The sequence below is a fragment of the Heteronotia binoei genome, chromosome 13 (genome assembly GCF_032191835.1).
Source record: "Heteronotia binoei isolate CCM8104 ecotype False Entrance Well chromosome 13, APGP_CSIRO_Hbin_v1, whole genome shotgun sequence".
In the NCBI taxonomy this organism is placed as follows: Eukaryota; Metazoa; Chordata; class Lepidosauria; order Squamata; family Gekkonidae; genus Heteronotia; species Heteronotia binoei.
In genome coordinates this window covers 32,452,299-32,595,164 of record NC_083235.1, presented here as the reverse complement: position 1 = coordinate 32,595,164, position 142,866 = coordinate 32,452,299, and the positions used below count along the sequence as shown (strand labels likewise).

Here is a 142,866-nt window from a genome sequence, read left to right as displayed (position 1 = left end):
CTCAATTCAGCTTGAGCTGGTGTACTCCTCATCTGTAAGCAACTTGGGCCCGCCAAACAATACATTCTTACAGTGCAATGCCAACCACGGTTACACTTATACAAATCAATAAGTTTGGAGGAGTATAATTTTGCTTAGGATGCCCCTGTTGACCTCTTGTAGAGATGTGAAGGTCCGGAAAAATTCAGAAAAAAAAGTTTTTTTCCTGAAGCCTTTTTTGTTTTTTTCTGAAAAATTGAAGAAAAGAAAAGGAATTGATTATGGAACATTTTATTTTAACATGATGAATAAAATATTTTAAGACAAGGTGTTCAAATATTTTCCAAATCATTTCTAAAAAATATGTATGGTATTAGATTATTCTAATTTCTGTGCACCAAGGACAAGCAAGTCCTAGGTCATGCCCATTCATTGAAACTTAGTCCTCCACGCCCTTCTAGACACCTCCCCCCTCATCAATTCTTTTTATGAGAATGAGTTTTTTATTTTTATTTAATACTGTGCAGAAGAAATATGAATAATTGTTACCTGGATTTTTAAAAATTGTTTTGCGGAGGGTTTTTTTGTCTGTTCCATATAAACTAGTAAAACAGTTCAGGAGATTGTTGCTCCATTTGTTACAATTACAAATAAATATTATTTAAAAAAGTAAGTTCTGTTTGTAATAATTGTTTGGATACACTATATTTTTAATATTCTAGTTGTGATAATTTCATGCCAATTAAAATTGTCCATAGTCATATTTTATGTTTCTAAAGTGACAGAATGACTTTCAATCTGGAAAAGAAAAAAGAAGTGCTAATGTAGCATTTTTTTTTCAATTTTTCCAAAAAATTTCAGTTTTTTCCCTAAAAAAACCTGGGATTTTTTCTTGCGCTTCAAAATTTCCAGAAATTTTACATCTCTAACCTCTTGGTATACAGCCTTAGCATTCAGACTGGACACTGAAGGGACAGCACGGGTGATTTCTCTCCAGAGGCCCTCCTTGGTTTTTAAAACCCCAAGTTTTGTTTGTGCTATACTGTACTGACAACAGCCTGGGCCCAAGCTACCTACATTCATGCCACTCCCCATATTTCTTTATTACACAAATGTGCATCTTGCTGTTCAGCATGAGCTAATGTGTGTGCCAGCTCAGACTTTGGGATCTTCTGGAAGGTGCTTCTGTGGGTCCCTCAGCTACCCACGGCAAACCAGGTTATAGTAAGAAGCAGGGCCTACTTTGTGAAGGCACCATTCCCTGTGTGAAATTCCCTTCTGAGGGAGGCTTGTCTTACTAGACCTACTGGGAAATATTCAAGTGGACAATGCCAACTTTTAGAACAAAGATTGAGTCCAGTCAGTGGTGCCTTTAAGACCAACAAAGTTTTAAAGCTTTTGTGTGCAAGCATACTTCCTCAGCACACAAAAGCTTTAAAACGTTATAGATGCCACTGGACTCAAACTTTGTTCTGCTGCTTCAGATCAACACAGCTACCCACCTGACTCAGTGCCAACTTTTGTTTTTCCAGGATGGCTTATAACTTGGCAAATGATTGCTATTTTTTTAAATATAATTTGAGGGCTGCTTGGATTGGTATGAGCAGCCCCGTAGCGCAGAGTAGTAAAGCAGCAGTACTGCAGTACTGTGGTCTGAACTCTCTGCTCACGACCTGAGTTCAATTCCGGCAGAAGCTGGATTCAGGTAGCCGGCCCAAGGTTGACTCAGCCTTCCATCCTTCCGAGGTCGGTAAAATGAGTGCCCAGCTTGCTGGGGGGAAAGTGTAAAAGACTGCGGAAGGCAATGGCAAACCACCCCGTAAACGACTGGTGCTTGCACAGGGGACCTTTCCTGGGGACCTTTCCTTTCCTTTTCCTGGATTGGTTTGACTCATCACTGCGTGGCAGGGCTCATACCTCAGTGGTAGAGCATATACTTAGCATGCTTCATCTCTCCGTGGCATCTCCATTGAAAGGATCTCACGTAGCAGGGGAGATGTTTCTCAGTGTGAGATTCCGAAGACCCAGTGTTCGTCAGGATAGATAGTGCTTGGGCTAAGTGAGCTCCTGAATCTTGATTTTGTATAAGGCATTTTCATAAATCTATCTACAAATGAAATACTTGTACTATCGCTGTCCAATCCAGCAGAAATAATTTGGTATCCCATCCTCATGTAATGATACAGCTGCCATCTTGCAGGTTGAAACTCCTCTGTTGCTTTATTTTAAAATGGTGGGCAGTCTTTGGCAAGGGAGAGCTTAGTTTGTAAGCTAGTTACAAACTGAGGATTGGAAAACGGTGGGGATGTGGGTTTGTTGTATGCGGTCAGTTCTGGTATACAGGATTAGCCTCTATTTTATTCTCTTGGAAGTTACAAGCCAGAAAATCTAAAAATGAACTGATGCTTTTCTCTTAAAAAAAAAAAAATCAAATCAGCCCCTCCTCCCCTGCAATCTTGGCATGAACTGATGTGTAGGAGATGAATCTGGTTCACATATGCCTATTCTCATAACTTGATCTACAACATCAAATGCTGTTTTGCTTGTGTGAATGGGCCATCACAGAGAAACCAGTCATCTCATGTCATAAACACAGTGACTTTCAGTGGGAGTCCCATTTCTTCCTCTAGTGCGCATGGATCCAGTGCACAATCACGAAGTGAAAACAAGGAAGATGTACGTACTCACATGTATGGACCAGTCCATGTAGCCTTAAGAACTTGGAGTGTTTAAAAGAAATGAATATTCATTGAATTGTGGTTTAAGATGACATCAAGTCAGAAAATCTGGACTGACATACGATTTCAGAACAAAAGACAATTTGCCCGAGTGCTTGCTCCATAACTTTTCCAGTCTCTGATCCTATCAGCTGTCTCTAGATAAATAGAGACAATCTTACCTATTCGTTGCAAAATTCTTTACAAAAGAGTTTTGTGCTGTAACTAACCACAATGGGAGTGTCCACGTATATAAGAGCATCTGGCCTGCTGAACTAGGCTGAATCCACTTCCTGCTGTGCTGACAGACACTTCAACTAGGTGGTTGTTGTTTTTTGCATTCCCCACATCTGATTGATGACATCCCAGCGGTTTAGATTATGTATATTCAAATAACAACCATTGTTGTCAAAGGGTTTCCATTACAATGCACTTTGATTGGCACTTCACATTTCCAACTGAATGCAGCCATTTGTCTTTCAATACCAGGCAAACAGGGCTAGTCCATAGAGAGGCTGGCATAGAGAGTCTTGTTTGCATTTGGCACTCAGATGGCAAAGGGGAACAGGAAGTGAGCACAGTGTACCATTCTAGCCTTTTCTTAGCTCTTTGATTCCCCCCCCCCCCACTCCCTCTTAAAGATACTGCATCCATCTGGGTACTGTATTTTCCAGTGTGTGCCCTATAGGATGTGCCAAAAAAAGAACTCATATGCTAGATTTCCCACCAGCCCCATCTCCACTGGCATTTTTAAGGCTGCATGCTTCTGTTCAGAGGTATAATATGGGAAATGCATATTCATCAGGCTGTATAAATTTAATAGCCATGTTTTAAAGAGAACATTTTAATTAAATGTTTTCCTTCATGTTGTCTGCCACATTTGTAGCCCGTCTTTGGGTGGGTGGGGGGAGTAGTGTATGCAAAATGAGAAATGTCCTTGCCCCGCTACCAGCTGTCCTTTTGCTTCCTGTCCTCACAGGTGTGCAAAAATGTACCATTTTAAGAGAAGCAGAAGCAATATCACTTCTCTGTCAGCACATGAACTTCTTCAGCTCTAATGGGAACTCACTATAAACAAAAAGAGAAACAAAGCTTGTTGTGTAAGTCTGCGCAGCAATATGGGAGATTCTTTCCATGGATTGCAGTTACTGATGTGCAGCGTTCTTGTCCAGATTTTCGGGGTGTTTCTCTTAAGGGATTTTGCAGTTTGGGGGCCATAATGGGAACTTCATTTATACACCATTTTTCTTCCCAGTGGGGACTCAGAGTCATTTGCCACATTGTCTACTTTCCCACTTCATCCTCACAGCAACCCTGTGAGGTAGGCTGTGCTGAGAAGATGCGACTAGCCCAAGGTCACCCAGTGAGGTGACATGGCAGAGCAGTAGGGCTGCCAACCTCCAGTTAGTAGCAGGAAAAATAAAGCCAAAGGCTTCCGTAATTAAAGGTATATGTAGTTCCCCTGTGCAAGCACCAGTTGTTTTCGACTCTGGGGTGATGTTGCTTTCACAACGTTTTCATGGCAGACTTTTTACGAGGTGGTTTGCCATTGCCTTCCCCAGTCATCTACACTTTCCCCCCAGCAAGCTGGGTACTCCTTTTACTGACCTCGGAAGGATGGAAGGCTGAGTCAACCTAAAGCCATCTACCTGAACCAGCTTCCACTGGGATCGAACTCAGGTTGTGAGCAGAGGGCTCCGATTGCAGTGCTGCAGCTTTACCACTCTGCACCACAGGGCTCTTTCCGTGATTACCAGCTTCAAATAATAACAAACAGTACAAAAACTTAACAAAAGCTTGTATAATATGAGGTGATGATTAAAGTAGAATCAATGCAATCTCTTATATACATGGAACATCTCAAACACCACCAGAAATCAAGTCCATATTTTAAGCAATCCAATGCTGTCTCTTGCCAGGAAATCTGATGAAGTGAAGGATGATGTCACTATAATCCAAGTCTTATAACCCAGCCAGCAGTCCCAATTGTAGCGACAAGGTTATACTAATGCCCTTGTTTCACATTTGTTTCTTCAAGCTTCACAAAGTCAATTTCAGATACAGGGTATGAACGCCAAGCACTTCAAATCACTTGTAACTAGTCAGTGCCAAGTGATTAGCAGTGTTTGGTGTTCATACCCTGTAACCCCAAATGGCTTTCTCCCTACAGAAGCCCAAGGGATACATTCCTCTGAGGGCAGGTGATTCATACTCTTTTCAGACACGAGGGAGTGGCCTTCCAGTATTAACCTGGAAGAAAGGTACACTTTGGCTATCAAAGTATTGGGAATTCTTGAGGGAGCCCATCATTTGTTATGCCTAAGTAAGGTGCTCTGTGTGTTTGAGAAGCTTCTCTTAAGATGTCCACCAGGCCTCATCACCAACTGTGAATAGAGTAGTATTAGCCGGCCTTCCTCTCATTTCAGTACTCCATTTAGAATTGCCTTTCCTTGTTTAGGGAGCTCTGGAATCTGTTTCCTGTCTGGCATCAGGAGCCACATTGTATTTGTCCTTTACCCTTATTAAAAATAGGTTGCAAAGGAAACAGTCAGCTGGGATTGCCAAAAGGGAAATCTATGAGATATTTGCAGCTGGGGTGCGTGTGTTGCGTTTTTGAGGGGCTGGGTCAACTTGTCTAATGATGGCATCCAGAAACAATCTTTTCAGAAAGTAGAATTCCTCCAGTTGGTTCAAGTAAGCCACCCCCCAACATAACAAAATGCTACAGTTGGTGCACTTAAAAAAAATCCATACATATACAAATGAGCTACCATTTCAAGGAAACTACTCTTAACAATCCTGTATTTTGTTACCTTTTAAGGCTGTAAATTTAGTCTTATGCATGGGCATGAGCTTGGTGAAATTTCAGAAACTGCATGTGAGTTGTGTAGATTTGTCTGGTAAAGGTAGTCCCCTGTGCAAGCACCTGTCGTTTTCAACTCTGGGGTAAAGTCACATCACAATGTTTTCACTGCAGACTTTTTACGGGGTGGTTTGCTGTTGCCTTCCTTGGTCATCTGCATTTTCCCCCCAGCAAGCTGCGTACTCATTTTACTGACCTCAGAAGGATGGAAGACTGAGTCAACCTCGAGCCGACTACTTGAACCCAGCTTCTGCCGGGATCGAACTCAGGTCATGAGCAAAGCTTGGACTGAAGTACTGCAGTTTTAACACTCTGCACCACGAGGCTCCTATTTGTCTGGTAAAAAGGTAAAGGTAGTCCCTTGTGCAAGCACCAGTTGTTTTCGACTCTGGGGTGACGTTGCTTTCACAGCGTTTTCACAGCAGACATTTTACGGGGTGGTTTGCCATTGCCTTCCCCAGTCATCTACACTTCCCCCCAGCAAGCTGGGTACTCATTTTATTGACCTCAGAAGAATGGAAGGCTGAGTCAACCTGGAGCCGGCTACATGAATCAGCTTCTGCTGGAATCGAACTTAGGTCGTGAGCGGAGGACTCCGACTGCAGTACTGCAGCTTTACCACTCTACACCACGGGGTAGGTGCTTGCAAATCATCCTGTTCTTGCAGTCCCAGAAGGAAGGCAACACTCCACTCCCCAGAGATATAGCAAATGTAGGGGCTCATGACTTATCTGCCAGTTGGGGTTTCACAAAATCATGTGTGGCTGATGCTATGTACCATTGACATTACTGCAGCTGGTGGCTCAGTTAATACTTGCTTCATGACTTTGATATCTGGTGTGATAGCTGCCATGTACATGTGCCCACTTGAATGTTGCGATAAAAGCCTATAGTAATTTGGCTTTCTGCAGAATATGTGGATCGTCAATAGCTTTGCCTGACACCCTTCAGAAAATCCAGTAATGTCATTTCTGTAAGAGGGCTCTCATTAAAATGTTGGAAGCACTAATTGGGGGAAGAAGCAGGAATTTGCAGATGCTTGCTTCTCTTGCAAAACCAAATGGCAGCCTTCCAATCATCCCAGTTCGAAAGCAAACAAGGTTGTTGAGATTGGTTCAAGTGGTTTATGTGGCATTCTCATTTTGCTTCTTTCTGTACTTTCAAAGACTGGGGAACTGTCAAATGTTGGAGGCTAATAACACAAATGTACTCTGAAGAAGGCTTGCATTGTCTTCCACCGGTCTCAGTGTGCAGAAAAGTTATTTGCTTTCTTTCTTTCCAATCCATTAGTGCTGCAGGGATCTAGAAATTAGTAAATTTCAGAGTCAGATCCAGAGTTCTGCACTGGAATTTGCCAAAGCTTTCAGTGACCCTGTGGATTACTAGAACATCTAGTTGTAGTAAAAGGTAAAGGTAGTCCCCTATGCGAGTAACAAGTTGTTACCAACCCATAGGGTGATTCCACATCATCACATTTTCTTGGCAGGCTTTTTATGGTTTGCCATTACCTTCCCCAGTCAGCTACATTTTACCCTCAGCGAGGGTGGAAGACTGAGTCAACCTTGAGCCAGCTACCTGAACCCAGCTTCTGTTGGGATCAAACTCGGGTAATGAGCAGAGCTTGGACTGCAGTACTGCAGCTTACCACTCTGCTCCACAGGGCTCCTCTGGTCGCAAAATGCTTGATTTAAATACAACAGTGGCCAGGGGCAAAACACTTACCACTTGAATGCTCATATGGGTGCTATTGAATGGACATGCTTCTTTCCACAGCCCATACATATTCTGGGTTATCAGTCACAAGGGATCTTGGGCCAGCCCAAATGATATAAAATAGAGTGCAAGCTTTTGAGTTCTATAGAACCCTTCCTCAGGCTGATGTCAACCAAAATCTTAAAAACGGTGGTGCAAAGGTACAGATCTTAAGACCCTGGCATGCCAGGCTCTGATGTTGGATCCTGGCAGGCTCGCAGGCTGATTGCTTTAGATTGCAGCACTTGACCTTTCAGTCTTTGAACAAGAAAGGCTGTGGATTCAATAGAGTCAACTGATCCGGATTGTAATATGGAATGTCTAGTGTTCTCCGCCATGTTCAGCCTCCTCCATGATTTTCAGTGCTTCTTAGTTGAGAGTAGGCCTGCCAAGTCAATGGTGGGGATTTGGGGGTGAAGCCTGGGGAATGGTGGAACTTGGGGAGGACAGGGTATAATGCCATACTATCCATCCTCCAAAGCAGCTATTTTCTCCAAGGGAGCTGATCTTTGTAATATGGAGATCAGCTGTAATTCTGGGAGAGCTTCAGGCCCCACCTGGAGATTGACAACTTTAGTTGAGAAGATCACATTCAGGGGGTATCTGCAAGATGTGATTCCTGCTTGCACCATGCAACTAGAATGTCTCATCCACAATTTATACCTATGTGAGGAGGCTAGAAGCATGTTTCTAGTCCTCATGGTTGATGAGAAAAATGTGAGTGACATAAGCAGTATGCTGAAATGCTCAGACACCAGAATCTGTCATGTGAACACCTGGGTGTATGGTGGCACCTGAAACTTCTACATGACTAGGCTTATAGCTGTGATTACCTGGCTGCGTAAAGAAGCTGCCATGCACATGAATGTGCATTTAGTGCATGACCCCTCTGCTTACCTACTTGCAACATTTCAGGTACTCTCCTGTTCTTGCTGCTTCCTGCACATGAATATCCCTATGGGGAGAGAAAATCAATGGGCATGGCAGCTCCAAATGGCCTAATAACCACCAGATGCTCCGTGACCATGTGAGCAGCTTTCCTCCTTGAGCTGCACAGTTGCTCTCTGGATGAGCTTGCAGTTTAAACAGAACAAACTGTGCCATATATGTGCTTCCCAAACTTTACAGCTGCTCAAAGACTGATCACTTTGAGATTTCAAGGCTGCGTCTTATATACAGCTGAACCAGCTGCAGTGTAAAAAAGAGGGTACAAAGAGATGGATCTTTGGAATCCACCATAACTGCTGCTAAAACTTTTCAGAGACAAAGAACTGTGAGTGTCAGATGGTGCCATCAAGCCTGGTTGAGAGCAAAGGAGAAGAAACGGTGGAAGCTGCTGAAGGGCAAAGGAGTGTTTAGTGTTGGGTTGGGAAGAGAAAATGGGTGTTGCTGTCCAAAGGACAAAGTTGTTGTTTATGGACACGTCTGTGTATCAGACTTTGAAATTAGGATCTTCAACTACCTGGCTAATGTAGTGGTTCCTCAGAACCTTACAAAATTGGGGCAAGACTTGGACTCTGTGTGCATGAGCATACACACAAGTTCCACTTCATTACAGCATTCCACTTTTTATGTCTCTCTTACCTACAGTCCTTACATGGATCCCTCCTTGTTATCTTGCTGAATTGTGATAGCAGTTTGAGCTCAAGCGACAACCTTTGATAGAAAGAAACCACAGACATAAACAAAGTTTGGCCTTCTGTAACTAATGAGGGCCAGTCTGTGGGGGCATGCACAATTATTTGAAGCAGGGAATTTCCTATCCACCCATCTGAGTTTGCCCTCCCTGCACCCCATAGAAGGATCCAAAACATCTAAATGTTTTTTAAATATGAGGCTAAGGACAATGCTGGGAATAAAGTGTAGATGACATGTTTGTAACAAAAAGTCTGCCAAGAAAACGTGATGTGATCGGTAAAGAACTTGGGGTCGGTAAAAACTCAGGGCTTGCAGAAGTCAACTCAATAGCACCTCTAAAGACTGTCAAAGACACCTTTTAATATTTTTATAAAGTTGAAAGAGCTGGTGTTAAGAGAGAAATGTGCTAGGCATCACCAAAGCGTGGTGTAGGTAGGCAGAGGGTAAAGGCACAGTATAATGGGGAGAGGGAGAACCCCTTTTAAAGATCATTGTAAAAGCTAACTCAGACATTTATGGAGGATTTTAAAAAGTACGGGGGGGGGGAATATAATGCTTTTAAACACATTTCTGTACTACCTAGTGCCAGATATATCTCCAGACAGGTTTCAAAACTTTTTTGTATTCCAATCTTGGCCTAAAACCTGGGGGATTTCCTACTTGAGGAAGAAGCAAAAACCTTGCTGCCTGTCTTCCTAAAGATCTCCAAGCCTATTCAATGTAACAAGAAGAACAGCACTCTAAAAGCCAATTCTGCTCACTTGAACTCTTAAGGGAGCCAAATTATATGTTCATTTATGTGTTTCTTGTATTTTCTTGGCTGGTAACAGTGCCTTTGTACTCAGTGACAGAAAATAGTAAGATAGTTGGTCACAAGGCATAACCCTAAACCAAGTACCTGTTAATGGGAGCCTCATCCCTTTGATGGTGTAAGGTGTTGGCCCATCAAGGGACAACAAAGACTGACAGGTCAACAATTAGCAAAACTCTTCACTAGGAGGAAGTGTTAAGCCTGCTACAGAGACTGTCAGACCATGAAGGAAAGGAAAGGTCTCCTATGCAAGCACCAGTCGTTTCCGACTCTGGGGTGACGTTGCTTTCACAACGTTTTCACGACAGACTTTTTATGGGGTGGTTAGCCATTGCCTTCCCCAGTCATCTGCGCTTTCACCCCAACAAACTGGGTATTCATTTTACCGACCTCGGAAAGATGGAAGGCTGAGTCAACCTCGAGCCGGCTACTTGAAAACCCAGCTTCCACCGGGGATTGAACTTGGGTTGTGAGCAGAGTTTAGGACTGCAGTACTGCAGCTTTAACACTCTGCACCACAGGGCTCTTGCACAGACTATGAAAGGGAGCTCTAATTTCTTATACCGAGTTTCTGACAAATGAGAGCATGACTGAAAGAGCTTCAGTTTTCAGAACACTTTTTGAGCCTTGAATCAGCCACTGTGTGGGACTGCATTGAACTAGAATGGTGCCGTCTTGCAAGTGGGTCAGATTACTAGCTGATCATTTGCCTTCTCTGTGGTGGCCCCCCACCTTGTGGAATGACTGGCATGAGGAGGTTAGGAAGGCTCCCAGTCATTCCTCAGAATGCACAAAATGGAAGTGTACAGGTGGGCTTTTTGAAAAAGGGATTAGAGCTGTAGTGACCTGGAACAGTTCAGTAGGGCACCTTCCTTATGGAATAGGTTTGTAGTCTTGTACTTATAGGTATCATCTTGCTTTTTTATTTTAGTTATCAGATTTATATCCCGCCCTTCCCCAACAGGCTCAGGGCAGCTAACAACAGTTTAAAACCATTTGCAATTTACAAACATATTACAATTAAATATATAAAAACGTTCCCGTACATATTAAAAATCCAAGATGGCAAGCTTCTGATTTCCATTATATTAGTTCAGTGAGATAGTCAGTGCTGAAGGTAATAGCCACCTCCCCTTCCCCATTAAAGGCAAGTTTGAATAGTTCAGTCTTACAGGCCTTGCGGAACTGTGGCAAGTCCCGCAGGGCTCTGATGTTTTCGGGGAGGGCATTCCTCAAGGTGGGGGCTATTACCGAGTGGCTCTAGTGCTGGTCAATCGAGCTTCTTTTGGTCCAGGGTTCTTAAGGAGATTTTGAGACCCTGAACGTAGTGCTCTCCGGGGTCCGTATGGGAAAAGGCGGTCCTGAAGGTAGACAGGTCTCAGACCATATAGGGCTTTAAAGGTTATAACCAGCACCTTGAAGCGAATCCGGAACGCCACAGGCAACCAGTGCAACGCTTTCAGCACAGGATGAATATGCTCCCGTACAGGTAGCTCCAATAACAACTTGGCTGGTGTGTTTTGCACCAGTTGCAGCCTCCGAAGTTGAGTCAAGGGCAGCCCTATGTAGAGGGCGTTACAGTAGTCTATTCTCGAGGTGACCACTGCATGGGTCACTGTTGTCAAGTTGTCGCGCTCCAGGTATGGAACCAACTGCCTTATCTGCCTAAGATGGTAGAATGTGGATTTGGCAGTGGCTGCTACCTGGGCCTCCATTGTCAAGTGAAGGCTCCAGGAGCACCGCCAAGCACTTGACCCTTGATGCTGGCGCTAATAGCGTCCCATCAAAGACCGACAAGGGGATTTCCCTACCCAAGCCGCTGTGACTCAGGCACAGGACCTCTGTCTTTGCTGGATTCAATTTCAATCGACTCTGCCTGAGCCATTTCACTACGGCTTGCAGTGCCAGGTCCAGATCTCCAGGGCGCAGCTGGACTGGCCTCCCAACAATAAATAGAGGGTAGCATGATACTGGTGATATTTGGATTTCTAGATATAATGACACTTTTCTCTCTACTAGTGGCATAGAACCTTCCTCCTAGATAAGGATTCCTACCCTTTTTTGAGCCTTTGGGCACCTCTGGAAGAGGGTTCCATCTAAGCTGAGTTAGTGTGAACTAGCTCACCATTTTTTAGCCTTCATCTCACATATTTTGTCTTAGCTCAGGAAAAATGGCCCCAGAGCAAACTAATTTATGCAGTAGCTCACACCTTTAATGCCAGTAGCTCACAAAGTAGATTTTTTTCTCACAAGGCTCCACAGCTTAGAAGGAATATTGCAATTCTGACAGAGGGTAGTGGCGTGGCCACAAAATGGCCGTCCCAAGTGGTGGGGCCAACTACAAAGTATCAGGAAGTGAGGTTGTGAATAACACTTCAGTATCGTTCTGCTACTGTGGGTGCCAGCTGCTGCCAAAGCAATTTTCTAAAAAGCTGCAGAGCTAATCTGATCTCCAGCAGCCAATCAGAAGCTCCTGCTGGCCTTGCCCACTTTCTAAAAACACTTGGTACACACAGGTAGCACATTAATGAAAACTCGTGAGATTCTTGACTGGTCATTCAGTTCTAGCAGAAGTTAACACTGTATAGGGCTACATATTCTGGAACTGCTACCAAGGAAGCGCAGCATTTGATACTCGGGGGTGGGGAAACACAGCATTCTGAAAAATAGCTTTAATTTTAAACAGAATACAAGTTTCTGTTCCTCAGGGCTGAAAAGATACAGGTTTGAAGGGGTGTGGCTAATGGTCTGGGATACAATCAGAAACTGGGCCATGACTAATCTGGGTTTCTACTGCTCAGGGATAGAAAGAGTCTTGCAGTAGCTTTAGCAGAAGCAGAAGAAATTTCTGGACTATCTGAAACAGGATCAATTATGCAAAACAAGTAAATAGGTGCTAATTTGTATAATATGTGTGAGTCATAGATAAGATTGCTAATGTTGAGTTGGGAAATTCCTGGGCATTTGGTGGTGGGGCATGGGAGGGGCATGTGATGTGATGCCATAGAGTCTGCCCTCCAAAGCAACCATTTTCTCCAGGGAACTGATCTCTGTAATTGAAAGATCCATTGAAATTCCAGGAAAATTCTGGGCCTCACCTGGAAGTTGGCAGCCTTAGTCACAGAAATAAGTGTTTTGTGGAACAGAGTGTGAATTATCATGGTGCAGAATTTTGGGTTTCTTTTCCTCTAGCCCAGAGTATACATAGGCCTAACTATTAGTGAGAGGTTGGGGGAGATGTTTCTACACACAAGGGTTTGAGCAGGAGATAGATGTATGGTGGCCATCAAGTGCACAGGCTAAATCCCTGAGCCCAGTGCAGCCAGAAGCTCAAAGGGGGCAGCGATATTTGGCAGAGCACCAGGGACAGTAAAAATGTAATCTAACATTGTAGATGTACTTAGACAAACCTTGACCTTTCCCTGCAGCAAGTTGATAATTTGCCATTTTTTCTGCTGATCCAGCTCCAACGTTTGTCTTTCCTGCTGCTACTTCTATGGGAGTAGCCATATTAGTCACCCGGTCTTAGCAAAATTAAGCAGGAGTGCAGTGGCACCTTAACAATGGATGGAGCGTATTCCAACATAAGCTTTCAGGAGTCTGCTTCTGTTCTGCTGCAGTCTGTACGGTGCCATTAAGCTGGGGTGGCAGCAACAGGGCCAACAGCTGGTCTTGACTTTGGGCAAGGGTTTAGACTAATGTAACAGACTGCTGCTCATGTTTTAGTATGTGAGCACATTAACCATGCAATCCCAAACGGAGCTGCTGATGCTGGAAAGTACCATCAAATAGCTGGTGACTTTTGGTGACTCCATAGATTTTCAAGGCAAGACATATTCAGAGGTGGTTTTTCATTGCCTGCCTCTGCATAGAGCCTCTAGACTTTCTTGAGCTACACCAGGGATGGCCAAACTGCAGTTCAGGAGCCACACGTGGCACATTTGCACATATTGTGTGGCTATTGAAGTCCCACCCCCACCCCCCACACACACCAAGTTGGCTGGCTACGAGAAGGCATTTCACTTCTTCGAGCCAAGCCAGACAGGAGCTTGGAGAAGGCATTTAAAGTTAAAGTTGTTTTCTTTCCACATCTTCCCTCCTTTCATCTATTTGCCTTCCTTCTTGCCTGCCTGCCTGCCGCTGTTTGTCTGCTCAAACACCATGCTTTTCAGTGGAGTTGGTTTATACTTTTGGCTGCCAGAAAACTGAGCAATATGCTTATATGAGAAAAGCAATCTTCTGTAAAGCAGGATTCTAGTTCTCAGGGTTCTCCAGTTCCATTTGATATTATGCAAGCCTACAAACCTATTCTTCTGATTAGGGTGACTGAGCTTCTTTATCCTGCATGTTCTGCTCTCCTTCAGTCGTGTCCACCTTGCTTGTTTCCCATATGCCCCTACCTGTGTAGTACCTTCCTTCCTGCTAGGGTTGCCAGCTTCAAGTTGGGAAATTCCTGGAGGTTTTGGGGGTGGCATCAGGGGAAGGCGGGATGAGGACAGTGGGGAGGCTTAGGAGGACATAATACCATGGAGTCCACCTTCTAAAGTAGCCATTTTCTTTAGGGGAACTATCTCTGTAGCCTGGAGAACAGTTATAATTCCAGGAGATCTTTAGCTACCACTTGGAGGTTGACAAGCTCACTTCCTGCCGTGACTCCACCGAAGAAATTTCATTTCTATAAGTATTAAACTCTGGGTTTTGAATAAAATATCAAAATTGAACAAGCTGATATAAAAAGAAGCAAATTGTGGTTGCATTAATTTTCCCGTGTGCTGTTTTGAGCATCAAACCTGAATTGGTTTAGGGCAAAAGACCTTGTGCCCTTCCACAGTTAGTTCCTTGGTACCCCTTTCTCAGTTTGAAAACAGCTGCTATGACGGAAATGTGGACATTTTTCTGAGCTTTCCCATCTATTCCCTTCTCTCTGTGTTCTGGTAGCTATGGAGCTTCTTAAATAAGCCACAACACTTTGTTTTAATGTGCTTTGAGCAGCTCTCAAATACTTCAGATTGTTTATTCCCTCTGTAGTGAAAAGGCCTTTCTAGGATAAGGAACCATTTTGTAATTAATTCCCAGGCTGCCTCTGGGTCTGCTGAGTGTGTGAGATGCAGGATGGCGGTTGTGTGAGGGGAGAAATCCAGACTCTGTACCCTGAGGGGAGAAAAAGCAAACAGAAATAAAACTTCCCTTATTTTTCCTCACAGTTTCTGTTGCAAGCATGTGATGGAATCCTGGGCTGGGTTTTGTTGGTACTGAAAATAACCCTCGCTTTAAAATAGAGCTGACACTGAGATATCTCGTATTTTAAAATATGCAGATGTATATTCTTGTAGACAATCTTGTTGAGTGAATGAAGGCCTGTGGCATTTGATATCCAAGCTGTGCAGTTAAGTCATTGGAGAAACTGGTATGAGGTAGGAGATTTGAGACAGAGGCATCCACTCCATATACGTAACTGGACATCAGGATGTAGGTTTGGGATGATGGAAAACACTAAGGACAATCAGCCAGGGTACAGCCAAATACCCCACGAAGGATTCTTGAAGAATCATGGTATAGTAAGCCCAGCTACATCCTATTTCCTTTTACTGGGGGCTTTCGGGAGGCTGCAGCTGAAGGGTCTTACAGACATATGCTATGATGATCCTGCTTTAGGGTTGCCAAGTGCCCCGTGGCCTCTGGCAGGGGACTTTTTTTGTGTGCACAACTATATCACCCGGAAGTTACATTATCACGCCAGTGACACTGTGCGCTGGCTGCTCTAGGCGTTTCTGGGAAAACTATGGGTTTCCCGGCTGCTCTAGCAATTTGAGAGGGAAAACTCTATGGTACCTATTGTACCATAGAGTTTTCCTTCCCAAATTGCTAGATCATCTGGGAAAACCATAGAGTTTCCCCAGAAACACCTAGAGCGGCCGGTGCACAGCATCACTGGCACAATGACGTCACTTCCAGGAGATGTCATTGTGGCAGCAACATTTGGGGAGGTTCCCTTGCCCAGTCCAGGGGCTTGGCAACCCTATCCTGCTTGAAGCTTTGATCAGGTCAGTCTTCAGGTGGGAGACCATTTGAGAACCCTTGGTGTGCTTCCTTGAGTTCTGTGGAAGAAAGACCGGATTTCAATCTGATAAAGAAAGAGCTTGCATTCCAAAGCTGGGCAGGGTTTTTTCTTTACACTGGCTTATTGTTTGTATGTTTTAATGTCTTGCAACAGAATATGTCAGATGATTCCATTGAAAAGAATAGTGTTTATGGGGTCAATTGAGAGTTCTGTCTTCAATGGTCCATTCACACATGCAAGCCATCTTGATATTCCACTCATCAAATGATGAAATGCACATGGGAACCAGTGTTTGGGATAGTAATTCCACCTGTGGGACCCAGTGTGAGGCCAGGATTCTGTCCTGGTAATGTGTGTGCTTGTTTTAGCTCATTGCAGGTGGCAGCTACTTCAGACATCTCAAAGCTTCCTTACCAGAATAACACGAAGATCCTTAAGCACTCTTGCCATTTCACAGAGAACCAGTGTCATTATATGTAAAATAATAAGGTGTAGAGATGTGGTGTTATGTTAATGTCTTTCAGTGGACATAGATCAAGATGGGTAGCTGCGTTAGTCTGTCTGTAGCAGCAGAAAAGAGCCAAAGTCCAGTAGCACCTTAAAGACTAACAAAATCTGTGGTGTGGTATGAGCTTTCGTGAGTTACTGAAGTGAGCAACGATTTATGAAAGCTCATACCCTGCCTCAAATATTTTTAGTCTCTAAATTGCTACTGGACTCTTGCTTTTTCCAGTGGGCAGATCACATGACTAATATTGGTCATGTTTTTTGCCTTCTGGGGGTTCATTGCCAAGATCATCTTATCCATGAGATGGAAGTGTCTTGGAGGAGAGGGGAGAAATCTGTCTAAAATGCTTATGGATCAGTGTCCAGAATCATAATCCCAGAATTTAGTTTTTGTTAAACAAATAGGCTTCTAGTTCTCATGGCTCCAAGAATGTTCACTAGTATGATGTTAAAAATTCTAAACTTTTGGGAGGTGGTTAACTTGGTTCGTTGGAAGTATATGTAAATTATACATAATTTAATTAATGGAGCTGGTACTTCAGCCTGTTAGTATGTTTCCAAAGTGGCCACTGGCAGTGAACTAATTGCACACCTCTAAATCAAAATTGAAAGAACATAATTTATAATCCATCTGTGTGTTGATTCATGGCTGACTTTCCTTTAGTGAATGACTAGCAAAGCTCCAATTGAGCTATTCTCTCCCCTCCCAGTGGCTTACTCATGAGTTTGCCCTGCTCAGCTTCTCAGATGCATATTAAAAAGTGCAGAGAATGTAGCAGATTGTAGGTGTCTTTCAGCATTTTCCTGGGCTCAGTTGTGTGAAGAACTCTGGAAAAATAGAAACTGGATACATTGCTAATGCACACTTCTTTTTTCAAAAAATGTAAATTTTGTCTGCTTGTTTCTGATAATTTATGGTACTTTGAGACACCTGACTTCAGCTCCTCTCTTGTTTTGATTGCACTTTTCTTTTTTTATGATTTATTATTATATTGTAAGCTGGTCTAAAAAGCTCTATGGAGTCATGCCACAAGGCAAAAATTCCAAACAAATAAAGTAGTACTACTAAATTTTATTTATATCCTGCCTTTTGGATCCAAAGATGCTTCAAAGCAGCTTGCAGCTCCCTAAAGCAATTTCAGACCAAGAGCCAAAATTCAGAAATGATAATGTCCTTGTATATTTTTTAAAAAAATCTTCTAAAGACCACCAAGAAGAGGAGCCTTGGTGGTTTCACTGGAGAGAGTTTCACAGTGAAGGTGCAACCACTGAAAAGGCCCTTCTTTTTGTAGTACTTTTCCTAAAAGGCATTTGCATCAGGGCCTCACTTGAACATACCTGCATGGTTCAAATGGGAGAATGTGGTCCTGTAAGCACCCTTGAACTCAGACATGGCTCTCAGTACAATACAGCTGCAGAAATGTTTTTTGGGAAAAGCAGGTTTCTTCTCCTTTCCTAGCTGTGCCCCTTCCTGGGTTCTTGGACCCCATAATGCACTCTGTTCACAGTTTTCTGATTTGTAGGGCAAACAAGACTAGCTCAGGCTGAGAGTTTTGGTGCCGATGACTAAGGGTCCCTGATGTGCATTGTTGGCACTGTTGAGATGTTCAGGCACATGTGCAGTAAGGCAGACTTGCAAGTATTTTGATATCAGCCAGCCACCTGCCCTTTCTTCCCCATCCTGTTCACCCAACAGCCCTTCCTTTTCCCTGGTTGCTCTGCTAATCAGCTCTCAACTGCAGCTCTCTTTGACCTGGCTTAAAAGAAGCAGAAATCACTGGTTTGGCCAAGGCGAGGGGTTCCAGGGCAGTTTGATGGGCACTTCCTGTTGGCAATTGGCCATGTAATGTCATGGAATAGGACTTGCCCAGTAGAGCTTCTTATACTAGCGGTGCAGTGGTTCTGCCACCCAAATTGTGGCTTTCAAATGGAACCCAAAGTGTGGGATGTGTGTCACTCTGTAGCCTTTCTGTAGCTTTATGAAATGAGGCATCCAGGACAGCTTTATACTGTTCTTTCCTTAAAGGGCCAGTGTGGATGTTGTCTGCACCATAGGTTCCATAACAATTATATGGCATTGTGTGTAGAATAGCCAGGAAACCCTAAGATTGTCTGGCAGTGAGTTCTAGGTCTTTTAGCATTATGTACCATTAGGTGGCAAGCTAGACTTGGTTTTTGGGGTTTTTTTAAACTTAAATGTTATTATTTCTTCCACATAAAAGAAGGATAATACAGGTAATGCAGGCACTCAGTATAAAGCCAACATTAAAGAAAAGTGAGTGTAGAGGCAAGAGACGTTTCAGAGGTGGTTTGCCATTGCTTGCCTTTGTATCACGCACGTCATATTCCTTGGATGTCACCCTTCCTGATACCAACCAGGGCCACCTCTGCTTAGGTTCTGAGATCTGATGAGATCAGGCTAGCCTGGGCTATCCAGGTCAGAGCTGGTGTTTTCCCCCCAAAAGGAAATAATCGGTGTGTGCTGCAAAACGGCATGCAGGAGAGAACACATGCAGCTGCGGTATATGCCATCAGTCTATCAATATCAATTCTGTCTACTCAGACTGGCAGCAGCCTTCCATGGTCTCAGATGAAGGCCTTTCACTTCACTTACTGCCTGATCTTTTTAACTGGAGATGCTAGAGATTAAACCTTGTACTTTCTGCATGTGAAGCAGTTTCATGCCCCTTCTCTGAGGCAGCAGGGTAGGTGCACTCCTCCCAGCTTGCCCAGATGCTTCAGTGAATGGCAAATTGATCTTCTGTTTGAATTTTCTGAGTTCCTCTTAGTACAGGTAGAGGCGGTCCATTGACAACAAGCCAGGTCCAAGCTGAAGATTGTGAACCAACACAGTAAATAATGAGGCATATTTATTCATCTTCCCTTGGTTTGTAGAGCTATATGTTTGGGAGGGAGGGAGTCTTTTTCTCGCTGCTTCCTTTTAAGATATGCTGAAATTGTTGTGCAGATTTTTGTTTGGGATAACAGCCTTCCCTGCCCACCTTGAGCAAAATTCCCAAGAGTCTTTCCAGATGATCAGTTTTTATTATGCAGTCAATGCCCATTCTGTTTGTGCTCGTTGAGTGGGGAGAATACAAACATCTTTTCTCAGCTGCTGCATCGGAGTATGCGTTTGGAGGCAGAGGAGCACTGCAGTTTCCTTGAAACAAGCGATGGAATTTTGTTGCTGGTGCGGGGAGGATGTGATTCTCCTTTCTTTCCCCAGCTAGTGTACTTTTTGCTATACAGCAAGTGGTGGGCTAGAAAGTGGTTGTATGACTATCCGTAAGACTTAGTGGATAGCAGTTACGGCATCGCTAGCGTTGACAGACAGTCCTTGTGGCTGTGGAAGGGTATAAAAATGGATACTTGCTGTGAAACATCAGAAACCAAGCGGGGTTGCCAGTGGAGAGGCTTCAGTTCCAAATGAGCACATCTATGCAAATGTTCAGAGCTTGGCTTTTCTTTGGACAGAGCTCTGATTGCCTTGATGCTGAATCTTCATCCTCCACCCCAGGTTTTTTTTTTGGTAGGAGGAATTCCTTTGCATATTAGGCTACACCCCTCTTATGTAACCAATCCTCCATGAGCTTGCAGGGCTCTTATTACAGGACCTATTGTAAGCCCTTGGGGGATTGGCTACATCAGGGGTGTGTGGCCTAATATGCAAAGGAATTCCTCCTACCAAAAAAAGCCCTTCCCTTCCCCAAGTGCACATTTATGGTTGTGTTGGTGCTATCTCCTGGGAAATGGGAAACCTCTTCTGTTTCTCACCTCCCCCCACCCAAGAGACAAGTGCCCTGATGTGGATGGCTCAGGCTAGCCTGATCTCATCAGATCTCAGACGCTAAGCAGGGTTGGCCCTGGTTAGTATTTGGATGGGTGACCACCAAGGAAGTTTAGGGCTGTTGCACAGATGCAGGCAGTGGAAACCCACCTCATGGGTAATGTTCCCTCTAAGCTGTAGAGTCTTGTGAGCAAAAATTCTACTTTGTGAGCTACTGGCATTAAAGTTGTATAAATTAGTGTGCTCTAGGGTCATTCTTCCTGAGCTAAGTCAAAAATGTGTGAGTTGGAGGCTAAAAATCTGTCGGCTAGCTCACGCTAACTCAGCTTAAAGGAAACACTTCTCATGGGTCACCATAGGTCAGCTGTGACTTGATGGCACTTCCAACACCATGAAAGAGGCTCAGCTGCAATAAAATATCCCCCCCCCCCCGAAGACTATTATGGAGTCCCATATTTAGTGGTTTGGAAATCATCTTGGGAAAAGGAGTAGGGAGATTTTTTTTGGGGGGGGAGGGGGGCTAGAACATGGTACAGTTTGGGTGGGAAGCAAAAAAGAAAGCTGCCTGTCCAATCAGGACTGCCCTGGTGAACAGAGTCCCAGTACTCGGATTAAGGTCAAGGGAGAGAAGCACACAGCAGGATGGGAGATGGCACTGCTGGCTTCCTGTGTCAGCTGAGGCAGGAAACTAAGAGCAGCCAAAAGTGATTGTGTCTCCCTTGGCAACTATCTGCTCCTTCCTAGACAGCTTTTGTCCCTCTCCCTTTTGAGAATCGGTGTTGCCAGAAGCATTGGGAAGGAATTCCTGTGCTTTGGATAATCCTGGAGCAACCACTCCTCTCCTCTCCCCTCCCCCATCAAAGTACTTAAGTGCAAGAGTGGTTTGGCTCCTTGACATATAGGATGTGGTGTGTTGCACAGGGATTCCAGCTTCCCGGATCTGCCTGATTTCAAGTTTCTAGCCCTTATGAAGACTGTCAGAAGCCACAGGCGTAGCTGGGCTGAATAACACTGCCAGAACTGTCTGTGCTTGCATTAACTCATTGCCCCTCCCAGTGATTAACAGAAGCACAAAAAAAAGTATGCAAAATAGCAAATCTATTCTCCATTTATGCAAAGGTATAGCCTTGATTGCCTTGCCAAAGAGGGTGGGGCTCTTGATTTGGGGAAGGCTCCCAAGCAGATCTTTGCTGATGACAAAGCATCGTTTTGCTGTAAACCCTGCTGTGGGATTTTATTTTTTTATGATTATTTCCTGTCTTGCCTTAATGATACGATGAGACCAATGGCTTCTGGGTTTCCCCCCCTTTGCCCTGCTCTGAGTTGCAGCAGGGCACATCTTGAACTGAACTGTTAAGGCTCTGAACGGGGCCAGGGAGTCTGGCTCGATAGCCTCCGGTTTGAATTTGGCTCCGAGGCCCCTGCTTGCCGCTAGCTGTTATATCTGCAGCAGATGTACCTCAGCTGTGCCTGACAGCTGACAGGGAGACGCAAGGGCATGGGGGGTGGGGGGGGGGAAGGAGAAGGGAAGCTTTGGCATTCCTTTCCTACTTCCTTCCAGCTCTATTTCAGCTCCAGCTGTTGCGAAAGAGACTGACGTAGCCTTTCTGTTTAGACTCGGGTTCAGGAGGGGAATGCCTGGAGGCAAAATATTAAACTGCAAGGCCGTGTGTGTGGGAAACAGGATTTAACATATCCGGATATAGTTCTGCAAGGGACTTTCCCCGCTTCCAGATCAGCCCCCCAAAGAGTTCTCACTTTCTTGAATGCCTGGAGCACCCTACCAGAATCTGCATTGCACCACTGCTGTCCCTTCAAAGACCTCCTCTAAACAGTAACTCTTTCTGTCTCCTCTTCAAACACAATGAAGCTTTGATATATGTTGAAAGCCATTGTTGTGTAGTGGTTAGAGCAGAGGGTTGCTGCAGTTATTCTGAGCTTGAAGACACTTTTGAAATTCTGAGAACAGGTAGTGTTCACTCACCACAAAATGGCTGCCATGGGGAAAGTGCAGCTAACTACAAAATGGCTGCCATGGGAACTAGGACCAGCCACAAAATGGTGGAAGGCTCCAATGTGGAAACAGCTGTTTCCGAGTAAATGCTCTCTCCAAACACAGAGGTGAGGCCTTCTGGGCTCTTCTGAAGTACCTTCTGTGAGATGGAGGAAAGCCAGGATGGGTGTTTTGCTTTGGGAAGGAGGATATAAGTACCAGGAAACACATTGGTGGATGCCATGTTGGAATCTCTGAGTTAGTGTGTCAGAGTAGGATCTGGAAACCCAGGTTCTAGTTTGCACTGTGCCATAGAAGCTTGCTGGCTGACCTTGGGCTATAGTTGCCAACCTCCAGGTGAGGTCTTCAGTTCTTCTGGAGTTGCTCCTGATCAGTTCCACTGGAGAAAATGGCGGCATATTTTATGGTATAATATACCTTCTGAGCTCCCTTCCTTCCCCAAATTTCACCCTTCCCTGGTTTTGCCACCAAATCTCCAGGAATTTCCCAACCTTGAGTTGGGAACTCTACTGCAGAGTCTGCATATAATATTACTGAGCAGTCCCTAATGAGGGACAAGTAGGTTTTTTGTTGTTGTAATGAACTTACCAGGTCCCTTTTCTATTGAGTCTAATGATATATCTGGTTATGAATTCCCAACTTTGCATCTTCTTGGAGTGCCTTGGAAACGTTTCTCCTGAAGTTCTTGAAAGGACTGAGCAATAAAGGAACAAGGTGCTTTACCAAATCTCTACTTTGGGAGGGAGAGAGGAATGCCGTCTGCTCTGTTGTGTGGTCTACTCCCCCCGCCCAAGAATCCCTGTGGTTTACCAACATGTGTTACATTTACAAAGCCAGGGTACATAGACAGAATACCTTGCCAGTTACAACTTACTTGTTGTAAGCCGCCCTGAGCCTGGTTGCGGAATAGGGCACGATATAAATCCAAAAATTTAATTAAATTAAATTACTCAGTCTATTCAATGCTCTTGGATGTAAGATTGTGCTTAGGTGGCTCAACTTGATGTAATCTAGCAAAGCACTTCTGAGTGTTCTGCACATGAATCCTAGCGGGAAGTAGGTGACCCAGCAGAAATTGACAATATACCATGGTTGGGCTATAGGATATTCAGCTCACCCCTTCAGTATAGCATACTCTGGGCACTTGCCTTCTGCCATTGACTGTAGTTAATTGTATCTCCCCTGCCCTCCCCTCCTCCCCAAAAGGCAATGTACTTTGGATTCCTGGCAAAGCAAACTAAAAGTTTGTCATTAACAAGAACTTGTTCTGTGGAGGGGTAATAGTATTTCTCCTACAGTTGCCAATGTTAGGTCCAGTTGCTATAGAGCTGTGGTCTTCAAGCTTTTCAAAACTTGGATTCCAATTCTAAGTCCCCCGGGGGGGGGGGGGGCAGCATGAAACTTTCTGAACAGAAGAGGATCCAGGAGTCCCAGGTTTGAATCCACACTCTGGATGACCTTGTATTTTTCATGACCATAGGACGATTGCACATTCTCCACCTCACCAACCTCACAGGACAGATTTTTTTTAGTTCAATGGCACTCTTGAGACCAACAAAGTTTATTTCTGGGTATAAGCTTTCGTGTGCACGCACACTGCTTCAGCACAACCTCACAGGGCTGTTGTGAGGATAAAATGCAGACACAAAGAATATTGTAAGCCACTTTGGAGTTCCCATTGGGAAGAAAAAGTGGAATGCAAATAAAGTCTCAATAAATAAGGAAGAAAGGGAGCCAGAGTTATGACTTTGCCCATGCTTGAGTGCACAGCAGATCAAGAAAGTGGGAGGCAGGAAACACAAGCCTGGACACCAGGAGGTATACCAAAGTAAAGAGCAATCCTAGAGGGTCACCGTCATGGAAGGGAAACGGTCATGGAAGGGAAACGGTCATGGAAGATGACCCTCCATTGCTGAGTGACCTTCTCTTGCCATCCTACTGCTCCTGTTGACAAGTGTGCAAAAAGAGCAAGAAGCTTGGGGCCCTTGCTCTTGACATGTTCCCACAACTGGTAGGTACCTTCCAAAAAACAACAATACAAAATGGCTGCCCCCAAGGAGGCTTGCAGTGCCCTGGGAACAAGAGGGTTCTGAGTAAGGTTGCAGACTCCAACTTGGGAGAGACTCCTAGAGATCTGAGGGCAGTTCCTGCGGGAGTTTGAAGAGGCAATATGTAATGCCAAAGAGCCTACCCCCCCCCCCCCAAAAAAAAACCCCCTGCCATTTCCTCCAGGGAGACTGATCTCGGTTGTAATTCTTGGAGAACTCCAGTCCCCTCCAGCCCCTAGTCCTGATCTGTGGGGTAATGACCACTGCTGAACCGCATGTGCCTGTAGGTACATTAGGCAATGACCTTGAGAAGCTGGGGAGTGAACCTGTGGACAAGGGTTCACAGTGATGGTGCACAGTAGTAGAGACAGAACAGTGCAATGATACTTGGGAAGGAGATGGATGAGGAGTTTTTAAAAATAGGCACATATAAGCACAGAAGCCCATCTTTTGTCATTTGAAGTTAAGGAATTTGAAATGTAGTGCAAACTTGTTGCTGGATATCGGTTGCCAATCAGGACTTGTAGTTATTTGGCTTTGTTGGATTATTGGCTTGAGGGAGCTTCCTAGAAGTTTAGGGGTACAGCTAAAGAATATTCTCTTGTTCTGGGGGGACTGTTCAACCACAGAAATTGACTAATCTCTCTCTCCCCCCACCTCAGTCTGTCAGTCTGTCTCTTTCCCTCTCTCCCAGTGAGAGCTAGCTGACATAAGGATCTAGTTACCTGTTTGCAAAAGATCATTCTACTTTTTTTTTTTTGCAAATAACTGTCATCAATGCCAGAGTTTTGTTGTGCCAACCATCGAGCAAATACAAGTTTCTAGCCATCACAGTACTAGAGAAGCAGCAGAGAACAGCAACTTGTAGGGATGCCAGCTCTGGGTTGGGAAATACATGGAGATTTTGGGAGGGGAGTCTGGGGAGTGCGGGGTTTGGGGAAAGGAGAGACTGCAACCGTGCAATTCCATAGAGTCCATCCTTCAAAGCAGCTGTTTCCTCCAGGGGAACTGATCCTGGATGTCTGGAGACCACTTATCATGGGGGGAAGATCTCCAGGTACTACCTGGAGGCTGGCTATGTAGCAAGTTTTTTGCAAAGGTGAGCTCTAAGCTGATGCACTGCAACTGCCTGCCAGAGGTTTAAGGCCACCTCCAAACACAGCATGTTGCTTCCCTGGGGAGTTGGGAAACCTTTGATGAAGGCAGAGGGAAATGTTTCCTTGGAACAGCTCATCCTCAAGACTTGCTCGAAAAGACAATTCACCCCCTTCCCACCCCTCTACTGTGAGCTGCAGCTGCATTCCCGGATAGATCCGGTTTTACAGAATTTTCTTCCATCACCTTTGCACAGATGATCTGTTCTGACACAAAGCGTCTACAGGTGCACATCTAAGGGAACAAATCCGAGGCTTATCACGTGCAGGCAAAGATGATACACAGGGACTGGAAATCCAGAATGATTGCAGACTGTACCCTGCGACTGGGGCCACAGGGGCATCTCTGCATCGCTGCCTCTTGTTTCTGGACCCCCAAATCCCACTTCTTGAAGCGATGGGTGGTAATGGAATGAGTTCTGTAGATCTACACCGTGGGTAGGGGAAATGTAGCCAGAATCCTGTATTTTTTAATGCAGAATTGCTGCATTTGTTAATTGCAGAATCCATTATTTCTGGTGCAGAATGTTAGACATCTTTCATAGAAATCGTGCCCCTCACAGCACCCACGAAAAGGAGGGCTGCCCTTAACGTTATAACAGAGGAGTCAGTGCCTCTGAAGGTGTGCAGAGTGTATTTGCCCTTACAACAGAGTACTGTTGGACAACCCTTGCTTGAGAGTAGAGGGAAAGAGGCATATGAGGCAACTGCCTTCCTCATATAGGTTTGGGCCCAGCATCTCTTCCAAAAAACAAATTCAGAGCAGGGGGAAAGGAGGCAGCAAGATAAACCCGCCTCTCTCACACACAAGTCACTGTCCTAGCAGGGGAGGAGATTGATGTGAGCAGTAGAAAGTGGGAACATTTGTTCCATGACCCTCTTTATATGACTCTCACAAAAAGAATCTATGGCAGAGCAGGGAATTGATCTCTCCTCTATTCAGATGACAAGTATCCTGGTGAGCAGCTAGCTGCTTATTGCTCCTAATAGTTCTTTAGAACGGTGCTTTCAAGCACCAGATCCCCCTGTGTTCCCTTGTTCTTGCATGTCAAATCCGTACCTCTCTTTCCTGGGCTCTGTCCCCTTGCCTCCACCCCATCTGATTTGATTTCGCCTGCGTTCACCTAGGCAAGAAATCCAGTTTTTGGCATACATTTGGTATACATTTTTGAGCCTGCGTTGCCCCCTGCTGGTCACTCCACATAATCATGGCTTGTAGTGACAAATTTACCTCACTGTGGGGGCTACTAAAATATTTCTGCAGGTTGGTTACTTTCTCCACAAGGGAGGGAGGTGGGCCTGCAGAATGTGTTGTCATGGTAAAGCAAAATGGCTGTAAAAAGATAGGACAATCCATTAGTGGGTGGGTGTTGCTGCTTCATTGTTAGGATGCTATAATCCCAGGGGTATTCCAGGCATTCTTGTGCAAAGTGGGGCTGTGAGGCTGCCTTTCTAGAAATTACACATGGCCACAGGGTGTACGTTTAATCTGCCTGAAGTTTCAGAAAGCAAAAGAAGCCTTGAGCAGGCCTCCCAGTAGGTAGGGCACAGTGAGGTGGCTATCTCTGCCCCATTCTTGATTCCTTCCCATGATTCCTAGTGATCCCCACTCTTCATGTGAGGGTCAGGCCTTATGGTCTAGAAGCAGAGATGAGCAGCTCAGTTTTGAACCTGAGCAGCCTCACGTCTGTGGGTCACGTGGGGTCCTACAGACCACATGTGCCAACTCATGTTTTCCAAGTTGATACTGACATCTGGCCAACTGTACTGGTGCTGCTGAAGTGGACCACAGAGCTTAGGATCACTGGCTCTGGGTTGGGAAATACCAGGAGATTTGGGGGGGGGGCAGAGCCTGGGAGGACAGGGTTTGGGGAGGGCGGGAGGGACCTCAGTGTGGCCTGGTGCCATAGAGTTCACCCTCCAAAGCAGTCTTTTTCTCCATTGGTTATCTGGAGATCAATTGGAGTAGAGAGACATATCCAGGTGCCACCTGGAGGCTGGCAACCCTAACAGCTGACCAGTAGCCTCTGACAGGAGGCCACAGTGACTTGACAGTGGGGAGCTAGACAGGACGTCCTAAGCACAGTGGACCCCCTTTGGAGTCATTGCGTCCAAGTCCATTGGAGCCTATGTACTTGAAAGGGTGTAACTCTCTAGCTCTGCACTGTGATGGCTGTTCCAACTTATTCTGATATGAAGCCTCTAGTGCCAGGGCTGGTGATGGCATACCTTGAGATGAGGCAGCTTCCAGGGAGCATGGCTTCTGGCCATACCCGCTGCCCCTACCCTCCCATGCACACCTTCCCCCCTACCAAATTGCTCACAAGCCTTCCTGCCCCCAATGCTATTGACCATGCACACTGAACAGTGCCTCCAGGGGGAAGGGGGCATATGTGGGGATAGCAGCATTGGTGACAGCAGGGCCCGCAAGTAAGGTGTCAGGGAAGGAGACACAGGCAGAGTTTGGGGTGCAAGCAGGCAGGAGAGGTGGACCCAGGTATTGTCTGCTCAGGGCCCCCAGAGATCTCAGCCCAGGGAATACCAAAACCTGGAACTGGCCCCGCCTTTTGCCTTACCAAAAACAAGCAACCCAAAATGGGTCATCGTACACGTTTGGCAGCTTTCTAGAACCAGTTTGATCTTGGTTGCTGTGCTTGTGTTTTTCAGTCTTGGTGTCCAAATCTTCCCCAAAGAAGCCCCGTGGCCGGAATATCTTCAAGGCGCTTTTCTGTTGCCTTCGCGCACAGAATGTTGGGCAGACAGCCTTTGGCGGAGAGCATGGTCCACACAAGGAGGAGACCAGCACCATTGCCAAGGTAAGCTAAGGCTGAGCTGATCCCCTGGCTGTACTTAGGCAAAGCTAGCAGAATCGGAACTCTTTTTCAGCTGACCTTCTTATTTTCTGGCATCTCACATCTTAGAAGCTGCCCCTTAGGAGACAATCTTTGTCCTAGGCCTCCAACCCCAGAATACTGAAAATCTCTGTCTGTACACAAGGGTCTTTCTGTAGAAATTATTTTTTCTTGTCTATGTCCGCTGTCCTCAGGACCTGACATCCAAATCTGTCATTAGTCCTTTTCCTAATCAGGGTTCTCAGTAATCTTAGTTAGCCTCTGTTTACATCTAACTGTTTTCCTTCGTAACGATCAATTAAGAAATGCCATCTTGAGGCAAATGCAGCTTTGAACACAGCTTCTTCCAAGGCTCTTTAGTATACTGTAGGCCACCCCAGAATGCACTGCTTTGTAAGACGTAGCACAGAACCTGGACATTGAACCAATCTGACTGTATTTATTTCCCTGCATGCACTTATGCTGAGAAGCCATTGCCAATCTAGGCTTCTCGATGCAGCTACAGGCAATAAAATCCAAGGATATAAGTGAGGCAGAAATACATAAGGTTCTTGTAAGTAACTATTCATCTTATAGTCCCATCCTTCTAAGCATAGGCTTAACACCATGGACTTGTTTCTGTGGTTGTGCTTTCCTCCCTTGCATTTTCAAAAAAGAAGCAAAGTTACATAATAAAAATGCCTCTGGTCATGCACAGAGTGTCTTTTCAATGAACCCTGCAGCCACACACTACACTCTTAGAATGAAGGGTTTCTTTCCAAAATGTATGACCAAGTCAAGTCCCGTTTCCCTTGACAATACCTATATTTGAAGCTGTCAGTGTTTGTTATTCCTCCTGCATCACCATTTCAGTCTTGTGCTCGCTCGCTTGCTTTTACCACCGCTGCTACATGCAAGAGCTTTCTAAGGAGGAAATGTGCGACTTCTCTTTAGAGCTTTTAGTGGGTTAGTCAAGAGGCTCTCTGAGCTCTCTGTTGGTAGCATTACCGTCTCTCCTTTTTCATGATACCTACATCTCCGCTCTCCTCTTTTTTCCCCCTTTTAGTCTGATCTGTTGCAGTGTCTTCAATACCAGTTTTACCAGGTATGTTTCTGTTCACAAGCTGGGAGGGGAAATAAAAAATAAATCTGAGTCTTTCCCTATGTTTACTCTGTTCACAATTACACATACCAGCTTTCCACCAAGTTAGGGCCAATTTCAGGTTTTTTTATCAGCTCAAATGTAAAAATCTGGCCCCATTATGCCTTCTGTTGCTGTTTATTTCCTTCATTTATGTCCTGCTCGTCTCCCCAACAGGGACCTAAGGGGACCTACATTGTTTTCCTTTCCTCCATTTTATCCTCAAAATCAGCCTGTGAAGTGGGTTAGGCTGTGTGTGTGTGTGACTGGCCCAAAATCGCCCTTTCATGACAGAGTGGCTTGAGTCCAGCACTCTTAATCACTACAGCACTCTGGAATTTGCTGGCCATGTGAAGGCGACAAGGAGCTTAAACAGAGCATCAGAGCTTTTTTGCCTCTTGATCCGTAAAAGTTCTGACCTTTTCACAATACCCCCATCCTTCGGTTTTGGCTTTTAAAAGTGATGGAATAATTTACTCACAACTAGTCCCATTGTTTTGAATGGGACGCAGTTGTAACTAGTGTATGTTTGGAGCTAATCTAGATAGTAATGTCTTGGAAATGTGGTTTCATTGGAAAAAGAAAACTGAGATTCTTGCAGTCTCAAAATCTACATGCCCATCTACATGGGACTCCTCAGGTGGAGGAGTGGGGAATCAAGCCCTGTTCTCATTGGATAAGAGTCTCTGCACTTAACCACTACACCAAACTGGTTATACTGTACTGTAAGTGGTTCCCTGGAGTGGCTGTCTCCTAGGCTTGCCAGTCCCCAGGTCCCAGCAGGGGTTCTTCCACTTTCCCAGGCTCCTTCCCGTCCCCAGTCAGCTGGCCGGTGGGGGGAAGCCCCACCCCCAGAGGACCATGTGCCTTTCCACCTCCGGAGGTTTCAGCCTCCAATTGAAAGGCTTCCTCTTGGGATGGTGTGTCTGTGTTACTTTGAAGAAGTTGGCAGCAACTCATGAGTAGAGAGGTCAATCCCTTGCTTCAGAGTTGCCAGAAACCGGGGGGGGGGGAGGGAAACGTCTGCTGAGCACTTCATTATTCCCTATGTGGAGATTGATTCTCATAGGGTATAATGGGGAAATGATCTGGAGGTTTCGGGGGCTCTGGGGGAGCTGTGTTTTGAAGTAGAGGCACCAAATTTTCAATATAGTATCTAGTGTCTCTCCCCAAAGTAGCCTCCAAGTTTCAAAACGATTGGACCAGGGGGTCCAATTCTATGAGCTCCAAAAGAAGGTGCCCCTATTCTTCATTATTTCCGATGGAAGGAAGACATTTTAAAAGGTGTGCTGTCCCTTTAAATGTGATGGCCAGAACTCCCTTTGAGTTCAATTATGCTTGTCAAACCCTTGTTCCTGGCTCTGCCCCCAATGTCTCCTGGCTCCACCCCCAAAGTCCCCAGATATTTCTTGAATTGGACTTGGCAACCCTACTGTCTCCACATCGAAAGCCATCTATGCAGTAACTGGCCATGCACTTAGGACAATTTTCTCATGCTACCAGTCACCCCAAGGGGGAAACTGTGGAGAATATTGCTCTGTCTTCTTGTCCCTGAATGGAATTCCTTGCCGCACAGAGGCAGTCTCTTCACAGAGCATGTTAAAGTAGACTCAGCATTGGGAGGGGGTGTGTGGTCAGAGTAGAAATGGTGGGATTTTGTCCGAGGCAAGTCAGAGTAGACATGGTGGGGTTTTGTCCTTCTTCCAAAAATCTTCATAAGATCAGCTTTTCTATTTGCATTCTTGAGGTGATGTACATGTATGGCCTTTTAGCATTGCACCACATCAGAAAATAGCAACCCTACCATTTTCCTATGGGAGGGATTCCAGACAGACACACCCTTGTGGGAAGTGGAATGGAAAAGACTTCACCCTTTCAGTGAGAGGCCTTCATTTAGCCTTTGAGTGAAGAGTAAGTGCAAAGCAATTCACATTGGGAAAACCTCACCACCACCTTCCTATGTAATTTGATAGGATGAGAGTTGGGTTGTGACTGTTCTGAAAAGAGAGCTTAAAGTCATAGTAGAAAGTGCACTGGAAATATCAATGTGCTTGAAGGAGTTGCCAAGGCAAATTCAGTTATCTGGAATGGGGTTGGTAATAAAATGGGATAATATTGTTGTGTATGAGGCTGGGCTACAGTCATATTTAGTATATTGTGTGTCATTCTGGTCACCTTACATGAAGAAAAACTACAGATTGTGCTGGGAAAAGTATAGAAAATGGCAATTAAAATGGCAGGTCTTTATTATGAAGAAAGATTTAAGTAGTTGAGACTTTTAACTTTTACAAAAAGGTTAGCTTAATCTGGGGTTGGATGGCGTTTAGAAAATTATGCAAATGGGGAGAATGAAATGAATTTTCTTTTGTCAGAACAATGGATTTCAGGGTTACTCCATAAAGCCAATAGACTGCTGATTTAAAATAAAACCCTTGGAATGGGTTTCCACAAGTGATAGCCACTACTGTAAATGACTGTCGTCTCCTCTTGGGCTGTAGCAGATTCTGCCTCTTGGGCAAAATCTGTATGTTTACTCATTGTGTATGTGAGGGAATCTTCTGGAATCCCATCTTCCACACAACAGATGAAACCAGAGGAGCCCAGCCCTTTCCTTCTGTCTTGTTACCATCCAAAGAGTGTACAAAAAATAGATGCTTCCCTCTCCCTCAACCTGTGCCACTTAATATTTTCCTGCACAATTGATGGTTTGGTCTTGTTTCAAAGCATTATTTTTTCTTTTAAATTTGACCCAAAGCTTAGATTCTGAAATGAAATGAAAAATAATATTTTAAAAGGAAAAACATGATGATTATCTGGGGGGATGGGAGTCCTAAAAGCAGCTCAGTTGCATGCCATCCTATTTAAAATGATTTTATGATAATAGCATGTTATCAAGGGCAGAAAGATTTCCAACTGTGGAGCATGACTTTCTTGCCTCCCCCTCTGTACCCCAAATCCCCCTGAAGAGAACAGCAGAATATGCTGGGGGTGGGGGGGAGGAGCTGCAGTTGGAGTGGACAGGAGAGAAAGTCGTGCTCTGCTTATGGAAATCCTTCCATCCGAAGAAACACTCCACTGTGTTAGATCCAACCCAAGGAGCTCACCTGTCAGTCTGCATTTACATTGTTCACACCTCCAGGATTATTGAGCTGGGAGGGAGTAATGCAAACAGAAAGGTGTCTGTAGTCTGTCGCTTTTGACAGTAGATTCATTACAAACCTCAGGCACCATTGCTGTATAGCTGTCATCCTGTATTATAAAGAAAACTGTTTAGAAGTTGATATTTTACATTAAGAGGGAGTGATTTATCAAATAAATCTTTTTTTTTAAATCATGACTTAAAAGTTGGATCAGTCAAAGGGTAGTTTTGCGCATGGCACCAGTACAACTTGTGTGCCTTCTGTAAAAGTGCATGAACCCTCTGAAACAACCCTGGCTTGGAGGGAAAAAGACATGAGGATTGGAACCTTAGACCAGGAGTAGGCAATTGCTGGCATGTGGGCCAAACAGCAGCCATTTTGCTCAGTCTGCGCAGCCAATTCTCTGGCCAGGCAGTCAAAGGAGGAGCCCCTAGTGCTTCTGGGATCACTTCTGGGGTCAGCAATATGACAAAGGTTATGGGCATGATTTATGCCTTGTCATAGTTTTCTGGACTTATGCCCACTAGCCAAGTCTCAGGTGAATCTCTGAGGAGCTGGCAGTGCCAGTGAGGTTTGCTTCCAGTGCATCTGGTAAGGCCAGATCCTATTTCTTCTTCCCCTTCTTCAGGCACAAAATCTTCACAGGTAGATGTTGTGTGTTTTTCTGGCACTCAAGCCAAAAAGGTTGTCTAGTCCTGCCTTAGATCATAAGAAACCACATATATCACTCACATAGTTATAGAAATTTCATATGAGCCATACAAAAGGCTTATACTTTAGCCCATTTATTAGGGCCACATACTTTATTGTCCACTGGGCTTGAGGCACATTAATTTTACTACAGTGACATTCCTACAATGACATGGCTTAAGGTCTTCCTGGTGGTAAAATGTGTGTCTCTTCTTCTAGATTCCTGGAACGTGTCTTCTCCCTGAGGTGACTCAGCAGGACAAGGGCAGAATCTGTGTAGTGATCGACTTGGATGAGACCCTTGTTCACAGTTCCTTCAAGGTGAACCCCATGAGATGTTTTCTCCTTTCTGCAGTGGCGGGTAGAAGACCAAAAAGAAAGTGGCAAGGCACCAGTTACAAAAAAAAGCTCAGGACAGGCTTTTGATAATTATCAAATTGTGTAAAGGGGTAATGATTCACTGAGGAAGAACTCTGCAAAGAGGCGAAGTTGGGTTCTTAGAATGAAAGAGGACAACCTCAACCACCTTGAGTCCCTCACAAAGCTTTCTTTACAGAGGAACCAGGTGATTATAATTTTTTTTAAGTTAGATAATGTCTGTGGAAGCTAGAATGATGGGGTTTAAATATTTTCTCATTTGAATAAATTATCTCGGAAACAGCCTTCTGTTACTATAAAATAAAAAGATGAGATGTACACCATTCTTCCTGGGACTGGAGAAGAAGCTCAGGATGGCTTCCATTTTGGTTCTTAAATATGACTTCCATACTTTAAAAATGCCCTCAGACCATCAGACTCCCAGCCCTGCCTTGTTCATGTTGTGAACACTTTATGTACCTTCTGAATCTGGGGAACCACTATGAACACAGTTGAGTTGTAGAATAAGTAAGAGTCTAGTAGCACCTTTAAGACCAACAAAGATTTATTCATGGTATAAGCTTTTGTGTGTTACATACAGCACCTGTAAGAACAATATATTGGTAACAACATGTAATGATTGTCACCTTCATGCTTGAGGGGAGGCGAACAGGTATCTTAAAGTTAACTTTCCCACAATTAGAAAAGATTCTCTTACACACTTATCTCCTATTTTGACATTTTTATTGCGTCGAATATTGTTTCCCCTTAATTGGATCCATACAGCTGCTGACCCTGTGCACTTGGCCTGTTGTCCCTGCTTTGTCTCAGGATGTCTACATCATGTTATATGCTAATTCCTTTTTTTTTCAATCCTGTCTATTGATTTGAATGTTTTTCTCCCATTTCATTGTATCTGAAGAGAAGTGTGCATGTAACACACAAAAGCTTACACCATGAATAAAACTTTGTTGGTCTTAAAGGTGCTACTGGACTATTACTATATCCTGTTGCTTCAGACCAACACAGCTGCCCACCTGGATCTATTTTCATGGAATGCAGTTGAGTTTTGTCATTGATTCCGATCAACAGACCTGAAGAAGATATAAGAAGATGTCAGCTCTGGGACTGAATAGGAAGCAGGACAGTGGTAGTTTAAAAACAGGACAGCAGAAGCTTAAAATATGGGGTCAAACTGACCTGGAGAAGTTGAGGGAAATGGATAAAACCTTGTTTTCAATTTTCCACAATTCAATACACCTCACAGTTCTCAGTCTTCCAAAATCAATAGCACTGTGGTGTGTTTGCCCCTTACTTGTAATTTCTTTTGTAAATTGCAGTGAGTGTTGGGGTCATAAGTTAAAACTGACAAATTTTATCTCCGTGGTGTCTTTGCTACTGTTCTGTACCTTCTGCGCCAAAGCAAAATAGAGGGTTGGCTTTTTTCTTAGCTGTTGCCATATTCAATGCAACCCTAAAAGGTTTTGTTGTTAGTGTTTCTCTGACTTTGGGGTCTATTTGACTCCCACATCAGACGAGTAAAGAACATTTTTGGTTTGGACAGGGAGCAGGAATAACCCAACTAATCAGTGAATCAGATGTAGAATGCACTGCTTAAATAGATGTAAGTGTCATTTAAAATGTGGATCACAAGAGCAGAAACCATTAAATAGCAAGAATATTGTGGAAAGACATTGGTGAGGTGCAGAAATCAGAGTTTCCAAAAGTAACACAAGTTTTCAAAAAATTTCCACAGCCAATCAACAATGCCGACTTCATAGTGCCTGTTGAAATAGAGGGGACAACCCATCAGGTAAGCCTGTTCTTACTTGTGTGGGGGGGTTGTGCCTGTAGGGCTTTCAGCTTGATTCGTTCTAGAATCAGATGGCCAGTTCCATGTTGTGAACCATGAAGAAGGAGCACTCCATTCAAGTGCTGAATAAAGAAGAGGCAGAAAATCCATTTGGAAGGTGCCTGCATGCAGAGCTAACAGGAGGTCCAAGAATGTCAGCTATTCACCGGAAAATCCATTCCATGCAGGCTCCAGCCTGGTTCAAGTAATCCAGGATAGGCTGTTACCAGGCAGCACGGCCTATTCTTGATTACTTGTTTCAGGAGGTGGCCCATAGACCCCTGGAGATGAAGTCAGCTATGAAGCAGCTGGGAAGAGAGAAATGCAGCCAGATGAAGAATGGTGGGGAATGAATCTGGAAGTGTCTCTGGAATGCCAGCTTCCATTAGAGGATATGGAAATTGCATCCTTTCTTCACTACAGTGTTGGTGGCAGCCATTAACGCACAACCCTGCAGTCACATTTATTGAAAATGCACTAATTGAACCAAACCGTAATGGGCACCGTGCAGTTATTTCCTTATTTGTCAGCCAGGAGAGGTCTTATTTCGCTTAAAAGATCTGGCAGCTGTGCTGGAGCACTCTATAATTACAAAGGCAGAGAAATATGGAGGCCGCGGTTTTGCTCTGGGTAAATCCATAGCTAGAGTGTTACCTGGTAGGCTATTCGCTACGTCTTTGGAGCTGGCAAGCTGCTATGAACATTGTCCATATAGCTGATCCTCAAAGCAGACAGTTAAAAACAAGGAAGAATGGGAAACAAAGCTATAGTTTGCAGTTCAGTAGATGCCAGAATCAGGAATCCCAGTGTCTCATCTCTCATGGTGCCTACCACACTCTAGTGAGGTGACCTGTGGATCTTCCATTCCTTCCCTTTACCCAATTGCTGAAGAGAAAGCTGGGTAGAGTGGCTTTGCGCTTGCCTCTGTCAAAGGCCAGATTCTGCAAGTGTAAAGTTATTGGCTTCCTCTTAACTCTTCTTTGTTGCACCAGTAGAAATGAGATTGTACTGATCCCTTCTCTCATTGGTGCACCAGATATGCCAGCCATTGACTGTATCGATGCACAGGGCATAGTTGGAAGGAAGGAAATTGACACAGGTTAGCATGTGGCACTCCTCACCTGACAGGAATGCCATTTCTGTTGTTTTTCCATAACTGCTCTCACTCGGCAATGAGCTCCTTGAAAATCAGGTCCGAGATAACAGTTCCCACAATTCATAAAGGCTAACTCCAGCCATCTGTGGGGGATTACGGGGTTGGATAGAATTGGGGAGTAGATTCAAGGAAATAATATTATTACTAAGGAGCAAGCAGAAGGGCCATGAGGAGTTAGTATCAATTGGTATCAATACCTTCAAGTTTGGAACTTGGTCCACTCTCTTCAGAGGAAAGAAACTATTAGATATGAACTTATGCCATTTGAGGTCCTTCTTAAAGAAGAGGGCAAAGGTGAGAAAGGTTTGCTTTCTAAAATATATCATTTAATTGACTCCCTTCACTCGAATCCACCCTCTTATATTAAACGTTGGGATTTAATGCTATCTCAAAGGCTAGATGAAAGCGATTGGGAAATGATCTGGAACTCCCCTTCCATCAAGGTTAAATGCATTGGTATTCAACTCCAATTTTTTAAAAAATGTATTCACTTTGGTATTTAAACCCTGTCATGATAAGTAAAATCTCTAGGGTCTCAAGTCCAGATTGTTGGAGGAATAGTAAAATTAAAGGCTGCCCGTATCATATGTGGTGAGAATGTACAACAGGGGAGGGACGGTGGCTCAGTGGTAGAGCATCTGCTTGGTAAGCAGAAGGTTCCAGGTTCAATCCCTGGCATCTCCAAAAAAAAAAAAAAAGGGTCCAGGCAAATAGGTGTGAAAAACCTCAGCTTGAGATCCTGTAGAGCCACTGCCAGTCTGAGTAGACAATACTGACTTTGATGGACCAAGGGTCTGATTCAGTATAAGGCAGCTTCATATGTCCATAGTGTCAAATTTTTGGAACAAAGTGATAGAGCAAATAAAATTGATATTCGACCTATTCATTCTGGTAGACTTTAGACTTTTTTATTTGATATCTGGCCAGGTAAGTTGGTGAGTAAAGATCAGAAATCTTTAATCTTGACAATGTTGGCGATAGCTTGTATGACAATCGCTAAAAATTGGAAACCTCCACCCCCACCCACTATTGAAATGTGGTATAAGTTATGGGACCAGTATGTAATGAGAAAGACAATGAATAATGCTTTTTTTTATAATGATACTGATTTGGCTATAGATTTTGATCTACTTTGGACCTCAGTTCTTGAATTCTTTGGGAAAATTTCTTTTTTGCTTAATAGAATGGATTATAGGCTATTTTTGAATTCTTAATACCTAGCATACTATGTACTGTTTTTGTAAATTGTTTGTTATTGGCATCCAGTGGTTTAAATTACAGTAGGTTTTTGTATGTTTGATTTATATTTATTTATTTTCCCTATGCTCCCTTTTGTATTGGATTAGAACTTGTATCCATCTCATTTTTTCATTGTGTCCTTGAACCCCTCTCATTTCTTTGTTTTTTTTCTGTAAAATCCTTTATGAATTGAATAAACTATTTTCCTATTTTTTAAAAAGGGGGCTGAGATAAAGGTCTGAGTTTGACCCTGTGAAATGGGGCCTCCAGTCCTCTGTTAGTCTTTGCATGGACTTCAGTGAGCTTTTTATCTGCCCGCATTATGGGGAAGGCGGCCAACTGGATTACTGCAGGATGGTTGTGAGGAAGAACAGAAGAATAAAATGCAACTGGCCTTGAGCCTTTGGTTACTTCTGCATGGCGATCACTCCCGCTCCCAGGCTCACATTGAGCAGAAAACACGGGCTCTCAGACTATGCACATTTGCCCAATAATGCAAGCATGAGTAATGGTGGAAGGGGAATATTTTGCAGCTAGAAGAAAGAGGTGTGTTTATCTGTATCTTTGCCTGCTGCTTGCCCCTTGCAACCACCCTCCCAAGCAGCCATTCCTGGTCCCCCCCCCCTTCAAAACAAAAATCCTGGGAAATGTCTGGAAAACTGCCTGCAGGGAGAATTGGTGGGGAGAAATGAGTGAGGGGAAAGTTAAGCATCCTTCCTGTCTGCAACACTCTTTCTTTCCCATCCCTGTTATTCAGCAAATGTGAGGCTGGGACTTCCTGTTTTGTTGGCATAGCATGTAGTAAGTTCACCCGTAAGGTGGGTTATGACTTGTGTGAGTATGAAAAAGTGCTTTTTCTGTGTTGTCTGCTGACCTCTGCTGCTGCTTTCCCAGGTGTATGTTCTGAAGAGGCCATTTGTAGACGAGTTCTTGAGGCGGATGGGGGAGCTGTTTGAGTGTGTGCTCTTCACGGCCAGTCTAGCTAAGGTGAGCAGAATGAGGAGGGCCTTCTTTGGGTTTGGGGGACTGAGTTAGTGCTTCAAGGCAAGAAATTTAAGATAATAATAAATATATATATTTTTAAAAAGCAAATTCTGCACCAAGGAATGCTAAATACTTTAAACCTGAATAAATGATTCAATTTTGACATGTTTGCATATGTTTATTTTTATTTTATTTTCATTGTCTTATTTGGTGCTCCTATCCCTAGTGAGGAGCAGGAACCTGTGCAGACTTCTGAAATAAATCCTCAACAACTGACCACTACAAAGTCCTGCTGAGCCCTTCTCTGGCTTTTGGAATGGTGTTGGACATCATTAATGTGCTTAAACTTTATCTCCAAAGCCTTGAAGGCTAGATATCTTTTTTAAAAATGCTGGATTCTGCACTTGTATGATCTGCACTTAAAAGTGGGTTCCATTCACAGGGGATTCACCTGCCCTTTATTTGGGATTTTTTGCTTGTGTGCTGAACCCTAGTGTGATCTGCTCTGTTCTCACTCTCTCTGACCAGTATGCTGACCCAGTAACTGACCTGCTGGACAAATGTGGAGTCTTCCGAGCCCGCCTCTTCCGGGAGTCATGCGTGTTCCACCAGGGCTGTTACGTTAAGGATCTCAGCCGGCTGGGTCGTGATTTACGCAAGACCTTAATCCTGGACAATTCTCCTGCCTCCTATATCTTCCACCCGGAGAATGCTGTGAGTCTCCCAGCATTAGAGGTCTTTAACCTATGGGTCAGGTGCATTATGATTCCCTGGTTTTGCTGCTTTTTGGAAGGCCCTGCCACTGGGGTGCATGTTTTGAGAGCACGGGCCCCATGCCTCCTTCCTCCCTTTGCAGGTATTAAAACAAATTCCCCCTTCCCTCTCCAGAGTCATATCACCTCAGAGGCATGTCTCAACCAATGAAGGGAAGGCAAATTGTCTTCCCTTCACTCCTGGAAGCGTGCCGCCACTGTGGCACAACTAGGGGAGAGAAGGGGAAGCATTTAAAAATGCTCCCCTTCATATACCCGAACCAGTTTGGGAAATGGAGAAGTTCATGTAGGTTTGCAAACCATGGTTCATGAAACCCCACGAACCTGGAACCTCCATTTTCCTTGTTTGTGTCTAGCCCTACATTCAGGTCCTCTTGGACTCGAATCTAGTTCTTCTACCACAGACCAGCTCAGTTACCCACAACTATTTTCTTTTCTGTCAAGAAAAAGGGGGCTGTCTTATAACTTTGACTCAAATACGAGTATGTACTGTGATTTTCTTTTTAAAAAATTAACCCTTATATATAGTATTTAAGGGGCAATCATTGTACATTTGCATACAGTGTACAAATATGTCCAATAATAAACTTGTGTGTAAGATTTCATCTTCCTTTCAGAACAATAACAGTGTCTTCTTGTTGTCACCTGACAGGGCCTCAGGCACTGCTGGCTGACTTGTCCTCTTCCTCCAACTCCCTTGCAGGTGCCAGTGCAGTCTTGGTTCGACGACATGGCGGACACGGAGCTGCTGAACCTGATCCCGATTTTTGAGGAGCTGAGTGCAGCAGAAGATGTGTATACCAGCCTTGGCCAGCTGAGGGCGCCCTAAGGCCCTCCGAGTCCTATACCTACAGGGGAACTTTTCTTTCACTCAGTGCCTTCAGTAGTGGCCTGGATGGGTTGGGGAAAACCAAGCTGGTGTTTTTCCCCTTGACCCTATCAAAAGGCAGATGCAAGGACTTTGGAGACAATAACCTGCCTGGCCACCCAATGGGGCAGGGCTAGTGCTTTTTGCAACCAGGGTATTGCTTAGACCGGTGAACCTCTGGCCTCTTCCATTCAACAGTAGGGGGGCCATACAGGACAGATTTCCCATCCCCCAATAGCTCTCATTATCTATGCACTGTGAGGAGACAGGGAGCCATGGAGAGGATGCGCCATTTCCCTGTGGGCTATGATTCTTTCCATCACCCTTTCACATGCTGCAGGATTTTTAGTTCAGGTGTGGCTCAGCCTTCCCTCCAAGCAAGGCCAAACAATTTGGCTGAAGATTTTAAAAGCTCTCTGCCTCCTGCTTCCCTTGAGAGGACGGCCTAACCCAGGCCTTGAGCTGCAGCCATGTGAGGCCTAGCGTTTCTACCTTTTCCTCGCCTCACGGTCAGGGCAAAGCGCCTATCTAAACTCTCCAGTACTTCTGTCCCAGCCAGGTGACCTCATGCGGTATCCTCAAGCAGGCAGTCTCTCGAAGGAATAGGAGGGAGGCGCTTACCTTGTCTTTGATGCCTGCCTACAGATTAAAAAAACTTTCTCAAGCTCCAGCCATTTTTATGAGGTCTACTGTTTCACCGTTCCCCCTTCAGAATAGCTAAGCTCACCCTTTAGGGGCCATGGCCTTTAGTTATGCCACGGACCTTGGGGAAACCCAGTAAGTTTCAGTACACTCCCCTGTGCTTCAGCTGTGCCTCCAGGTGAAGAAGAGCAATGTCCTTGTCCATCCCCCTGAAACCCTTCCTACATCAAAACAGTGTTGCCGCGTAAAGTCACAGACTTAGTCTAAGCTGCTGACTTGCCAGCTAGCACCCCACTCCTCCAACGACACTCCATCTTAGGTTCAGAGCTGCATTACAGATATTCCCAGGTTCCTGCTCTGGCGTTGCTTCTGGGGGAGACTAAGCAATATCTCTGCCTTAAACTGCACCCGATTTGCAAGCCACCACACGAATGGACTGTCACAGTGCTGTCAGTTCTTCCACTCTTGTTTGGTGTGGGCTCTAGCCTACAACATAGAGTGGGAATTTTGCCCACAGCCAGATGAGACTTTTTGCCCACAGTCGGCTTCCCTGCCACTCACTTACCTCCTCCGATGGGGCCCGAGCACACTGGACGTGGCAATCTGCTTTCCTCTCAGGACTCATTCCAGGCTCCATCACTGTCACTTGAAAGCCCAGCCCTCCGGGTGGCCTCAGGGAATAATTGACTTGTGGCTTAGAAGCTGGGGGAGGGGTGCGTCATTTCCAATGTACACATACTATAGTCTGCTCCACACTGATCGCCTTGAGTCTCTGGGGGAGCAAGGGAAGATGCTGCGTCTCACTTGGTGTTTCTGTGCCCTAAAGCTGCTGACAGCAAGTGAACATGCCTCATGATCTTTTGGGGAGTGGAGTCATGCCTCAGTTGAGGCCTGGGCCTCAGAGATCTGACTAGGCCAGCCTGCATGCATCATTCATCTTCTGCTGCATTTTCTTGAGAAACCAAATGCAGACCGGGGAGTGGGGGTAGTTGCGTTTGTTGTTAATGTTTATATGCCAGAGGGACTTTCCTCATCCACTTTTTCTCCTCCCTTCCAGTTGTGCTGGAGAATGGTACAGTCTGCCTTCCCTGGTCTCACCTGCTGTGTTGTGAATGAATGCTTTCAAAGTGCCATGGTGGTGGGGGGAAACGAGACAATGAAATATGACACTAAACCAGCTTGCTTTTCTTTTCCCCTTTCCCTCCCATAAGCAATACATTGCAAGTGAACTCCGCGTTTAGCAATTGGGGCTGGGGGAGTCAGATACCACGTTAAAGTGCTGTTCCCTCCCCACCTTCTCTATGGTGCTGCTGACTCACTGGCACTCCAGTGAGGAGGGAAGCTGTAAGTCAGTTCATCACCTGGATTCAGGATACTCTCAAGGACCAAACATTTAAGGCTTGCTATTGGTCAAGTAAACAGGATAGCTCTTAGCCTGGCCAAAGTGCTGCTTGAAGTTTCATCATAGTTTTAAAGTGTGCTGATTGGCTACTGGTCGACTTCTGACTCTTGGGTGTGCCTGTGCACATGTGTGTATGTATGGGGCTAGGCCTCAACCAATGTTTGAGAGGAATCTGCTACCAACACCAACTCCTTCTTCCAGTACCCCACATCTGCCCCTCTCTTTTGCCTCAGCTGCTGTTGGGGGAACTGGAGAGGAGGTGTCTCCAGCTTTTCAAAGCAGAGTTTCTTTTTCTGGTTCAATAAGCTGCTGTTTCTCTCCAAGGCAGAAACACACCTTTGAACCTGTTGCAAAGTTAATGAGTGTAAGGAAGAACAAAAGCCTTTTGTCTCCTTCCTGGTTGAGTCCATGGTCACAGTTATGGCCTGTCAGATGAGGAGAAATTGCCTCTTTTCTGCCCCTCCCATCTGCTGGCAGCTGTCTGCATCTCTTGACCAAAGTGGTGCTGGCTGACAGGCCCCTCAGAGTGCTAAGCGACAAGGCTTCCATCTGAGGGGAAACGTTACACGAGCAAATGACACTCCAACAGTGTTGTTCACTCCTAGACAGCCAGAAAACCCCGTACCCTTGCCAGACCCACCCCAGCACCAAATATTGGGTTAATGTTTGACTGAGGTAACCAGGGTATCCCCCTCCCCCTTCTCCCAATAACATAGTGAATCCATGCCACTGATGTGTGGTGGGACCTTCATGAAACTGTTTAAAAAAAAAAAACCCTGAAGGAGTCCAACGCAAGATGAACTTGGATACCACCACTGTTTTGTGTAAACTTGCTTTGTCAGAAAGATGTTGAGGGAATAGTTTGTCAGGTGATGGATCTCTTCAGATGATCCCACTGTGGGAGGGGGGAGACTTGGGTGAACTCACTCTTAAGAGGCCACCTGTCTCCTTAAGCCTAACACACACCAAACCTCCCCCCGCCTGCCCTGGAAACATACACACACGAACATACTTTAATAGCCATAAATGATGAACCTGGGTCCGATTGCCAATGTTGGGATTGTGCCTTGATCAAACCCAGCTGGTGGGTTTAGGGTGAAATGACCAGCCAAGAGGCGGCTCTAGCACTTAACAAGGGAGGTGCCTTTTGCAGGGGGGGTAAGCATCCCCCCCACCAAAGCTGCTCCATTTGCTGACTTGTTCCTCTTGCTTCCTGGGGAGATTCAGTGCCCTGTTTTATACTGAGAGTTGTGGCTGGTGGTGTTTTAAAAAACCAAGTCCCGGGCTTCCTCTTCTCTCCCCCTTTGTGTAAAGACATCAGTTGCCTTTGTTACATGTTCTCACTTGCTGGGTTTTTTGTTGTTGTTTTTTTTTAAAAAAACTATTTTAATTGAAAAAAAAAATCTCAAAACTTGAAGCTGGTGCTGCCACCATTTCGGTCTCTTTCTATTTTTGGAATCTTTGTATTAACTGCAATTTAAAAAAAATAAAAAAGAGTAAATGTATGTCCAGTTTTTTTCTCTTAAGCCTTGGAGAAGGCCGGGATCTGTTCTGTGTTGTTGGGAGGCACCACAGAACAGCTTTAGTTATTGAGCAAGTAACCTGTGAAGCACTTTAGTTTTGCCTCGCTGCCATGGGTCAATAAACCCTCCCCTCAAACCTTGTGTGTCACACAGGACCACTGTGACTTCAGGTGAAGGATTCTGTGTGAAATGAATCAGCCACTGCAAATCTAACACCACAAAAGGAACGATGCCCAGTGTTGCCTCCCACAAACATGTCACAGGACTCAGTTCGTACATTCAGCTGCCTGTTACCAAGCAGTGAAAAATCAAGGTATATTTGCCCATGAGAATCAGCTACGAGTAGGCTGGCTAGCAGTGGCCTGCTATCATCCTGGAGGCGTGGGGCCATTGGTTGGGGAGGGGAGGGAACTTCAGGGAGCATGTGATACTACACAGCTGGTGTCCAAAGAAGCCATTTTCTCCAGGGCAAGCTGATATCTGAAGTCTGGAGATGCTGTTCTGGGAAATCTCCAGGCTTTGTGTGGGTACTGTTAATCCTATCTCTAACAATAGCATCCGGAGAAAATTATTTGTACCTTCATTTCATTAATTTCATCGAACCTGAGCCCATGATAAAAGTGGCTGGGTTCTGCCCCAGAATTAGGGCACATTACTTTCTCTGGATGCAAGGGCATATGCTGCTGCTGTGGTGGGTGGGAACAATATTACCTCAGACTTGGGAAAGAAGGATGCCAAGATCAGTGGCATTTGATCTTTGACAATTTACACATGAAAACGGAGTGGTAATACTGTGGCTTTGTTCCTGAAATCACATTCTGATTTTTATAAGGGGTATTGGTAACACTGTTTCTAATGTGTCCATAGTATTACCATTTCTGATGAATGAATAATAGGTGAAGTGACAACTGCCAGTTGGTTGCCTCTTAGGCTCCTGTGCTAGGACATCTCCAGGCTGGTTGTCTTCTGCACTGAGGCCTCCGTCAGCCCTGAAGCTCCTACTTTCAGATATATTCAACACAGCTGGAAGGTGGACATCACAACCACAGCGTTGTGAAACTCCATGACTTTTGGCCCATGTTATTGTCCACTTGTCCACTTCCACTTGTGCAAGAGAACCACTGTCTACTTTCCTCACTCACATTTTATTAAGAATACCTAGGTCAAACAGCGTGATAGTGAAACAGTATTACAGGAAGTTTTACTGTACAGCATTCATTAAATGAGAAACAGGTATGCTCCTGAAAATATAGCAGCTACATGTGGCAGCTGTGTGTGATGCATTTAAAAAAACAGCAGATCAGCAGAAGTTCATGAGGCAAATGCTGGCACCAGGATTCCAGGGGGGCCCTCAGTCAAGGCTAGGGATGCCAACTTTGGGTTGGGAAATTCCTGGAGCTTTGGATTTGGAACCTGGGGAGGGTGGGGTTTGGGGGGGAGGTAGAATTCCACAGCAAGGTAGAATTCCACAGAGTCCATCCTCCAAAGCAGCCAATTTTCTCCAGGAGAACTGATCTTGATCGTGTGGAGATGAACTGCAGTAGCAGGAGATCTCCAGGTGCCACCTGGAGGTTAGTAGCCCTAGCCAAGGCACCCTTCAGGGAGTCTCCTGCACCAGAACAAGAGGCATGTCTGGGGCTTTTTTGGTAGAATAAGCCCAGCAGGAATATTTGCATATTAGGCTACACTCCCTGATGGCACTATTGTTTCACACAGGGGTTTTTGGGCAGAAAAACCCCAGCATGAACTCATTTGCATATTAGGCCACACCGCCTGATGGCACCATTGTTTCACATGGCTTTTTTGTAGAAAAAGCCCAGCATGAAATTTGCATACTAGGCCACACCCCCTGACACCAAGCCAGCCAGAATTGCGTTCCTGCTTTAAAAAAAAAACCCTGGGCATGCCTACTGAACTCATACAATTTGAAGGGAGAATTGTGGTGAGCCTTACATCCATCTTGGGGCTGCAGTAAATGCTGGTCTTTAGGGGCACCCTGTGGACCAGGCCCAACACGCATCTGACAGCCACAAGGCCAGGCTTGATGGATAAGGAAACTATGGAATCCTATGACATGTTGCCAAAAGTATGAACAGGCTTCCTCAGGAGGTGGTGGCCTCTCCTTCCTTGGAGGTTTTTAAACAGGCTAGCTGGCCATCTGACAGCAATACGGATCCTGTGAATTTAGGGGGAGGTGTTTGTGAGTTTTCTGCATTGTGCAGGGGGTTGGACTGGATGACCCTGGAGGTCCCTTCCAACTCTATGATTCTATGAAATATACCAAAATAAGACAGAAGTCCAGTGGCACCTGTAACAACATTTATTTCATTTGTATCCTGCCTTTCCCCCTATCAAGTACCCAAAGTGACTCACATTGCTCTCTTCACCTCCATTTTTATCCTCACAATCCAGTGACGCAGGTTAGACTGTGAATGTGTGACTGGCCCAAAGTCACCAAGCAAGTTTCCATAGCAGAGTGTAGAATCGAACATGGGTCTCCCAGCTCCTAGTCTGAGGCTGAGGCTGAGGCTGCAAGTTTCCATAGCAGAGTGTAGAATCGAACATGGGTCTCCCAGCTCCTAGTCTGAGGCTGCGATTAGACACATTAAATAATGCACTTTCAATGCACTTTCCAACTGGATTTTCCTGTGTGAACTGGCAAAATCCAGTAGGAAATTGCATTTAAAATGCATTATTTTGCGTATGTGATCGCAGCCAGAACACAAACCCTACACATTATGCTAGGTATCTATACAGCATTTACTCCGTAAGGTGCCTCTGGACTTCCATTTTGCTACAGCAGATGTAACCCAGCTTCCCCTCTGATAGAAACCAAGCCTGTCTCTGACTTCTGACCTTATTCTTGAAAGGACAGGAGTGGAGGCGCCTTGGAATAGAGCCATTGCCTCGATCTAACGTTTTTGCCTCTTGGTTCCGAGCAAACCACTCTAATGTGGTTACATTCCCATCTCTTCCTGCGCCCCCTCGCCCCATGGCACTGAATTATTGATGGACTGCTGCACTTTAGAAAAATTGATGGGAAATGGGTGTGGTGGTGGTGGACAGTGAGAGAAGACGGCCTTGGCAATCTCTCTGTGGCTCTTCACATTGCAGGGCTCTTTCCCCCACCCCTTAACAGAAACAAATAGATGCTTTCCCTAAACTAATCTAAGCTATCAGGCCAGGCCAGCCCTGATTGGCCCAGGCAGCAGATATGTAGACAAGATGCAAACGCAGGCAAATAATAAAACGGAGGGGGTTTGGAAGAAGGCCTGGGCTGTGTGCCTCAGAACTGGGGGGGATCAGTTTGCTTTTTACAGGACTGATTGCATTCCTCAACCCGGAGCTGGTGGGCAGGAAGCAGCAGCAAATCCAGGTAAGCACGTCCCTCATGGGATGGGGAATTAAAGAAAGGGTACGTGGGGGACCTATCCAGACAACTCTGTTGATTGAACGGATGGATGAGAAATGAGCATTGTTTTCTTCTGTGTTCTAGAGTAACCCTGATTTCTTCAACAGAAAGGGAAACAGAAGGGAAGGTCTCTTTAAAATTCAGCTACTGCTTTTCCAAAATGAGTTTGCCAGGACTCAGATTGGCTCGGAATGGGAATAGTAAAGTACCTGCTTTGTACTCCACCTTTCATCCTTGGCACTCAAGGAGGCATACATGTGGCACTGTCTCATTGTATTTTAACAACAATCTCTCGGGGGTGGAGGGTAGGCTTAGATAGAGTGGCGTAACAAAAGCAACCCACAACTTGCTTACCTTGCTGAACTGTAATTTTATGTTTCAAGACAGGTTTCCCGGAGATGTGGGGGTGGGGGCTACCCAGTGGCAAGTCAAAAATTCTGTGTGTGTGTGTGCTCACTCCTTCCTTCACCTGATTCAGGGCTGAACATTGACTATCAAGGCAAATTTGTGGTCTGAACCATGACTCAGTTTGAGCCCTGTTTGTGTCAATGGTGGGTACCCGGCAGGGTCGTCCAGCTTGAACATTTTGATGGGAGTTTCAGCAACGGCATCTGAGTTAAGTTTGCCAGAAGCTTTCTGAGAGGCATGTAGTGATGGCCACCAAGTCCAGATCTGAATCTGAGGTTTTAAAAAGGGGTGGGGCTAGGGTTGCCAACCCCCAGGGGGTCCCTGGAAATCTCCTGTGCTTGCAGTTGATAACCAGATGATCAACATCAGCTCCCTTGGAGAAAATGGCTGTTTTGGAGGGTGGCTCCTCTGGCATTGTACCTTATTGAGGTCCCTCCCCCCCCCCCCCCAAAAAAAAACACCTCTGGGTATTCCCCAACCCAGAGCTGGCAATCCTAGGTGGGACTGGTGTGCTCTGGAGTCTGGCCCAAACAAATCAAATGTGGTGGTTTATTTCAAAAGGTCTCAAATTCTCTGTTCACTTATTCCAATTGCAGTATTACTATTTTTGCAGGCTTTTAAATATGTTTGACCAAGAATTTAGCTGACAGAAAGGAAGGAAGGAGAGGCACAGAGCAGAGAAAGGTTAGGAGCCCTGTTTTTTTACAACCCCTGATGGCACTTCTGGGAATTTCGAATGGTGGATTAGGAGCAAGGAAACTTGGGTTCAAGTCCTCCCTTGCCATGAAGTTTACTGGGCTGCTTTGGGCCAGTCCTTTTCTCTCAGTCTAAACCTACCTCACAGGGAGCCAGAGAAGATTTTTTGGATTTATATCCCACCCTATACTCTGAATCTCAGAGTCTCAGAGCGGTCACAATCTCCTCTACCTTCCCCCCACCACAACAAATAACCTGTGAGGTAGGTGGGGCTGAGAGTGCTTTTACAGCAGCTGCCCTTTCAAGGACAGCTTCTATGAAAGCTATGGCTGACCCAAGGTCATCTCAGCAGGTGCAAGTGGAGGAGTGGGGAATCAAACCCAGTTCTCCCGGATAAGAGTCGGCACTTATCCACTACACCATGCCACCCAAGAGCTCCTTAGAAGAAGGTGGGATAACAGCACTGAATAAGCAGGGCTGCCAACCTCCAGGTGGTGTCTGGCAATTTCCTGCTATTACAACTGATCTCCAGGTGACAGAGGTCAGTTGTCCTGGGGAAAATGCCACTTTGGAAGGTGGCCTCTGTGGAATGATATCCCCTCACCAAACCATGCCCTCCTCAGACTCCACCCTCCCAAATCTACAGTTATTTCTCAACTCAAAGCTGGCAACCCTATGAATAGCCCTATAAATAAGACTTGTTTTGAAAGAGGAAGCGGATGGCGTCATTCTAAGCAGATTTATACAATTCTCAAGCTTACTGGTTTCAGTGGACTGAGAAGAGGGTAACTCTGTTTAGTTAGGCTGCTACTCTTCCAAAAAGTCTTAAATTAGTACCGTGCTGAGATGGAGAACAGCACCAAGGAGGTTTGTGGGTTTTGCCCCTCATTGTTTCAGCCCTGAAAGACTCAACATTATAGGCCTTCCCCACACCCACTTTTACTGCAGTTCCCAATGCTCTTTCCAGGACTTTACATTTGAATGGGAGGGGGGGGGGGACTGCCAGCTCCAGGTGCCACCTGGAGATATCCCACTTTTACAATTGATCTCCAGGTGACCAAGTAGGGTTACCAAGTCCAATTAAAGAAATATCTGGGGACTTTGGGGATGGAGCCAAGAGACTTTGGGGGGTGGAGACAGGAGCGAGGTTGTGACAAGCACAACTGAACTCCAAAGGGAGTTCTGGCCATCACATTTAAGGGACCACACACCTTTTAAATGCCTTCCCTCCATTAGAAATAATGAAGGATAGGGGCACCTTCTTTGGGGGCTCATAGAATTGGACCCCTTGGTCCGAACCTTTTGAAACTTGGAGGGTGTTTTGAGGAGGGGCATTGGATGCTATGCTACAAATGTGGTGCCTCTACCTCAAAAAACAGCCTCCCCAGAGCTCCAGATACCTGGGGATCAATTCTCCATTATTCCCTATGGGAATCGGTCTTCATAGGGAATAATGAAGTGTCCAGCGGACATGTCCCTCCCCTTCCCACTTTCTGTCGACCCTGAAGTGCAGAGAGGGCCTCCAAACCAGGATCCCCTGCCCCCACCTGCTTGAGAACCTATCGTGCAAAGTAGAGGAATGAATTTTTGTGAGTTAGCTGTTGCCTTAGCATGGGTTCCGGATAAAAATTCAGGCGGCCAGTGGAAGTGGCAAATGAAACCCAAATCAAACCGCCGCACCTGTTGGACAGAGGACTGTTACCTCTACGCCATTCAAGCATTATGGTATTCCTGCGTCCATCAGAAAACGGGATTCAAGGACAGTAGGAAACATATCTAGTCGTTACAGGACTGTATATGGACTATATTGGAACCAACAAAATGCTTATAGACATGGAACTCGGTTAGAGCCATATGAATTGTGTTTAGTAGTATACTTTGAGTTCTAATGAAATGTGTATTTGAAAAGAGATCCAGCCAGCCCAAGCAGGCCTCCCTCACCTGGGGCTCTCCTTGGCCGCCGTGCCCCCCACCCCCAGTCAGAAGGCCAGCAAGCCACCCACTGCCCAAAATCACATAAGAAGTGGGAAAAGGGTAGTGCTGGCTTCTCCAGCGGTGAGGGCTGCTGGGGGTGTGGCAAAGCCCCTGGTGGCTGCCTGCCTGCTCTCCTAATCCAGGGATTGTTACGCAGCTGCACCTATTATTCTACGGACAAGGTAGGTGGGGAGGAGGAGGGGGAACCCTGTGTGCTCCTGCTGAATTCAAGGCCTGATCATTAATAACAGCAGCAACCACTTTAGTAAATGAAAAAAGAAATCAAGTAACAATCATGTTTCCAGCAGCCTCATCAATCATGTTTTTAGCAGTCTCAGAAATATTATTTAAAAATTTCAGAGATCAATACCCACAAAAATTGATTATATATGGACAACTTTCCTATGTTTGAATCTGGTCTATCCACGTATTCTACAAACTGGAACCAACCCCCCCAAAATGTCTCAGGTTTTCACATGTCTGAGCTCATGGATTTTTGATGGATTTGTTTTTCCATAGACTATATATTGCAAACTTTAGTTAACCACAGGATCTCAGGGACTAACTAAACTTTCCCCAGGTATGGCTGAGAAGCATGGTCTGGAATTTCTGTGCTTTCTATATGTATGAGCCCTGTTTAGACTGGGATCATGGTGAGGTGGGACGTCTAACCTTTCACCCCGGCACTGTTTTCCTGATCTCAAATGATCACTGTAGAGCTACTATTTGCCACATCATGGCTGCAGTCACACACACTAAATAATGCATTTCCAGCCCACTTTCAGTGCACTTTCCAACTGAATTTTGCCAGTTCACACAGTAAATTCCAGTTGGACAGTGCATTAAAGAAGATGATATTGGATTTATATCCCACCCTCCACTCCGAGACTCAGTCTCAGAGCGGCTCACAATCTCCTTTACCTTCCTTCCCCACAACAGACACCCTGTGAGGTGGGTGGGGCTGAGAGGACTTCACAGCAGCTGCCCTTTTAAGGACAACTCTGCCAGAGCTATGGCTGACCCAAGGCCATTCCAGCAGCTGCAAGTGGAGAAGTGGGGAATCAAACCCGGCTCTCCCAGATAAGAGTCTGCAGGCTTAACTACTACACCAAATTGGCTTTCAAGTGCATTGAAAGTGCATTATTTAGTCTGTGTGATCGCAGCCCATGTGTTGACAGGTAAGGTGATGGGAGAAAATCCTTCAGGGAGAGCATACCCCCTCCCTCCTCTCTATGATCCAAATCAGAATTGAGCCTGCATGCACATGGGAGGCACAGAACACCTACTGACCTGGGGAGGCAGCTGGGGAAAATGCAAGGTGTAATTAGGCCCAGAAGGGATGTGATGAACCCCTCAGTTAAGCCAGGACTGCCTTTGCTGCAGTTAATTAATAAATAGCAAGATCTTTCATGCTTGCAAGCAAGCACAAATAAAACACTTTCAAAGATGAGATCCAGCAGCTCAGCACTGTAATGCAATGACCTTGGTCATGACACTGGAGGTATACGTTGAGATACTGGGTCATTCTGGCCCTGAAGCATGAATTGATGACAGTATCCCAACAGGAGGAAGGTATCATACAAACTGGTCATTTTGTAAAAAAAGAGGTTCTGGAGTTCATTAGCATAACTGATTTGCATAACTTATTTGCATATGCCACACACCCCTGACATCACCAGAAGGTGTACTAAATTATATCGCAGAGTGGTAAAGCTGCAGTACTGCAGTCGGAGCCCTCTGCTCATGGCCTGAGTTAGATTTCAACGGAAGCTGAGTTCAGGTAGCCGGCTCCATGTTGACTCAGCCTTCCAACCTTCCGAGGTCGGTAAAATGAGTACCCAGCTTGCTGGGTGGGGGGGAAGTGTAGATGACTGGGGAAGGCAATGGCAAACCACCCCATAAAAAGTCTGCTGCGAAAACATTGTGAAAGCAACGTCACCCCAGAGTCGAAAACAACTGGTGCTTTCACAGGGGACTATCTTTACCTTTAAATGCTTCTTGAATTATGGTGATAATAAAACATTACTCCCATTATACTTTTAAAATTATTTTCTCCTAAGTAGCCACAGTGGCTTAATGAAGATTTCCCTCTGTCTACTTTATATGTTATTTTCCCATTTTTTGTGGGGGGAAATATTAGAAGTTTGTCAAATCTTAGAGTTCTGCAAAATTCTCACAGGGGGTTTGAACAATGGAGCCCAGAAGCAAGTTTTTGGGGATGGGGGTAAGAAAGATAGAGCACAATAAAATGTAGAGGTTCCAGAGCTCAACTCCTGTGAGCTCCTGCTCAAATGAGGCCTGCATACAAAGCTACTGTGGGGTTCAAAAGTGGAGAAAGGTAGGCTGCAAATGGAACTGAAGGATGACCTAGTTTTAGGCAAGAGCTGTGATACAGGGGTACAGCTTCTCATGCTAAAAGTCCTAAAGCTGTGGTTCAGAGGTAGAGCTTTCATCCCCCAAAGCCCAGGGGTCCAATTCTTGGTAACTCCGGTTAAAGGCTCTTGGATACTTAGGTGTTGAGAAAATTACCTGTGGCCATGGAGAGATAGTGACCGACAGAATAGGTGAAGCTGAGACTAGATGGAGTCTTGGTAATAGGCAGCTTCATAATGGTCCCCACCAATGCTCCCTCTAAGCTGCGGAGTATGGTGAGCAAAAATTCTACTTTGTGAGCTACTGGCATTAAAGTTGTGAGAAAGCAATTTGGCTGCTGCATAAATTAGTTTGCTCTAGGGCCATCCTTCCTGAGCTAAGACAAAAATGTGTGAGCCAGAGGCTAAAAATGGTGAGCTAGCTCACACTAATTCAGCTTAGAGGGAACACTGGTCCCTACTTGGGAAAGGAAAGGAAAGGTCCCCTGTGCAAGCACCAGTCATTTCCAACTCTGGGGTGACATTGCTTTCACGTTTTCACGGCAGACTTTTTATGGGGTGGTTTGCCATTGCCTTCCCCAGTCATCTACACTTTCCCCCCAACAAACTGGTTACTCATTTTACTGACCTTGGAAGGATGGAAGGCTGAGCCAACCTCGAGCTGGCTACCTGAAAACCCAGCTTCCACCGGGGATCGAACTCAGGTCGTGAGCAGAGCTGAGGACTGCAGTACTGCAGCTTTAACACTCTGCGCCACAGGGCTCTTATACTAAAACAGGAAAAAAACCCTGTTTTACCTGCATAAATCTTTATTGCAATAGGAAGCCCTAAATGTGGACACACCGTCCTGTTAGCAGATGCATGCGTCAAGTTCAGTGGGGCTGCAATGAAGATCTTGATGCCGAAGAGCATCTGCACCAGCTGTATATCCAGACATCTCTCTCGGTGTATGGGAAGGAAAGTGCAAAGGCTGTTTCTTGCATAACAACAGTGTGTCTCTGCGAGTACAGTGTGATGCTTCCTGTGGGACATCCATTTTTTTTTTTTAAAAAAAAGAGTTGCATAAGAATGAAACTCTGCACCAAATTGGCAAGACTCAGCAGCCAACAAGACTTTCATATCCTACTTGCATCTTTCCTGCAAAATCCACATGGATCCCATCCCATTCTTGTGTAACATTTTCCATGGGAGTGTGTGTGTGTCTGCCTCTGCAGAAACGATTCTAGTCCTCTGCTGCTGGCAAAAAGCATTTACGCTGGAGCCACCCCTCATCGGTAAGGGATCGCCCGGGATTTTTGCAGAAGGCAACATTAAACTCCCGGCATATCTAGAAGGAACACGCAGCTTGGCTCAAGGGCAGTTGTAGATGGGCCCCTCCCTTGCCAAAGGAAGAAGGGGATGGACAATTCTTTCAGAAGCAGGTCCAAGCAGCTGAATCCCAAGCACTTAAGCAAGCTCGATCCGCATGTTTCTGGCTAATCAATCCCAGCCTTTGGGCTTCCTCCCAGCCCAGCAACAGTCTACAGCCTCTACTACTCCCCGCATCAAATTCTGCCATCTGGTTTCAATGACTGAACAATTGGGGGGTATGGAGGGGGGAAGGGTGCAGGATGCTTTTATGGTTTTGGCTGCTCTGAGTCCGCCTGGTCTCCCAGCATCCTCCACTTTTCTTGGAGCGTGCCACTCCCTGTCGTGTAAAGAAGAAACTAGCCGTGAGCCCTTCACAGGGACTGGTGAGTATCTGCATGTTCCCCCTCCCATGCTTCAGGGGTGTGTCTGAGGTCCACATTGTCCGAATGATCTGGAGGCCCCATCTCACTGTCAGGTATATTTGGCCCCCCGAGAACCATGATGCACCCACTGGCTGACTATTAAAAATGAATGGGACAGGGCCTGTTTGAAAGTAGAACCCTGCAGACCTGTCTGTGCTGGCTGTGATTACTTAGTAGCAGGAACTCCTTTGCATATTAGGCTACACCCCCCTGATGTAGCCAGTCCTCCAAGAGCTTACAGTAGGCCCTGTAAGAAAAGCCCTGTAAGCTCTTAGAGGATTGGCTACATTGGGGGGCGTGGCCTAATATGCAAAGGAGTTCCTGCTACAAAAAAAGTCCTGCTTCGTAGAGAAAGAAAAACAATCTGGACATGCTTGGAAACACTTTCTTATAGCTCCATGTGTTCCAAGGCAAAGGCTAGGCAGATTCTCATACTGAATCTGGCTGCAGTAAAAAATAGATGTGAGGAAAAATATAAATGCTAAAGGTGTAGTAGTACCCATGGTGGCTTGGTGTGACTGTGAATCTCATTCCTGTGGCAAGGAACCCGGATTCCCATAGACATGTGAAGCTGCATTCTACAGTCAGCCCATTGGTCTACGGAGCTCAGTCTTCTCTAGTCTGCCTGGCAGTGGCTCCCTGGGGACTCAGTCAGAGGTTTTCCCCATTATCTGCTACCTGATCCTTTCTAATGTCAACTTTTTATAACTTTATAGTGATTTGTAGATTCAGATTACTGGATTTCCAGAAGAGCTACCAACCCAACATGCTTTGTGGTTCCTGTAGCTCAGTTGCACAATTCACTAATTTCAATTCATGTGAGACTGACTATCCGACTTGTGCTGGTCAGCTGCAGTGGTTATAGCTATGCCGTATGTGGTTGTCCCATAAAATATGAATCAGCTTTTGAAAGTTAGAGACTTGCCGGGAAATGTTTTATAGTGGTAGCTCAAAAGAGGGAGGCCCATGACCTCTCTCAGTGTGTGAGCCAGCATCCTCCAAAAGGGGTGCCAGGGGTGGGGTGGGGTGGGGGGAAGCAATACATCTCTTCTCTCTTCTGAAGGCAAGCTCCAGGGTTATGTGAAAGGGGCATCTGTTACTACCACCTTCACCAACCCATGTTTTTTTTTACTGAATTTTATTTACATTATTTATAGCCCACCTTTCTCATTGGGTCTCAAGGCTGCTTACACAGAGTGAGTCCTACAATCAACAAGATGGGACATTCCCAGTGCTTTTTTTTTAAATAGAAAAAGCCCAGCAGGTGCTCATTTGCATATTAGGCCTGGCCTGTGAGTATGTGGCTGCCGCATGATGGGTTGGGCCAGCCAGAGCCCTGGACAGCCCAGGTAAAGCTCTGCTCCTGTAGGCTCCAGCAGAAAATAAGCCCTGAACATTCCATAAAAGTAGAATAGAATTTGGGTTGTAGAACCAACCAGAATCTAAAAAACAGAGCCAAAACAAAGCATGAATGTTAACATGACACAACAGAATCCAACCCACAACAAACTATATACACAGTAGTATAAGCCAAATTCTCCAGTAATTTATCAAAGTAACTAAGTGAAGTCTTTTGGACAGTGTTACCTTCTTGCTTACATAAAAAAGCCCTCTTGGATAATTCAGTTTTGCAGAGTTTGTGGCAGAGCTTTTTTTAAAAAATAGAAAAAGCCTAGCAGGAACTCATTTGCATATTAGGCCACACACCCTGATGTCACTATTGTTTTACAGGGGGCTTTTTGGGTAGAAGAAGCCCGGCAGGAACTCATTTGCCTACTTGGCCACATCCCTGATGCTAAGCCAGCTGGAATTGCATTCCTGTGTGTTCCTGCTCAAAAAAGCAGTGGCTTGTGGTAATCCAAGAGAGGGGAACCTTCCTGACCTCCTCAGGCTAGCCATTTCACAATGTGGGGACCTCAAGAGAGAAGGCTCATGTAAGAGCAGTTGTTGATTTTGCCCATATGCAAGCTGGCACCTGCAAAAGACCTTGGATGAGCACAGCTGTCATGGTGGAGCATAGGGGGGTGGGATATGAGGATCCAAGACATGAGGGTCCAAGGCCAAGACAGGCTTTATATAGGATCACCAACACTTTAAAGTGGGCCCAGTAACTGATGGGCAGCTGGTGGAGTGACTGTAGAATGGGAGTAACATGCATGCTCCATCTAGTTTCTAATACTAGTACTAATACTGCAGCATTTTGCACTAACTGGAGTTTCCAGATCAACCAATGTACAATGCATTACAATAATCGGGCCCAGGGGTGGACAAACTTGCTTAACCTAAGAGCCACATAGAATAAACATAAGATGTTTGAGACCTACAAAACATGAATGTCTTATGTTTGTTAACAGGAAGGAAGGAAGGAAGGAAGGAAGGAAGGAAGGAAGGAAGGAAGGAAGGAAGGAAGGAAGGAAGGAAGGAAGGAAGGAAGGAAGGAAGGAAGGCAGGCAGATAGATGGGGGAGGGAGGGAGAAGTGGAGAGAAAGCAACTTTACCTTTAAATGCATTTTCCAAGTTGCTGACTGGCTTGGCTTGGAGAAGTGATTTAAAGAGAGAATGTCTTCTGCAAGCCAGCCGACAGGGCAGTGGGGGCTTCGAGAGCCACACAATACGTATGAAAGGGCCACATGTGGCTCCTGGGCTGCAGTTTGGCCACCCTGATCTAGCCTTGATGTCACCATGACATGGATCCAGATGGCCAGATCAGCCTTTTCAAGGCAAGGGGCCATTTTTTCCAGTGAGGCTGAGTTGAAAGGAAGCCTTTTTTTCTCTCTTCCTTTTGATGTTGAGTTAGAAAGAAGCCTTTTCCACAACTGCATTAACTTGACTCTTCAGCAATAATGTTGGTTCCAGCACAACCTCAGGGTTCTTAACTGAGTCAGCTTAACCCCACCGGAAATGGGGAACACAATTTCCTTCAAGACCTCCACCTTCCAAACCACCATTACTTTTGTCTTTCCAGGGTTTTAGTTTCAGTTTGTTCATTCTTAGCCATTTAACCACCACAGCCACGCAGCAGGTTAGGACCTCTACTGGATCACCAGGAGATCTGGACAAGGAGATATATATGTCATTGTGTATTAAAAAGCCCCATGGCACAGAGCGGTAAAGCTGCAGTACTGCAGTCCTAAGCTCTGCTCACAACCTGAGTTCAATCCCGGCAGAAGCTGGGTTCAGGTGGCCAGCTCAAGGTTGACTCAGCCTTCCATCCTTCCGAGGTCAGTAAAAAGATGCTTGCTGAGGGGAAAGTGTAGATGATTGGGGGAGGCAATGGCAAACCATCTCATTAAAAAGTCTGCTGTGAAAACATCATGATGCGATGTCACCCCAGAGTTGAAAACGACTGGTGCTTGCACAGGGACTACCTTTACCTTTATCTGTGTATCATCAGCATATTGATGACAGCCAACCCCAATCTATGAATGATTTGGCCTAAGCAATTTACATAAAGATGGAAGAGCATAGGCAATAGGATTACACCCTTTGTGACCTAACAGAATAGGTTCCCCACAAGCAATACTACCTCTTGTTACAGTGAATAATGAGTAATGACTATTGAATGTATAATGACTTGCACATTAGGCATTGAGAAGGGGTGTTGGAAATATGTATCAGTTTTGTATGTCAAATGCCTCTCAATGATTATTTGATTCAGGTGCATAAGCTACATTTTTCAGTCTTACTGGCATCAGTGGTAAGCAATTTCATTTTTATCTCACCCAACACCACAAACTTGTAAGGGTTTCTGGTTGACACCTATCATTTCAGGTCTCTGACTTTCATCCAACTCTGAAAATATGCCTTTATATTGACAAATATGCATAGAAGATCCACTATCCAAAAATCTTCCTCTTTCGCCAATAAAATTCACATTATTAACACGCATGGTACTTTCTCTGTTCCTTTCTTTGTTCCCACCTGGGCCACGTGGCTTGGAAAATTTCTGGCTTAAAAATTTCTGGCTGCTATTATTTCTATGGCCACGAGATGGCGCCCGTGTTCCCTTATTTGAAACATGTGCTTTAACATTGCTATTCCTTTGTTCAGTAGCAGCATCACAATTATTACAATATCTTGCGATATGGCCTTTTTGCCTACATCAATGGCATATTATATCTCTTCTTGACTTATTCCTATACTATGGTTTCAGGTTTAAAGCAGACATAGAATCAGACAGTTCAGTGTCCTTGTCCCCAGATCTGGAGGCTGCTTCCTCCTTGATAGCATTTAGCAGGCCTTCCAGACTCAAATCCTTTTGCAGTCTCAAAATCATCTTAATTGGCTTGTAAATACTGGGTAGAGCTTTCAATATAGTTGAGATTAAGTCTCTTTTTGCAATAGCCTCACCATGCTCCTGTAGTCTGGATTGCATTCACATAAATTCTTTCAGACGTTTAGTCACATTCTCCCCTTCTTGCACTTGAAAACCAAATATTTTTCCCTTTAAATCATAAATAGTGCTTATGGGAGTTTTGTTATATTTACCTTTAAGGCATTCAAGCATTTCTTTTGCAGTTTTAGGAGTGTGCAATTCAGGAATTTCATATGCCTCAAGAGATTCTAAAATGAGAGTTTTTGCAAAACCATCTAGCCTTTTAAAATTTGATTTTTCTTGCTCATTCTCAGGGGGATTTTCAGACAAAACTCTTTCAGCTCCATAAATCTCAAGTCTTTGCATTAGGAGCAAGAGCCAGAATGAGAAATTATTCTTAGTTAACTTCAGGGTACTAAATCCTATCACTGGTAGGTTACTCACAGTACCAAAACCAAGATTTGCAGTGGCTGTTCCTGAAGATGTGGAAACAGAAGATCTAGTGGCTCCTCTCTCTGGGTTCGACATTTTTCACAGCAATCAGGCAGGGCAGAGTTAAAGATTCTTCCTTCCTCACTGGAGAGAAAAGGCAGCTGAATGTGTGCGCGTGGTTGCAGCAAAGCTCTTCCAAGGTCTCTGACGTAATCCACAGAAAAAAGGTTAAAAGGCTCCAAAAATTCTCTTTCTAGCACATCTGAGGCTGTTAGACAAAAGCAGCAGCATTTCCAGATCGAGACAATCTGAATTCAAAGCTCATTTAAGTCAGAACGCTCTCAGTAATGGCAAGAGAAAAAAAGGCGTCGTTTTAAAATTAAGGCTTGTCTGCACAGCATAGCAGCTTTTTTGCCTATTGCTTTCTACATGCTCTCAACACGATCCACATTTAAAGAAATAATTTAGAGTTCAAAAAACAGTCCATGCTATAATCAGTTTTGTAGCGAGAACAACTGTCGACTGCTACCAACTTTGTTAGGGATTTCTGTTTGAAATTCTATTTCTTTATCTCGAACAGTAAGGTGGATCACTGGATCAAATAATCATTTAACATGAAAAAGCAAAAACATATTTATTTCTACAGGGAAAGGCTACTTCCTCCTTCTTGACCTCTCTGCTTGAACAAAGGAAGTCACCTGACTAACTGACCAAAGAAAGAGATCAAGGTGAAGGAGGAAGTAGCCTCCATTAAGCACATGACCTTCTAGTGTAAGCATGTAGTTCTATAGTGTTTGTTGTTTTATCTCCCAGTACCCTTTACCTGTAGAAATAAAAGCTGTGGAGTCCTGTGAGTAAAAATTCTACTTTGTGAGCTACTGGCATTAAAGTTGTAAGCAAGCGATTTGGCTACTGCATAAATTAGTTTGCTCTGGGGCCATCCTTCCTTCCTGAGTGAAGACAGAAATATGTGAGCTAGAGGCTAAAAAACTCTGAGCTAGCTCACACTAACTCAGCTTGGAGGGAACACTGTGATGTACATATGAAGCTGTCTTGTAATAAAGAAGGCCACTAATCTTTCTGGCTTAATGTTGTCTGCTTTGACTGTCGTGGCTACCAAGATGTCACGGGCTTGAACCTGGGACTTTCTATATACAGAACTTGAACCTGGGACTTTCTGTGTACAGAGCTCTACCACTGAGTTACAGCCCCTCTCTGACTTGGCAGTCCTTTAGTAAGTAAATGAACTCAATTACAACTGGCTTCCCTTTCTAAAGGTAAAGGTAGTCCCCCGTGCAAGCACCATCACGTTTTCACGGCAGACTTTTTACAGGGTGGTTTGCCATTGCCTTCCCCAGTCATCTACACTTTCCCCCCAGCAAGTTGGGTACTCATTTGATTGACCTCGGAAGGATGGAAGGCTGAGTCAACCTTGAGCCAGCTACCTGAACCCAGCTTCCGCCGGGATCGAACTCAGGTCGTGAGCAGAGTTTAGGTCTGCAGTACTGCAGCTTTACCACTCTGCGCCACGGGGCCCTTTCTAGTACATCCTGATTCTTCTACTAGGGATGGGCTGCCTCACCTTGCTTAATGGTTAGGTAGCCTTTGGCTGAACATGATTTCCAGAGACGTTCTACAATGCAGGAACATTTCTGGAAGAACAAAGAGGCTTCAAAGGCTTCTTCTTAGTACAGAGAACTGCCTGCTTAGCTTTGATGTCTGTTAGAAACAAAGCGGTTCAACCATGCTGGATGGAGAAGACAAGACAAGAAGCCATGGCTGCCCTGGACGGTGAAGAGGCATGAGTTCACATTACTTTCCATTGCTAGCACCATCCAAGAGCTAAAAGGAACAAGAAACAAAAATCAATGAAACAGCATCAATAAAATGCATTAAACCCCATTTGAAGATCTGTAATGCAGTTCAGTGACTGAGCTTTTGTAGCCTGTATGGATAAAGGCACTCCTGAAGAAACTTCTTCAGTCTTAAATTGTAGGGCAGATCCTTCTTGGGGGCCGCAAAGCAGGGGGTAAATGTGAAATTCCAGAGAGGCTGGACATCACATGTAGATTCAGAGACACTTACAATAAGCATTTCTTTAAATATCTCCAGTGATTCAGTGACCTTATCAGTGCGGGTGTGTGTGTGTGCAGAAGTTAGCCTTGCCTAGGGTGCCAGACAGTCTAGGGCCAGCCCTAAGCATAGGCAAATTAGTAGAAACTTTAATCAAAGATAGATGTATAGAGGAACAAAGCCCACTGAGGGGGGAAATTGCATGGCTTCTGCAGAGGGAAGTCCTGCTTCACCAACCTTTTGGACTTATTTGAGAAAGTGAACAGACATGGAGATAATGGTGATCCAGTACGGGGCTTTTTTTGTAGCAGGAGCTCCTTTGCATATTAGGCTACACCCCCGTGATGTAGCCAAACCTCCAAGAGCTTACAGTAGACTCTGTTATAAGAGCCCTGTAAGCTCTTGGAGGATTGGCTATATCAGGGGGGTGTAGCCTATTATGCAAACGAGTTCCTGCCACAAAAAAAGCCCTGAGTACACATGTATTTGGACTTTCAAAAGGCTTTTGGTAAGGTACCTCACCAAAGACTCTTGAGCAGGCTTACTAGTTGTAGGATAAGAAGATGGGTCCTCTTACAAATTAAAAATCGGTTAGACAACTGGAAGCAAAGAGTAGGAATAAATGCAGTTCTTGCAGTGGAGGGAAGTAAGCAATGGAGTCCCACACGGATCATAATTGGGATCTGTGCTATTTAATTTGTTCACAAATGTTCTGGAACTAGGGGTGAGCAGTGTACTGACCAAGTCTGCAGATGACACAGAACTATTCAGGATGGAGAAGAAGAAGACTGCAGATTTATACCCCGCCTTTCTCTCTGAATCAGAGTCTCAGTGCGGCTTACAATCTCCTTTATCTCCTTCCCCCACAACAGACACCCTGTGATGTAGGCGAGGCTGAGAGCTCTCCTAGAAGCTGCCCTTTCAAGGACAGCTCTGCAAGAGCTGTGACTAACCCAAGGCCATTCCAGCAGCTGCAAGTGGGGAATCAAACCCGGTTCTCCCAGATAAGAGTCCATGCACTTAACCACTGCACCAAACTGGCTCTTTAAGGGTGAAAAACCAAGTGTGACTGTCAAGAGCTCCAGGAGGATCTCCACAAATTGTGTGAGTAGGCAACAATGTGGCAAATGAATTTCAGTGTAGGTAAAAATAAGGTGACCAAAAAAAAATCTCAACTGAACTTGCTGAGACAGAGGAAAAGAGACTTTGGGGTCAAAGTGAATAGCTCAATGAAAATGTCACCCCATTTTGATGCAGTGGTGAAAAAGGCAAATTCTGTGTTGGGAATTATCACAAAAGGGATTGAAAATAAGATATGATATTATGATCTCCAGTATAGATCTATGATGCAACATCATTTTGAAGACTGTGTACAATTTTGGTCACTGTATCTCAAAAAGGACATTACAGAACTGGGAAAAGTACAGACGAAGGCAACCAAGATGATCAAGGGGCTGGAGTGCTTTTCCTATGAGGAAAGACTGAAGTGTCTGGAACTTTTGGTTTAGAAAAGAGATAAGGAGGGATATGATGGAGATTTATAAAACTATGCATGGGTTAGAGAGAATGGACAGTGTGAGCTTTCTCCCCCTTTCCCAAAATACTGGAACTCAAGGGCATCCAATGAAGCTGATGGTTGTAGATTTAAGACAAACAAAATGAAATACTTCTTTACACAATAAATTATTGAAATGTGGAACGCACTGCCAGAGGATGTAGCAAATACCATAGGCAGAGACAGCTTTGAAAGGAAATTAGATTCAGGGGGGTGAGGTCATAAGAACATAAGAGAAGCTATGTTAGATCAGGCCAATGGCCCATCCAGTCCAACACTCTGTGTCACACAGTGGCAAAATTTAGATAGATAGATAGATAGATAGATAGATAGATAGATTGATAGATTGATAGATTGATAGATTGATAGATTGATAGATAGATAGATAGATAGATAGATGATAGATAGATAGATAGATAGATAGATAGATAGATAGATAGATAGATAGATAGATAGATAGATAGATATAGATACACACACACACACACTGTGGCTAATAGCCACTGATGGACCTCTGCTCCCTATTTTTATCTAAACCCCTCTTGAAGGTGACTATGCTTGTGGCTGCCACCACCTCCTGTAGCAGTGAATTCCACATGTTAATCACCCTTTGGGTGAAGAAGTACTTCCTTTTATCCATTTTAACTTGACTGCTCAGCAATTTCATCGAATGCCCACGAGTTCTTGTATTGTGAGAAAGGGAGAAAAGGACTTCTTTCTCTACTTTCTCCATCCCATGTATTATCTTGTAAACCTCTATCATGTCACCCCACAGGCTACGTTTCTCCAAGCTAAAGAGCCCAAGCGTTTCAACCTTTCTTCATAGGGAAAGTGTTCCAACCCTTTAATCATTCTAGTTGCCCTTTTCTGGACTTTCTCCAATGCTATAATATCCTTTTTGAGGTGTGGCGACCAGAACTGCACACAGTACTCCAAATGAGACTGCACCATCGATTTATACAGGGGCATTATGATACTGGCTGATTTGTTTTCAGTTCCCTTCCTAATAATTCCCAGCATGGCGTTGGCCTTTTTTATTGCAAACGCACACTGTCTTGACATTTTCAGTGAGTTATCTACCATGACCCCAAGATCTCTCTCTTGGTCAGTCTCTGCCAGTTCACACCCCATCAACTTGTATTTGTAGCTGGGATTCTTGGCCCCAATGTGCATTAGGTCAATCAGCAACTACTAGCCATGGCGGTTAAAGAGAGCCTCCACATTCAGAGGCAGTCAACCTCTGAATCTGAGTGCCAGGAAGCAAACGTCAGGGGATGGCCTTGGCTTCTATGGCCTATTGTTGGTCCTCTAGGTTGGCTACTGTCTGAAATAGGATCCTTGAGAAACATGACCACTGGCCTGGTCCATCAGCACTCTTCATATGCTATCTTCACTTTCTTCCAAGCAACAGAAATGTAATGTTACAGGCATTCAGTGATAACCAAGGAAACTTTAGAGAGGCAGGGACTCTATGGGACCTTCTGACCTCTGCAGGTCGTCCCCACCACCAGCTTCCTTTTTCTTTGACTACCTGGTTTCAGAAAGTACCCTGAGATGCCTCATTCAAGCCAGTGCAGGTGTGATGCTCCAAACCTAAAACTCTTCAACACATCCATCAGTGAGCTGCATGCATGCAGTTTAGTGTGAGGGTTCTGTGTGCTTAGCTGCTGAAGAGAGGGCTGCAGGTGGGCTTGGAGAAGGATCCAAGAGATACTCTAAGTTTAGAGGGAAGCCTAAGTTTAAAGTGCTGAAGTTAACCTGTAACCTCCACCAGAATAAGTCTGCCTTTGTTTTAAGTTATCATCTGGTGTTCTGCTCTGCCATGCCTACATTAGTTGAAATAAAATGGGCAGGTAATGCAAAACATGGCTTTTCCAGACTTTGCTTATGGGAATGAATTACAGTCATACAAACACAATTGGAATGATGGATGAGCCAAATCTGCTTCTTTCCTGACTCTGGGATACAACCTATGCAAAAAGCTCAATCTTATTTGCATAGCTCCACCTCTTTATCTACATAGACCCTCCCTTAGTTCTTTTTCTTGATCATGTTACAGTGTGACGGAATGTGTGCCTACGATGAAGGTTCATGAGCAAAAGACGGGTTTTAAAGAACGATCAATAAAGTAAGCACTGTGGAAAATGTACATGAATGTGCATGCCTAATACCATCTTGAATCCACTAATTGTCATGGACTGACATGGGAGAGATCACCAGGGCATGGTTTGAACAAAGTGAATCCAAATTTCATTGCCCCCTGAGTGGCATTCCATATTCTCATCTCGATAATAAAACTTTTTGTTCTTGTTTGGCAGGTATAACAGAATATTCTGAAAACTGGAAGCCACCATGGCTCTGACAGGTGCTTTCAAGGCTGTTACCAACAAGCCAGGATTGGTCATCTGGAGAATCGAGGTGAGGCAAGGCTGTTTTCTCAATGCCAAGTAGGAATTTGCCATCCATCATGTGAGAGAGCCATTCTTCCATTTGCAGATAACCATGCTTGGAACATATTGCTTACTAGTTAGTTTCAGGTGGGTAGCTGTGTTAGTCTGTAGTAGCAAAATACAGTAGAACAGGGGTGTCAAACATGCGGCCCAGGGGATGGATTAGGTCCCCAGAGGGGTCCTATCAGGCCTGTGAGTAAATAAAAAGTAGGTTTGTAACTTACAGATACGCACCTGAACAGCATACTCAAAACTGCTACAGCACAGACATTATCTCCAGTTTTTGATGCAATAATTCAGAACAAGAGATGTCAGTTATCAGAGACTGTTAAATAAACAAAATATTGCAAGAATGCTGATGTTTTAAGCATGTTTATTTTAAGGGGGGGGGGGTTGTTTAAATTAATTGTGTCTGTCTGTGTCTGCTACATTTCATGACACACATAACCCGGCCCGACAAGGTCTCATTTATATCAGATCCAGCCCTCATAACAAATGAATTTGACACCCCTGCAGTAGAACCTTAAAAGATGAACAAGATTACCAGAGTATAAGCTTTCATGAGTCAAAGAGCACTTGTCAGCTATCCATAGTTGACAAAGTGAGCTTAGACTCACAAAAGCATATACCTTGGGAAATTTTGTTTGGTTCTTAAGGTGCTACTGGACCAATTTTGTTCTCTTGTTAGTTAGACAGGGTTGCCTCCTTTATTCCCAGCAAGATTCTTGTGCCTTTAAAGAGCTATGTGGTATGCCAGTGTCCAACAGGTAGAAATGTCCCCATCCTTGCATCTTCAGGCTGCAAAGGCATTTACTTCTTCACCCAAAGAGTAATTAACAAGTGGAAGTAATTAACAGGAAGTGGTGGCAGCTAGAAGAAGATATTGGATTTATATCCCGCCTTCCACTCCGGAGAGTCTCAGAGCGGCTCACAATCTCCTTTACCTTCCTCCCCCACAACAAACACCCTGTGAGGTGGGTGGGGCTGGAGAGGGCTCTCACAACAGCTGCCCTTTCAAGGACAACCTCTGCAAGAGCTATGGCTGACCCAAGGCCATGCTAGCAGGTGCAAGTGGAGGAGTGGGGAATCAAACCCGGTTATCCCAGATAAGAGTCCATGCACTTAACCACTACACCAAACTGGCTCTCCTACACCAAATTGGCTCTCCTACACCAAGCTGGCATCGACAGCTTCAAGATGGGATTGGATAAAAATATGGAACAGAGGTCCATCAGTGGCTATTAGCCACAAGAACACTATGTGTGGTGCATTGATGCTCTGTATTCCCGGTGCTTGGGGGTTAACAGTAGCAGGGCTTCTGGAATTCTGACCCCACTGGTGAACCTCCTGATGGTACCTGGGTTTTGGCCACTGTGTGACCATTTTCAGCACCTCGTAGCTTGGCTGTTGACTTCTACAAGGTAGATAATGTTTAGAGGGCAAGTTAACGCAACCACATAATCCATCTTCCATGCATATTATCCCGAGTATATTGTCTTCCTGTCTACTTTACTGATAGACACTTCAGAGGATGATGAAATTACTCAAACCATCGAGTATACTTTGTCTTCTGACCTTAGTAACATGTTTGTTTCTTCTTCCCAGAAAATGGATCTAGTGCCATTGCCTCCGAATGCCTACGGCAGCTTCTATGAGGGTGACTGTTACGTTCTCCTCTCGGTAAGGGCACTGAGGGTTGGGCCAAAGTTGGCATCAGAGATCTCATCTTCTTCTATTCATTGTGCTTATGAAGCATTACCCAGGTTCATGCTGGGAATAATTTTAGAAAAGGGAATTAAATCAATTCCTGGAAGAGAGGTCTATCAATGGCAATTAACCATGATGACTAAAACTGAACATTTTTAGAGACAGTAAAGCTCCAAATACCAGTTGCTGGAAGGGCCTTGGCCTCTGTGCCTTGCTTGTAGACCCCTATAGCGCATTTAATCGGCTTATAGACTTTAGACTGGAGACATTCCAGGTGTGCTAAGCAAGGAATAAAGCATGGGTTAGGGATCAATCAAAAAGCAGCTTTTGGGACTGAACTTTTGAAGGGGATATGAAAGGCAGGGCTATCTGTCCTAAACCACTGCACAGCATCTAGGATTCTTGGGCTCTGGGCAACTTGCCTGTCCATTCACCTCACATGTTCATCCCACAATAAACACACAGAGATTATTTCGAAATAATGCCCAATCATGTCCATAATTTAAGTGCACCTCTGTTCTTCCTCCGTTCAGCCTAGGGTTGCCAGCTGTGGACTGGGAAACACCCGGAGATTTGGGGAGCAGAGTTTGGGGAGGGAAGGGACCTCAGTGGGATATAATGCCATACAGCTCACCTTCCAGAGCACCCATTTTCTCCAGGGGAACTGATCAAAATAACCTGGAGACAAGTTGTAATTCCAGATCTCCAGCCACCACTTGGAGACTGGCAAACCTACCTCTACCCCTATAAGATTTCAGACCAATACACTGGTTTGTATCCAGCCGTACAGTTCTGAAGACTTAAGTCAAGAGCACTTCCATGTAATTTTCATGGATTTCCTCTCTCATGGTGTAGACTCCCCTTTGCTCCCCTATTCTGTTCCTGAGAGTTTGCTGACCACCCAAGGACAAAACTGGTGGAGGGGAATGAGTGGGCATTGGTTGGAGAGGGCTGTAGTTGGAGGGGAAAGTTAGTAAGCCCCACTCTCAAGGTCTATTTCACAAGCAGATCTCTTTGGCTTCAAGCCACTGTTTTCTATGATATCAAAGTATGAGTTCGGCTAAACATGAGGAAGAACTTCCTGACAGAGCAGTTTCTCAGTGAAACAGGCTTCCTCAGGAAGTAGTGAGCTCTCTTTCTTTGGGGGGTTTTAAACAGAGGCTAGATGGCCATCTGACAGCAATGCTGGTCCTGTGAACTTAGGGGGAGGTATTTGTGAATTTCCTATATTGTGCAGGGGTTGGACTAGATGACCCTGGAGATCCCTTCCAACTCTATCATTCTATGATTCTATGAGTGTAAATAAAGGTAAAATACATTATTTCAAAGCCTCTTGTGCAACAACATCAACAAAAAGACATAGAGAAATGGCATTGTGTCTCAGTGACCTGGAATTGATTCAGGGGTGTAGCCAGGATTTTAAAAGTTGGGGGGCCTTTTAAAAAGTAGGGGACACCCTTTCCCATTCACTACAGGGCTTGCCACTTCTCAGAAGCTTTCTGGGGTAGGGGCAAAAGCTGGAGGCTCTGAAAGTGGCCAAGTCGAGGCAGCCAACACTAAAACTTTGGAATCAAGGAGGGACGGCACCTTGTGTGCAGCCAGGGGGAGGGGGTTCCTTCCACCTCCCTCTCCCCAACCCTGGCACTTTGCACCCAGCTGCTCCATCCATCCCCCCTTCCCCAGCTCATTCCCCACAGTTTCCTCCACCTCCTACTCCTCTGCCTCCCTCCTCTCCTCCTGCTGCTTTTGCTGCTGCAGTGCACTGTGCCCTGTGCACTGCTCAGCTCTCCCACCCCCAGCTGCCACTGATAAGGCTTCATCAGCTCAGCAATGCAAAAACAAAAAAGGCAGGCTGCACCCAAGAGGGCACCCTGGAAGTCAGGGGAAGTTGGGGGCAGTGCCCACACAGCCCCTCTGTGGGTATGGGCCTGAACTGATTCTGGGTCTGATTCCAGTCCGAGGTGCTGTGGCTCAAAGTCCCATCTCTGCTCTTTGTAGTACCTTTGCCACCTCTAGTGGTGGGGAAGAGGCACTGCAGGGCCTGCTACCAGACTGCTGCTCCAGCAAGAGAAAGGGTTGTGCCCATGAACTTACTATATCAGAGTGGAAGACAGCAGAAACTTGTGATAGCTGCCCCATTGGGGTGAACCTACAGACCTTGGGGCAGCTACCCTATCTTTGACCTTGCCCTGCAGCAGCTTGATCTACGTATACCCTTATTGCTCTCTGCAACCTTTGCCCATCCATCATGCAGACTCGCAGATCAGGCAACAGTGCACTGTCCTACGATATCCACTACTGGATTGGGAAAAGTTCCTCACAAGATGAGCAGGGCTGTGCGGCCATCTACACCACTCAACTGGATGACTACCTCGGTGGGGTCCCCGTGCAGCACCGTGAAGTGCAGAGCCATGAGTCTGAGCTTTTCAAAGGCTACTTCAAACAAGGCGTCATGTAAGTGGATTAGTGTTGCCAAGTCCAATTCAAGAAATATCTGGGAACTTTGGGGGTGGAGCCAGGAGCAAGCATAATTCCAAAGGGAGTTCTGGCCATCACATTTAAAGGGACTACACACCTTTTAAATGCATTCCCTCCACTGGAAATAATGACGGATAGGGGCACCTTCTTTGGGGGTTCATAGAATTGGATCCCCTGGTCCAATCTTTTTGAAACCTGGAGGGTGTTTTGAGGAGAGGTCCTGGATGCTATGTTGTAAATTTGGTGCCTCTACCTCAAAAAACAACCCCCCAGAGCCCCAGATACCCACGGACCAATTCTCCATTATACCCTATGGAAATTGGTCTCCATAGGGAATAATGGAATGTCCAGCAGATGTTTCCCCTCCCCCCTGCTTTTTGATGATCCTGAAATGCGGGGAGGGCTTCCAAACCGAGGGATCCCCTGCCCCCACCTGACGATTGGCAACCCTAAAGTAGATTGACTTGTAGAGTTTTCTTGGGGAGCAGGCCAGATTTGCTGGATTCAAGTTGGGAAACTCTGTGTAATACCTTTTATTAAGACCAAGCAAACTGAGACAAAATGTTGCTCAAGCTTTTGAGTTCACTAGGATTTCTTATTAGGCTGGTGGTTACAAGATTTAGATCCTTGGCGTCTGTTGTAAACAATACATTTCTTCAAGGAATGCCATTGTGCTGCTAAAAGGTGTCATGGGTGGAGGTGGCTGAGGGCATTAGTTGGGCATTGCCTGGTACCACCACTAGACTGGAACAGAGAGTCATGGCTTGGAGGCCACTGCTCTGCACAAAAGCTCCATGGATGGACCTGCACTATGAGATCTGGGGACAGAGTTGGAGGAGCATGTCAGAACCTGCCCAGCTCAGGATCTTCGGGTGGGGTGGGCTACACAGCATGTGGCCTTTGAGTTATGCACCTCTGCACTGACTCCTCCCGAGGAGGAATCAAAACGCTGCAACTATCCCTATGCAAGAGCATCATAGTCCACAGCTGAAGAATATGCCAGATGATATATTCCATATATATGTTGTACTAAGAACTGTCCCAGTGGGTCATTTGCTTTAAATAAATCAGGGGTGTTGATATGGGGATGGGGTTATAATGCTCAAGCATCATTATAACTGATCTTTAGGCTGCAATTTTAAGTACATTTATAAGGAATTATGTCCCACTGGATTTAGTGAGACTTGTATGTTTAGGACTGCACAGTCACATTACCACAAGCCATTCGTTTCGCTATCAGCAAAACGTAGTTCATTCGGCCAGTGTGGCAGATTGTTGCTCTCATGCTCCTTTTCCATATACTCTTCCCCAACCAGCTACAAGAAGGGGGGTGTTGCATCTGGAATGAACCATGTGGAGACCAATGTCTACAATGTCAAGCGTCTGCTGCACGTTAAAGGCAAGAGGAATGTCACAGCCACTGAGGTGAGCTTCAGCTAAGGTGTGTTCCCTGCCCTGAATCTAAAGGTTTATCAGTTCCTCTATTGTCCTGAATTGATTCTTTATATCTCACCTTGGCTTAGATCCAGATTAACGTTTCCACAGGCCTTCTGCCCATAGAGAGTGACTTTTCTGCCTCCTCTCTCCCACAAGATCCCCAAATGCCTCCTAAATCCTGTTTTGGGGACTTTTAAAGGGCATTCCAGGATGTTGCTGTAGAGGGGAGATCAGAAAATCACACTTTGTGAACAGTCTCTCCACCCATGGAAAAGTTAGCCTGGACCCAGTCTTGCTTCACTTTCTGCCCTTCTGTGCTCACACCCTCTCCCTTAATTCTGTAGGTGGAAGTGAGCTGGGACAGCTTTAATGTCGGCGATGTGTTCCTGTTGGATCTTGGCAGAGTCATCGTACAGTGGAATGGACCAGAGAGCAATAAGCAGGAACGCATGAAGGTGGGAAATCTGCCACTTTTGAAAGGTTTCTGAGCTTCTTGAGGTTCCTATTAATTTATTTAATTGAAGGAAAAGTAAAAGGGAGAGCAAAGACTGAAAAATTCCTTTCTTGGAGATGACTTAACCTGAAGCATCTTTATTCTGCTCTTCCTATTTATACTCCAAAAGATTACTGCAATGTATGTAGCTGTTTCCTTCTCCTCTGATCCTTACAACAACCCTGTGATAGGCTGAAAAGCCTGTTATTTCCCTCATGTGTTTTGGAAGAGAAGGCTTTGACACTGTCACTTAGCTTCAGCCTCCTGAGGGGGGTTAGGAAAGAGTCAGATAGGTTGACTGGCAAACTATAGGTTTCCTCCCTGTACTCTTCTGCCTCTGTTCCTTTGATACTGATAAATCTCAGGGAAATTGCCTTATTTCCATTCACTTTTCTCTTGCACACACACAGAAGGTGGCATGCTGCTCTCCATCTTTGGCATCATGAGTGCAGGGATGCTCTGTGCATCTGCACCCATTCTATGTAGTTAGAATAGCTAGATGCTTGTCTCTGTTTCTCATCTTTAGTATCTAGAATGGAGTTCCCTAAATAAAGAACTCTTATTAGTTTGAAACTGACAAGTGACTCTGTGTAACTTTGTAACTGACCAGCACACTCAAAACAAAGAGAAGCTCTGCTTCGTTTAGCCATAAATGCACTCTGCTATGGTCAGGGTGGGGTTTTTTTTGTAGAAATGGCCCAACAGGAACTCATTTGCATATGAGGCCACCCTCCCCACCCCACCCCGACACCAAGCCATCCAGAACTGCGTTCCTGTGCATTCCTGTGCACTCAAAAAAAGCCCTGGTCATCACAACTTGGTGACAATCACTCCCTCTCCCCGCTCCCCCGGCAATAAGTAACTGTCTTCCCCATCTCCCAACAGTTGCCAGGCCATGCCTGCCAACCCTATATAGATTGTATCATCCAGAGTCACTGGGGAGCACACCTTGCGGTGATCAGTATATAGGAAGCAATCTAAAGGGCTGTCTCCTTTCTTACCCCTCAGTGCACAAACTATGGTCCTTAGGCTGCCATCTGGTGGTTGTTCCCCAATTTAAGGTAGCTGTCCTGTCATCAACCAGAGCTTATGCTTTTTCTCAGTGTAGCTTCCTCAGAAGCTGAGGAAATTTCTAAATTTTCAGAAGGTGTTACAAGGCCTTTTTGCTTGCTAGGCCTTTTAGTGGGGTATAAACGGCAGGCATCTTTTGTGAAGGGGCATTATCTGAGGGTTTTATTTTGTTGTTTTTAAACAGTAATGTCGTAATTGTAACATAAGCTGCTTTCAGGTATGGCACGATATAAATAACTAGGTTGAGAGTACAATCGAGTTGGTTGAGGAGCTAAGGAGGGAACTTGGCATTTGTAGCAACTATGCATCCCTCCAAATGGAGGTCCGGGAAGGTAAAAAAAGAAAATTCTGAACCAGCCATAGATTTTTTTGTGTGCTAACCCATAGGCAATGTCTTCCCTAGGCTATGCTCCTTGCTAAAGACATCCGTGATCGAGAACGCGGCGGCCGGACGGAGATCAGGGTGGTGGAAGGTGATGAGGAAGAAGCCAGCCCAGACTTGATGAAGGTTTTGGAGAGTGAACTTGGAGAGAGACCACAGGACCTGAAACCTGCCATTTCAGATGAAGCAGTAGAACAGCAGCAGAGAACCAGCATCACTCTCTATCGGTCTGTGGATAAGATTTTACTGGGTGCAGAAGACTGGGTTTCCAGCGTTGAGTTGGGAAATTGTAGGAGATTTGGTGGGTGAAGGGTTTGGGGAGGAAAGCATCATTAGTGGGGTATAATGCCATAGAATCCACCCTCATAAGCAGCCATTTTCTTCAGGGGAACTGATCTTTGTAGTCTGGGAAATTAGAAGAAGAAGAGAAAAGAAGAGATTGGATTTATACCCTGTCCTTCACTCAGAGTCTTGGAGCGGTTTACAATCTCCTTTCCTTTCCCTCCCCACAACAGACACCCTGTGAGGTAGGTGGGGCTGAGAGCTCTTTCCAGAACTACTCTTGAGAGAACAGCTCAGAGAACTGTGACTGACCCAAGGTCACACCAGCAGTGCATGTGAAGGAGTGGGGAATCAAACCCAGTTCTCCAGTTTAGAGTCCACCACTCTTAATCACTGCACCACACTGGCTCTCAGTTTGAATTAGTGTGAGTTCAAGTTGAATTCCGGGAGATCTCAAGGCCCCACATGGAGATTAGCAAGGCTAGAACTAGACTTCATTATAGTGATTCAGTAGTGATACAGAGAGTATACAGAAGGAGTGTGAGGTGGTATTTGCTAACAGAATCTTTTCTGCTGGGATTGACCGAAGGTGAGGTTGCCAAGTTTGTCTTTGAAAAATGTTTTTGCACTTTCCCTATCCTGCTCATCTCCCACATCCTGGCAGAGAGATGTGTTGGGACCAAGATGCAGAAGTTCTCACACAGAATTTGATAGGCCAGGAGCAGAACTAGGGAGAATTTTGTTGGTTAAGGGTAGAGCCAGAGTGAAGCCACAAAGCTCAAAACTCTCGTCATTTAATGCTTTTAGCTCACAAAGTAGAATTTTTGCTCATAACACTCCACAGCTTAGAGAGAACATTGTTGCAGTTTAACACAGTCTTGCAGTTTAACACAGAGGAGAGTTGGTGGGTCTGTGGATGGGATTTTTCTTTCTTTCTTTGTTGCTGTCAAGTCACTGCTGACTTGTGGCAACTCAATTGTATTTCCAAGGCAAGAGACATTCAGTGGTGATTTGAAGAAGAAGAAGATATTGAATTTATACCCCACCCTTCACTCTGAATCTCAAAGTGGTTTACAGTCTCCTTTACCTTCCTCCCCCACAACAGACACCCTGTGAGGTGGGTGGGGCTGAGAGAACTCTCACAGAAGCTGGCATTTCAGGCACAGCTCTGTGAGAACTATGGCTGATCCAAGACCATTCCAGCAGCTGCAAGTGGAGGAGTGGAAAATCGAACCCAATTCTCCTGGATAAGAATCTGTGCACTTAATCACTACACCAAATTTACAATTGCTTGCCTTCTACATATTGATCCTGGAATTCTTTGGTGGTCACTCATCCAAGAGCACTGACCAGGGACAACCCTGTTTAGCTTGTGAGGAGATTGGGCTAGTCTGAGCTATCCAAGTCAGAATGTGAACAGGATTGGTAGGAAGCAATGTTTCTTGAGTCAGCTCTGATATTTATTAGTTTTTCAGCCACCAGGTTCCAATTTAACCTATCAGGCTGCATTTCCATTGGCCCCACCAATAATATAACAGCCAGTTGGCCACCTCAGTCCAAATATGTTCCCTTTTCTTGATAAAAGACAGGACAATACACTCACCAAGCCCCTTCGCGGAGAGCCAGTTTGATGTAGGGGTTGAGTGTATGGACTCTTATCTGAGATAATCGGGTTTGATTCTCCACTCCTCCACTTGCACCTGCTTGAATGGCCTTGGGTCAGCCATAGGTATCACAGGCGTTGTCTTTGAAAGGGCAGCTGCTGTGAGAGACATCTCAGCCCCACCCACCTCACAGGGTGTCTGTTGAGGGGGAAGAAGATATAGGAGATTGTAAGCCACTCTGAGTCTCTGATTCAGAGAGAAGGGCGGGGTATAAATCTGCAATTCTTCTTATTATTATTCTTCAAGCCACCTAATCCAGATTATACTATACTGCCCATCAGGGATTACTGTATAATTTTATCAGGAGAGAAAATAGCTTTATAAATACCTGAGGACTCCTTCAGTGCTTCAGTGCCTTCCCATGGAATTCTAAATTAGTTCTGTGAAATCTGACTTGAATTTCATTGTAACAAGGATCAGCAAACCTGATATGAGGAGATCAGGATTGTAACCTGCCACTAACAGTAAACCCACTGAAATGACTGTTGTGAAAATGCTATCTGGAAACAGTGAATGGATCTACTGCTATAGTTTGGCGTGAAGGCCCTGGAACCTCGGTTTGTGATGGAAGAGTGTTGGTAAAGACTTTTAATGGCTGTAGATGTTTCCTTAATGTGGTCTCCTGATAGTTCTGTTCTTAAATGAGAACTGGGAGAGGCAGCTCCTTCCTGCTGAAGGGGGGAAAGCAAAAGTGTAAGGGTATGTGTGTGACTAGGAAATACAAGTAACTGAAGGATGTCTCCCTGGGTAGCAAGTCTTGGAGGGCTGATTTAGACATGCATGTCCATTATTCAGTGGATTTACTGCTTCATGACTCATAGCTGAATGTGTAACCGCACTGTGAATTACACAGAGTGAAGTGCTAATGAAAATGTTGCATGTGGTGTTTCCATTCATGATGTCTGTTTCGCACATACAAGTGGTTACTTCTTGTTACTGTCACTGAGTGATGAACATACGTGTGTGAACTCATTTTTTGCCTTGAGGAAAAACTGGAATTTGAACAATAATGAGGTGTTGTTTTTATATAGAAACCTCAGGGGATTTCTCCTGTTCAATCACCCATGGCTCAATTAAAAAAGAAACTCTGAAAAAGCTGAAAATAATGGAAAGACTACATAGAAACTGAAGTTGAGGGATCATGGAGCATGTAAAAAATATCTTTGTGGGCAGGGGTGGTTACAAGGCTCTTTTTTGTAAGCTCTTGGAGAATTGGCTACATCAGAGGTGTGTGACCTAATATGCAAAGGAGCTCCTGTTAGAATTCCACCCCTGTTTGTGGAATCCTGAAGAGCAAAATACACACACATACACAATACTATTACTAGCTGCTTCTGGAGAGCATTCTTACCATTCTGGTCGATGCTAAAAAGCCTCTTCAAAAATCAACGCTCTTCAAATACCAAAAGGGACAGTAGTACAAAATGAACCCACTTCTCTCTCCTTTTTGTTTAGTGTCTCAGACTCTGAAGGGAAAATGCAGATCACAGAAGAAGCCAGACGGCCTCTCATTCAGGAGATGTTGAATCATGATGTAAGCTCAAAATGGGGATGTGGCTATTTTTAGGGGTCTCCTTGATGCTGGTGCTTAGAAGATCTTCTGCAATGGCAATCTACACATTATTTACACTGAAAGAATTTTAATGGTATTAACGGTGAGATTACCCAGAATGACTGCCTTGAGAATTACAGCCTTGAGCTCTGATTTTGAGGTGTATTTTCTTAGAAATATCTATTGAAATCTGTAGATAATGGGAATTTTGGACAGACCACTTTTGGAAATATCTATGTTACAGATTTAGACTCCTCAGGAAAACTGGGGAACCATAGTTTTGTGAGGGGACTGAGAATCTCTCACAGAGCTTTACCAAATCACAAGTCTCAGATTTTGGGATTGATGAGCTGTGGTAGTTAACGTAATATAAAAACAGGTACAAAGCTGCATTGCAGAGAGATCCTATTTGTTTCTTCTAGTTTCTCTGGTTCGAAGCAGCACCAGAATAGGCTATCAAAGAGAAAAAAAGGGGGTGGGCCCTGCAGCAGCTATGGGTTGGATATTTTCACTTTTGTCCATTGATCAGACTATACTTGGAACTGTGGGACTCATGTGGACTAAAACTACACATGGTGGGGACTACTATGATATGGTTGACAAGCAGATGCTGGAAATCTGTGGGAGATTTACATCAGGCAGGAGACCCTGCTTCTGGTGTGAGCAGGAAGTGACATCTTCACATGGGGCAACACTTCAGCGTTCATCCAGTAGTCTGGTTTAGCCATAGAGTTTTGACCGAATACTAGAGCATCGACTGATTTGATGACATCACTTCTGGGTCATGTCAGAAGTGACATCATGCAGTGATCTACTGACCCCAATTTCCCCAGAATTCCCTTCCCCTACAGGCCAGCTGACAGTGGCAGGCAAAGCCAGCAAAGGGTAGAAGGTCTCCCACTGAAGCAGGAGATCTGACCTCCCTATTCAGTGAGGAGGGGAACTGGGCAAGATGAACCAGAAAAGCTGATGGGAGCTCATCTTATGTTTAGTAGGCAGAAACTGGTTGATAGGTTCCTCTAGGGGTTCGGGATTGTCCATCCCCAGCAAGCCCTTCCCACCACTGCTAAGATGGGCAGGAGGAGAAAAATGAGAGGGAAGTGGGCAACAGCCAGTGTCCCAAACAAATAAAGGATTACCTCATTTTCATCTATTCCCCAAGGAAACATGCTGTGAAGCTAATTAAGGACCGTGGGAGACTGCTCATTCCATTCTTTTTTTTCCCCCTCAGGACTGCTACATTCTGGATCATGGTGGCATGAAAATCTATGTATGGAAGGGGAAAGGTGCCACTAAGGTGGAGAAGCAAACAGCCATGTCTAAGGCCTTGGTATGGCAAGAAAATCTGACTAAATCATATCTTCCTATTTTACTCTTTTAAAGTTGGTTTTGAATTGGTTTTGAATATCTTTGTGTGTAAAATGCTCAGGATGCCAGTGGATGGACATACTTTATAAATATTATTCATAAGACTTACTGTTAATTTGATATGAGCCAATTTTATACAGTTCCATTATTCCAAATCTCTGGGGGTAGCATTTGTCTCCAGGTAGCTGTTTCTGCTGGGAATCAAATATCATTTGACTGGGATTCAGTACAACCTTGGAACACGTCCCACAACTGCTGATCCTATTCTGCACATTCAGTGTCATAAACGGATTGTCAGCTCTGGTTGGGAAATTCCTGAAGATTTGGAAATGGGACTGGGGGGAGGGGGCAGAGTTTGGGATGTGATGCCGTAGTGTCCACCTTCTGAGGCTGTCATTTCCTGCAGGAGAACTGATCTCTGTGGCCTGGACCAGGAGAATTCCAGGCTTACCAGGCGGCTGGAAACCATAGTCATAAAAGGAAAATGGCTATGTTTTCCCCTTGAGGTGACATAAATGAGCCACATTTTAGAAAATGATTTGTGGTTTGGATTGATATCACTCTGGAACCTCAGGCCATGGTGAAGTTTACCTCTCTCTTCTGCTTAGCGCTGCTATCTGATGAACGGTGAGGCTTGTCTTGTCTATTGCTGGCCTTCTGAGGAAGTTTTGGGAATGACCCCAGAATGCAGCTAGCTTGAGAATTGTAGCAGTTTTTTAATCTAATTAGCTAGCACACATGAATGAGTAGGCCAGCCACCATTGTACTTTCTAATTTGAGAAGGCATCTGAACACACTGAACATGAAATTGTAGGGGGAGGAAAAGAGCATTGCTGATATGTTCGAGGAAATGCATATATTCAAACTCAAACTGGATACATGGACTGAGTAGATGTCAACAGTTCTTGAGAATAGGTTGGTCTATTAAATACCAAAGTTCTCATTGACTAGATCAAAATTGATTTAACTCAGAGAATTTTTATTTTGGAGGTATTCTTGTATTTGTGTATGTGTGTGTGCACCTGGAAGTCATGGCAATCTCTGGTAACTGACCCCCTGGAGTATTCAGAGGATATTCAGAGAGGTGGCTGAATAGAGCCTGCCCCTGCCTCCAGGCTCTGATATTCTTTGGAGGTCTCCCATCCAAGTACTTGCCAGAGTTGACCCTGCTTAGCTTCTGAGATCTGATGAGATCGGGCTTGCCTGGGCTACCTAGGTCAGGGCTGACCGAGAATTTATACTTAAGAGGCTCAGGATGGAATTCTCATCCAGTTCTCTCTCTCATCCCCTCCCGCCTTGTAATTTTATCTTTAAATATATTCCCCAGTGTGATTTCCTCTACATACATCTGAAGAAATGAGCTGTGACTCACAAAAACTCATTGTCAGTATTTTAGGTGCCACTGGATTTTTGTTTCATTGTAGCATACTAACACGGTCGCCCCTTCGTGATCTGTGTTGATTGAGCAATAACTAACAGACTATACTTCGCCATTGCCATCAATAAAAAAAAATCACGTGGACAGCCCAACATGGATTTCTGATCATGAAGCCTACTATTGAAAAAACTTGGAAGTTTCTGTGACATTCAGTTGCTGTGCATTATTATTTCAGCAGACCATACAGTAGTTGCTTGTTCCCTACAGGAATTCATGAAGATGCAAGGGTACCCTTACAGCACCAACATAGAGACTGTGCATGATGGAGTGGAGTCAGCCATGTTCAAGCAGCTGTTCCAGAAGTGGACTGTCCTGGACCAGACAGTGGGACTAGGAAAAACATATACCGTTGGCCAGATTGGTAAGGAAGATCCTATTGCCAGAGAATCAGATGAGATCTAAGAACACCTACACTTTGTTTTTATTTACCAAATGTCTACTCTGCCCTTCTGCCCTCATCAGGGCCACCAAGGCTTGGATGGTATTGGGAAGTAGGTTTATTTTCCTTGCTTCTTCACAACTTCTGCTCACCTCCTGAGTTCCTCCATTTTAATTCAATCTTTCCCAAAATTGCTTTGTTGTGATTTTTGGGGGGTGGGGTGGGGGGTGGGGGGTCATAGCAAAGCTGGGGTGGCACCTATGAGGACAGGAAAGTCTGGATCTTCCTGGTCTTGCCCCCATTGGTGCCATTTTCTCTGTGTCAGTCTTCCATGGTGACTGTTGCCCCCACTCCACAGGGGGGCTTTTTAGTCCTTTTTTAAACCAACAATTGAGACATTATCATAGTGTTATCATAGCAATCTATTTGTCCTCCAAACTTCCAACTTTCATTTTGTTTAAAAAGTAAGGCTGTAGCTCCTTTCATTATAAGGACATGCCTTTCCCCTTATATCTCTGCAATGAAAGGGGCCGATACTTACTTCTGAAACAATGAATGCTGGGGATTCCCAAGCAATGAAAAGTCCAGAGAAAACACCATAGGGTTTAACTTCCTCTGGATGGTTGTATGTTCTCTTTCTTAATGATGTTTTATTGACAAGTAAAGAAGATATAGTAGAAACAAATACTCCTTCTTACATCTGGCAGAACTGCTAATCCTGCATCAGATCCCTAGAGACAGCCACTGCTCCTCAAGCTACCCACCTCTCTCTCCACCCCCACCCCCAAATTCAAACTGCTTAGCATGGTTTCTCTGATCCTCCCACAAACTGGATAGTGTCACCTGCCCAAACTCATATTGGTATTACATTCCAAAAACTGGATAATGATTCTTGGCTAACAAGAGATGGTCTCTTGCTATTAGCTTCCATTAATGAAATATTCAGAAGGATCATCAGGTATAACATTACTTAATTTGGGGATGTCCAAACTTCTTCCCCCCTAAGGCTTCCGTAGAGGTTCCTTCCAGCTCTCTGAGTCTCCTTAGATTCATATTGCTGATGACCTAAGGAAACTTCATATTGCTGATGAGCTAAGGCCACCTGATCAGCCTACCATCATTATGTTGTCAATATCTGAAGCATCTGTTTGCTTCCAGCCAATACTGAGAAGGTGCAGAAGGGCCAGAAGGCTGTAGGTTACTCCAGTCTTCCTCTTGTGGCTCTTTTATTCGTTGCCTCCCCAAAGTGTTCATGACTGCACATCTTTCATCCAATTGATGCTCTTTGCTCATCCTTTGACTCATGTTTCCTTTCCAGCTAAAGTCAGCCAGGAGAAATTTGATACCAGTGTCTTGCACGCCAGGCCAGAGCTGGCAGCCCAGGAGAGGATGGTGGACAATGGGGAAGGGAAAGTCGAGGTAAGAACTACAAAATGCTGGTTCCAACACAGAATCTGGATCCCTGTTGACTTGTCTGGTGAATGCAGCAGCCTTCTTTTTCACTGTTGTGCTTCCAGAATATCTTCACTCTACAAGAGTGATGAGTGTCATCCAGGCTTGATTGGTTACAGCACTCTGATGTCACAGTGAGCACAGCAGGTGTAGGAGTCATCATGGCTCCTCTGGCTACTATTGGTTTAGCTGCTGTGATGTCACAGAAAGGGTTGAGCAGTCTACAGCTCAACAACTAAGGGGGTATTAATGAGACCGTAGAAAACATTCATAACAGACAGGCAGAGGGTATTTAGCATTTAATAATAATTAATAATTACCATATGACATTGTATGTAGAATAGCCAGGAGATCCTGTCTAGCAGCCAGTAGTTCTAGTTCCTTTGGTGTTATGCACCAGTAGGTGGTAAGTTAGACTTGTTTTTAAGGCAAGAGGTGGTTTACCATTGCCTGTCTCTGCATCATGACCCTGGTATTCCTCGGAGGTCACCCTTCCAAATACTAGTCAAGGCCAACCCTGCTTAGCTTTTGAAATCCAATGTGACTGGGCTAAGCCTGGGTTGTCCAGGTCAGTGCATTTCTGAAATTGATTGGCATTTTCTAATAATGCTTGTTGGAAAATCCAAAGTTCAGGGCAGGGAAAGACCATTGATGCAGCCAGAAATATGCAGATTAAGAAAATATGCTTAATTTTTTTAAACTGGTATAATACAGTCTAAGTAAAGAACCTGTGCATTTGGAATCTGGCCTTTCTTGGAACTTACACTATTGTGTGTATGTGTGTGTGTGAGAGAGAGTTGTGGAGGGAGGGGTCTGTGCCTTTGCCAGGATAAGATCTATTCCCATCCCGTTTGCTATCTCTAGGTCTGGAGAATTGAGAACCTGGAGCTGGTGCCAGTGGAACGTCAATGCCATGGATTCTTCTATGGTGGAGATTGTTATTTAGTCCTGTATACCTATGAGGTCAACGGGAAGCCTCACTATATCTTGTACATCTGGCAGGTAGGTAGAGAGTGTTTTGTGGGGTGGTGCCAGCCAGCTACAGTTTCTGTAGATTCCTTCAAAATGTGCCATCCAGCTGTTCTTAATAGCCCACCATGGTTGGTTGTCAACTGTAAAGTCCGTTCCAATAGACCTCACTCCCATCTTTTGCATCAACATCATTGTAAGTACAATAGGTCTTGTTTGCTTAAAACACTTATTTTGGAATGCCAGAATATACCGCAGTTCTGTTTCAAGTTTTACATATTGCTGAATTAGAGCAATTGCTGGGAGATTCTTCTCAGTGCTATTTAAATAACAGCCATGCTGGGCCCCAATTTGGATCAGGGTCCCAGTATTGGAGAAGAAGGGACTTAACCCTCCCCTTCCATAAGTTTTGACTATCAAAACCAGCTTCCTTCCTAAGGTGTTATTCGCCCTGGAAAAGAAAGAAAGATTTGCTTGTCTCCTCCTGCCCTTGTCCAGCTAATTTTTTTTTTACTAATTTGGCAATCCAGTCTTATTCCACTGTTTATTGTAAGTCTTATAGTATTCCTACTGCATTGACTGAATTTTTTGGAATTTGCCTTGAGTCTCACTGAGAAAAGCAGGCTCTAAATAAAATAAATCAGTTTTGCTAGTGAGAGGGTGATGCCTTTTCCTCTCAGTTCATGGCCCCTCTCTAAACTAGTGCCCTATTTGGCTTCTGTTTGCCTTTAGAAAAGGCTGGGAAGATCTCAGTCACAGATCGCATTCGCTCAGAGTCTCTCTATAGGCACTGGCCAGGGTGTCAGTTTGCCCGATGGCAAGTGGGCCCCTGATGAAGTGAGCCCCCTTAAACATAGACGATATGTTAAAAATGTTAATGTCCTTTAAGTAGCTTGAAAATATAACAGAAGTTCCAATATCATTACTGTAATGCAACTAAAATTTACATTGTTTAGGTTTGCTAGCCTCCGGTTGGGGCCTGGGGATATCCCACTTTTACAACTGATCTCCAGCTGGCAGAGATCAACTCCCCTGGAGAAAATGCAATCTGTATTTACATCTAATATCTACTGCTTACTGCCAGTAAAATGTACAATATATATAAACTGTAATTACTATATATGTAAGAGCCCCATGGCACAGAGTGGTAAAGCTGCAGTACTGCAGTCCTAAGCTCTGCTCATGACCTGAGTTTGATCCCAGGGAAAGCTGGGTTCAGGTAGCCAACTCAAGTTGACTCAGCCTTCCATCCTTCCGAGGTCGATAAAATGAGTACCCAGCTTGCTGGGGGGGATGTGTAGATGACTGGGGAAGGCAATGGCAAACCACCCCGTAAAAAGTCTGCCATGAAAACGTTGTGAAAGCAATGGAATCGGAAACGACTGGTGCTTGCACAGGGGACTACCTTTATCATATATACACACACACACACACACAGAGACACACACATTTATTTTGCAAAAGTTTTAATTGTACCTTTTCCCAATTACGTATTTTTTGAAAATTTTATTGATTTCTTATAAAAATTAAATGATAGCCTTATAGTTGTGGGTGGGCCCCTTTTGTCTCCTGGCAACCAAGATTTTAGACCCAGTCTGCCACTGTCTATAGGCTAGGCATGGCTGCACAGCATTGAAAGATTTCACAAGAGAAGATGCTACATCCTGGATTTTTGTTGATGTGTTATGGGATGAACAGACCTTGTTTGCCTTGAAACACCTCCTTGCCTTTTCCTGGGTCCATAAAGAATACTACAGTGTGAATCTAAGCAGGGCTTTTTTAAATAGAAAAAGCCCAGCAGGAACTTATTTGCATATTAGGCCACGTCCCTTTTTTTTAGCTGGAGCCCTGGCCAAGCCAGCTGGAACTGTGTTCCTGTGTGTTCCCTGAAACTAAGGCTGTTTTTTTGTTTTGTCTTCAAGTAAACCTGACTTATGGCGACCCTCTGGGGTTTTCCAGTCAAGAGATGTTCAGAGGTGGTTTGCTGTTGCCTGCCTCTTTCCAACCCTGGACTTTCTTAGTGGTCTCCCATCCAAATTCTGACCAGGGCTGACCTACTTAGCTTCCAAGATCTCATGAGATTGAGCTAACCTTCAAGGCAGGGGTGAAGCTATATCTACACCAGTGCTTGATTGTGCTGCAGGGATTTTAAAAAACTGTGCAAAAATGTGCAACTAGACACAAAACTGTGCAGTTCCATATTTGCACAGTTGAAAAATTCAAGTCATGCAAAAGTTATAGCAAGTTAGCTCAACTGTAATGCTCTTTTGCCTGAGTGCTGTCAGATTCTCAGCTCTGAGAATTTCCTCCCACTCTATGACAGCTACCAATTGTCATAGAACATGACTCCGAACAGCAAAGCACATGTGCGAGCACAAGGAAAATGTGCAGGCCCATTTAGGGGCACACAAGACCCACTCCAGTTGCCACTGCACAGTGCCAAGTTTTTGTTTTTCAAACAGCCAACTGCCGTGTTTCTCTTTGTACATGTGCAGCCCAAATGTGCAAAAAAGCAACATAGGAAGGACTTGTGAGTAAGCCTCTTAGGCAGCTGTGTAGCGAACTGATGAGGGAAAGGCCATGTCACATGGCAGTCTGCAGTTCTTCACCAAGGGGTGTATCGCCCTTCTGTTCCACACAGCAAGCTGGAGCCTTCTTCTGTGGTCTCAGGAGATGATTTAAGTAGCAGGATGACCTGTAATCAGTAACAGCAGCTCAAATGAGTCAGGGATTAAGACTGAGACTAGATCTACAGTTGGGATTTATGCAAAATGTTGATCATTATTTTTGGTTAGAATGTTGGGACTAGGATTGGGGCGATCTGACTTCCGGTCCCCTCTCTACCATCCAGTGGAATCTTGAATCGGTCACTCTCTCTTTAGCAACCTAAACTACCACACAAAGGTGTTAGGGTAATGCAGATGACTCTATTCTGAGCTACTTGAATGATGGATCAAATTCAAATTCTGCAAATATATCCACTTCACTTCTCTGCCTAGGAACTCAGATGAGCTTGCATGGCTTTTATCCGCATGTGCCTCACAACAACCTTGTGAGGTAGGTTAGGCCAAGAGAGGGACTGGCCCAAGGTCACCCAGGGAGCTTCGTGACAACCTGGGGGGGTTCAAACGTGAGTCTTTCCAGTCTAAATCCATCAACCAACTTGATCTTCTGATGCTTTTTTGTGTGTCTCAGGGCCGTCATGCTACTGTGGATGAACTTGCAGCATCTGCATACCAGGCAGTGGAGGTGGATCAGCAGCTCCAGGGGGAGCCTGTGCAGGTGCGAGTGAGCATGGGCAAGGAACCGCGCCACTTCTTGGCCATCTTCAAAGGCAAGCTTGTCATCTTTGAGGTACGAAGCAGGAATCGGTGACGTAATGAAGAATCTCAGATGGTTGCTTTTGAATGGTTGCTATGAAGAAAGGTTAAAATGCTTGGGGCTCTTTAGCTTGGAGAAACGTTGACTGAGGTTTACAAGATTATGCTTGGGATAGAGAAGGTAGAGAATGAAGTACTTTTCTCCCTTTCTCACAGTACAAGAACTTTTGGGCACTCAATGAAATTGCTGAGCAGTCAGGTTAAAATGTATAAAAGGAAGTGCTTCTTTATCCAAAGGGTGATTAACACATGGAATTCACTGCCACAGGAAATGGTGGCAGCTACAAGCATAGACAGCTTCAAGAAGGGATTGGATAAATATATGGAGCAGAGGTCCATCAGTGGCTATTAGTCGCAGGGTATAGATAGACTCTCTGTCTGGGGCAGTGATGCTCTGTATTCTTGGTGTTTGGGGGGGCAACAGTGGGATGACTTCTAGTGTCCTGGCCCCACTGATGGACCTCCTGATGGCACCTGGGGGTTTTTTTTGGGGGGGGCACTGTGTGACAGAGTGTTGGACTGGATGGGCCATTGGCCTGATCCAACATGACTTCTCTTATGTTCTTATGCTTGACATGGGAATGTGCATTAGTTTACCCACTCAGAGTACTGTGCTGTATCTGGGTTGTGTCTGCCATCTCAAATAGGCAAGCATCTTGGAGAGACTGATTTTTCTGAGCTCACAGAAAGTCAGTAGCTGAACCCCAGACTGGAAACCCGGAGTGCAGCATAACCAGAAGCTCCAAGCTAGTAGGAAGCTGTTACTAATGTCACAGTTTAAAAAAATGAGAACATAAGAAGCGCTCTGCTGGATCAGACCAATGGTCTAGCTAGTCCAGCAGACTGTTTCAAAGAGCGGCCAGTTATTTCCCCTGGAGGGCCAAATAAACAGGACATAGAGGCCAAGACGTTCCCCTGCTGCCTCCCAGCACTGGTATTCAAAGGTTTGCAGACTCAGTCGATGGAAGCTCTCTTCAGTCACCATGGCTAGCAACCACTGATGGATGTCTCCTTCTTGAATCTCTTATGGAGAGCCAGTTTGGTGTAGTGGTTAAGTGTGCGGACTCTTATCTGGGAGAACCGGGTTTGATTCCCCACTCCTGCACTTGCACCTGCTAGCATGGCCTTGGGTCAGCCATAGCTCTGGCAGAGGTTGTCCTTGAAAGGGCAGCTGCTGTGAGAGCCCTCTCCAGCCTCACCCACCTCACAGGGTGTCTGTTGTGGGGGAGGAAGGTAAAGGAGATTGTGAGCCGCTCTGAGACTCTTCGGAGTGGAGGGCGGGATACAAATCCAATATCATCATCATCTTATGAGCTGGCATTCAGAAAGTCCCTGGTTCAAATGTTACTTCTACTACAAGCTGAATAGGTTTCTTTAGGTGAGCCAGCCTTATTGCCCCTCCCCATCATATAATATTGGTCTACCATGCAGCACTATTGTAAAGATTGGAAGAGAATGGCTTGGATCCTGCCCCAAACCTCTGTTGATGGAAGGATTTCCATCAATGCAGGGCAACTTCTCTGCCTCTTCCTCCTGAAAAAGCCCAAAATGCACCCTGAAATGCTGCTCCAGGAACAATGGGAGAAGGAAGTCAGAAGTCTGCCTTTTGGAGGATCAGCAGGATCCAACCACAGGCATGTGAAATGCTGAGAAGCACTAACAGCTAAGTATTATTTGAAAATATTTGCTTGAGAGTCCAGAGAGAGAGAGAGAGAGTTTTCCAGTCTTCACACAATTTTTTCCTCTTGATTCTTTTCTTGCACAGATGCATTGTGTGAAACTTCACCCGCCATTCGGACTATTTCTCTAGCCGCGCCGGATTGTTCCACTCTCCTGTGATTTCCTTTGCAGGGTGGGACATCCAGGAAAGGTAGCAGTGAACAAGAAGCACCGGTGAGGCTCTTCCAGAGCCATGGAACCGACAGCTCCAACATGAGAGCAGTGGAAGTTCCAGCTTCTGCCGCATCCCTCAATTCCAATGATGTCTTCTTGCTGAAGACGCAGACAGAGCACTACCTGTGGTATGGCAAGGTGAGCCCAGGAAATGTGGCCCAGAGGTAAGGTGAAACCCAGGCACTGGGAGGAGACTGTAAAACACCTCCTTCCACTGGATTTTAATAGGAATTCTATGAACTCTATCGTCATATTTATTTACTTCATTTCTTCCAAGCCTTTCTTCCTAATTGGGACCCAAAGAGGTTTACATCATTCTCCCCTTATCCATTTTATCCCCACAACAACCCTGTGAGGCACATTAGGCTGTGTGTTGTGTGACTGGCCCAAGGTCACCCAGCAGGCTTCCATGGCAGAACGGGGATTCAAACCTGGGTCTCCCAGATCCTAGTTTGACACTCTAACCACTACGCAGCACACAGGCTCTTGCCACTTTTCTTTGCTATTTTGAAATGAGGACTGACACTTCTCCCCTCAGGAAGCCCAAATTGTACCCTGAAGTCTTTAATGTTCACAGATGTGGAAGATGCCCTGACTACACATGATGCTGCCTGATACTGAATTGTATTTTCCAGGGCTGTTTTTGTAGGAAAAGCCCAACAGGAACTCATTTGCATATTAGGCCACACCCCCTGATGCCAAGCCAGCCGGAACTGCGTTCTTGTGCATTCCTGCAGAGGTTTTTCACATCACCCACTTACCTGATCATTTTAACTGGCCACAGATCAAACTTGGGACCTTTTCTGAGCCAAGCAGAGCTGAACCACAGCGCCTACTCTGGAAATGTCAAACCAGAGAGGAGAGGAACAGATTTCTATTGTGAAATCCTATATTTGGTCACTTTTTGCCACTTAAAACATTGTAGCTTTAATTTAAAGGGGGGGGGTAACTGTACTTTCCGCTATTTATGGGATGGTGGTGGGTCCTGTCAAGCAGATCTGTGCTGGGAATTCTCCTTTGAAACTCAGGAACATCAGGGCCCAGTGTGGCCAGGCCTGCAGAGGGTATGGAGAGGGGAGATGGTGATTAGGGAAGCCTCCTCCCCACACCATTGCCTTGCTCTGAAATGGCCTCAGGGAGTCACTGTTTGCCCTGATGGGGGAACTTATGTGTACAAGTGACCAACCCTGTACAGAATGATGCCAGGAATAACCCCCCAAACAGAACTTGTTTGACCATGCAGTTAGGTTACCAAAAACGTGGAGCGGGGGGAATCTTCTTCCCTGTGTTTTATTTTTGCTGTCAAGTCACCGCTGACATATGGCAACCCTGTAGACTGGGTTTTCAAAGCAAGAAACATTCAGTGGTGGTTTGCCATTGCCTACCTCTGCATAACTCCCCTAGTATTCCTCAGTGGTCTCCCATCCAAATACTAACCAGGGTTAACCTTGCTTGGATTCCAAGATCAGGTGAAATTAGGCTAGCCTGAGTTATCCAGGTCAGGGCCTGCCCCTTTAACAGACTTGTAATATTGCAAAACAGGCAAGAGAAGCTTCTCACTGCATGCAGCTAAATAATGCCTTATTATGTCTCTATGTAAGGGGGCAGGACATTTTTTTTATCTGCTTGGAATACCGTTAAGGAGTTACCTGAACAGAGAGAGGACACTGTGTTCCAGACACCACCTTCACTGTCTGTGTCCCTTTTTGGAAACAGTGAGCCAGGGGAAGAAATAATATTTTTGTACTTCTGACTTCAGCTCTAAATATGTGTAGTAGCCCCATGGTGCAGAGTGGTAAGCTGCAGTACTGCAGTCCAAGCTCTACTCATGACCTGAGTTCGATCCCGGCAGAAGCTGGGTTCAGGTAGCCGGTTCAAGGTTGACTCAGCCTTCCATCCTTCTGAGGTTGGTAAAATGAGGATCCACCTTGCTGGGGGTAAAGCGTAGGATGTTTTTACACTGGCAGTTTGCGACTCTCTATCACCGCATTAGAAACTCACCTTTTACATTACCTAACGTTCTCACAACTGTTTTGCATCACTGCTGCCCGAAGCATCTACATTTGTTTCAGTGAGATGAGTTTCTGAGCTGCTCCTGCAACGTTTTTCTCCACACTAGTTTTGATCTGGTCATTTCTCCACAGGCATTTCAAACTTATATTGTAGAAGTTTTCATGTGTTTTAACAGACTTCTCCAAAAGCCACCACAAGGTGCAGTAATTTGCATGAGAACTGACAGCACTTGAAATTTTTACATATCATTGCTTGCCTCATCTAGTAATTTAAATTTGTATTGTTTTTGCAGTGTTGACACAATTTCCAAGCAATTGTATACATTTAACTAAGCACTGTTATTCCAGCTGCCCTGATCAGAGACACCCCCCCCCAATTGAACCGCTTAAATGTAAAAGGAAAATAATTAAAGCAGAACAGAGGCAGGTAGGGTGGCCAGACCGTCCCGGGCACCCGAGAATGTCCCGGTTCTAGCCCCCTATTCCCGCCTCCCGGGCTGGCTATACCGGGACCATTAGAGGTCCCAGTTTAGCCAGCCCCGGAGGCGGTGGGCCGCGGGCGCCGGCGGGGAAGGCGGTGAGTGAGGGAGGGAGCACCCCTGCGCACGCGCAGGGACGCTCCCTCCCTCACTCGCCGCCTTCCCCGCCCGCGCGCGGGGCCCGGCGGCGGTGGCGGAGGCCTCTGGAGGGCCTCCAGCAACCAGCGGAGGCCGCGGAGGCGCCGGCGCTGGTCCCGGGAGGCCCTCCAGAGACTCTGGAGGGCCTCCGGCGACCAGCGCCGACCAGCGAAGGCCTCTCCGCGGCCTCCGCTGGTCGCTAGAGGCCCTCCAGAGACTCTGGAGGGCCTCCAGCGACCAGCGGAGGCCGCGGAGAGGCTGCGGAGGCGCCAGCGCTGGTCCCGGGAGGCCCTCCAGAGACTCTGGAGGGCCTCCGGCGACCAGCGCCGACCAGCGGAGGCCGCGGAGAGGCCGGCGCTGGTCCCTGGAGGCCCTCCAGAGACCAGCGCCGGCCTCTCCGCCGCCTCCCCGGCCTCCGCAGCCGCCGCCAGCCCCGCCAGCAGCACCAGCAGGCCGGAGGAGAGGCCGCCACCCGCCCTGGAACAAGGTAAGTAAGCAGGGAGGGGGGGGCTGCTGGCGGGAGGGGGCAGCCGGCCTTCCTTCCCTCCCTCCCTCCTTTCTTCCCTTCCTCCCTCCTCCCTCCCTTCCTTTCTTCCTTCCCTCCCTCCCTCCTTTCTTCCTTCCCTCCCTCTCTCCTCCTTTCCTTCCTTTCTTCCTTCCCTCCCTTCCTTCCTTCCCTCCTTCCTTCCCTCCTTCCTTCCCTCCTCCCTTCCTTCCCTCCTTCCTCCCTCCGTCCTTCCTTTCTTCCTTCCCTCCTTCCCTTCCTCCCTTCCTTCCTTCCTTCCCTCCTCCCTTCCTTCCCTCCCTCCTTCCTTCCTCCCTCCCTCCTTCCTTTCTTCCTTCCCTCCTTCCCTTCCTCCCTTCCTTTCCTCCTTCCCTCCCTCCCTCCTCCCTTCCTTCCTTCCTTCCCTCCCTCCTTCCTTCCTTCCTTCCCTCCCTCCTCCCTTCCTTTCTTCCTTCCCTCCCTTCCTCCCTTCCTTCCCTCCCTCCCTCCTTCCTTCCTTCCCTCCCTCCCTCCTCCCTTCCTTCCCTCCCTCCTTCCTTCCTCCCTCCCTTCCTTCCCTCCCTCCCTCTGGCCACCCCTGGAGTAGACAATACTGACTTTGGTGGACCCAAGCACTGATTCAGTGTAAGGGAGCTTTGTGTTTGTGACTGGACTAGACAATACTGACTTTCGTGGACCCAAGCACTGATTCAGTGTAAGGGAGCTTTGTGTTTGTGACTGGACTAGACAATACTGACTTTGGTGGACCCAAGCACTGATTCAGTGTAAGGGAGCTTTGTGTTTGTGACTGGACTAGACAATACTGACTTTCGTGGACCCAAGCACTGATTCAGTGTAAGGGAGCTTTGTGTTTGTGTGTTTGTGCAATTTTGTTCTCAGATCCTGTATTTACTTCATCAGTATATGGGATAAGGCACTTTCTCAACGTTGCTGCATAATGCAGCCTATTTATTTTGTCCTGTTTGCTCTGTTGGCTCTATCTGCGCCACCTTCATCACTTTCGGGGTGTGGATCCCCCAGTGGGGTGGTCTCCCGACTCCCTCCGCCAGCTGTTTCTGATAGCCCTGCACCCCCTCTTTCATTTGATATGTGTCCCGTGCGGGTGCCACCCTCCCGCCGGGAGATGCCGCAAAATGAGCCCCCTTGAGGCTTATGGCAGCAGGGCTCGGGGGAAGCGAGCTAGACTGCTGTTCTTTTGAGGGATTATAGAGTGTTTCGAGCCCGTCCCTGTGGCATCGGTCCCATCGTTGTGGGGCCCAGGGGGCCGGCGCAGCGGCACGCTGAAGCAGCCTGTCGGTCACTTCCGGGTTCCTGTCCTGCATCTCGACCTGTGTTATTAGTGACAGGCTGCTTCGGCGTGCCTGTCATTTGGGGGAAATGATGTCACAGGAAGTGATGTCACTTCCTGCTTCCGGCAGGTGGCGCAGGGGAAATGATGTCACAGGAAGTGATGTCACTTCCTGTTTCCGGCAGGTGGTGTGCGTGGGGGGGAATGATGTCATAGGAAGTGATGTCACTTCCTGTCCCCGGCGGTGGCGTGCCGTCACCGGAAGTGACGTCGCCGGAAGTGACGTCACTTCCTGTTTCCGGCGGTGGCGTGACGTCGCCGGAAGTGACGTCACTTCCTGTTTCCGGCGGCGCGCGCACCCCTACCTTCCCCCCCCCCCCAAAAGGTGTCCCTGGCTGGCCTTCAGACATTATGGCCACCCTAGAGGCAGGCAATTTGAAGACTCTAAAACTCTGGATCAAACTGAATGTAAAAACACCCGTAGATGACTGGCAAGGCAATGGCAAGCCATCCCGTTACAAAAAATTAGCAGTGCGTCCCCCACAGGGGGTGGATCTCAATTGGTTAAAAAAAAAAACACCTATTTTTTTACCACTGCGTTTCTCCTGCTAGGGCTCCAGTGGTGATGAACGGGAAATGGCCAAGCAGCTTTCTGCAACATTCTGTGATGGGATTCAAGAAACTGTAGCAGAAGGACAAGAGCCCGCAGAGTTTTGGGAGCTGCTTGGGGGTAAAGCCCCATATGCGAGTAGCAAAAGGTACACCCCATTGGCCTTGGCTAGGAAAGTGCTGGGTTCCACTCAGCAGGTCCATCCTCACATCCTTGTGTGCCTGTGCTTGTGTGGAGGGGAAGACCTCAAATGACTGTCTCCAAAAGCTGTCACTCTTTTGCAGGCTGCATCAGGTAATCCCCGATCACCCCCCTCGGCTCTTCGAATGCTCCAACAAAACAGGACGTTTTATTGTCACCGAGATCACTGGCTTTACCCAAGATGATCTCAGTGAAAGCGATGTTATGTTGCTGGATACATGGGACCAGGTGAGCTGAGCAAGATGTGTGTGCACGTGAAGACTCTGAAATGCTCCTGAATTTTTAAATTTCACTAGTTGTGATGTGAATGAGACCCATCTTTCTGGCTATTTCGCTAGTATTTCACTCCCCACTGGTTCTTAGACATTCAAGCCAGCCTTTAAAATGTCTATATTGTTTGGGGAAAGGAGCATTAGAAGCTTGAAATATCCTTTTTAAAACAGAAACAGGGCTTTTATCAGTTGATTCACAGGTGGAGAAGCCAGGGGTGTGGGAGGATTCCAAAGAGAAAGTAATCTGAGCACTACCAGAGTCCCCAACCCTCAGATTGTGGTTCCAGCTTCTGTTAAGCATTTAGGACTAGTACAAATTGGCCAGTAGAAAGTATTGGCACCGGGGAAAAAATCATTAGATCATTTTGTGGGGGATCTAGTGTCTGGACACAACTTGCTGGTTTTTTTGTCATCAAGACACAGCTGTTTTTATGGCAATCTCCTGGGGTTTTCAAGGCAAGAGCATTCAGAGGTGGTTTTCCATTGCCCACCTCTGCATCATGACCCTTGATAGTCTCCCATGTAAATACTAGCCAAGGTCAACCCTGCTTAGCTGCCAAGATCTGACAAGATGAGTGTAGTGTGGACTCAGCTAGATGGCTTTTTATATGGATGGGCAAAAAGAGATTTAGAAGACTCCTCACATGGACAATATAAAGAGCTGCATTTTCCTTATTAACCACTGGATGTCACCCTCCTTCAAGGGAAAAGCAGCACCAGTCTGTGAGCTATGACAACTCAGCGGTTCTCAGGTTGCCACCTCTGGGTTGAGAAATTCCTGGAGATTTGGGGGTGGAACCTGGGGAGGGTGGGACTTGGGGAGGGTCCTCAGCAGTGATGTGATGCCATAGAGTCTATCCTCCAAAGCAGCCTTTGTCTCTAGGGGAACTAATCTTTGTTTGGAGATTGATTGCAATTCCAGGAGCTCACTAGGTGTCTCCTGTGGGTTGGCAACCCTTGACTGTGAACAGAAAATCAGCATGTCAGTGAATGAATCTTCTTTTAACAAGAGGTCATTCCATCCATTGAGTTTGAACTGATATAGCTCAGAGACAGGCAGGGCCTTTTTTTGTAGAAAAAGCCCAGCAGGAGCTCATTTGCATATTAGGCCACACCCCTGATGGCGCCATTGTTTTGCACAGAACTTTTTGTGGGGAAAGCTGAGCAGGAACTTGCATATAGGGCCACACCCCCTGACACCAAGCCAGCTGGAACTGTGTTCCTGTGCGTTTCTGCTCAAAAAAAGCCCTGGAGACAGGTATACCCTCTCAATGACAACTCGGCTTTCCAATACCTGACTCGTTACCATGTTTCTCCATAGGAGGGGATGAGCCCTGTGCCACTGCTTAAATGGGGAACTCATTGTTTGTTCTTCTCTTTTCAGATCTTCTTATGGATTGGTAAAGAATCCAATCAGGTTGAGAGGAAGGAGGCCTTGCCAACAGCTCAGGAATATCTGAAGACCCACCCCAGTGGCAGGGACATTGATACCCCCATCTTGATAGTGAAGCAAGGTTTCGAGCCCCCCAACTTCACAGGCTGGTTCTTGGCTTGGGACCCATATCGATGGAGCGTAAGTGGAAGACGTGTTCATCTGTGTCGCAAGAATCAGGCTATAAACGGCATGGCAGGATCAAGAGAGATTTCAGCGAGCACAATATGTGTGATTTAACTGGAGGCAGAATACTGCCATGCTCAAATCAAATCAGAAACCTTTGTTAGGCATTTGTTACAAATTGCATATCACACAACATCAAGAAATAATGCAAATGATAATAAAAGTTAACACTACCATATTATTCTTACATTCATCACTCCCCTCCCCGCAGCACTTAGCCGCAGGATTCAGGTACTTAAGAATTTCTACTCCATTTTTCTACCCAGGTGGGAACCAAAGAAGCTGACAGCATCTTTCTCCCATGCTCCATTTAATCCTCACAACAACACCCCTGTGAGATAGGTTAGTTTGAGGGCCTGGCCAAAGGTCATCTGATGAATTTCCATGGGAATTTAAACCTGGGTCTCCTAGTCCAGCATTTTAGCCACTACCCCATTGCAGGGTCTCATGTTCCAGGCGAAAACTTGTGAGCTCAAAATAAAACTCTGTCTTCAGTTCTCTAGTGTTCAATTAGCATAATAATCTCATTGACCACTGAATTGTCATTACCTCCACAGGAAGGAAAGACATATGAACAGCTGAAGAAGGAACTGGGAGATGCTGCCAATGTTGTGCAAATCACAGCGGTGAGTTGGAGGTTTGCCTCCCTGGCTGGAAATGTTTCCATGGCTGAGAAAACAGAAGCTGCCCTTCACCCTGCCAAGCCTAGGTGAAAAGAAGTCACTTCAGAGCCTCCACTCCAAGGGAATCAGAAACCCTGGAATTTTGTCTGCCTTGGTAGCTGGGCACAGAAGACAGGTCTCTGCTGGGCATTCTCCCATAGTAGATGTAGGCAGCTGTACCTCTGGCTTGAGTAGATGTAACTACAATAGTATCCAGTGTGAGGCAAGCAAAGCCGTCCTGCAATGTCCCTTACTCCACTGTTTCTGGAATACTCTTTGCTGCTTGATGGTTGGCTGATTCCCAAATGATGTGCTGTCAAGCACCCACTGCCAAAGTATCACTGCATGATTGACTGCTCTAGCTTTCTGTCCATAAAAATTCCCCTCAATTGTTGGATATCGTGCTCTCTGATATCTTGGAATTCAGCTGGAGTTGCTCATAAAGTTCTTAGTCTTCTGTCCATAGAGACAAGGACTGGTGCTGGAAAGTGCCATCAAGTTGCAGCTGACTTATAGCAACCCTTTAAGGTTTTCAAGGCAAGAGACAAACAAAGGTGGTTCCCCATTGTCTGCCTTTGCTTCCTTCCCACAAAAACAAACTAGGACTCCAGGATCTGATGTGGTCGGTCTAGCCTGGGCTATCCAGGTCACGGCAGTCATAAGGACTAGCAATCTGCTTAATTCTTAAAGTGAAAGCTTACATATTGAAAGGTGTCAAAATTCTGCATCAAAATGAAATCTCCCCAGCTCTCGCTGCAGGCTATTAAAACAAACTTTCCCCGAGTGCCACGTCTGACAGACCCATCTGAGCTCCAGTGTGTGAAGGCTGACATGTTCAGGTTGTCACCCAAGGAAGCTGCTGTGGCTTGATCAGCTGTGTGACAAGCAAAAGCTCAGTCAGTGCAATGTTCATTCATTGCTGTCTCTCTGTTTTGAGGGAAGTTGCTCCTAGGAAAGTTGTGGAAACAAAGGGCAATCTGTGTAATCCTTTTTAGTAGATGACCTGCAACGGCATCTGGATCGGGGCGGCTCGGCGGTACTGATGTTGTTGGACCTATCGGCAGCGTTCGATACGGTCGACCATCGGTTGCTGGCCCGCCGCCTCGCCGACGTGGGGATTCAGGGGCTAGCCTTGCAATGGCTTTCCTCTTTCCTTGAAGGTCAGGGACAGAGGGTCGCTATTGGGGATGAGCTGTCCCGTAGGCACACGCTCGATTGCGGGGTGCCTCAGGGTGCGGTTCTTTCCCCGATGTTATTTAACATCTATATGCGTCCCCTCGCCCAGATTGCCCGAAGGTATGGGCTGGGTTGTCACCAGTATGCTGATGACACCCAGCTTTATCTGCTTATGGACGACCGGCCGGTCTGCGCCTCACAAAATCTGGACCGGGCACTACAGGCTGTGGCTGGGTGGCTCAAGCAGAGCGGGCTGAGGCTAAATCCGGCGAAGATAGAGGTCCTTTGCTTGGGTCGTCGGGGTCTGGGAAGGGAAATACCCCTTCCGGTTTTTGACGGTGCGCCGCTGATTGCGACGCATAGATTCAGGAGCCTGGGGGTACTTCTGGAGCCTTCCTTAACAATGGAGGCCCAGATAGCAGCCACTGCCAAGTCCGCATTTTTCTATCTTAGGCGGGCAAGGCAGTTGGCTCCCTTCCTGGAGCGCGACGATATAGCAACGGTGATCCATGCTACGGTCACCTCGAGGTTGGACTACTGCAATGCCCTCTACATGGGGCTGCCCCTGTGCCGAACCCGGAAATTGCAGCTGGTGCAGAACGCCGCTGCCCGGTTGTTATTAGGGCTCCCAAGGTGGGAGCACATTCAGCCGGGACTTCGGGCTCTGCACTGGCTGCCAATATGTTACCGAGTTCGGTACAAGGTGCTGGTTATTACCTTTAAAGCCCTATATGGCCTTGGACCTGCCTACTTGAGGGACTGTCTCTTCCCACACGTTCCCCAGCGAGCACTAAGATCAGGAACCCAAAACCTCCTCGTTGTTCCCGGGCCAAAGGAAGCCCGTTTGAAAGTTACAAGGGATAGGGCCTTCTCCGTAATGGCTCCATCTTGGTGGAACCAGCTGCCGGAAGAGGTAAGGGCCCTGTGGGACCTTACCCAATTCCGCAGGGCCTGTAAGACATCCCTCTTCCGGCTGGCCCACAACTAATCGGCACTGAGCATTGAACACCGAATACTGAACATGGAACACTGAACTTGAAACTGATGAGTGTAGCTTTAGGACCGCTGTATGATTTAATGTTCATGTATATTACAAATGTTTAGATTCTTAACTATAAATTATGAAATGTCAATTTTAATGTTTAATTTTATATTTTATGTTAGTTTTATATGTTGTAAGCCGCCCTGAGCCACCTAGTGGGAAGGGCGGGATATAAATCTTAAAATAAATAAATAAATAAATAAAATATTAGGGCCAACCAAAGTTACAGAAGAAAGTGTGCAAGCTTTCAAGTTTGTCAGAACTCATCAGCCTGGATGTTACAAAATAAAAAAAGAGATGGAGAGGAGGAAGGAATAAAAGATTTTACAGGTCATGATGTTCAAGGCCTGTGTTCCTTTCCTTAATGCTGCTAGGCATAGATATAAAGTGGTGTCATTGGTATCAGATTGTGGCCTGATTTTTGTGAGGAACATAAAATGGCACATCTCCACTGAAATAACAGGCCAACAATTTTCCTTGTAGCTCTCTGACACCAAGTGAGATTCATAGAAGTCTTATAAGGCAAGAGTGAATGAATTACTTGGTTGTCATTATATTAACAATCTGGAGGTAAATCTGAGGTGAAGCATGAGACATAAAGTAAATTGAAAGAAACTGGTGTAGTTTTACCTCAGGTTGTGGGTAAATTCCATATGCATAGTCTCTTGCTAATTGACTAAATTGCTATAATTCTGTCAGGCAAAAAAAATTTAAAAAATAAAAATTGGCAGCCCAAGAGAGACCATTACAAGTAATCAAGTTTTAAAGTTATGGAGGTAAAAATAATAGTTGCAAAGACCATTGGATGTATTCTTTAAGTTAATTGAGCATCTCTCTCATTTTATTTGGTATTTCCCTCCTGTTCTTTCTGTTTAGGATGTACACAATACATCCCTTGGTCCCCAACATTCAAGCAATAGCACCCTCCCAATTTACCCTCTAGAGGTCCTTCTGAACTGCTACGACGAACTACCTGAAGATGTGGACCCTGCAAAGAAAGAGGTGAGCGTCATGATGCATTGCTTGGAAGTGCAACATATCATATTACCAGAGCTGTATTAGACTGTAATGTCACACAGACATGCAGTTCAAAACTGGGCACAGAGTTCAGTAGCTAAGGGCTTCAACAAGTTTCTTGTCCTTAGTGCTACAAGAATGAGCTCCAAAGCATGTGGACAGTACCAAATGACATCTAAACAGGCATAATTCTATATGATAATCCAGCTAAAATCAGGCCTTGGATCTAGGGTGAACTTCCTCCTTTCCCCAAACTCCACTTTCTCCAGGCATAAAACTGCTGCTTCTAAAGTGCTTTTATCAACCTCTAGGAAAAATGGAAGAGTGCTTGTGTTTCCTTCCCCAAAGGGGAAGGCTCAAGGGTGCCTATTTGGAGTGCAAAGAGAAACAGTTAACTCCTCTCTTCCCTATATCTGATGAATACTGAATTCTGAAACTCTGAACTGCATCACTTCATTAGCTTCAAATTATCAAGTTTACCTTCACAAAACAACAATTCTCTGCACATAGAAAACAAGATGTCAGGGTGCTTAAGCCTAGCCTTTTTCCTGGCATGCTAGGTTTCTATGTGCAGGGATTTTATGGCAGGGAGGTATGGAACAGCAATCAGCCATGTGAGCCTTTACACAGTTCAGACTCATCTACTGTTTCTGAGAGTTATTTATTTCGGATATTTCTCTTCTGAATCTTCAGTTTTGCTTGAAGTGGCTGACAATTAAAATAAGTTTTCAATATAAAAACAACAAGCCCAGGGGCATAAGACTACCCAATACAGTCTAGAAGCAGATCATGAAAGTGCTGGAAAGATAAAACTCCTGATTAAAAGCCTGGGTAAAAAGATGGCCTAAAACAGTAAAGTAGGCACCAAATGAATTTCAAGAGGAAGGGCATTCCAAAGGTGAGGTGCCATCACATAGAATGCTCTGTCTCTTGTGCCTAAAAGGCAAGGGCACAGAAAACAGGGCTTGAGAGGCAGATTTTAACTGGTGGCTGAATAGAGTTGCCAGGCCAGCACTGGCATCTGGCAGGAGACTGGGTGGGGGGCATCAGAAAACAGCATTGCACCAATGTGGCAATGCCACTTCCAGTGTAAACCTGAAAGCAAAGTCACCATGTCATCACAATGCTCTAGGATTTTACCATAGGGCTGACAACTGGAGAGACTGGGGAAGGCAGGACTTACCTGAATGGCATCTGTTGCCACTGCAATGTCACTTCTGGCTGTGGTGACGGATGCCATTTCACTCCTCCCATTTTTCTTCTGCCACTCTACGGAGTGGCAAGCAAGGACTGCATGTGATTGGCCAGAGGTTGCTTGCCTATTCTATTGGGTTTATAAATAACGTCTGTTGCAGGGGTGGCCAACGGTAGCTCTCCAGATGTTTTTTGCCTACAACTCCCATCAGCCCCAGCCAGCATGATCTGGAGAGCTACCTGGTCTGTTGGATTGGAGCCCCACATTCTGTTCTCTGCTCTGGGCCCATCTTTCCCTTACTCATCTGTGCCTTTCTCTACTACCAGAATTTTCTCTCGGAAGAAGACTTTGTGAGAGTCTTTGGAATGAACAGGGACGATTTTGCTGCTCTCCCAACCTGGAAACAGCTCCACCTGAAGAAAGAAAGAGGGCTTTTCTGAGAGTGAAAAGTGATGGGTTCTGAAGATGGAGCCAGGCTTAGATCCATTCAGCTTGGAACAGACGCTCGTGTCCAGAAGCAGCTTAACCTAAGATGGGAGCTACATTTTTGCTTTCAACAATATATCACAGTTGTGCCTAATTATGCTTTGAACGTCGCCCAGTCCTCTGCTTTGAGGCTGCTGTTGTCCCAAATAAAGGGGGAAGGAGGAATATGTTACCTTCCAAGGTTGGTATTGCTGGGAAAACCAGCCAGGAAGGAATAGACTGAAGCTCAGAAATAGGGTTGCCAACTTCCAAGTAGGACTTGGAGTTCTCCTGGAATTATATCCGATCTCTAAACTACAGAGATCAGTTCCCCTGGAGAAAATGGCTGAGAGTGGCTCTATGGTATTATACCCCATTGAGGTCTCTCCTCAGGATCTGCCTCCCCAGATCTTCAGAATTTCCCAACCTGGAGTTGGCAAACCTATTTAGAAGATCTATTGGCAACACTTCGTTCTGAGCAAAGGCCTCTTCCCTACAAACAAGTGACCACTCAAAGACTGCTAGAAATCAAAAGCACACGAAGGCCACATGTGGCTGTTTGTTTTCCGTAAACTGGGCCTAAGTTTATGTATTACAAACCATAAAACTGGCATCAATGTCAGCAATAGCTTACTGCTTCCTATCTGTGGCCAAGCCCCAAGAGACATTGAAGGGCTTACTGTATATGTTCCAGCGTCTGATTTCCAGTGTAAACAAGGATAACTGGAAGAATGGTTTATTATGTTGGCTATTTTTTTTTTTAAATGAAGAGAGGGTGCCTTATACATTTTCTAAAGAGAAAAATTACTGCTGCTCCTTTGGATCCACAGGAGGGTAATCATTTGGATATCTCTAAACAGAATAAAAAGTAAGAATCACAGCCAGTTTTTCTGTGTTCGACTCTTGTGGTCAGCTGTGTGTTCGGAAATACCTGGAGATCTGGAGGTGGAGTGTGAGGAGGGCGGGGTTTGGGGAAGAGACTTACTTCAGTGAGGTATAATGCCATAGGGTACACCTTCCAAAGCAGCCATTTTCTCCAGGTGAGTTGATCTGTGCCACCTGGAGATCAGTAGTAATAGCATATCTCCAGCCAGTACCTGGAGGTTAGTAACAACTGAAATAAACCACTGCGTTACTTATATATTGCAAATAATTGCTCCACAAATATTTCTTATATCCTATTCATGTAGTCTTCACCAAAATTCTTACAAATGTCCATGAATACAGCACAACTCAAAATACAAATTAATTTCCAATTGCTGTAAACTGAAGAGACATAACATGTCATGTGAGCTTTTGCCTTAAGCACGGGTTCCAGAACATAAGAAAAGCAGCCAGTAGAAGGGTGAATGAAACACGGACTGAACCTAAGATCCGTGTCACCGCACCTGTTGGATTTAGGATTGCTACCCAAGCAAGCAGTAGCACATTTATTGGTACTGCACACATCTATCAACGAAAGGATGCAGACAGTGGACTTTGGTACCAATTGGAAATTAATTTGTATTTTGAGTTGTGCTGTATTCATGGACATTTGTAAGAATTTGTGAAGAATACATGAATAGGATATAAGAAATATCTGTGGAGCAATTATTTGCAATATATAAGTAACACAGTGGTTTATTTCAGTTGTTGCTAATCAGTACACTGTGGTTTCCGGTTTTGCCAAGTACCTGGAGGTTGGCAATCCAACTTCTTGTTGAAAGTGGGTGACACCTTTTTAACAAAAGAGCTTCCTGCGGGGTTCTAAGTGGGGTGAAAGCATCTCTTAATGCTTCTTAAAAGAACTCCTTCCCCTCTTCCCATAGTAGAAAAAAGCCAGGCACTAGCTACCCCTAGTACACAGGGAATCCGAATTTTTTTTCCCCGTGTACTTCCGAATCCGTGTAATTCCGAATTTTTTTTTTTGCACATCCCTACTCTGCACTACAAATCTCAAACTAGATCAGATTCCAATAGACCCATAATCATTTGCAATGCTATAAATGGATGAAGGAAGCTAATTCACATCAGGATATTGCACATGGAAGTAGGAAAGGGATGTGGAGCCAGAAAAAAGCGCAAAATGCCTGACCCCCTGCTCCTGCTCGCAAAAGTGACGTAGGAGGGAAACTGGAAGCTTCTCCCACGCAGTGCCAAGTGGTTGAGTGCTGCTTAAGATGAGTTCCCCCGATGCATCTCTGACTGCATCTGTGACCCAGCCCAAGTTGAATGCACTGTGTATTTTGGCCATAACACAACAGCAACCAAGTGTTCCCTCTTGCTGTTTAAACAATTAATCCAGCTTCAAAGAAAAGAGGAATGAACCAAGAACATGCAGGAAAAGTGCCAGTCATCTTATCTGGGGCAGTCTCTTGCTCCATATCTCAAAGGGCTGTGGTTTATGACACACCAAATTCTGAATTATCCAGAAGAGCCATTACCTCATTGCTGGAGCATTTCCAGGGAAAGCATTGCTTCTGCCATACCTAATTAACCAAGAATATCCTCCACAAGCCTTTTCACCAGAAGCAACCCGAGAACAGCTCCCTTGAGGCTTGCTAAATTGTTGTAATGTATGGCAAACCTTTAAAAAACACCCACAAACAAAGAAGGCAGTGGGCACGCCTGGATTCTGTAGAACTTGTTCAAATATAACATTATGCAGAGCCTCCACATTATTTTTTTTTAAAAAAAACTTTTAAAGGGCTTTAAGTACAAACTCAAAAGCATGCAAGTTTTCACAGTTTATAAAGATCATGGAATTTAGATTATCCCAGAACATGGACATTGCAAGCCCTAGCAATTCTTTAGCTGTTGCTGCAGCCGGCGGGGCATTGGCTAGCAGCTGTAGAGTGCAGACTGATGAGTACAGGATGCTCAAATACAGAAGACACAGCCTGGGATGCAAGGAAGCAATAGGAATGCCATTGGAGAAAGAGACATGTAATGTGATAGCAGGAAGCTAAATGTACTCTGCAACTACGGCTTCAGGAATCAGCTTTTAAGACATGCTGCAAAAGAGATTAACTCCTGTTCAGTTTCCAGCAGCATAGAGGCAGGAACTTTGCTCCTTCTCCAAGACAGAATCAAGTACTTCACACAAGACCAGAGAATAGGACACAATATTCTGCTTAGCATGGGAGAGGGGACATGGTTTGTGTCTAGCTCATGAGCCACAAAATTTAGCCTTGGGCATAATTGGAGAGATGCAAGTAGCTTAATTTCTGCAAAGGAGAAACAAAAAATGTTTGTAGTTCTCACGGTTAAAAGTTTTAGAAGGCATGCAGTGATTACTCAAATTGTGGGGTGGATTCTAACCAGAAAATGGGAAGGGAGACTACTCACTTGAAAAGAAAGTAGGAAAAACTTAAGGTAATAGAAAACAAGAGATGGATTGACTCAAGACCCTGAACAAGGCTGCTAATGATGGGAAGGGACATTTAGGAAGTCATTAATTCATAAATTGGAAAAAACTTGATGGCACATTAAATACACAAAAGCCATACACACAAACCTCTCCTAGCTCGATATAGCATCGGTGGGGCAGTTAACCGACAACCCGAAGTACAACCATGGGGTAAAATAGGTTGCAGCAGGCAGGAGCATGGGGGAAACAGAATTCCCACTCGTACAACCCAAAGAGGATCCACCCTGCAGATCAGAGGTTTGCCAGGAGGATCCTGTAGCCACCAGTGTTCCCTCTAAGCTGAATTAGTGTGAGCTAGCTCACAGATTTTTAGCTTCCAGCTCACACATTTTTGTCTTAGCTCAGGAAAAATGACCCCAGAGCAAACTAGTTTATGCAGTAGCTCACAACTTAATGCCCACCACTCACAAAGAATTTTTGCTCACAAGACTCTGCAGCTTAGAAGGAACGCTGGTAGCCATCAAGGACTTTCTCCATCCAGTTACCACATTGTTTACATTTACTTTGTTCATATCCTACTTCTCTTCCTAAGGGGGACCAAAAATTCTCCACTTATCCAATGTATGCTCACAACAGCCCTGTGCAATAGGTTGCCCTGAGAGTGTTTTAGGGCTGAGTGGGGAGTTGAGACCCTAGTCCGAGCCGGCCTGACGCCCTGGGGCACCCTAGGCAAACTTACTGCCTGGCGCCCCCCCACCAAAGTGCGGCTCTGTGCCTCCCCCCTCCCTGCTGCGCCTCCCCCCCCTCCCTCCCTTCCCCACGTGTCAATTGCAAGCCAGAATAGGCTCTAATGCTACGTTCCGGTGATCTAAAGCCCCCCTCCCCCCCCCGCCAGCGATGACTTACTTGTCGGGTAAAACCACGCTGTGGGGCCTCGCTTACACTCTGTCCAGACCGGCGTCCTGAAAGGGCAGCCTCGCTGTCTCCTTTCCTCCTCACTTCTAGATGGGAGGAGTCAGTGACAGCAAGGCCGCCCTTTCAGGATGCTGTCCGGACAGAGTGCAAGCGAGGCCCCCTGGCGTGGTTTCACCCGCCGAGCGAGTCATTGCCGGGGGGGGGGCGGGGGCTTTAGATCACCAGAACGTGGCATTAGAGCCGGTTCCGTCATTGCAATTGACACGTGGGGAAGGGAAGGAGAAGGTGCGGCGGGGAAGGGGGGAGGCATGGCAGGGAGGCGAAGGGAAGGGAGGGGCGACGGGGGCAGGTGAGGAGGCAGGCAAACTAGGTGCTTGCCTGGGGCACTGGGAGGGGGTGGGGAGCCGAATTTTCCACCCCCAACCTCCTGGTGCCCTAGGCAACCCCCTAGTTTGCTTAGGGGGAGAGCCAGCCCTGCCTAGTCCAACACTGTAACCACCCCAGCTCCAAGGCCGATCTCTGGAAGCACACCACGCCTCTTTGATCTTGACAGCTGAAGTGCTGCAATGAAGAGAGGGCAGCAGAGAAGCTCTCCAGCCCTGGAACACAATAGCTTGAAAATACAGAATTGCATTAGATTCTCTCCCTATTGTTTGCTTGTGCTGTCTGGGGAGCAGCTGCAGCAACGAAGGAGCCCTTTTAAATGGCAACACAGGAACAGAATGCTAGACTGGCAGGGCAGTACTCTCCATTGCTGGTGGCAGCAGTTACTTAGTTTGTTTCTGGCCCCCCTGAGGAGTAAGGGGAAGAAGTGGCCTCGCCAAGCAGAGACTTGGGATGGTTATGGAGTTTTGTCAGCATCCAGGGGGCAATTCTTATCTGGGAGAATTGGGTTGGATTCCCCACTCCTTCACATGCAGCTGCTGGAATGGCCTTGGGTTAGCCATAGCTCTCGCAGAGGTTGTCCTTGAAAGGGCAACTTCTGTGAGAACTCTTTCAGCCCCACCTACCGCACAGGGTATCTGTTGTGGGGGAGGAAGATCAAGGAGATTGTGAGCTGCTCTGAGACTCAGAGTGGAGGGCGGGATATAATCCAATATCTTCTTCGTCAGTTTTCATACTCCATGTAGCAAGATCCATGCACATTTTATCGCACTTATTATTTCCCATTCTGCTTATAAGGATACAAAACTTAACTAGAAGAGATTGGCTTTATAACCTGCCCTTCACTCAGATTGGGCTCTCCTTTCCCTTCCCCTCCCCACAACAGACACCATGTGCAGGGCTGAGAGAGCTCTTTCAAGAACTGCTTTTGAGAGAACAGCTCTAAGAGAACTTGTGACTGATCCAAGATCACACCAGGAGCTGCATGTGAAGGAGTGGGGAACCAAGCCCAGTTCTCCCAGATTAGAGTCTGCACAATTAACTGCTACAGCAAACTGGCTCTTTAGCAGAGGTAGCATCGACTAAAAAATGTACTACTGCTGCTAGAAAGAGCTTCAGGTTAATTAATGTGAAAGTTATGAACAAGCTTTATGGTGGACGGTAGGTTTGCAACTGTGGTCAATTGTTTTGGTAATGTAATTTACACATGCATTCCTACTCATAGAGCATTTGCCAGTTTGCAGGGGTAGAATTGTTTTATTTAATTGCAATAGTCAGGGTATCATTTTAAAAAGACAATACGGTAATCGAGTCAAGCTTGTTGGAATCACCAGTTCCAGGTCTCACTGTCACCAGCAACATAATTCCAAGATGACTCCAGGTACCTTTTCAGCTTTCATCAATATCCACTTGCTGCATTTTGTCAATTACATACCGAAGAACCATTTCCAGGCTTTGAAAAAAGGATTCCATGGAGAACAATTGGCTTCTTTGGCCCTCAAGCACAGGATTCATTCTGTAACCCCACCAGGGCCCATATGTAGCTCCCAGAACAGTTCATTTTCTACACGCACACACAAACTGTTTACTCTGCTTCCACCATCTCAGTATACTCCCCGCATTCAAATCGCACAAAATCCAGCACGGACACCCCCGTGGGCTGAACGTACTGTCCCAGAGAGATGGCAGGATCCAAGAGGAAGGGCTGAGCGAGCATCTTTGTCTCAGACTCGTCGCCAGGTTCATCTTCTGGTGAGCCTACGGAGAGGGGAGCCATGCCCACCACGTGCTGGCCCAGCCTCCAGCCGAGTTCAGCAAAGTCTGAATTGTCACATGGCTCAGGGGGGCTGCAGATCACCATGGCACCGTACTTGCCAAACAACATATTAGAAAGTAGCGGGTTCCCTGACGGGGGTGCTCCGTGCACATAAGAGCCAATGAAGAAATTCTCCGGTACAGACACCCACACTGCCCTTTTCATAACCATGTTCTCCCCTAGTTTGCCTACAGGGGAAAAAAACACAGTTGCATGAAAGGGAGGAGAAAAAAAGAATTAGCTAGTAAGAGGTACAAGCTGGGTTTCAAGACTGAGCTATGATGTTCTGCTCAAAAAGCAAGCCAGTCCACTATGCTTCTAATAGAGACCACGAAAGCTACTGCCACCAATGGCTGCATCCTCGGAATCATTTCCTGTGAGTAAGCAAAGAAGGAGGAGGATTTATACCCTCGGAGTCTCAGAGTGGCTTACAATCTCCTTCCCTTCTTCTCCCCACTTCTCCTATGAAGCAGGTGAGACTGACAGAGCTCGGAGAGAACAGTGACCTAAGGTCACCCACCTGGCTGCATGTGGAGGACTGGGGAATCACACCAAATTACAGTCCACCCCTCTTAACCACTACAGCAAACTCTTAACCACTATACCAAACTTCTGCTTGAGAGTAATCCTCCAGTGGCTATCAGAACATCTGTGTGGCAGGGTGGAGACAAATTCCCAGACATTGAAGCAACTGCAGGTTTGAGATACCAAAAGCCCCACCAAGCCTCACTGAAACCACACAAGTGAAAAAAGGGGGGGGGGATTTTGACTGAGCCCTGGGTAAGCAGAAGGCTCTGCCAGGAGAGCTGCAGAGTTTCCTCACAGGGGTGGGGTGGGCAGACCACATTTGGCCCATATCACTTTGCAGGGGGAGAGAGAACAGGGCTTCCCCCACAATGTGAAAATTCTTTCCTCCAGTAGTCACAAAGTAAAAATTTACCAGGTTCCTTTAAAAAAAAAAAAAAAGCACCCGTAACTAGTCAAGTTTGTTACTAGAATCACTCTGCAAAGCATACAATTTAGCTTCCAGCACAATATCTAATTCACTTCTAAAGCAACTTTCCTAGTTCTCAAGGTTACAGCAGTAGTTTGGAAACACAAGCAAATGTATGTCACTGCAAAAAGCCAACTGCAAACATAGCTTAACAGCAGGGGCTCTTTTAAGTGGCATGCACCATGGTGGACTAAGATTGTGTGTGGGGGGCTGAATTTAGAATGAAAAACAAAAGAGAAACGCTAGCCAGTAGCTCTCTTGAAATGTGCAGCATTCCCAGTGCTAATCATTATGCCCTTCTCTGCCACACAAACAGGAAAAATTGGGACACATCACAGTTTAAGAGCAGTTTCTTACATTAAAAGTAATACCAGAACACTAAAGAGGCCAGTAGCACCTTTCAGACTAACAAATTTTATTGTAGCACAAGCTTTTGAGAAACACAGCTCTCTTTGACAGATGCATGGAGGGTATGTAGGAAATGGCCAGAGATATATAGGTAGTAAGGGGATGAGAGAGTGGATGCAGGAAGTGAGTGCCATGCAAATGCAAAGCAGTTGCAAAAGTCATAAATAAGAAAAGTCATTATAAAAAGAAAAACCCTTTCAGGTATTCCATTCAGATTCATCAATACAAGGAAGTGGTCACACTCTGCCAAGATTGCACATTATACCTTTGCTGATTTATGACTTTTGCAAATGCTTTGCACTCACATGGCACTCACTTCCTGCATTCACTCTCCCCTCCCCTTACCACCTATATATCTCTGCTCAGTGTCCACATGCCCTCCATGCATCTGATGAAGACAACTGTGTTTCTTGAAAGCTTATGCTGCCATAATATTTGTTAGTCTTAAAGGTGCTACTGGGCTCCTTACTATTTTGCAACAACAGACTACCATGGCTAACTCCTCTGGATCTAACACCAGAACAGACCACTAAAGCATCCTATCCAGAGTGATTAGCAGTGCCATCCTAAGCAGAGTTACACTCTTCCAAGTCCACAGATTTCAAGGGGCTTAGAGGGGTGCAACTCTGTTTAGGAACAGAATGTAAGTTTCCCTTTATGCTGCTGGATGGCAAGCTGAAAGGGGCAATGCCAAGGCAATCCCATGGTGCTAAGGCTTAGTTATCATCAGGGCTTTTTTTGTATCAGGAACTCCTTTGCATTCTAGGCCACACAACCCTGATGTAGCCAATCCTCCTGGAACTTAAAGCCCTGTACTATCAGCCCTGAAGCTCTTGGAAGATTGACTATATCAGGGGATGTGGCCTAACATGCAAAGGAGCTCATGCTACAAAAAAAGCCCTGGTTATCATCAAGTTGATTTCAAATGTCCCCTCAGTACATTTCAAATATATTTATTCTTTCACATGGGAAACTGAAAATTATGAACAAATACCAAAATGAGGGGCTTAGTAAGGACAGCAGGATGGGGAAAGTAGTAACTTTGCATTTCACCCCATTAAGCTGGCAGTTTAACACAGGAAAGTGGATTCAGCCACTGAAGATGAAGAGGTGAGGAAAGAAGGAAACCTGAGAAGTAATGCACTAGGAAGGTTCATAACTGCTCTTAACCAACCCACAATGCTCCTTGGTTGGGTAGAGCAGTGTGTAGGGAAAGAACAGAAAACCTGCAACAGTGTAGAAGTGTCTAGCTATTGTACTGAGTGCTTTGCCTTCTTTGGCAGACCCTCAGGAAGTGGACAAATGAACAAGACTTAGGAGTACCTAGGTTACAAGTTGAATCAATCCAATATTTTACTGCTAAGGCACCTGGGCACAGGTAAAAGCCTTCCCTGAAAGACCTGTCTCCTCACATTCTGTAGAGGATTAATACCAAACAAAATGGCCGCTACTTGCCACTCCCCACTTTCCTGGCCATAATCTGGCACCACAACACTCACCAATAGTCAAAGCCAGCTGGTCACTAAGCAAGGATCCACTGGGTCCCAATTTGAGCTGAGAAAGCTCATTGGTTTTCAGGAAACACTACAAAGGGAGTCAAAGTCACAAGATGTAAATTGGTTTAAATATTCATAAAATAGCCTTATAGTTACCACATCCTCTTATAGACACAGCAGGACTTCACACTTTTGCAATTTTTGAGAAAGCTACCGAAGTTGTGAGGCCTGGTCCTCATATATTCAAGAAATTAGAAAAAAAAAGTTAGTAGTACAATCTTCGGGTTAGTAGAATGGGCTGCAAGCACAAATAGGGGAATCACATTTTTGAACACTCCACAGCACACACACAAAACTCCCAGCAGGCAGAAAGTTAGCAGAGCAGGGTACAACTTCTTTCCCCCCAAGGTCCTAGATTTGTGGTTCTAAAAATTAATTTGCAAGAAGTTTTCTTATATAAGGAGTATTAAAAACTGAATCTTCCCTGTAGAACTAAGGGGTACAGTCCACTCTGCCACATCAAGAGGTCTCCAATCCCACTTTTTGCAGAATATGTGTGTGTGTGTGAAAGACCAAGACTGAGGTGCAAACCTAAACTCTACCTGGTTTCAGTAAAACAGAAAGCTATTCAACTGCATGGCCAAGGAACCGTCGCTAGCCAACAGCTCTGCAGACAAGTGTGCTGTCTGCACGTGCACAGACAACACTATCTTATTTTGGAGTGGGGGATTTAAAACTTCCACTGTGGTTTTTTTTTTAAGTTTTCAGATTTTTCTGCAAACCTGGACAGTCCTCCAGGTTTGCAGAACTTTCTGTTTTGGGTAAATGCGGTCCCAGTCAGTAGATTTAGATATCCGCAGATGGGGGCCACTCTTGAGAAATAGATATATTGATGATACCTTCCCAAATAGATGAAGCAGTGGAGCATGCAGCTGACAGTCAGGGCCTTTTCACACATTACTCAGCAGCAAATCCACATTTGCCACTGAATGGGCTGTCAACACAGAGCTTTAGCCCATCCAGGCTTCCTGTGTGTGTATGTGATGTGCATGTTTACTAATGAAAGTTTGTTCCTACTTGTTCAAACTGTGAAATTTCCCTTTAAAAAAGGTCTATGACATGTTTATACCACTCAGGGTGCCATACATAGTTCTCCTATCCTCTGGTTTTCTTCACAACCATCCGTTGTGGTAGGTTGCATTGAGAGAGAGTAGTTCGGCTGCATATTGTAGCGAGCGCAACATAATGCAGAGGTTAACATCCAGATCCAGCTTGTAGGCCATCAGGGGGCCAACATGAAGATGACCATGCAGTCCCTTCAACTCTATGATTTTATAACATTCAACTTGGATCCAACAGCATGTTTCCGCGGATGGAAATGATTCTCCCTAAGGAATATGGTTCTCTTGCTTCCCCTCAAAAGGTGGGCACTGGGGGCTGCAGTAGGAAGGGGAGGGAGGCAAAAAATTCACACTCCAAAAGAAAAAATAATAAAAATTGTGAAAATATTGCATGGGATTCAAGCCAATGCCTCTTAAGACCTATTCCACACAATACTTCAACCCCTTTCCTTCACCATATTAAAGATAGTGAAAATGTCCCACAATAACAGGTGTTATTACACTGGGACTTCCCCCCCCCCCACTCTTACCTTGGCATATGTACTTAGCTGCTCCACAGTCCCATGATAATGCTGCATCATCCCAATTGCAACCTGTTGAACCAGATGTTGGAATTTGGCATTTCGGGCCACAAAGTCAGTCTCACAGTTCACCTGGCAGGGAAGAAATCACTAACTTTGAGGAGCCCAGTCAACTGATGTTATGAAGACAAATGAAGCTGCTTTCTACTGAGTCAGACCACGGACCAACTCTTACCGGCAGCAACCCATTGGGGTCTCAGGCAGAGATCCTTCCCCTCACCCAGTTTCAGCTGATAGCCAGCTTCCCTGGGAATGACTTGAAAGAGAAAATGAAGACGGTTCTGGAGCACAGCATGATAAGATCTGACTCCTAAGACTAGGGGTGGCCACATGTGTCTCTTTCACACATATTGTGTGGCTCTCAAAGCCCTTACTGCCCCATCAGTCTGTTTAAAGAAGGCACGTGTCTTTTTAAATCACTTCTCCAAACTGAGCCAGCAGCTTGGAGAATGCATTTAAAGTTGCTTTCTTTCCACCTCTCCCTCCACCCATCTATTTGCCTGCCTACCTTCATTATGGCTCTCAAACAACTGACAATGTCTTGTGGCTCTCAAACATCTGTCATTTATTATGCGTGGCTCCTATGTTAAGCAAGTTTGACCACCCCTGACCTAGACTACCAAACAGTAGACTGGACACCATCCTTCTGCTGAGCTAAATAATGAGTCTTCTGCCAGTATAAGGGGCTTTCCACCAGCAGAAGTCTTCATACTTAGATGAATGGAGTGATATAATGCAACCCAATCTGTGATAGTTGTCAAGAGGCTGTATTCTCTGTCTTTCCCAATTCAATGCAAAGTAGGTAATGATAGCCAATACTTTTTTTTTCAGCATGGGGGCAAAATTAAGAGGGCAAACCCTCTTCTGAGAAGCATGACCAACATTCTCCCTTGCAGTCTTGAGGTAGTCTATTAATGCCTTGTTTTCCCACCAAACTTTCCCATGCTGTTACCCCAACTACTAAATTGTTTCCCTGTGGTTTTATTCTATGTTTTTATGGTACACCATAAACAGTATTTTTAAACATTTTCTGTTTTTATTCCATACTTGCTGTATATTGCAGTAAGATGCCCTGGGGGCACTATATACCAGGAAGCAGGGTAGAAATCTTTTACTAAATACATATCCATAAACCAGAATTGAATGTGTTTGGAAAAGTCAGGCAGACCACTTCCGTTCTGCTACTCCCAGGGAATTCCAAAACAAAAACTATGTAATACTTTTATTATAACAACACAACAGACTGTGCAAATGTTGAAATCTTCAACAGGCTGGATCAGAGGTGGCCAAACTGTGGCTCGGGAGCCACATGTGGCTCTTTCACACATATTACGTGGCTCTCAAAGTCCTCATCGGCCCCATTAGCCTGCTTGGAAAAGGCATTTGTCTTTTTAAAGCCTTCTCCAAGCCAGTCAGAGAAAGCATTTAAAGTTAAAGTTGCTTCCTTTCCACCTCTCCACCCTCCCTTCCAGCTCTCAAAGATCTTATGTTCATTCTATGTGGTGCTTACATTAAGCAGGTTTGGCCACCGCTGGGCTGGATGAAGGGGCAGGGGGACTTATTTCAGGCCATGGTGCTTGTCTGAAAGATGTGCCCTTCTGTTGCCTTCCCTCCTCATTTTTAACAATCAGCCTGATTAAGAGCTCTGGAGAGCAAAAGCTTGAGCACTGTGTTGTGTTATTCTAAGAGGTCTTAACAAAAAAGGCATCCACATGGATTTGAATGTTGCTATGGCGTAACATGGCCCAACTTTGATAGCCCTGGCAAGTCCAATCTTGTTAGATCTCAGAAGCTAAGCGGGGCCAGCCATGATTAGGACTTGGATGGGAGCCCACAAAGGAAGGCTGAGGTCTCTAGGCAGAGCCAGACAACAGCAAATCACCTCTGTTAGTCTCTTGAAAACCCTATGGGATTGCTGTAAGCCAATTACCAACATGACTATCTACAGTTTCCTCCCTTCTAAGGAGCTGCATCACTTTAAAAAGACCTGAAATACCTTCTTCACCAAGCAGCAAAGGAGGCCCAGTATCTACATTGTCCCTCAAGAACAGATGCTTAAAGGACAAGCGCACAGAGTCAGCTCCAGAACTGGCATAGCTGGACTGAAGAAATCTATGCACCTGTCTTAGAACCTGAATATTAGAGGTATGACTACTAATGCATGACTTACAGCACAAGCCTATACAGAGTCACGCCAGTCTAAGCCTATTGACTGCACACGTGTTTCTTATGCTAAGTCAGAAATAGAACAAAATTTCAATAGAAGGAATTCTTTTGTAAGAAGGAAGGTGCTCACCTCTACCATCACAGCTGAGTTGCCTTCCTTCAGTAGCCCAATCAGCCCTTCTTTTGTCTTCCGCCCCTCCAGTTTGGAAGCTTTGCTCCATCCTTGCTTCTGAGCTTGCTCGTGAAGCCAGACTTCAGCCTTGGAAATGAAAACAAACCCCCGGAAGTGAGTTTTGAGATAGCACAAAGAACCAGGTCAGGCATTCAACAAAGCAGTACACTTCTTTATATTCCTGCAGAAGACCGCATTCTTAACATGAGATTTTTAAAAAAATCTGATGAAAAGCTCCACTTCCTCCCTTGCATCCAAAGTTTTTTTTAAAACACCCAAACAGCATCCCTGTGTCTCACCGGGCATCAACACCGACACTCACCTCCTTGAGGTTTCCATTGAACTTCTCCAAGGCTTTCTTGCAATTAATAAATGAGTAGCCGGTTTTCTTCCTCAGCTTCAACAGAAGTTCTTTTGCTGCCAGAACTGGAAGGCCGGTGTGAAGAAAACGAGACAGCTGGCAGCCAAAGAACTACCAGGGGAAAAACACAAGAAACACAAAGTGTAAAATTCTAAAGAACAAAGTTCGAGTCCAATGACACCTTTAAGGTCAACAAAGGTATGAGCTTTTGTGTGCATGCACACTTCCTCAGAGAAAATTTGAAGACAGACACAGCTTCTTATAGCCAAAAGAAGCCAATTTGCAGAGTGATCTTGGGAATTAAGCTTTCTTCTTTTTTTTCCCCTTTAATTCGATTTATATCCCGCCCTCCACACCGAGGCGGGCTCAGGGTGGCTTACAACATAAAATTCAAAACAATAAGGTTAATAAATATTAAAATGCATTGAATAATTTACAGCAGTTAAAACAAGAAAACGATCTAACAGTGCGGTGCTATTCTACAACCTTCCTTCGCAGTTTTTAGGTACCAGTCAGTTATATGCCACCCGGAAGAGGACTGTCTTACAGGTCTTGCGGAACTGCCCAAGGTTCCACAAGGCCCTCACCTCTTCCGGTAGCTGGTTCCACCAGCAGGGGGCTGTAATTGAAAAGGCCCTATCCCTGGTTGACTTCAGATGGGCCTCCTTCAACCCGGGGATTACTAGAAGATTTTGGGAACCAGATCAATGGGGAACATGTGGGGAGAGACGGTCCCTAAGGTAGGTAGGTCCTAGGCCATGTAGGGCTTTAAAGGTGATTACCAGCACCTTGTACCGAACCCGGTATATTATTGGCAGCCAGTGCAGTCCCTGGAGCCCTGGCTGAATGTGCTCCCACCTGGGGAGCCCTAATAACAGCCAGGCAGCAGCATTCTGCACTAGCTGCAACTTCCAGGTTCGGCATAGGGGCAGCCCCATGTAGAGGGCATTACAGTAGTCCAACCTCGAGGTGACTGTTGCATGCATCACTGTTGCCAGATCGCCATGCTCCAAGAAAGGAGCCAACTGCCTCGCCCACCTAAGATGAAAGAATGCAGACTTAGCAGTGGCTGCTATCTGGGCTTCCATTGTCAGGGCAGGCTCCAGTAGAACCCCCAAGCTCTTGACCCTGTGTGCCATTGTCAGTGGCACACCGTCAAAGGTTGGTAGGGGAATTTCCCTTCCCGGACCACGTCGACCCAAGCAAAGGACCTCTGTCTTCACTGGATTTAGTTTCAATCTACTCAGCCTAAGCCATCTAGCCACGGCTTGTAACGCCAGGTCCAGATTTTCTGGGACACAGTCAGGCCGGCCGTCCATTAGTAGATAGAGCTGGGTGTCATCAGCATACTGGTGACAACCCAACCCATACCTCTGGGCAATCTGGGCAAGGCGGTGCATGTAGATGTTGAACAACATCGGGGAAAGTACCGCCCCCTGAGGCACCTCGCAATCAAGTGTGTGTCTCCGGGACAGTTCACCCCCAATCGCCACCCTTTGTCCCCGACCATCAAGGAAAGAGGAAAGCCACTGTAAGGCCAACCCCTAAATCCCCGCGTCAGCGAGACGGCAAGTCAGCAACCGATGGTCGACCGTATTGAACGCTGCCGATAGGTCTAACAACATCAATACTGCCGAGCCGCCTCGGTCCAGATGCCGCTGAAGGTCATCCACCAGAGCAACCAGCACTGTCTCCGTCCCATGGTCCGGGCGAAAGCCAGACTGATGGGGATCGAGAAGCTCAGCTATGTCATCCTGCATGAGATCAGCACCATTTTCAAACCGCATATCTGCATGACATTTCACACAGGATGCTCATGAGGAAAGGAAAGGTCCCCTGTGCAAGCACCAGTCGTTTCCGACTCTGGGGTGACGTTGCTTTCACAACGTTTTCACGGCAGACTTTTTTACGGGGTGGTTTGCCACTGCCTTCCCGTCATCTATACTTTCCCCGCAGCAAGCTGGGTACTTATTTTACCAACCTCGGAAGGATGGAAGGCTGAGTCAACCTCGAGCCAGCTACCTGAAAACCCAGCTTCCACTGGGGATCAAACTCAGGTCGTGAGTAGAGCTTAGGACTGCAGTACTGCAGCTTTAACACTCCGTGCCACAGGGCTCTCTATGCTCATGAGACAAGGCTTCAAAACCATGGCCTGTGATGTCTCCCCTCCATCACTTTTAAAAAACATCCAGCCTGACAAAAAGTCAGTGAAGAGAGAACTCAAAAGCTTGGGCATTGATCTGTGTTATTTTGGTTAATCCTAATAAAAACTATTATGCAGCACTTGTTTTTGGAGTTTGCTTTGGACCAATGTGATTACCCATGACTTCATACATAGGATCAGAAGGATCAGACCATCAATTTGACTCCAAATGCTTTCTGACAGATATCTGTGGGAGGAAGTGACACAGCAATCCTGCTTTATATTATGGCCCCCAGCTACAAGGAACAAGACTAGAATGTACCACAAGTTCAATCGCATACATATACCCAAAGAGAGGTATGTGTTTGTCAATTTTTAAGACTTTTCAATAACTCCAAAGAGTAGCCATGTGGTCTGCAGTACAACAGCCAGATCTGACAAAGGAAGCTTAGACTTTCAAAAACTTCTATCTCAAAAATCTTATTGGTCTCTTAAGGTGCTACTGGACTCTAATCTAGTATCAAATAGAAGAGATTCCAGACCACAGGAAAAGTCTAATGCAGACCACAGGGAAATAAATAATGGAGTTGGAAATAAATGGGTCAGTCAAAATTCCAACAGAAAACAAGAGATTAAAACAAAAATCCAACTGACTAGTATGACATTTTATAGGAAATGAGTAAGAATAAAACTGAAATACAAGGGAAATGTACCACTGCTTTTCCTAGGAGACCCAGAAAAACTACAAAGGCAGAGTATAAAGGTGTTCAATCTTGCTTCAATTGGGAAATCAAACGAACTCATCTCAGAGGAATCCCTAGCCATGTACAAAGGAGCACTAATGTTCTCCATCAGACATTTGGTTCACCTGGAGTACTGGCTAGACCCCACTGCTAGCCTTGAAGAACTTCCAAAAGACACCAGGGAGCCACAGAATACAGCTTGCAAACCACCTGTGTTGCAGGTTGCATGTGAAAGACCCAGGTTAAAGTTCCTGCTCACAGGGTTCACAAGCTTGCTCACTCTCAGCCTAGCCTACCTAACCAGTGTGGTGTAGTGTTAAGAGCAACGGACTTTAATTGGAGGAGAACTGGGTTTCATTCCCCACTCCTGCACATGAAGCCTGCAGGGTGACCTTGGCCCAGCCATGTTTCTCTCAGAACTCTCCCAGCCCCACCTACCTCGCAAGGTGTCTGTTGTGGGGAGAAGAAGGGAAAGGTGATTGCAAACTGCTTTGAGACTCCTAAAGGTAGAGAAAGTCAACCCTCCTTACAGGTTTTGTTGTGAGGATAAAATTAGGACAGTGAAGGGGGGTGAACTCTGTACCTCACCTTTAACTACTAAGGCAAGGTGAGATACATGCATGATAGTTCAAATATTTACAAGATATTGCACAAAAAGCTTCTTGTTCTAATGGATAGTGTCCAGTATAAACTTGCTGGTTTTTACTGGACACCACCAGCTCTACAATGCCAGCAGGGGGGTGGGGGCTTTCCAGTGATTTGCATTGAGTGTCACATGCCCACAGGACAGAAGTCTTGGGTGTGTGCTCAATACAAGGAGCTCCTGGTCCTCAGGGAACGAGTTTGTACCCTTGAGGCTGAGTGACTGACCTGGAGAAGCAGAGACAGTCAGTTAGGCACTCGGAGAAGACTCTCGGGGACGTGTTAGATGAGCCCTGCTCTGAACGTGGCAGCCCCGTTGCTGCCAGGGAGCATGAGGATTAAGAGGGAACAGAGCACCGGGCTGAGGGTAAGGGGAATGCGCCCTCAGAAGGGACCTCTTCTTCAGTTGGTGAGCGGGAATCCTTCCGTGCAAAGGAACCATCCCTGGGCAGGGAGAGAGAGGGGGTCTTGGTAGTTGGTGATTCGATCCTTAGGCAAGTAGACAGCTGGGTGGCAAAACCGCGTACTGACCGTATGATGACTTGCCTGCCTGGTGCGAAGGTAGCGGACATTACGCGTGTAGTAGATAGGCTGATAGACAGTGCTGGGGAGGAGCCAGTGGTCGTGGTGCATGTTGGCACCAACGATGTGGGGAAATGCAGTCGTGAGGTCTTGGAGGAAAAAATTAGGCTGCTAGGCAGGAGACTTAAGGCCAGGACCTCCAAGGTAGCCTTCTCAGAAGTGCTACCTGTTCCACATGCAGGGCTGGAGAGAGAGGCACAAATTAGAAATCTCAATGTGTGGATGAGAGGATGGTGTAAGGAGGAAGGGTTTAAGTTTGTTAGGCACTGGGATGCTTTCTGGAACAAGCGGGAGCTGTACGGTCTCCACTTGTCCCCAGATGGAACCAGTCTGCTGGCGCTTAAAATCAAAAAGGTGGCAGAGCAGTTTTTAAACTAAATCTTGGGGGAAAGCCAACAGGAGATGAAATGTCTCTGGTTCGGGAGGACTCATCTCAAAGAGATGAAGGGTTAGCTTTTACTTTTCTACCGGGTAATGGATCGGAGTTGTCCACTGAGATGGTGACAAACAGAATGGACTGCCTGCCAGAGTCTCGAGGCGGCAGGTGGAAGGTGGCGGGCCTAGCTTGCCTGGGAAATTATAGATGTTTGTACACAAATGCTAGAAGTGTTCAAAGTAAAATTGGTGAGTTAGAATGTTTAATGTTGGGTGAAAACATAGACATTGTGGGAATTTCAGAAACTTGGTGGAATGAGGAGAATCAGTGGGACACGGTGATTCCTGGATATAAGTTATATTGGAAGGATAGGGAGGGAAGGGTTGGAGGTGGGGTGGCTCTGTATGTCAGAGAGGGCATATGGTCCAGTAAGACTGAGGTCAGAGAATTAAATTCCCTTCTAGAAATACTTTTGGTTGAAATAGAAGGCCCAAAAGGAAATTTAACTATGGGAGTTTGTTATCGCCCACCAAATCAAAAGATAGAGGACGACTATAATATGATGGAAGGCTTAAAGATAGTGGCTAGACGTAAAAACTGTGTCGTCATAGGTGATTTTAACTACACACAGATTGATTGGGTCAATATGTGTTTTGGTCGAGAGAAAGAGACTGAGTTTCTAGATGCTCTCAATGACTGTGCTATGGAGCAGATGGTCTGTGAGCCTACCAGGGGTGGGGCGATCCTGGATTTGGTCCTAAGTAATGCCCAAGACTTGGTGAGAGATGTAAAAGAGATCGCACCGCTTGGGAGCAGTGACCATAACGTTATTGATTTCACCATTTGTATAAATAGAGAGTTGCCCCAAAAGACCAGCACAACCACGTTTAACTTTAAAAGGGGTAAATTCTCTGAGATGAGGAGGCATGTGAAGAGGAAACTGAAAGGAAAGGTAAATACAGTCAAAACCCTTAAGGAAGCTTGGAGGCTATATAAAACTACAATCCTAGAAGCTCAGATAAAATATATACCACAAGTTAGGAAAGGCACAAACAGTGGCAAATCAAATGCAAGACTGTGATCAGGCAGGCAAAAAGGGACTATGAGGAGCATATTGCAAAAAATATAAAGACCAACAATAAAAATTTCTTCAAATATATTAGAAACAGGAAACCAGCCAGGGAGGCAGTGGGGCCCTTGGATGACCAAGGGGTAAAAGGATAACTGAAGGAGGATAGGAAAATGGCTGAGAAGCTGAATGCATTTTTTGCCTCCGTCTTCACTGTGGAAGATGAGAAGTGTTTGCCTGCTCCAGAACCACTTATTTTGGAAGGGGTGTTGAAAGACCTGAGTCAGATTGAGGTGACAAGAGAGGAGGTCCTACAACTGATAGACGAATCAAAAACTAATAAGTCACCAGGTCCGGATGGCATACATCCAAGAGTTCTGAAAGAACTCCAAGTTGAACTTGTGGATCTTCTGACAAAAATATGTAATCTTTCATTGAAATCTGCCTCCGTTCCTAAGGACTGGAAGGTAGCAAATGTCAACCCCATTTTTAAAAAGGGTTCCAGAGGAGATCTGGGAAACTACAGGCCAGTCAGTCTGACTTCAATACCGGGAAAGTTGGTAGAAATCATTATCAAGGACAGGATGAGTAGGCACATCGATGAACACGAATTATTGAGGAAGACTCAGCATGGGTTCTGTAAGGGAAGATCTTGCCTCACTAACCTGTTACATTTCTTTGAGGGGGTGAACAAACGTGGACAAAGGAGACCCGATAGATATTGTTTACCTTGACTTCCAAAAAGCTTTTGATAAAGTTCCTCATCAAAGGCTCCTTAGTAAGCTCAAGAGTCATGGAGTAAAAGGACAGGTCCTCTTGTGGATCAAAAACTTGCTAATTAATAAGAAGCAGAGAGTATAAATGGGCAGTCTTCGCAGTGGAGGACGGTAAGCAGTGGAGTGCCACAGGGCTCAGTACTGGGTCCCATGCTCTTTAACTTGTTCATAAATGATTTGGAGTTGAGAGTAAGCAGTGAAGTGGCCAAGTTTGCAGATGACACTAAATTGTTCAGGGTGGTGAGAGCCAGAGAGGATTGTGAGGAACTCCAAAGGGATCTGTTGAGGCTGGGTGAGTGGGCATCAACGTGGCAGATGAGGTTCAATGTGGCCAAGTGCAAAGTAATGTACGTTGGGGCCAAGAATCCCAGCTACAAATACAAGTTGATTGGGTGTGAACTGCCAGAGACTGACCAAGAGAGAGATCTTGGGGTCGTGGTAGATAACTCACTGAAAATGTCAAGACAGTGTGCGATTGCAATAAAAAAGGCCAACGCCATGCTGGGAATTATTAGGAAAGGAATTGAAAACAAATCAGCCAGTATCATAATGCCCCTGTATAAATCGATGGTGCGGTCTGATTTGGAATACTGTGTGCAATTATGGTCACCACACCTCAAAAAGCATATTATAGCATTGGGAAAAGTGCAGAAAAGGGCAACTAGAATGACTAAAGGGTTGGAACACTTTCGCTATGAAGAAAGGTTAAAACACTTGGGGCTCTTTAGCTTGGAGAAACGTCGACTGTGGGGTGACATGATAGAGGTTTACAAGATTATGTATGCAATGGAGAAGGTAGAGAAAGAAGTACTTTTCTCCCTTTCTCACAATACAAGAACTCGTGGGCATTCAATGAAATTGCTGAGCAGTCGGGTTAGAATGGATAAAAGGAGGTACTTCTTCACCCAAAGGGTGATTAACATGTGGAATTCACTGCCACAGGAGGTGGTGGCAGCTACAAGCATAGCCAGCTTCAAGAGGGGGTTAGATAAAAATATGGAGCAGAGGTCCATCAATAGCTATTAGCCACAGTGTGTATATATATATAAATTTTTCAGCCACTGTGTGACACAGAGTGTTGGACTGGATGGGCGATTGGCCTGATCCAACATGGCTTCTCTTATGTTCTTATGTTTTTACACTCTTCATAGCTGACTCACAGCCAGAAGCCAAACCGGTAAAGTTTTCCCCACCACAGGCAGAAAAACCTCACCTATTTGGCTTCCACTTTGCAATCCAACTGCTAAAGGCACTGACTATAAAACTCAAATAAGGTTATAAAAAAGGAAGCCAAGGGCACACGCAGGTCACACGTGAGGGTTTCAAGGGGAAAGAAAGCATCCACCGCGCACGGGATTTCCCTGAATTTGGGTAGCCCCAGAAAGGCCGCATAACAAAGGGATTTTGAGTCCCGAGGCACCTTCAAGACCAACAGAAGTCTATTCAAAATATGAGCACGAATAAACTTTTGTTGGTCTTAAAAGGTGCACTGGAAGCAAAATTCGGTCTACTGCTTCAGGCCAGCACGGCTGCCCCCTGGATCTACCCGCATAACAAAGGGTCTGTCTGTCTGTTGCCCGCCCCTCACCTGCGCGACTGAAACACCCTCCTCAGAAGGGCGAAGCAAAGCCCTGCCCAGCCCGGCCATCCGCTGCATCTTCCACGCGCTCGCATTTGGCGTCAGCGGCTCTTCTGGCCAGCAACTCCGACGGCCTTTGGCTGAATCGCTACACGTGGCGAGGCACACCCATGCGAGTCATACACGCGCCTCGCTGCCTATTGGGTTCCCGTTTTTATATTACGCGAAAGGGCGGCAGAAGCATAAAGTGTTGGTTGTGGACTGGCTGCAGGGCTGAAGGCGGCGAAGATGCTAGTTGTATTAGGTTGCTGCAATCTAGGGTTGCCAATCCCCAGGAGGGAGCAGGGGATCCCCAGGTTTAGAAGCCCTCCCCCGCTTCAGGGTCATCAGAAAGCGGGGGGGGAGGGGCAATGTCTGCTCAGCACTACATTATTCCCTATGGTGACCGATTCCCATAATATATAATGGAGAATTGATCAGGGGAGGGGGGGCTGTTTTATGAGGTAGAGGCACCAAATTTTCAGCATACCATCCGGTGCCTTTCCTCAAAACACCCTCCAGGTTTCAAAAGCCCCCAAAGAAGGCGCCCCTATCCTTCATTATTTCCAATGGAGAGAAGGCATTTAAAAAATGTGTGGTCCCTTTAAATGTGATGGCCAGAACTCCCTTTGGAGTTTAGTCATGCTTGTCACAACCTTGCTCCTGGCTCCACTCCCAAAGTCCCCAGATATTTCTTGAATTGGACTTGGCAACCCTACTGCAAACCAAGGTGGATTTCACTGGGGACGAGGGTCACATTTCTCTTGCGGGACATCTCAAACAGACACTGCAGGATTTTAAAAATGCCTTTTAGCACTCCTAATTGTTATTAATCAAAAGTGTACTGGAAGTTGGTTCTTTTGAAATGTGGTGTTGTAGGGAAGTTTCACAGATACTGTGAATCACCAAAAAGACTAATGAATGAGTCCTAGTTCGAATTAAGCCTGAGCTCTCCCTAAAAGTTTTGTTGTTTTTCAGTTGCACAATCGAGTCTGACTCTTTGCAACCCCATGGACCAAGTTATGCCAGGCCCTCGTCTTCCACCATCCTTCGAAGTCCACTCAAATTCATGTTAGTTACATCAGTAATGCTGTCCAGCCATTTCATCTTTTGCCGTTCCCTTCTTCTTTTGCCTTGTCTTTCCCAGCATCAGGGTCTTCTCCAGAGAGTGCTCCCTTCTCGTGTGGTGGCCAAAGTATTTCAGCTTCAGCATCTGACCTTCCAGGGAACAGTCTGGGTTGATTTCCCTTAGGACTGACTAATTTGATCTTGAAGTCCAAGAGACTCTCAAGATTCTTCTCCAGCACCACAGCTCCAAAGCATCTATTCTTCTGCGCTTGGCTTTCCTTATGGTCCAACTCTCACAGCCATACATTACTACTGGGAATATATATATTATAGGGTTGCCAATCCCCAGTTAGGGGCAGGGGATCCCCCGGTTTAGAGGCCTTCCACCACTTCAAGGTCATCAGAAAGCAAGGGGAGGAGGGAAATGTCTGCTGGGCCCTCCATTATTCCCTATGGAGACTGATTCCCATAGGGTATAATGGAGAACCGATCCACAGGTATCTGGGGGAGCCTGTTTTTTGAGGTAGAGGCACCAAATTTTCAGCATCGCATCCGATTCCACTCCTCAAAACACCTTCCAAGTTTCAAAAAGATTGAACCAGGAGTTCCAATTCTATGAGCCCCCAGAGAAGGTGCTCCTATCCATTATTTCCAATGGAGGGAAGGCATTTAAAAGGTGTGTGGTCCCTTTAAATGTGATGTCCAGAGCTCCCTTTGGAGTTCAGTTGTGCTTGTCAGAACCTTACTTATCCTGGCTCCACCAAAGTCCCCAGATATTTCTTGAATTGGACTTGGCAACCCTAATGCATTACTCCTGGGAATACCATTTCTGTCCCAGCAAGCAGCTACTCTACCCTTGGCAACCGACCCTCTTCGATGGACTACATTGCTGCAGCCTTGTAGTTAGCTGCACTCGCTCTCAATCTCCCCTTCATTACTAGAGGCTCATAGCAATATCCTACATTGCACAGTTGTCGCACCCTCCTCCATGAAGCCTCGGTCCCATCTCCAACATGATCTATGAAAAGTGGACTACGCTCCAGGATTGTCATAAAACAACATCTTGCTGCACGTGCCTCGCCTCCCCCACCATGGGACTAACCCTCTTAAATAATATGGGGCTGAAGTTAGTGTTCAAAGCCTGCTTTAAAGCCCCCTCCCCTTTCTCTTAGCAAAATTTAAAAGTGTATCAACTTTTGCTTTTGGCTTGAATAAGTGATGGAACTTGTTGAGGCCAGATGCAGCTGCGGTTAAAATCCTCTGATGTCCTATTATTTCCTAGAAGTAGCTGTCATTTACCCTGCAAATGCAGAGAAAGAAAATACACACACCACCCTGTACTAGGCATGTTGGAAGCCCACCTTTTTCCGGCTCATTTTGCTGCCAGTTTATGAATCGAACCCCCTCTGGAATATTTGAAGTGCCGCCCACTTTTTTCACTGGTTGTTGGGACAGCAAAGGGCGTGGCCCCACGTTTTAGAAAGAGTAGCTGAACTCCTTCCATACTGTTAGATAAGAAATCCCAGTTGACGACATACCTTTCCTTAAGGCCAGCCAATAAACAAAATAGCCCTGTTCAAGTTGACCATCAAACTCCTTCAGGCTGCAGGTTCAGTGCCTCAAGATATTATGTAAAATCCTGTTAAAGCCTCCATTGTGGATCGTGTTGATGCTCTCCCTCCCCTATTACACCAGGAAAAGCTCCCTCCGCTAAAAAAAATTTTAGTTTTAAAACATTTATTGCAAATATTTTCAAAACATAAACAATCTACAACAATTTAACAATATATCAACTGAGCAATTAAGATAAAACACAACATAACTCGTAACATATAAATGTAGTCGGGGGGGCGGTTTTGTAGAAAAAGCCCAGCAGGGGTTCATTTGCATATCAGGCCACACCCCCTGACATCAAGCCAGCCGGAACTGTGTTCCTGCTCAAAAAAAGCCCTAAATGTAGTGCTTATGACTTTTAACATGCAGTAAATACTAACAAAAAAGTCTTGTAAATCTTATCTTCTGCTAAAATACAAGAATATATATTCTGATAGTGACAGTTTCCTAGTTATTTTCTTGATGTTTATATATGCAGGAAATTTAGAGGTTTAAGGTTATTTGGAATGATTTTTTTTTTACAAATAATCTAATGCAATAAATAAACCATTTTTCAGTAAATTAAAGGATGGGGAGTGTGGATCATATTGCTGTAGTTGGTCTGTAATTTTTTCTATAATTTCTGTAAGTAGGCAGCTAGTAAAAGCCTTGGTCAATGCATGTAAATGGTGTTCCAAGATCTTACTATACCAAGTTTTTTTCATTGCTAATCAGCCTTGCACTCATGTGCATACGTTCCACAGATCTAAAAACTACAGTGTTCTCAAAACTTGTAGGATTGCAGCCTTCATCTATTTGGGAGGCTACCTTAGACTTCCCAGTGCTGACTGGGCTCTTGGGTTTCCAAGAGCCAATAGCTCCTTGTGATGTGAACACCTGCAATTTTGCCAGTTTGTGTTTCTTTGTTGGCTTTTCCCCTTCTCCAAACAGAATATTTTGCTGACAAGTGTTAGTCCAGTGGCTGCTTGAAGACTGCCAGTGAGGGAAGCTCACCACCTCCCTAGGCAGCCAATTCCACTGCTAAACCACCCTTCCCTTTCTGCTCATAATTTAAACCCATTATCATGAGTCCGATTCTCAGAGCTCCTCTGCATATTAGGCCACACCTCCCTGATGTAGCCAATCCTCCTGGAGCTTACAGTAGACCCTGTACGAAGAGCCCTGTAAACTCTTGGAGGATTGGCTACATCAGGGGGGGCGTGGTCCAATATGCAGATGAGCTCCTGCTAGAAAAAGAGCCCTGCCGATTCTCTATTGCCAATAGGTATGTATACAGAAATATCCATAGGTTAAAGTTTAGGAGGGCCCCAATTAAGAAAGCGAAAGAAGAAAAATGCACAAGGTTTAGATCCCACAGGCTGCTACCACCAACAGTTAGTCATCATAGATGTAGCCAACAGACCAGTTTCTTCTTAAGGCAGAGTACAAAGCAATTTGCAGTACATTAAAGTGCATTATTAAGAATGCTTTTTAAAGGATGAGAATGTTAAAGGTGGTTCTCGTTCCACAACTGTCCTGATCCACGTGCATTCACCTTCTGCAATCCCTGAAGGGCAGTATGACCAGAGCAAAGGAAAGAGTACAAGGCTATACACCCTCCGGTTTTATTATTCCAGCACAGCTAAGGCATTTAAGTGCTAGCATTCAGCTTTTCTTGAAAATGGGAACATCATTTGAACTAATGTAAAGTAAGCGAGAAAGGCTCTTATTCAATTGTAAGCTTAACCAGGAATTGACTTGGAAGTCTTAGGCAAGCCATACTTTTGCAGCTGCATTCCCTTGTACAGATGACAACTTATGTACCAAGATCTGGAGGGGGGGGGAAGCATTCTTTTCTCTACTATGTGGCCTTATGACAGTATAAGTGGTATCAGGTTACCATTTTTTTAAAAAGTTTTAGTTCCCATTAACAAGCTGTAAAAAACAAAGACCTTCCCTCAGCTGACAGTGATTTTTAAGTTCTCAGAATTCCTTGGATATTATCTGGAGTTGCAATACAGCAACTAGAGAGATGAAACTAGAACACATTTCCACAGAAATGTAGAAAAATTATATAATTAACAAACCAAATGAAACGTCAACCACTGGTAATACGGTACTCATTAAACTGAAGCCTGGCTCTTTAGAAGTTAAGATAGGCCAGTATGCATTTGTGAAAATTAAGAGACATAATTCAGAGGCATTTTAATGAAAATACAAAATCCTTATTTAAATAGTATCTCTCCAATGGCAACTAAGGCATCATTGGTATCTTAATGCACTTGGGCATTGCTTCAGTTTAGTTGCTTCTCTCTCAAATGATTTTTTAAAAAAATAAAGATGGTCCAGTATAGGAGAACTTTGGTTTTTTCATCTGTATACAAATGGAACTAGGGAACAAGCACTACAGCCTGCTCTTCTGGGTAAGCATGATGCATGCTTCCAAACATTGGAAGACTAGATAGAAATCCTCCTCCTTTACAAGACCATTAGTCTGTCAAGCCAGTTTGGTGTAGTGGTTAAGAGCGGCAGACCCTAATCTGGAGCACTGGGTTTGATTCCCTACTCCTCCACATAAAGCCGAGTGACACTGGGCCAGTCACAGTTCTCTCAGAGCTCTATCAGATGCACCTACCTCTCAGGATGTCTGTTGTGGAAAGAGGAAGGATTGTAAGCCACTCCAAGACTCCTTCAGGTAGTGAAGGGCGGGGTATAAAACAAACTCTTCTTCTTACAAGAATTCTAAGGACCTACTTTCTATTGCTCCCACTGCCTGGCTTCCACACACAGGGTTTTTTTTACCATGACTTCCACACAGAACTGCTGTTTCGGGGAGCATCTATAGCAGGAGTGGCCAACGGTAGCTCTCCAGATGTTTTTTGCCTACAACTCCCATCAGCCCCAGCCAGCATGGCCAATGGTTGGTGCTGATAGGAGTTGTAGGAAAAAAATCTGGAGAGCTACCGTTGGCCACCCCTGATCTATAGAATGTCATCTCATTTCTCCCCACTTTGCAATCTTCCCAAACCTGGTTTGGTGTGATCTTTTATGTAAAAAAATCATAGTCAATCCACTTTTGGACATAATTTGATCTCACATGTGTGCTTTTTGGAAAATCTGCAATCCAGTTTGGCACTATTTTCCCAACCCCATCCTCTGCAGCCACTGTCCCCCACAATACACACAAAAAGGTTGTTAAATTGATATAACAATAAATTGGAACAACGTACTAATTGCCCAACTTTCATTTCTGAAAGAAGTTATTCAGCCCTTTTCACTATGGATTTATAAGGAGAAAGGTACAGGCTGCAACTGTTATCTTTTAACTACATAATAAGTACTGCAGACTAGAGATGAGCACGAATTGAAGCAAGAATTGTGATTCGTGCTTAAAACAGCTGAATCGTGGGTCGTTCCAAATTGGTTCGGGTACATACACTATGCACAACTCACAAAACAAAGTGGCTTATTTTGGGGGTGGTTCATCTGTGTCATTATGGGTGGGGGATCACCCTTGTGCACTGCAATACACCTAGTGTGATGACATCATCTGGAAGTGATGTTATCATGCTGGGCACACTGTCAGGGGAGCATACTCTATCACTTGGGGAAAGACATCATCACACTGGGCCCGTCATGGCACACCTGCTCATTCTAGCCCTCTCAGGGGGCATTCCACGCCTTCCTGAACCAAACAAGCCACAATTTGTTCAGAAAATCAAAAAACCATGAACTGAACCACCGAATCAGACAAATCAACTAACCATGAAACGAACCACTATTTTCATGTTCCATCCTTACTGCAGACTTTTTTAAAAATGAAAGCTGGGAACTCATACATAGCTGCAATGGATTGTGGAGGAAATGGTGTCTAAGGGAAGTGTAGGAACAACTGCTGTGTGGATGTCCCATTGCCACTGCAAATGGTTCTGTATCTGCAGCAGTATCAACAGCTATACAGAGAATCATCTCTATGCAGCAGCTCTGGAGTTTTCTGCCTTCCTCTTACAGATCATTTCCACAAAAGAAAAATGAGCAATTTTTGGCAGCTAGATCCCACATTAGAAAATTACTCCCTAGTAGGCTGAGCTGTACGGTTGCAGAGTTCCTCAGTCTTGACCAGAAAACTGAAAGCATGGTCAGGGAATGTTTGAGGACTGGAGACTCAAGATGGCGGGAATGGAAATTACCTGATGAATCCAGGGAACAGTAAAAATGCAGATCTGTGAGCCTTTCTAGCACCTCATGTCTCTCAAGGAACCTGGAGATTCGTAGCATTATAATATTCAAATGAAGCTATCAGATATGTTTTCACCCAATGGTCGAGAAAGTGGAGGAATGAAGAGTTCAGCCCCGTACAGTTTTGTGGAATGACAGCCCTAAATTAAAAGGTGGTTAACATTGTTCATCCAGTGACACAGTGGTTGTCAGATGTCACTCTTCTGGGTCACCTTGTAAATGTTAATATTCTCGTTTTCATCTCTAAAGGCCAGCTTTGAGGTGAAGTGTATAGGGAGCAGTGTCTCAAAGAACAACAATGTACTATGTTCCCGTCGCATTTTGGAAGACAGGTAGATAGTAGACTGAGGACCACACAGGTGCTGGAGAGTCCTGATCAGTGAGGGGTAACTGTCCTTGAGATAGACAATATCCGCACCCAAGATGAAGTCATAGTCACAGGGAAACTCCATGTGGTCCAGACCCCATGAGAGTGCACAAACTTTGGTTCGAGCCAGGCACTCTGCAGCCAAATTTCGGTGGACGTTCTCCTCTATCTGCTTCAAGGCCACAGGAAGATCTGTGATGGTCACATCTCCTCCTAGAGGAGAAGAGACAACAGAAACTCAGTTTCTGAACTCTGTTTGCATATGAATTACCCACAAGCAAGCAAATTTTATTAGGCACTTAGAGATCTGACTTTATTAAATATCCTTTTGTCCAGCTACAGTTTTCTCATCTGGAGAGCCAGAAACAGAAAGAGCAATTAACATGTGCTGATCCAAGTTGTTAAATGTGGTACTGAGGCTCAAGGATAAAATATTGAGAGTAAAAGGCTGACGAAGGACAGAAACCATAAGGAACCCCGGGCTGGTGGTCTCTTACTCTCTCGGAGACAAGCTGGAAATCTGAACTCCACCCAGGTTGCTGAATACAAGCTGGAACAGCAGGAAGGTTTCTGTCTCTAAGGAACTGTATTTTTTTTATCTTTTTACAGGCAATGTGGGGGAGTGAATGGAACTTTTTTTTCAACTGCTTTGGTTTAATTATGTATTATGAGCATTTGTTGAATGTTGTGATGTGACATCACCCCAGAGTCGGAAACGAATGGTGCTTGCACAGGGGACTACCTTTACCTTTAAAAAAAAAAAATGATGATTATTGCTACACATGTATTTTGATAAATGTAGGTTGCATATACACTCATTGTGTAAAGTGTTATTGCTATTCCGGTGATCATTGGCTTTAATTATTCACTTACATCAGAACCTGCTGATATCTACCACAGTTTTCTCATCAGCTGCTTAAAGCTCTGCAGACTATAAGAAGAAGCCCAAAACAGCAGCTCCTCAAAAGCCCACTGGAGTCTTATTGTCTGTCTTTTTTTAACATCTTATTTCTAGAGTATTTTCAATTGCAATGCACCTCAAATACAATGGCAGAAAGTAAAGTAAAGTAAATTTATTTTTGTATCCCGCCCTCCCCCTCCAAGGCGGGCTCAGGGCGGCTCACAGACATGGAACAACCATGATTTGGATAAAATACAATCAAGACAAAACAAGTTAAAATACAATTAGGTTACATAGGTTAGTTAAATAAATAAAATAGCTATTATAAATTAAAATTAAGTTAAGGTGCTACAGTTCACAATCATATATAAGATGGCTAGATGGCTACAGGTCAGTTTAGCCGGGTTCTGTCTTAAAAGCAAGCTGAAAGAGGATGGTTTTGCAAGCCCTGCGGAACTGATTCAGGTCCCGCAGGGCTCGCACCACCTCTGGAAGTTGATTCCACCATCGGGGGGCCATTGCTGAAAAGGCTTGCTCCCTCGTTGTCTTCAATCTAGCCTCTCTTGGCCCAGGGATTTTTAAGAGGTTTTGAGAACTAGATCTCAGTGCTCTCTGGGGAACATATGGGGAGAGGCGGTCCCTAAGGTAGGCAATGTATAACTGCAACAAAATTGCATTAAAATTTATGCCTTCACACTCATTCAATACCATAAAAACAGCAATGTGTTATATATAAGTATGTGCATTTTAAAATGCTCTGCTTTGTTTTGAAGCAAATATACAGTTATCAAAGATTTCAGGTTTTCACGGCTGGTAACATCATTAGGGTTTGCAGAATCTTTCGGTCTCAAGTGCCGTGTTCTACTGGAGAAAGTTTTTCTTTCAGACGTTTCGTTCTCCGCAGCTGAGAATGAAACGTCTGGAAGAAAAACTTTCTCCAGTAGAACATGGCACTTGAGCCCGAAAGATTCTACAAACCCTAAAAATATACAGTTCTTGCAGAGCTGGTAATATCTTTAAAACTAGCAATATGAGGGCAGGAAGATCAATACAAGAGTATCTCTGACATGTGCTTGGAGGCCATGGGAAAAATATTTGTGGGGCATATAGGCAGTCCAGCCTTCAAACACAATAAGGCTGAGTCCAGACCACTGGCTCAGGGGGGCAGCGTGCTGACCCAGAAGTGAGCTGGTGGAAACTGGAGTACCCCAAAGCATCCAGACACCCTGCAGAACAGGGACAGGCCACAGGCACCCCAAGAGAGTGTCCAAAGCACTCGTGTGCCCCATCTGCTGCTCCCTACGTGCTTTCTGGGTGCTTCCTGGCCATCCAGACAGCCAGGGAGACGCTTTGGAGGGGCCCCATTGATCCGGCTCCAGGTGAGTCAGGGACAGTTTGAGGGCGGGAGTGGGACGGCAGGCAGATGTGCACATTTGGATGCGCTTTTTTGTCTGCCATCCCTGGGGTGGCTTAAACCACCCATCTGAACCCAGCCTAGCTGTTGCAAACAGCCAGGCATTGCAGACAGTGCTTAACAACAGGTAACAGCCAAATCTGGTAAAGATCCCAAATGCACAGTTAAATATTATGCTAGCTTGCCCAGGCCTGCACAAAGAGAAAACCTATTTCCATGGTCTGCAAATATGCAAAACATATTATTGCTAATTAAATTCTTGCTAATTAAATGACAAACCACCCCATAACAAGTCTGCTGTGAAAACGTTGTGAAAACAATGTCACCCCAGAGTTGGAAACGACTGGTGCTTGCAGAGGGGACTACCTTTACCTTTAGAATAAATGTCAGATGTTTGAGAGCCACAACACATGAATGTCTGATGTTTGAGCCCCCCTCCCCTATCCACTTTTTAAAAAACACTTGGCAGCCACCAGAAAAGCTATCAGTGGGCACTACATTCGGGATCCCTGTCTTAAACATTAGACTATGGCAGGTCATGTGTCACTGCACAGTATCAACCACCTACACATCATATAAGCCCTCTGCACCACTTTAATATATATTTGTAGTTCTGAAACTGCAAGATCTCAAAGCTATTGAAACAATACTGTTTTTATAAGGAAAGCAAGGCATGATTGGTAGATGCTATGGGGTAACTGTATCATCAGAAATTTTCAAATGCTATTGCATTTGGTTAAGCAATTCTACATACCAAGGAGGGCAACAAGGATGCCCACAATGCCAGTCCCAGCACCCAGTTCTAAAACCTTCTTGCCCCAGAAGTTCAGCTTATGCTCTTCAAAATAGTCACAGAGCGCTAAAGCCTTGGCCAGACATAAGAGAGAAAGGCATATTAGAATGAATGAGACAATTCAGACAATATATTCAGGGTCAGCAGATGTACAAGGATGACAGAATCTTTCACATTTCAGAGTATAACAGGATCACCTTCACCAATCTGGCTGATTTTTAATGATCTGTGATGAAGGATTGTGCAAATTCCTTGGAAGTAAATTATGTCACCTGAATTCACTATGAGGAAATTTGGACTAAATCAATAGTGCTGTAGCAAGGGGGCGGAATCTCTATAAAGAAAGAGTAATCTGTCTCATATTAACATCAACAGATATTACCTTTCTAAGCATCAACTCAAATAAAGATGCTACTTTTAGCAAAGTTTCCTCAACATGCCTGATTTATTCCATTACTTACTTCTCACTCTCTTTCCCAAACACAATCTTCTTTCAAGTAACTCAAAGCAATATTTATGTTTCCTCTTCCCAGTTTTATCCTAACAACTTATCTGCAAGAATGACTGGTCCAAAGTCACCAAGCAGGCTTCATGGTGATTTGTGTGTGCAGGGGTTGGATCCAGGTCTACCCAAATATGGCACAGTAACTACACTGCCACACTACCTCTCTTTACCCCAAATTCTGTCTTCCCTATCCCATTTATACCGCCCTTGCCTTAATTATTCCCATTTCTAGCACTACCACCTATCACTATCCAAGTGATCTTGTTCACCTCTACTCCAGAGTGTGGGTTTTACTTTGCATCCAATAGCATACACTCACACCACTTTTATTTCCTGTTTTACACCAAGACTTTAAGTAGTGCTACAGTTTACAGCATTTTCCAATACACCTTATCTTGAGAACAGAATTTTAAGAATACCCATATAATGTATCAGATCAAAGATTTGCTTTTAATGCAATAAATGATGTTGTTTTTATCTGTGAGCTACCTCCAGCAACCCTCTAAGAAGAAGGATATAAACAAACAATTGTCTCCCCATCCTACCTGTGACAACAGCTTAATCATACCAATAAGAACCAATGTGATGTAGCTGTTGAGCTAGGAGAGCCTGGCTTAAGCCAAGCCTACCTCAAAGGGCTGTTGTGAAGATAGAATGGGACAAGGTGATCTTCTGCACTGGCCTGAGCTCCTTGGAGAATGAACAGAATAAAATGTAAAACAGATACATAAGCATCTGATGAGCCCAATTCAGACAAACTATAGCCTCTTCAAACGCCAACACTTGTTAAATTGCAATTTCTCTGCTACTCCAGCAAATGTGAAAAAGTTGCCACTGAGTTGCCAGTCTCCAGCTGGGGCCTGGAGATCTCCCGCTTTGACAACTGATCTCCAGCTGGCAGAGAAAGGCTTTGAAGGGTGGAGTCTATGGCACTGTACCATGCTAAGGCCCCTCTCCTTCCCAAACCCACCCTCTCCTGGATCCACCCCCAAAGTCTCCAGGTATCTTCCAACCCAGACCTGGCAACCCTGAGCCACCCCAGGCTCACCGCCTCCCAGACCGGGGCAGCCACCCCCAGACGGCTTCCATGGTGCTGAACAATACTCAGCTCGTGGCCACAGAGCCGGTAAGGGGTCTCAGCTGTGAAAGCATCCGCGAACAACCCGAGCTCCTGGGGGAATACCGACTCCAGCTCAACTTCTACGTCGCTGGCCACTCTGGGGGCCGCCATCTTACCGGAAAAACAACATCACCGGGGATTCCTGCAGGGGCGGGCACAGTTAGTCGTTTTCCCACTGCAATTGGTTATCAAGGCCGCAGCCTCTTAGCGGCTATTGGCTGTCTCGGATTCCTTTGGAACGACGGCGGAGCTTTTTGCTGACCTTTTCTGCACGTGCTGGAAGATTCCCTTGTCCTTTTCATTGGCCCAGAAAGCCGCAACTGTCATTGGATAGCTGGGGTTAAAAAAACAGCTTTGCCTTGTTCACCTGCGCGGCGCGTGGGAGGAGCTTTATCAGTTGACGTTCTTTCTTTTCTCAGGGAATTATGTAGATGCAGAAGAGAATGTTATCCGTTACTCAGATTTACAAGATTAATTTCTGCTCATTTAAAATCATGGTAAACCCGCCTTTTTTCTTTTTTTGACACCTCTTTACTGGAGGCAGGTAGCAGAATACAATACCAAAACAGACACAGTCAGAAGGTGTTTGTTTTTTTGCCAAGACACAAAATTGCTGCACATGGTCTGATTTATGCAATAATTCCATTTCACACCCTCCAAAAAGCCAGGAAGATAGAAGCCCCTCTGACCTGTTACGGAAGGCAGCTCCATAGGTAGTAGGCAACCAGGTAGTTGCAGGCATGATTGCCAGTTGGTTAGGAGAAAAATAGCCTGATCCTTTAACATTGGCTTAGTGTTTGGAACTGGGAAGTTGAAACTTTTCAAGCATAGAAGTAAATTATGTTTAAAAAGGACATTAAAAGGACATCCCCATGACTCTACATACCAACTCACTGTCTACTTTCTCTATATTTAAAGATGGCTTGCCATTCCAGTTGTCTGATGAAGTCTGCTTAAAGCATACGAAAGCTTACATTCTGAATAAAACTTAGTTGGTCTTAAAGGTGCAGCTTGTCTAGTGCTTTGTTCTGTTGCTTCAGAACAACACGGCTGCCCACTTGGATCTATTAAAAGGATCAGTTTAAGAGCTGGCAATACCAGTTGCACAGGTTATTTATACAGAATAGTGTAAAATCATGCACATAATTTTAGTAATCCAATCATGCACATAATCTTAGTAATCTTTATAACAATCCTGCAAGGTAGAGCTTGTCTAAGGTTACTTCGTATGTACTTTTGGCTATGATTCAAAACTGCTGTGCAATTTTATGCAGGTTTGCTTCAAGGTGATCACACTCATGAAACTGTTTTTATGAGTATTCAATTGCCACCATAGCAAAAGATTGCAGGCAGAGCTCCACCCTCCCACCCCTTCTCTTCTGCCATGCTGTCATCACATCCACCACCAATAGAAGGTGGCAAAGTCCAACACAGTTTGATCAATGCAAAAGATCAGGCCAGGCCAGGTGAATCCAAGGGGCACAGAAGATCAGCAAGCTTTTTTGACAAGGAACTTGTAGGTGACATGAGGGGAACACTTTGTCTCTGTGGAAGGAAAGTTCTGTCCTGAAATCTTGTGCCAACTTGTGGTCTCTCCCCCTTGTGTTGATGTGCATTGCGCTAGCAAAACAGTAACCAGCTTGGCGTGCTGATTCCTGGCCCATTTCCCTAAAGCCTCTGATGGGCTCTCACTGCTCCTTGACCCATTTTCATTTATTGGGGATGGGAATGGGGGTTAAGGGCAGAGCATGGGAGTTATCTGTTCATTCAACAAGGGAGCAAGAAGTCACCTGCTGAGCGCTGAGGCCATCTCTTGACGCACATCACAGTTAAATGCTCGCTTGGCACTACTTCCAAGCAGAGCGGGTACTGCTGGTTTGAGTGGCATCGTTGGGCAATTAAATGGAAACCAGCATAGAGTTAAAGATTGAAAGGCCTCGGCTCCCTGTAAATCTCACTGTCATTCATTATTCTTTTCTGTTCCACTTCTTAGCTGTTTCTGGGCACTTTTTTATTTACTGTGAATTTCAATTTCAATTGTTTGGCAAAAGGAATCAGGTTTGAATTTATTTAGACGGGGCTGTTCTTTTGATTCTGTATTTGATTGCTCAGCTATGAGAAGCAGGATTCTTGTAACCCCCCTTCTTCTTAAGAAAGAAGTCTCTTTGTTTTTTGTTTTAGTTTTTACAATAATAGAAAAATGGAATTAACTTTTTTTAAAGAATACAACTATTATTATTAGAACATATAGAACATTAGAACACCATCTTGTCCGTCTCAATGGTGTCATTGGACACAAATATAGCTATCAGAACAGTTTCCCCCAAAATTATTATCCATGCTTCTCAATTGTCTGTGTTTTTCTTTCAGAATTAAGTCCAGTGGTCTTATTTCCAAGTAAGTGAACACAGAATTGCAATCTTCATCATCAGCATCATATTTAGGAAAATTTGCTGTTGTTCAAAATATTTCTGCTCAGCAATTTGTGATTTTCCTACATGCTTTTGTGTGGCTGATCTGAAGATTCTCTAACATTAACAAACATAAGGACAAAAGAGCCCTGCTGGATCAGACCAGTGGTCCATCTAGTCCAGCGTCCTGTTTCACACAGTGGCCAATCAGTTACTCTGAAGAGCCAACAAACAGGCAAAGTGTCCAAGGCTTCACCCTGATGTTGTCTCCTAGCACCACACATAGGTTATTCCTGCATTAAATGAAGTGACACTATATCCTTGCCACTGCCAGGCCCTATACAGCAATTGAGCAGTTGGAGAAAAGACAGCCAGGCAAATATTTTTTACTAGTGTGAGGAAATCATCAAGTCGAAATAGTGTCAATGGAAGTCAGATGCCTGAGGTTCACTCATGCTCATCTTGCCAGAGTGCGAGAGACAGTCAATGTCCAAAGACCGGGTACTCTTGAACCAGTGCCCTTTCAGCTTCCTGTTGGAGAAGCCAAGGCTTTCATCCATCTTTGTCAATGTGCGTCAAAGCCACTGGAGTGTCCCAAAGCAGAGCTTTGGCAGTTAACCCTCTGAAGATGATTTCCCAAGGCCAAGAAATATGCTGGGGAGAGAGCTTGAGCTATGGAACAGAATCAACTGACAGTTAGACTTTTTGTGGAAGGTAGTACAGATCTTGGCATTTATTATCTCTGCAGACAGCTCATGGGAATTTATCAAAACAATGTCCCTGAAAACAACATGCAATGAAAGCATGGCCTCAAGATGTTAAAGTTGCTGATCACCCATTTCCTTCTCATTGTCCTTTCTCCCCATGCCTCTGGCAGGCTTTTGCAGTTTTTTTTAAAGTTATCAGTAGTTGAATATTGCTATAGTGTTTTAGCCCTACAGCAAAATATCTACTACCAATAATTTTTTTAAAAAGCAAAAATCCCATTGGAACTGAGGAGGGGAATGGTAGCAGACATGGTGAGGGATGTGGGTAGAGTGGTGCAGAAATCTGCACCTTCCTACAGCTTCTCCCAAACGTGCTTGTGTTCCTTCTCTCAGGAAGGTTGTACTAAGCCAGGTTTGCGAAAACCTGCAGCAGAGTCAGGAAAAAAACCTGGACATTTGGCGCAAGCATAGTAATGTCATTTGGGAACCAAAATCACAGTTGCTGCTGTTTTGGGGGACCAAGAATGGTCTAACTCTGAACCTGGCTGCTGAGTGCATCAAAATCCCCCGGAAAATGGGGTCAGGTACGGTTAATATTATTTCTTTACAGTCCACCACCACCCAGGGCTGCAGAAAAATACTGAGATCTTGCAATCCTCTGTCATGAGATCTCCGCCACCAGTTTTGAAAAGGGAGGAGCAGCTGCTCACTGCCAAGTGGGCAAGACAGATAGATGGGGAAGATAAGCCAGAACCACCTCCACATGCACGGGCTGGGTGGGCAGGCAGGTGAGATTAAGCGGGAGCTGGTGCTGCCCCCTACAACCACTCCCACTGCATTTTTTTAAGCCAGGAAGGTGGACTGGTTGACAACTGGCTGGCCAAAGGAGTGAGGGGGGATCCGCCACTCTCCCCATGAGCATTGTGCATCCCCCATTTGTAGCCACCATTCTGTTCCCATAGGGTGCCAGGAAAACCCAGACACTGCTGATCCACTTTTCCCCACCAGTATCTGGACAGTGGGGAAGAGCCCTGTGGTGCAGAGTGTAAAGCTGCAGTACTGCAGTCTGAGCTCTCTCCTCACGACCTGAGTTCGATCCTGGCAGAAGCTGGGTTTAGGTAGCCGGCTCAAGGTTGACTCAGCCTTCCATCCTTCTGAGGTTGGTAAAATGAGTACCCAGCTTGCTGGGGGGGGGGGGGAAGTGTAGATGACTGGGGAAGGCAATGGCAAACCACCCCATAAAAAAGTCTGCCATGAAAACGTCATGATGCAACGTCACCCCAGAGTTGGGAATGACTGGTGCTTGCACAGGGGACCAGTGTTCCCTCTAAGCTGTGAAGTCTTGTGAGCAAAAATTCTACTTTGTGAGCTACTGGTATTAAAGTTGTGAGCTACTGGTAGTAAAACGGTGAGCTATTGCATAAATTAGTTTGCTCTAGGTCCATTTTTCCTGAGCTGAGACAAAAATGTGTGAGCTGGAGGCTAAAAAATTGTGAGGTAGCTCACACTAACTCAGCTTAGAGGGAACACTGCAGGGGTCTAGCTTTTTTATATATGGGCAGTGACAACACATACAGACAAAAGAAGGATCATTAGGGTTTGTAGAATCTTTCGGGCTCAAGTGCCGTGTTCTACTGGAGAAAGTTTTTCTTCCAGACGTTTCGTTCTCGGCTGCGGAGAACATCCTCAGTGGCGTTGCAGCCGGAGCAGGCACTCTGACCTTCTTGGCTGCTGTGCATTGAGTGAGGCCGGGGCTGCTGGAGAGCTGCTATTTCTAGGCTGGAGGGGGTGTGGTGAAAGGGCAATAGGTTTGTGGATGTGCCCATTGTTTGGTGGGGCTTCCTGGAAGGGTAGTGATAAGGAAACTGGCTGTTGAATGTGACCATTGTTCTGTGTTAATTGCTGGGAGGGTTGGAAGGGGTGTGAAGATAAGGAAGATGGTTGTTGACTGTGCTGATTGTTCTGTGGAATGTACTGGTTGTTCTGTGAATTTTTGCAATGTATAGTCTATAGGGTGTTTTGCAGAGCTGGGTACCAAGATTGGTGGATGGATCCCCTGAGAGAGCCTGTGCTAGAACAGAGAACAGCAGGGAAACACTAAAAGCATCAATTTTGCCCTCTCCCCATAAAACAAATCACTCTCCTTTAGTTCTTACTGGCTGAGTAAAGGGGAGGCAAAATTAATTGGACTAACCCCACATTCATTATGACCAATGGGTTTGCCCTTGTCAAATGGGAAAGTTTGAGACAGTCAATCACATATTATTACACTGTCCCTGCTATAGTGATAAACATTCTCAACATATTACGCTGTTTTTGATAAATTCCCCAGAAAGATCAAAGCAATTCTCTTTTCAGACTCCTCTAGGGAAATCACCCCTAATGTAACACCATTTTTGTACAATGGCATGCGCAGCACATGCAAAAGCAGTTTTCAGATAACTGACCTCTTCTATTGTGAAATGTGTGCAAGAATTTTGAAATGTTGCATTATAATGGCACATATAAATCTTTTGTGTAGGTCTTGGGATTGTATGTGGTAGTTTTTATTTTTAGTCATACTTTTCGAGCTGATCATGTATTGAAATAAGCTGGACTGGACTAACCCACACTTGGAAGGAGGATGCATTGCTTACCCATTGTTTGGGGGAGGGGGGAGAATCTTGTTTGTAAGTCCACATGGTAGTGCTTTCCTGTCTTCTGCAGCTACTGATGCAGTGATCTTTACATCTAGTGGGTTTCCCCAAATTTCCCTCCTTCCCTCCCCAGCTGTGTTCAGAGGGTTTTTTGCTATTTTTAAAAAACCAGTAACTGACATACTGATATACCATTATGTCAATATATTGCTATGGCAATGATTGTTTTTAAACACCCTCCAAAAAGCCCCAGGTGGTGAGGTATGGTGGTAGGAATGGTTATTGTGGGGGCTGGGGAAATGGGGTTTGTGTGGGCAGAACTGGGAAAATCCACACCACAGCCTTTGATGGAATCTTTCCCAACACTTTGCAGCAGAGTGGGCTTGGGAAAGATTAGAGAAAAGCCAGGAAAAACCCAGGAGGTACAAAAATGGGCAAGGATGTTGTGGGGAAGCAGCAAAGCAACCCACTTCCCAATAGCATTGAAACTGAGGCCAAGAACTTGTATCCAAATGGCCACCATTTTTACCCAAGTATGCATTGCTTGTAAGCACTGAACAGTGGCTGGGATACTGGTGGGTAAAGCATATGCGATAAGACCCAGTTTTGGTATATAGCCATCTGGCAGGGTAGCGAGCTAAATGTGGGGAAAATGTATTATCTGTTCTCATCAGGCACGGGCTACGCTGCTTCCACTTTTGGAAAGTTGTACACATCTTGCTTTTTCATCAGTGTTTAAGAATGCAATTCTCAGAAACTGAGGATTGCCCTGAAAAATTGCTAGGCTGTATTGTTCCAAAGAAACAATGTAAAATATACACAGAAACTCTAGTATGAATATGTGCAAAATGGATTGATATTTAATTAACCCATCACTATTTCTTGAAAACCTGACTTTTTTCCCAAAGAAATTTGCATCACGCAAGAAGCATTTCCTTTTGATTCTCCTCTGTGATGTCATTGCTGTTATCTAGAATGGTGCCTGTGGCTTGTAGTATGCCGGAATCGACATTAATTGATACAAGCTGCCCTTGCTCCCTACTCCAGCCCAGAGTATATGAATCATCTCAATTGTCAGAAATTAAAGGAGGATGGGCTTCAAACCACAAAGCTGTTTTGTAACTTCAGAGTGGTGGCTACTTATTGCTAGTAAAGTGGCAAGCATGCAGAAGAATGCGGAAGATGCCTTCCAAGAAAAACCCATGGTCTGTAGCAATAAGCATTTTTTTTTTCAGAATGAAGTTCCTTAAGCAGAAGGTGTAATATTCAAAAGTGAAAGGGAGCAAATTGCCCCTTACAGATGGGAACATCCAGAAACCAGCCATGAAGGGATATCTCTGAGCCCCTCTTGCTCACCATGTGCCACACACAGTCTCTGAATGGTCTGACCTGGAAGGGTCAGGGATGCGATGGAAGGGAGTATTGTATGGTCATCAAGTCTCAGATTGATCCCGGAATTCCCCTGGAATTATATCTGCTCTCCAGATTACAAGGATCAGTCCCCCTGAAGGAAGTGACACAAGAGGTGGTGCGAGGCACAAAATGGCTGCCACATCTTACCTGATGTTGTGTATATGAAATGTATATGTTCCTTACTAGTGTTCCTGCCTGGCTCATTGGAGCCCTGAGGACTGAGCTTGGGGACTTTAGAACAATGGGCAGTAGGATTTAAATCTCCTGGCCCAACCAGAAGCCCCCTCCTGGTTCAAACAATCTAATGGCGTTCGAGCGTGGGAACCTAGGACTGTGTATAGTTGGCCCCATTAGTCAGTCTTCTTTAGCTATTAGTTACCATGCTGTAACTCAATAAAGAGCTATGATCACTGCAACTGCATTTCCTCTATGCATTGAACCCACTATATTATACCTTCAGTCATTCAGTGAAGGTCTTTGTGCTGATGTGGCAGTTGTTGCTAAAGCAATTTTTAAAAGAATCATTACAGTCAATGCAACAGCCAATCAGAAGACCCACTGAGCAAGAGCCCCACCTGACCCTGCCCACATTCTATAAACACTTGGGGATGCTGGGAAAGGTGTCCACAGGCATCATGGAGCACATGGGTACCATGCTGGAGTCCCCTGCTCTAGTATCACATCCCTGCTAAGCTTCTTCCCCATACTCCACCTTCCCTAGGTTTCACCCTAAATTTCCAGGAATTTTCCAAGCAAGCTCAGCTTGAGAACCCTAGGTATTGTTTGGCATTAGAGTTGTGAACTCCGGTTGTTCAGCATGAAAGACTGACAGATTCATTGTGGCATAAACTGCTGTCATTTAGAATCTGCTTCATCTCATTCATGAATCTTAGATGAAACAAATTGTGATCAATGATCACAGTTGGAGTCAGGAAACAATTTTTCTCCAGGCTAGTTTGGCCAGGGATTCTGGAGAGTTTTTTTTTTCTTTTGCCATCTCTTAAGCATGGAGCAGGGTCACTGTGTGTGTGGAGGGGGAGGTATTTGTGAATTTCTTGCAATGTGCAGAGGGTTGATGACCCTGGAGGTCCCTTCTAAGATTCTCTAAGATTCTAATGAAAGTTTATGCTCCAATATTTCTGTTTGGAGCAGCACAAGATTGTTCTATGTGTTTGCTGTAACACATACCTCTCACTTTCTTGGTTGTATACAGAGCAAAGCATGCAAGATGTCTGACCACAACCAGTGGGGGGGAGGGGCACACAACTGCTAGGAATTTGAGGACCGCTGTGCGTGCAAAGGATTTTAGTGTACTGTTCATAGTTTAAATGCTTCATTATACATTTAAAAAAATGCTTCTGGGAAGGTGTTTAAAGGCTAAATTTTGCATCTCAAACAATTTCAAAGAATCCTCACCTACCCTTAGATTTAAAAAAATTGCAAAGAGCAAGGATGCTTTTATTAAAGGGAAGATGGTAATAACTGTGAGATGTAGATTTTTTGGAGAAATACGATATTTCATGTTGGAAATTTCATGTTGGAAAACCCAATAGGGTTGCCAAGTCCCGTTCAGAAAATATCTGGGGACTTTGGGGGTGGAGCCAGGAGACATTGGGGTGGAGCCAGGAGCAAGGGTGTGACAAACATAACTGAATTCCAAAGGGAATTCTGGCCATCACATTTAAAGGGACTGCACACCTTTTAAACGCCTTCCCTTCACTGGAAATAATGAAGGATAGGGGCAGCTTCTTTGGAGGCTCATAGAACTGGGGAAAGGTACTGGATGCTATGCTGCAAATTTGGTGCCTCTATCGCAAAAAATAGTTTCCCCCCCCCATCAATTCTCCATTATACCCTATGGGAATCGGTCTCCCAAGGGAATAGAAGACATCCCCTCCCCCGCTTCTGATTACCCTGAAGCGGGGGGAGGGCCTCCAAACCGGAGGATCCCCTGCCCCACCCTACAACCCACAC

At 45.2% G+C, this 142,866-nt stretch overlaps 4 protein-coding genes across 5 annotated transcripts in view; 2 read left to right on the top strand and 2 right to left on the bottom strand.

Annotated features, from left to right (window-relative positions):
- CTDSP2 (CTD small phosphatase 2) overlaps positions 1 to 43,911 on the top strand; it is a 61,323-nt gene extending 17,412 nt beyond the window's left edge. The window contains exons 2-8 of one of the 2 annotated variants that reach the window (XM_060253396.1): positions 27,999 to 28,147; positions 29,229 to 29,267; positions 33,353 to 33,454; positions 35,247 to 35,303; positions 38,632 to 38,724; positions 39,250 to 39,435; positions 40,198 to 43,911. In XM_060253396.1, coding sequence (XP_060109379.1) covers positions 27,999 to 28,147; positions 29,229 to 29,267; positions 33,353 to 33,454; positions 35,247 to 35,303; positions 38,632 to 38,724; positions 39,250 to 39,435; positions 40,198 to 40,323 — 752 coding nt within the window. In that variant the 3' untranslated portion in view covers positions 40,324 to 43,911. The remainder of the gene's footprint in view (positions 1 to 27,998; positions 28,148 to 29,228; positions 29,268 to 33,352; positions 33,455 to 35,246; positions 35,304 to 38,631; positions 38,725 to 39,249; positions 39,436 to 40,197) is intronic. The other variant, XM_060253397.1, reaches the window with a different exon arrangement.
- Positions 43,912 to 47,280: 3,369 nt separating this feature from the next.
- Positions 47,281 to 100,013, top strand: AVIL (advillin). The gene is made up of 20 exons (XM_060252875.1): positions 47,281 to 47,305; positions 65,257 to 65,356; positions 66,994 to 67,068; positions 69,350 to 69,549; positions 70,890 to 70,998; positions 71,355 to 71,465; positions 72,978 to 73,183; positions 76,358 to 76,436; positions 77,686 to 77,784; positions 79,468 to 79,621; positions 80,958 to 81,058; positions 81,956 to 82,093; positions 85,256 to 85,414; positions 87,292 to 87,471; positions 92,368 to 92,513; positions 92,650 to 92,794; positions 94,223 to 94,411; positions 95,014 to 95,082; positions 98,213 to 98,338; positions 99,875 to 100,013. The coding sequence occupies exons 2-20, from the start codon at positions 65,291 to 65,293 to the stop codon at positions 99,986 to 99,988; spliced, it is 2,466 nt and encodes an 821-aa protein (XP_060108858.1). The 5' UTR covers positions 47,281 to 47,305; positions 65,257 to 65,290; the 3' UTR covers positions 99,989 to 100,013.
- Positions 100,014 to 105,898: 5,885 nt separating this feature from the next.
- TSFM (Ts translation elongation factor, mitochondrial) lies at positions 105,899 to 121,878 on the bottom strand. The gene is made up of 6 exons (XM_060252220.1): positions 121,696 to 121,878; positions 113,738 to 113,887; positions 113,374 to 113,502; positions 111,027 to 111,149; positions 109,379 to 109,463; positions 105,899 to 106,665 (listed from the first exon to the last, which is right to left on the bottom strand). Exons 1-6 carry the CDS (start codon positions 121,762 to 121,764, stop codon positions 106,247 to 106,249), a joined length of 975 nt encoding a protein of 324 aa, XP_060108203.1. The 5' UTR covers positions 121,765 to 121,878; the 3' UTR covers positions 105,899 to 106,246.
- A 6,313-nt stretch (positions 121,879 to 128,191) lies between these two features.
- Positions 128,192 to 133,864, bottom strand: EEF1AKMT3 (EEF1A lysine methyltransferase 3). The gene is made up of 3 exons (XM_060253109.1): positions 133,654 to 133,864; positions 132,062 to 132,173; positions 128,192 to 129,205 (listed from the first exon to the last, which is right to left on the bottom strand). The coding sequence occupies exons 1-3, from the start codon at positions 133,834 to 133,836 to the stop codon at positions 128,814 to 128,816; spliced, it is 687 nt and encodes a 228-aa protein (XP_060109092.1). The 5' UTR covers positions 133,837 to 133,864; the 3' UTR covers positions 128,192 to 128,813.
- Between the last annotated feature and the right edge of the window lie 9,002 nt (positions 133,865 to 142,866).

What these genes read in the sequence shown, in the direction of transcription:
- AVIL (XM_060252875.1), top strand. Translation starts at nt 65,291, where the DNA reads ATGGCTCTGACAGGTGCTTTCAAGGCTGTTACCAACAAGCCAGGATTG. An exon ending in ACTACCTGTGGTATGGCAAG is followed by an intron (nt 87,472 to 92,367) that starts GTGAGCCCAGGA and finishes TTCTCCTGCTAG; the next exon opens with GGCTCCAGTGGTGATGAACG. An exon ending in TGGACCCTGCAAAGAAAGAG is followed by an intron (nt 98,339 to 99,874) that starts GTGAGCGTCATG and finishes CTCTACTACCAG; the next exon opens with AATTTTCTCTCGGAAGAAGA.
- TSFM (XM_060252220.1), bottom strand. Translation starts at nt 121,764, where the DNA reads ATGCAGCGGATGGCCGGGCTGGGCAGGGCTTTGCTTCGCCCTTCTGAG. An exon ending in TCAATGGAAACCTCAAGGAG is followed by an intron (nt 113,503 to 113,737) that starts GTGAGTGTCGGT and finishes TTCATTTCCAAG; the next exon opens with GCTGAAGTCTGGCTTCACGA. An exon ending in AGCTAAGTACATATGCCAAG is followed by an intron (nt 109,464 to 111,026) that starts GTAAGAGTGGGG and finishes CTCCCTTTGTAG; the next exon opens with TGTTTCCTGAAAACCAATGA.
- EEF1AKMT3 (XM_060253109.1), bottom strand. Translation starts at nt 133,836, where the DNA reads ATGGCGGCCCCCAGAGTGGCCAGCGACGTAGAAGTTGAGCTGGAGTCG. An exon ending in CTGCCCCGGTCTGGGAGGCG is followed by an intron (nt 132,174 to 133,653) that starts GTGAGCCTGGGG and finishes TGTCTGGCCAAG; the next exon opens with GCTTTAGCGCTCTGTGACTA. An exon ending in CATCCTTGTTGCCCTCCTTG is followed by an intron (nt 129,206 to 132,061) that starts GTATGTAGAATT and finishes CTTCTCCTCTAG; the next exon opens with GAGGAGATGTGACCATCACA.